The following is a 144179-nucleotide window of genomic DNA, read 5'->3' as shown; positions in this document are numbered from 1 at the left end:
TTGGTTACAATAAGTTATCAATGTTTCTATAAAATATATATTTGCTGCAATAGGAATCCACACTCAAGTCTGGCCCGCCCCCTGAAGCTGGGTGGGTCAGGGATCACATGTCTCTGCTCCCAGGCAGAGCTCTGTTTACAGTCAACATTCAAAATTAACATACCCCATTCAACTGAAAGGGGCTATTGTCTCTCTCCTCCAGGCTGAAGGGGAAACCCCCTCCCTCTCACTCAGAAGGGCCATGTGATATCCTGCCTCCTGTTGTGAGTCTCTGGGGTGTTAAGAGTTCTCAGCCTCTTGGCCTCTGGGAACAGCAGTTGGCTAAGATTTTTAATTAACCAACAGGCTTTGAAGTCCCAGTTAGGCTGGATCCTCTTGCACTCCTGAGATACAGTCCTACTGTCAGAGTTTAGACCGCTAGCGCCGGTTTGTGGACAAAGCTGGTACTGCACCCATTTTTGGGATCTGTCTTGAATTAATGCATTTCAATAGAGTGGTCTTTTGCTTATGATTTTAGCAACTTTTTGACATTAAAAAAACGGATTTTGAACAGAACCACCTTTCTTTGCACTGGTGGGTGGCAGATTAGGTGACCATTTTGGTGTGCGCAAACTGCGCAGTTCTCCTGGATTCTGGCGTGAATGTGGGCGGCGACAGCTCATCCCCACATCTACCCAGTCTATTGATTTAGTTTGTTCTGGGATAGAATAATGGGCGGCGACAGCTCATCCCCACATCTACCCAGTCTATTGATTCAACATGGGTCAAAACCCTTGACAACACAAACCCGCCACTTGGTGACAGGATAATCTGACAACATAAGCCATATCAGATGTGTGTATGGTAGTGGAGGATTTACATAATTATTAAGAGCCACATTTGATTTATTTCATACATTTGTCAGATCTGGCCAATCCTTTCACAGTGGCCATTTCCCCAGGATTGTTGTGGCATTTATTTATGGAGGCCACACTCCCAATTCCTCAGTCCCTCCTCACACACCGCTCACTCTCCCCACTACACTTAAAAAAAATTTCTAATTATTCCTGAACAACGAACCCCCTAAAAATGACACTCAAAATATGGGGAAATAGCCACAAAGAGATGGTTGGATTTGCATTTGTCAACACTGTGAAAGCCCAGCTCAGTTGTGGACAGTTTAAGTGTGTTCTGGTCAGACAGCATGTCCCTGCCAGCACCGCAGGACCAGAGAAGGAATGGCTAAGCCTCTTCTTTGATCTTTTGTGAGGTCAGTAACACCTCTTTCCAGTCCAGAAAGCCATCAGCAGGTGTTGTCCTAGAAAAATCAAAGAGAACAAACAACACAAAATAACTAGGGTCAAAACAGGGTGTTGCATACCAAAGGGCCTTTCAAGCTATACATCTGGGAAGGGGGCATGGTTATGATAGACAGAGGGAGCTTAGCATGAGTGAAGAAGAGCTCCATCATCTCTCTTCTCTCTGTATGTCTCTTTCCTTCCAATCGCCTCCACTTCCTTTAGCACAAAGCACTTTGAGTATGATGTACGAAGGCAAGGACAACTTGGCACATGGCCAGGGATTGTTCGATCGCCTGTGGACATTTCCCTATAAAAGGAAAGTCTCCAACTCATTTGATTTATCTCTGGACTTCATCTCTTTCAGAAGACTTCATTGGATCCTCTTAGGGAAGCAATCCTTTCAAAAAATTCTCCTTCAGTGAATTGGAGAAAGGTGATGCAAAGCAGAGACAAGTTCTGCTTCCTTTCCATCCCTAAGGGACACTGAGCATGCTGAGGGTGACCTGCTTTTAGAGCAAGACCTTCCTCTTTTCCTACTGCAGCAGTACCCAGGATTTATCTTGAGTTCCAAGTGGAGGTGAAATACTTCTGAAACTGTTTGCCAGACTCACCCATGTTTGAGAGAATAAGACTAATAACCTATGTTGTCTGTGAGCCCTTGGATTGGCCACAGCACCCTGAGACCCAAGACAACAGGAACCTGCACATTTGCTGTTGATCCACTTTGAGGTGTTTGTTAAGCACCATTTGACACATTCAAGCCACCAGGACCCTTCAGAGCTGCTTTTGGCATCCCCCCAATCTTCGAGCCACTGTGCTACACTCTTAACCAGTTCACTGCCACACAGTGCCAACTGAGCGCGTCATTGAATCGGATCAAACAGGAAGCCTATGGCTGCAACCACCTATTTTCAACCATCTATTTTGAACTTCCTTTCTAACGGCCCACTTCTTCATTGCCTGTCTACATCAACGGTTGAACTGATCATGGGGGTTTCATCGAACCTGCCACCTTCAAATGCTGAATTGAACTGGAGCATCTCAAACCGTGCATCCGGTCTTAAGTGTCTCTGTCATCAAATGATCCGTCAGCCCAGATTGACCATCGTGGTCCTCATTATTTGTGTGTTTTCATCCCCACTATGGACCCAAGCAAACTTTAAGTCAACCCCAATGCCACATTGCTCCTCCTTATGTGACTCACTCTCGACTCAGCGAAACATGACTGCAGTGTTCAAGCCTGGTTCAAAACTGCTTGCACAGTGCGAAGAAGCATGATTCGATTCTGTCAAACTGCCAAGAACAGCAAGAATGGACTATTGACTCCTAATTGCCCCACCCCCCCCACCACCACCGATTCATCTTTTGGCTCAAGAGACTGGATAGGTCACCTTTAATCAATGTTCTTGCATCAGAACCTATCCTTTCACAAATATTGGGGTTATTGATTTCCTTTCATTCCTGTTACGTTATGCAACATGCTGCATCTTTCTATGTTTGCATGTTCTGTGTTTCCACGGGGCTCGGTTTTTGAAGTGTATTCGATTTATTTATGTTTCCACATGGTGTGTTTGAATTAAGTATATCATTTAAGTAGATATATTTTTATTATACCTTGATTGAACATTCCTTTATTTTGGACAGTTGTATTTTGCTGTTTGGGTTGCCACTGTTTCAGATTCACACCCCTCCTTAGATAATAGCCTTCCCTCAGCTCATAGTACCACAAAAGATGAAGGAGGTATGTCTCTTAGCTATGCCTTTTCCATCTAAATGATTGGATCACTTTTGTGTGATGATTGGATCACTTTTGATGTCATCAATGATATTTGTGATTTCATCTTTGATGTCCTGGGTGTTAGTCTTAGCAGTGCACGGTGGTGATTGCTTAACTTACCATAACTGGCGAATTTCAGGGGTTTTTCGATTTTACTTGTAACCATAACGTCATTTTAACATAGTTTTTTTTACTGAATTTCAAAGATTTTTATTAGTGCAACTAAACCATAAGTTTATTTTCCTACAACTTACTAATATCATACTTACCCAATATAGCAATATTTGTGTCCAATTTACAAAGTGTCACCTTAAAACTCTGCCATTTTCCACCTTCTAGAATCATTGTTAACACTTCTATACACTTTTTGCAACTATTTCAACTAGTTTTGCATCGGTGGACGTCTACGGACATCTGACTTCATTGCAGACCTTCCGGACAGTGCCACATGACCATACGCTGGCGCGCGGCATGATTATCTGTCCGAAAACCCGTCTGCACTTCACGATAAGATCCATGCTTCACGGACAGTTAGGAACTGCATCTTCTACTGATCTAGGAACTTTCAACTTCAGAATGTCCTTTGCACAGCTCCAGCACCTATTCCTACTCATTATCCAATCTAGTACACAGTACATACTTTTAGCAAAACTGCTATTTCTCTTAAAATGGCATCACCACTGCTTTAATCAAGGAGCACGAGAAACATTGCCCCCTACCTTAGAAATAACACACGCTCAAATTTTACCCTGCCCACCTACCCCTCCATGTTAGTGTTTGGTGCCTCTTCCCTCATTTTCTCCCCACATTTTGTTCTTAGCTCTACTGCCAAAAAAAAGAAAAAATGCATCCAAAAACAAAAAAAGAAATGTTCCTTTCGGAACCACCTTTCACAGTTACAAAATGGAACTAAAAAAAAAAAGTATAGACTCCATCTACCTTATATTTCTCAGTAAATCACATAGACTCAATAAGATTTTCACACATTTCCATTTGCATTTTGTGTTATGCTAATGGGAATATTGTGGCGTTCATCCTCCGTTCCAGGGCTGAAACGGTGGATACCGGCCCGGCAGCCCAAGTTATCAGCCCAAGCGAAGCAAGGGTGGATAATGAGGTCTCTGGACCATTGTGCTGAAAAAAAGGATTTTTCTTCCTATACCGGGACGCCTGCGGCATCCCGGTGTAGGAAGGAAAATCCTTTTCCAAGATGGCCACATTCGAAAGGGAAGGCAGGGTTCCATACAGGACCCCTCTTCGCTTTCCATGGAAGCCTGTAGAAGGCAAAAAGAGAACCCTATGACCTTATTACCACAAACACATTTTTCTTCCCTTTCAAATCTATCCCAATTTCGAATAACGTCACTACAAATCCAGTCCCAGGTAGACATGGCCCTTTAACCCCATATGTTGTCCCTCGTGGTCATGGCCAGTAGCCAGATTGTCTGGATCATGACCTTATTCCATGCCTTAGGCAATCTGGTCACTGCCCATGGCCATAGGCTACACCTCTGTCACCAAAGATATATCACTATTTTTTGTACCTACGTTATGAAGCTTGTCAAAAAATAAAACACAGGCACATTTGCAAAACCATGCTTTCAGGTCCTTGCCAATGCTCCTTACACAAGTTTGCTGGAAATCCACCCATGTTTTATTTTTTCAAAAGTGTCTAATGTATGCACATACAATCGTCATATAACCTAGCCCTCACTTGACAAAATCCATTCAGACTTTACGAAAACATTTATATCTAGATCTATAATCTTTTTGCAAACCTTTGTATAGATTTGTCAAATGGCACCACATTTATAAGCTTTGACAATATCTTGGGACCCCCCCTCTAATTCTGCTCCCTCTTGACAAAATCCTACCAAACTTCACAAAAACATTTTTATCTAGATCTGTTATCAGTTTGCCAAATTAAGTGTAGATTTTGACAAATGGCACCTCATTTCTAAGCCTTTAAATTATTGTGGGACCACCCCTCTAATTTTGCCCCTCTTGACAAAATCCCACCAAAGTTCACAAAAACATTTATATCTATATGTATTATCATTTTGCCAAATTAAGTGTAGATTCGTCAAATGGCACCTCATTTATAAGCCTTTACATAATGTTGGGACCCCACTTTAATTTTCCCCCCTCTTGACAGAATCCCACCAAACTCATTCGGAATCAGGTCAGGAATATAATTGAAAAATGTCATGCTTTTTCATTAAGTAGCGCCAAAGTTATAAGCCATCCAAAAACTGGCCCCAAACATCTGAAGTGTCCCCGAACTTCTCAGGACTGTTAGCGAACATCCAAACTGTTTGCAGACTTTCATGGAAAAAAACACCTGTTTTTTGCTTCTTGCAGCCATAGTCAATCACATCCTCATCACCCCTCACCTCCCCAGAGATTATTTGATAAGTTTGATGAGTGCAATGTTGTGTTTTTTAATCTGTTTTTTCTGCGATTTCTGCGGACACCGGCCGATATCCGCGAATCCAAGATGACGGGCGTTTCCAAAAATCTGACACACCTCACCCTTCACATCAACCAATCAGCGAACACGTTGTGTGTCCGCGGACATGACGCAAGTCTATTAGCCAATCGGTGTCCTGTCCGCGCAGCGGACATAGATATCACTCATTTTTTTGCCTTATGTTTTGGTCATTTAAAAAACTACTGGACGGATTTAAACAAAAGCACGCTTTCAGGACCAAGCCGCTGCTCCTGCCACAAATTTGGTGACAATCTGTCCAGCGATTTGGGCTGTAGGCTTGAGCAAAGTTTTTTCCCATTTTGTCAATGGAAATAAAATACATTTTGGGGCCCCGCTATAACTTTGCCCCCCCTGCACTAAACCTCACCAAACTTTGCAAAAGAATTCAGAGTGGGCCATATACATTTTTTTGCAAATTATTATGAGGATTCGTCCAGGGGGAGCGAAGTTTTAAGCCGCCCAAAAAGTGCTCTTCCTCTGGAATTAGCAATTTAACCATAAGTACATGCTTGCTACCGCAGGTCATGTAATATATAGTTTTTTTTCAATGAACAAACTTTGTTAAAGGGAATTTATGGTTAAGTTGCGCTACTAAAAACCTATGCAATTCAGTGAAAAAAACCTTGTTACAGGGACGTTATGGTGCCAAGTAAAACCGAAAAACTCCTAACATTCACCAGTTATGGTACGCTAAGCAACCATAACTCGCAGCACCACTGTGCACTGCTAAAACTAACACCCATGACATCAAAGATGACATCAGAAATGTCAAATATCATAGGTTTTTAGTAGCGCAACTTAACCATAACGACCGTAAAACAAAGTTTTTTCATTGAATTTCACAGGTTTTTATTAGTGCAACTTAACCATAACGTCCATACACTTCTCTATATAAACCAATTAATAACCATTACTTTATGTGTACTTAACAAATTTTTTTAACAAACAACACAGACGTTAAAAATAATACAGAAACAGAGACCTTAGAAAATCATCTGCAGCAAATGGAGCAAAAAATAGATCTATTAAAAGAATAGTACGCTCAGCAATATTATTGTCCCATGGTTTCGGGCATGTGTTTTTAAGCATACATTGATCGATTGTTCAAACATTTCCTATGCACCTTACCGTACTTTTCCTCTTTTTTTACACATGCAAAATCAGGTAGGAGGGCACGGCCATCTTGTGATAATCGTATCCATTGCCGCATCTCCAAGGTGGACTGCACCGGTGGCACTTCTACATATGCCCCGCCCCTGAGGCTGACATCACCAAACCTAGTGATATTCTCCGCCTATCTCCAGGACATTACTGTGCAGAGTAGCCAAATGCACCCAGTCATCACCTACGTGTTGCCGCTAGTTGACGCACAACCCGGAATATCAACACACATCATCTCACAACGCAGCGCGCCCCAATATTGAATTCAAAACTATACTTTTAAAAGAAATAGCAAAACTGTACAATTTGTAAAGTGCTGTTATTTCACAATAAACACTCCAAAAACATCTGGCGATTGCCATATTCAAGCAAATGGGAAATATTTTTCTTTGTTCGCGATCCACAAATGTTTATCGTGAGTCACGTTAATGGCGGTGGCCATTTTGGTGCTTCCTCGTGTGTTTCTTCTGAACGTCAGTGCCGTGGGATCACGGATCAGCAGGATGGCGCCCAAATGGAAGGGGCTTTGTCTTTTGCAAGTGGTGGTGCAGCACAGAGATGGCAGGGTGCTCTTGCTCATCCACTTACCCTCCTGTGCTCCATGTGTTGTTGGGGCTTGCTGCTTTTCACATGTGTTACTTTTCAAGGTAGGGGCAGTGTTTCTCATGATCCTTGATTACCACTTCAAAAGCACTTCGAAATTGCTTCCCTCTGCAGAATGATGTGTTGTAGTATATACAGAGGACTGTTGTCTTACAAAAATATGGATCAACAGCATATAATATTGCTTTCAAGGTAGCTTGTGGGATTTTGTGGCCCAAAGAAGTAGGCTGTGTGGTTACAGTATTGGTTGAGGAAGATGAGGTGGAGGAAGATAGCCTCCTATTTGCTAAGAAAGGAACAACCATTCAGAGAGCATTGCGGTCATTGGATTTGGTGTGGCAGCACATGGAGGTGGTCCCGTAGGAGTGCTGTCTGGGGAGTCTGCAACTGAGTACAAAGTTGCATTCAGTGCATTTTACTTTGGCAGCTTTAGCCTTTGGTGCATTCCCAACAGTGGTAAAGAACTGCCACACCCATGATTCTCTCTGGGTGCTAGAGGTAGGCACTTCCTCTACCTCATCTTCTTAGTCCTCTTCATTGTCTTTGGAAGAACTGTGTTTTTTCTGTTGTGAAGGTCCTCCAGCTGATGGTGGTCGTGGCTCTTGGGGAGTAGGGATGGCAATAGGTGATGCCATTTTTAAGATAAATAGCAGTTTTGCTAAAATTCTTCCAAATATGTACTGTGTACTAGATTGTTAATGGATAATGAGTAAGAATAGGTGTAGGAACTGTGCAAGGGAAATGTTGAAGTTGAAAGTTACTAGATCAGTAGAAAATCCAGTTCTGAACTGTCAGCGAAGCACGGATCTGATTGCGAAGTGCAGACGCATTCTCGAACACGTCATCATGCCGCGCGCCAGCCTATGGTCACGTGGCACTGTCCAGAATGTCCACGATGAAGTCAGATGTTCGTGGAAGTCTACGGATGCAAAATCATTTAAATAGAAGTGTTAAAAATGATGCTAGAAGGTGGGAAATGGCACTGTTTTAAGGTGAAACTTTGTAAATTGCACACAAATGTTGCTATATTGGGTAAGTATGATATTAGTAAGTTGTAGGAAAATAGCATGCACTGGTAAAAACCCATGAAATTCACTGAAAAAACTTTGATAACGTGATGTTATCGTTAAGTTGCACTAATAAAAACCTATCATATTCAATGACAAAACATTGTTAAAGGGATGTTATGGTTACGTTGCACTAATAAAAACCGATGACATTCAATTAAAAAACATTGTTAAAGTGATGTTATGCTTAAGTTGCAGTAATCAAAAACTATGAAATTCAATGAAAGAATATTGTTAAAGGGACATTATGGTTAAGTTGCACTAATGAGAACCTACGAAATTCAATGAAAAAACTTTGTTAAAGGGACGTTTTGGTTACAAGTAAAACTGAAAACCCCCAGCAATTTGCCAGTTATGGTAACAATATAAGCACAACTCCTTGTAGGGACTTTTCAACAAAATGTATTCCACATGTGATGTCATCAGTGATGTCATCAATGACATTTGTGATGTCATCTTTGATGTCCTGGGTGTTTGTCTTAGCAGTGCCCGGTGGTGGTGCGAGTTATGTTTGCTTAGGTTACCATAACTGGTGATTTTCTGAGGTTTTACGGTTTTACTTTTAACCATAACATTCTTTTATCAAAGTTTTTTTCCTTGTATTTCATAGGTTTTTATTAGTGCAACTTAACCATAACGTCCCTTTAACAAAGTTTTTTCATTGAATATATATATAAATAGCGAGATGCATGCAGGCAGATAAGTTTGATTTGTGGAGACCGTCTCAACACAGGTGCATATCAGAGCACCGCAGAAGCTCTAAGAGCTCAGTGCAAACATATCAGGATGAAAGCAGCTCGCCAGCCTTCTCAAAGATCAGAACAACCACTCATCATGCTGTTGATTGGGGTACTTTTGTAGCTTCTCTGTTCATGCTTTCAAAAGAGAACTGTTCAGCATCCACAAAGCGGGAACATCTTTAGACCAGTACTGACAGTCCCAAATATGGTAGAGAGTTATTAAGACCTCAAACAGCGAGTTGATTGTGACCTAAGTCATTAGTGGGAAAAAGGAGGTAAAGCTGTAACACACAAGTAATGGTGATGTGAGGATAAGAAGCACACAGAGGAAAGGTGGAACAAAGAGAACCTGACTAATTCTGGAAGCTAGTAGATCACAAAGGCAGACATTTGGATGAGTTACTATCCTAGGATTTCTTTGAACTGTGCAACAACCTGCAACCATCTACCATGCTTGATCCTTCTGAGCGTAATCAAATGAGAGCCATGAGATGTGCTAGACATGCTAAAGGAAGGGTGGAAACAACAAAAAGAGAAGTTCCTCAATACTGCCCAGTTCATACAGAATATCTATGATCAATTGCCCCTCATTAAATAATTGGTACACCAATATTATGAGCAGGCCCAAGACAAACAGAACAGACTATATGATCAAAACAGCAGTTTAAGGACATTTAACATGGGTTATAAGGTCAGAGTGTTACTAATCACCACCGACAATAAACTGGCAAAGAGGCATTGATCTTACCCCATCACCAAAGTCATGGGTGATTTAATGTATACAACTTCAGGAGACACATTGGCACAAAGAAGAGCAGCTTTATCACATTATGTTTGAAATCTTGGCAACAGAATAACCACCTTAACCTCATGACTACTGATCATACAAAGAATCTCTGAATTCTGTTCTGAAATACTTGTATGAGTCTAAAGTTTTTTTTATCATGCTAATACCCAAATAGGAAAATCCATCTGTCTGAGACCACAGCACAGCAAATCATACAGGAGGAAATTGAAACGTTGCTAATGTTACAAGCTATTTAAGGCCTCATTACGACCCTGGCGGTATGGGTTTAATGGTGCCGGTAAAGCTGCCGGCACTGTTAAACCCATACCGCCTCATTACGAGGTTCCCTCGCTAGCCCCGCTCTGACCACACGTCTTTTACGGGTCCCGCAAAAGGATCAGCATGCTTACAATGGATCCGTCATAAACGAGCCGGTTGTTAGCATGCTGAGCATTCCCATTGAGCCCTATGAGGGCTCAAATGGGAATGGGGATTGTCCGGGTATCCTGAATGGGGAAATACCGGGCACTCCAAAGTCGGAATGGCCCGGTATTTCCCCATTCAGGGACCACGGACCCGGACCCGAGTTTGGAGGCAGCCATGCCCTTATTAAGGGCATGGCTGCCTCCAAACTCGTAATGAGGCCGTAATGTTCATGCAATCAGTGGGCCTTCACTATAACACTGATAGTGAAACAGATGAAAGTTGGATATTTTGCAGTGCCTACTGGAAAGTGAAAATATTTCTTAATTTGTGGGAGAAAAACATTTCTGAGCGTAGGATGCTCACTGAGAAGAAATAAAAATGCTGAGTCACCCATTAGCAGGCGCTGTGGTGTAGAAGTACAGCTCAGTGCAGTAAACAGGGTGTTGCAGGCAGTTCAAGGTAAACCGAGAAAGGCTGAGGCCTAGGGAGACACAGGTACTCACTAAGAGGCTCTTGCCACAGTCACTTAGAAACTGCTATGAGGTTCGAGCTGCAAGGGACATCAGATATCAGCAATGCTAAGAAAAACACTGCAATAAGTCACGTGGTGCAGAGGAGATGGAGCAGGGAGGGAGGGCGTCCAGAAGATATCTTTCTCCCGCAATTATGCTCCATTTATTGGACCATCTGTATGGTAACATGCTCCATGTATTGGACTATCCATACCGCTGCTACTTAACTCCATCTCCACACACAGGGTCAACATCTAGATAGCTTCCCCTCTTTGAGTTATTAGCCCTCACTACTTGTTTTGTATAGGGCGTATTCTCCATACAGTCTAGTTGGATTGGCACCACCTACCTTTGGGCCATCCTCATATGTTATCCACTACTTTTTTTTTCACTATAGGAGCTCTGCCATTACCTGGGCGCAGATCACCTCTACTTGTCCGGAGGTACAACAGCTAAAGCATATGGACACTCAGGACTATTTGGACTGACCATAAAAATGTTTGATCAGCCCATCGTTCTCAGGTACTTTTGATTCAGGGCACCCTTTTACAGCTGGGTCTTTTCCCACACCACGTGCTCTAAGTCTCACATACCTGCACCAGTCTTTTCCAGTCATCATTACCCCGGTACTGGTGTCTTTAAGCTAGATATATCATATCAGTAACTTTGGCTCAACACGTGTCTTGTGTTTTCTCTAGCCTCCCTATGTTTTTTGTGTCCTACTGGACCTCTATTGAATGGGAAGACCTCCTTACCTAACCGGTTTGGCATTATCTTCCTGGACAAATTTCAGTAAGTTCTTTTTTTAACCTACTTGGTACATGGGCACTTAGAATAGGCCCCCAGACCACTCTTACATTACATGTGATCCAATGACGTGGGTTAGGGTGAGGTGGTAGATTGGATTGTGACCCCCTCCCTCTCTAAGTTCACAAGGTGTTTGATGTTGGAGCCACATGCTATTACCTTCTGCATGGTTTCTCCTGTTCGTGATGGCAATCTATGTGGGCTTTCATTTTAAATTTTTAATTGTACATTGGGTCTTTTTTATGCACATGGGTTTGATACCTGGTTTGTTATGATCTTCTAATAGTCTGTTTCTTCACATCCACAGTGCTCCAATTTCCCTGGGGGTCCTGAAGAAGGCGGGACACCTACCATTTGCCAAAATGCCCATACCTAACATCAGGAACTTCCTGTAAACACAGGGTACCTGGTGTCTGGTGTCACCTATCGGGATGTAGACCTGGGATGTGAGTTTAGGCCGCAAATACACAAAAACAATGCGGGCCTTTAACATCTGGACCCCTAAATAACTCCCTTACTCTTTAGATTAGGAGCTGAATGGGGGATGTTGTCCTTTCTCATTTCGATACCTTTTTATGGTAGTGGGTAATCCAGACAGTAATTGAAAGTGCAATTGATTTATATGTATGAAATGAATGTGGAAAATGTGCTCTCCCCTTTTTTCTTTCATATGTTTACTTTATACTGTAACATGTCGTAAACAAGGGAATAAGCACCTTGTGCATTGGTCTTATTAACTTTGTATTTTTTCTATGTAGGTTTTGTACGAGTTATGATATGATATGATATTTTATTTGTATCGCGCTCGTACACAAGTGTTTCAGAGCGCGACTAGGCAAGGGAGGGGAACAAGGGAGAACACAGCACAACATAAAAACGATTTTACTAGGCCCATTGACATTGAGAACGCGCAAGTGCATGGGAAAGGGAAAAGGGAAAAAGTGCATGGAAGGGAGAGAGTGGAAAGTGCAGAAGCCGAGGAGCGCAGATAAATAAAATAAATAAAAAAATTGAGGCAAACTGTGGTAGTGCAGCCAGCAAGTGGCAAGTGCTGTGTTTAAGGCAGCAGACTGGGTAAATCTGAATAAGTGCAGAAAAAAAGAAAAATGGGGGGGGGGCTGTATGGGTACAGATACAGTCCCCAGTGCAAGGGGTGGCCAGGAGGCAGTGCAGGAAGGTGGCAAAGTGAGCAGGTACCTGGGCCCAGGGGACAGAGGGTGGCCAGGTGCACAGTGCCAAGAGAGCAGATCAGCAGGGAAGAAGGGGAGCAAAGGCAGAAGCAAAGAGGAAGGTTTTGAGGTGCTTCCGGAACCAGAGATGGTTCTCCTCAAGTTTTAGAGTGGCAGGGAGGCTGTTCCACAGGGAGGCCCCAGCCGAAGATAGAGATCTACCCCCAGCTTGTTTCTTTGAAAAACGACTTACCCTGAGGGAGTTAGAGGTAGAGGAGCGAAGAGCTTGAGAGGGGAGGTATTTACGGAGGGATAGCTGAAGGTATTTTGGACAGAGGCCCCAGAAAGCCTTGTGGACAATGCAGAGGGTTTTGAATTTCATCCTTGCATCCACTGGGAGCCAATGGAGAGAATTCAAAGCTGCAGAGATACGATCCCGGGCTTGAGGCCAAGGACAAGTCTCGCAGACCTGTTCTGGATAAGTTGTAGAGGGCGGAGAGTAGAGGCAGATAGATTTAGAAAGAGGCTGTTACAATAGTCCAAGCTAGAGAGAACCAGAGCTTGGGATACCATGAGCTTCTGGGGGAAGGAAAGGAAAGGCAGAATACCTCTGAGGAGGTACAGTCAGAAGTTTGACTTTTTAGAGACATCAGAGATATGGGCCGAGAAGGAAAGTGTGGAGTCAAAGATGACACCAAGGTTCTTAGCCTCAAAGTTAGGGGTAGGAGGAGGGCCAGCGTAGCACTGGAAATTTGAGCAGAAAATGGCAATGCAGTGAGCGAGAGTTGCCAGGTATTGGTTGAAAAGCCAGGGTGAGAGGTTAGACCCATGGGGAGTCCCACAGGTGGAGAGGAAGATAGATGATAGGAAAGACTCCAGTTGGACCTGGTCGAGCCGATCAGAGAGGAAAGAGGTCAGCCAGGCCAGAGCCTGATCAGTGATACCCAGATTATCACAGAGACGGTTGAGCAGGATGGTGCGGTTGACCATGTCGAAGGCAGAAGAGAGATCAAGAAGGATGAGGACAGAGGGAATGTTAGAATCAAGGTTGGAGAGCAGATCTTGACGGATATTGAGGAGAGCAGTTTCCGTGCTTCTGGCCGCTCTGAAGCCAGACTGGTGGTCATGGAGACAACCAACAGAATCTGAATGAAGGTTAAGCTGAGAGATGGCCAGCTTTTCCAGGAGTTTTCCCAGAAAGGGGGTAATGGAAATTGGGCAATAGCTTGCCGGACAAGAAGGATCAGCTGTGGGTTTCTTGAGAAGAGGATGCACAAGGGAGATCTTCAGATCGGAGGGGAAGGATCCTGAGGCAAAAGAGTGGTTGCAAAAATCAGCAATGGCAGGAGCGAGGGTGTCAATGTGGTCCTTGATGGTTTTGGAGGAACAGGAATGAACCTGTTTTGACAAGGCTTTCATAGATCGGACTTGTCTAGCGACCTCGTCAGGGGAGAAAATAGGAAAGGAAGAGAAGGATGGTGGAGGGATGCTTAAAGGGGGGTCTCCAAGCACAGACTGAGAGGGAATAGGAGTGGGAGGGGATGCGAGGGTGGACAGGATGTCCTGGGTTTTAGAGATAAAGTGCGAGGCAAGGGCATTGCAGAGAGCCTCGGAGGCAAAAGGAGGGGAGGAGACTGCTGCAGAGTTGGCAAGCTCCTTGCAGATTTTAAAGAGTTTGGCTGAGTTGTTGGATGCCGCAGAGACACAGGCTTGAATGTGGGCTCTCTTCTTAGTGTGGACAGAGAGTCGGTATTGCCTTTGGAGCAGGCGACAGGCCAGTTTGTCAGAGGATGAGCAAGAAGACCTCAATTTCCTCTCAGCCGCCCTACACTTACGTTTAAGTGTAGCTAGGTCGGAATCTTACCAGGAATTGCACTTGGCTTTGGACTTCAAGCGGATCCTCATGACAGGGGCAAGAGCATCAAGAGTATCAGAGATGGAAGAGTAGAGAAGGGACAGGGTTGTGTCGGGGTGTGACTCAGCCAGGGGAGGAGGAGGGGGAGAGAAGGTGGCAGCGAAAGCCTCAGCTGACACACGCTTCATAGTTATTAAATACTCCTACTCTATGGACAATTAATTTGTCTAAAATATAATACAAATATCATACTTTTTAAAATTAAATATTCATTGCATGTCACATTAATTTGTTTTGGCCTAGCCCACAACTGCTTGTAGCTTCATTCAATGTATGGTTAAATAACTTTATTTGAATGGTCCATTTGGGAACGAACCTTCTTGTTTTGAAATATTGAAGATAGGCTGCACAACAACACACACTACAAAGTGTCACCTAGCCCACCCCACAGTTTAGAATGTGGCTTTCTGCATAGTAAAGAAACTGTCCAGAATGCCTACAAATAATACCCCACACACCCAGTAAGGAAAGGTGAAAGGCATCCAAATGTCCTCCCTGCTGCCACCAAGAAAGAGTTATGAGCATGGTTTTGATTGAGGGGTTACTGTTAGCAGTTTGTCCCCGTTAATGACGGGCCCATTGTTAGCATCCTGGTCTGCTAGCGGGTCCTGCTAAGGATGTCTGGTTTGACCAGGCGTTCCTTAGCGGGACCTGCTGCAGACCTCGTAATGTGGTGGCCCAGAATGAACGGTGCCGGTCCCTTACCGGCACCGTTCATACCGCGGTCGCCACACTCCTAATGAGGCCCATTACCCTTAGCACCTTGGAGTTACTTTTAGAATGTGAGGGCTAGGATAGTATTTCGGACACAGGACATTTTGCTTTAGACGTCTTGGCACAGGACAGAGCCTTAGTTTTAGTTGAGGTAGGGAAATACCTCCAAGACTAGGGACAGATCTACCTGAAATGTCAAATGATTGAAAAGCAGCTTCCATCTTTTCAGCATGCACTTCCAAGTGTTCAAGGAAGTGTCCAGTTCAGGATACATTGCAGGGAGTGGCCTAATTTTTCAGAGGATCTGCCTGCATAGCATATTCGAGAAACACCCCAGGATTCATTGAGCTTGCACCTCCTTGGTCTCATCCACGGGGGTGCCCGTTGAGGCAAAGTTGCAAAGACTGACTTGAAATGCATCTATACCTTTGTCTGTAGATTGTTTAGCCTGTTGTAGTTGAACATTCTTGATGGTGGAAGTAATCAGCCAGTGCTCACTTGGCCACAGTATACAAATCGTCGGTGAAAGGGGGCTAGGGGGCAGTATTGGAGTCTTGAGAACATTTTGTGGATGCCTGCACCAGCATAGAAGAGCAGGGATGATTTTTCCTTATGTCATCATGAGGGGTTTCATAGTAAAGTTCTCCTTGATGGGTATTATTGAGGAAGTGGTTCTATTTACCGCCACAGGGAATGGGGGTGGTCAAAAAGGGAGTCTTATTTATCTGCATCCTCCATCCTGCCTTTGTCTCAGTTCTTGTGTCTTACCTGACCAGAGGGGCTTCAGGGAGTAAAGATGACAGGTGCTTAGGTGGTAGACCTTGCTGATGAGAGACAACTGTAGGCCCATGCATTCTAAGTGGTCCCAGCATAGATACCAGTGTTCCTGAGCTGCTGTTGAGGAGCTCTGGTACAATAACCATAGTACACAGTGCTCTGGCTCAACACGGGGCTCTCACCCATGCACATTAAACCCACTGGCCATTTATTGATGTGGTGACACTGCTCAGTATCACCACGTGTCTGCATGCGTGCATGTGTGCATGTACACTGGCCACTGTTGTGCTGGCTGTGTAATTATGATGTCTTCCTCACACCATTAGAGACACATAAGGTCACTCTTTCTTCCTTTATTTTTTTATTTTATATCGGTTCCCATACAGTGTACCAAAGAGGTCATAGCATACACGGGACAAAACTTCTTTAAACTGAGAAACCGTGCAATGAAGCAACGTCTTCGCTGACTGTAGCGCTATCCTCAAAGATGTCTCATATGAAAGGGTTTATCATGCTTTACATGAAATCCCATTTCTATTTCCACACTGTGTCTGTCTCTGTCTCTCAAGTCTGCTACTCGTTGCTACCAATGTCGCATCTGTCCGTTTCTGTGATACGCCCATTTCCCTCGCGTGCTATTTTTTTTTTTTTTATATATCTGGTTGTTTTCAAAAGTTAGGCTGGCTGAGTGTATAGTGAAATAAGGCTTGCATCACAGCAGAGAATCTGGTGCCACGCCCAGGTTGTTCTTTAAAGAGCATGTTCTTGTTTTAGACAATATCATGTTCCCGTTGGCTCCCAAGTGGATACGTATTAAGATTTAATCAAATATTAATTCTAACAAAGCTTAACTGGTTAGTGACGTTGGAGAACGATGTGCGTCTGCCTGGGGATGAGTTCCAGCCTTCGGGCGGGGATAACATCTACACACAAACACATACTTACACATGCCAAAGCTACTTGATTTTTCTCATGATCTAAGTCTTGAAAATAACCGTATCACAGGGTGGAACCTAAGGGAGTGGTGAGTAAGTGTCTTAAGTTACAGATGAAAATTAAATCCACATGGACACATGAATATGATTTATAAACCAGCATCAGTTTCAAAGGCTACGTCAGGAGTTTTGGCTGTTGATAAACACGTTACAAGAGACTCCCAGACCTGGGTGCGCAAACGATAAGAATTCCCCCAAATAAAGGTCGAGGGGAGTAGGACAGCCTTAGTGTTGCATTATGGCAAATATCAGAGATTGTGCGTGTTGCTTGATTGGCAGTACAAATGTTCATTCTGATGGTTATGAGAACATGAAGCACAGGCTATACATTGCTTTACCGGCTGTCGTTCATAGTATATCAGAATTACTATGCCTGGCTATGTGGCCGGCTTTAGTTGCCTTTTTTCTCTCCAAAAGATCTGTATTTAAAGTTCTCAAACGGTATGGACCACAGTTAGGTGGTCTCTATTACGGATAACACAACACAATGAGGTATTTAGAAAAACCCCAGATGAAGATTAGGCACAGCGCCGTGCTATGAGAGGGCCTGCAGGGGAGTGAAGAGAAGCTGGGGTATATTGTATTCGCTGCCCCCAAATACAATGGTAGTGTTTAATTTGCGGTACAGTCGCTCGTACATCCCTCAGAAGATTTGCCTTTAATGGCCATGTAACTGGTCTGATGGGCACAGAGATACCGTGTGTGGCAGAGAGCGATGGATCTGTGCTACAACTGTAGTGTTTCCTCGTGAGTTCATGGCCGAGGTTCACACTCTGAGCTAGTTGATGTTTACGATGCATCTTCATAATGTTTGAAAAGAGAGGCTGGCACACGGCAACATAACATCACAGGTGTGCTAGGTCTATTACAAACTAGTGATCTCAGTGCGAGCAAGACAAATGTGTATAATCAGTTTGACATACACATGGCTATTTTATACATTAACTCTGGTGTGTGGGTTTTTGTGTTTGTGTGTTCTTTGCAAGTATATTTGAAATAATTGCATTGGTAAAAATAGCCATCAAAGGAACACTGTAACTTGTCTGATTCTAAAGATTGTGCTAAACCCCATAGGACGGGCCTGTTGCCCCAGCTATACTGACATGTTGTTCAACCATTTAGAGAGAGAAGAGAGAGAAAGAGAGAAAGAGAGAGAGGGAGAGAGAGAAAGAGAGAGAGAGTGTCAGCTGGGTCACAGAACACTGGAAAGGGAGTTGGAAATGAAGCACAGTGACCCAGAGAGAAATAGATACTCGGTACAGAGAAAGAGAGAGAGAGAAAGAGACACACACCATATACAGAGAGATTGGGCACATGTACCTCAGAAGAAGAGAAATACTAGCAGGGAGAGCTATGGAACCCAGATCAAGAGGAGCAGGGAGAACCAGGTACAAAGAAACACTGCAGGAGAATAAAGGATAAGAGGGCTGAAGAAAATGGACACAGATATTATGTTAAAGGATATTTATACTACGCACTATCACCAGCGACGTGGTCCCCTAGCGCTCGGGCGCATCTGGAAGAAGGTGGGGTTGGTTAGTAGGACTGAGCGGGATAAGAGCAAGAGAGCTGTGATGTTCTGTTGGCAGCATCAGTTCGGTTAACACCGTTCGCTGAGCTTAAGTGTGCTTTTGGGTTGGTTGCCATCATATGCTATTGTGTGAGATGATGTGTGGTTTGTTTTGTTGTGGTGTAGTGAAGTGCATGCGGTTTGTTGTCCTTGGAGGAATGGCTGTGTTTGGTTTGAGTATGAGAGGGTGAGATGGGTGAGATTTTTAGTAGGGTTGTTTAATGGCATCTCTATCTAGATGTGAAATATGCTGAACTTCCCAATTCTATCTAGATGACATGTATGCTAATTTTCACTGTTATATCCAAATCTGATGTATGCTAATTTCCAGAATTCTCGATGTGATGCATGCTAATCTCTGAAATTCTATCTCAATGCCAGTCACACTAATATCCACAATTTTATGCAGATGTGGTGCATACTAAACCTCCCAATTCTATCTAGATGCGACTCATGCTAATATCCACAATTCTATCTAGATGTGATGCATGCTAATCTTCACAGATCTATTTAGATGTAACATAGGATTATCTTCACAATTGTATCTGGATGTGATGCATGCTAATCGTCACAGTTCTATCTAGATGTGATGCATGCTAATCTTCACAGTTCTATTTAGATGTAACACAGGATTATCTTCACAATTGTATCTGGATGTGACACATGCTAATCGTCACAGTTCTATCTAGATATGATGCATGGTTATCTTCAAAGTTCTATCTAGATGTGACGCACGGTGTCTTAACAGTTCTATCTAGACGTGATGTATGCTAGTCTCAAAAATTCCATCTGGATGCGAGTCATGCTAATCTCCACAATTCTATCTAGATGTGACGCAATATTATCTTCACAGATCACAGGCCAAAGGACACTCAAAACACCATGTGCCACGGCCACGTTTAGACATTAGCCACAGTTAGTAGCCAAATGAAAGCTAATTTTCGCAGTTCTGTCTCGATGTGATGGAGGCTAATCTTTATAATCCTGTCTAGGTGTGGTGTAAACTGACATTCACAATTCTGTACAGATGCGATGCAAGCTAATCTTCACAATTCTGTCTAGATGTGATGCAAGCTAACCTTCACAATTCTGTCTAGATGTGAAGCAATGGTAATCTTCACAATTCTGCCTGGGAGTGGTGCAAGGTGACATATACAATTCTTACCAGATGAAGCGCAAGCTAATCTTTACAGCTCCTTCTTTTCCAGCAACAGTGTCTGTCCCTTGGTTTTAGCCTCGCAAGGCCGTTTGGCTTTGGAGGTGCCGGATTAATTCAAGTTCTGTGACGAAGAGCCAGGTTTTGAGTAGTTTCCTGAATTTTAGGTGGTCCTTTGTATTGCGTTTGTCTTTCGGGAGGGTGTTCCAAGTTTTTGCTGCCAGTTGAGAGAAGGAGGATTGCAGTTTTTTCCTTGTGTAAGGTTTTGATTCTAGGTAGATGTCATTGCTTGATCTGAGTGTTCTTGTCCTTTGGTAAATTGTTATTTTCTTTTCTAGGCTTTCTGCTCCTTGGCCGTGGATTACTCTGTGCATTCTGCACATTGTTTTGAACGTGATTCAGTGTTTGATTGAAGACCAGTGTAAATGTTTAGTGCTGGGGTGATGTGGTCTCTTCGTGATAGTTTGAGGAGGAGTCTGGCCACTGCATTTCGGATACGTTGCAACTTCTTCAGTACGTGTTCTGGCATTCCAAGGTAGAGGCTGTTGGTGTAGTCAATTATTAACATGATGAGAGTGGGTTTGGTGCGTGGGTGGATGGGTGTTTGGTTGTGTGTAAATTATGTGTGGATTTGTTGTGTTAATGAATGGTCTGAGGAGACAGGGCAATGATTGGCTCAACAGGCAATATGATCTTGCCCATTGCTATTCATAGCATCTATAGGGCCTGATTCACAAAAGCTTTATATAATGGTGCAATCTAATTGGAAAACACTCTGTGAATCGGGCCCATAGTGCGCACTACATTGAAATGGGAGTACCTGCCAGCCCCGGCTAGCAAAGCTATTTTACAAGAAATTGAACAGTATACTTACTTATCAGCAGTGCTATCATACGTTGAACAAGGAAGTGATCAGCACTTATTGTTATGACAGCTATTATTTTAATCTGGAAATGCTGGAACTTCAGAGTAGGCCTGCCATACTTAGAATTGTACAGCTATGGCATCTCTCAACAGGTGTATTGTATTTTTAATGAACAGTGCCAAAACTCATAAATACACTGTTATCAGTAGAACAACACAGGCACTTATAATTAATGCTGATTTTCTTTTGATGAGAAAGTACTGACAATTCTCAGCATGGTTGCTATATTTTAAGTCAGGCAGTGAGTACTCCTCAGCAGGCACTGCTGTCATTTAAAGAGACAGTACTAATAGTTATCAGCTGAGCTACTACATTTAACTGAGACAACTTCAGCTCGGAGCTACTATACTCTTTGATGTGGCTCACAAATCCGCCAAAATGGAAGCCCCGCAAACACAGGGTTGCCCATCACCAGACAAAACTATCACCAGTAGGTATCTAAACATCAAAGAGCCCACATGAGTGACATTTCAAAGTGGTTAATACAAATGCAATGTTTCGAGAAATCTATGATGCTTCCTTGGTTTGAAATCGACTCCATGAATCAAGATGGAAACACTGAGACTGGCCAAAATAAAACTATACTGAAATATGAGTTTTCCCTCGGTTGAGTACAGAGGATAATCCAAGGTGCTAGGCTCGCAACAAAGGGATTACAGTTTTTTAAATGGACAGACTCACTGAAAGAGCACAACTGTACCCACGTTTTATGATCAATACCCATAATTGAGGCATATTGCCAATATTGGAATTTCACACCAAATGTGTGACACTGTTCTGCAAGGCATGAGTCCTTCGTCTGAGTAATGAGATGATGCTTCCAGTTATGAGACTCACACCAAAGCAGTACAAATGTGTCCCAAGGTGGAGATACACAACCAGTCATTATGACTTTCCTCAGTTGTGATAATCATAATGTGTGAGGGTGCTGTTCAAGACGATTAGATGAGAAGGTGCTCTCAGGAGTGGGACTCGCACCCAATGCAAGGGGCTGTGATGTGAGTTTGGAGACATGCAAGAAGAGAGGATAGCTCACATCTAATGATTAAGATTGTGCTCAAAGATGTGAGAGGTAGTCCCAAACAGCAAAACTGGCCCGCGAGTTAAGAGACTCAAACACTATACATTAATTTGTTGTGAGGGCACACAAAATGATTCAGATACTGCTCTCAATGGGATTTATACCAGCGAGTGGGACTGAGACTCACACCCCTTGAGTGACACTATACACCAAACCATGAACTCTACATAAAATAAAATATACAAAACATCTCTGAGGTGTGAGTCTCTCAATCTAGGAGCGGGACTGGGTGCCAAGGTATGAGATTCACAGCCAAGAAGTAGGACTGTTACATAGGGTGTGAGACTCTCCTCCCAAGAGTGAGGGTAAGTTCCCACGTATGAGGCTCACATCTGATGATTGTCGCAGTTCTTAGTAAACTATGGCCTGCATCAATGGTTGAGGTGGTTAGTTGGAGTCCCACTTAATGGGTGACACCCAGATCCCAGAAAAGAGACAGATACCCAGCGACCCAGGCTGTGGTGTAAGGTGTGAGACGTATACCTAATGAGAGAAACTGTGAATTGCAGTTTGAGACTATTCCCATGAGTGAAATAGCCCTGAGAAGTGTTACTCAGACTTGGTGAGAGTTCCAGGGTCTGAAACGTAGACAGGTATGTAGGTAGAGCTCTCGCTAAATCTTCCTCTAAAGTTAAGGTAGCTACATATTTTCGAAGGGTAATGGGAGGAAAGGGGATAGGAAGGAGGAAACATGATTTGGAGATATCCTGAAATCTTGTATGCAGGACACAGGTAATGCATCAGCAGGGTGGTTGCCATGATTGATGGCTTTTGCACACTGTTAGTAATTTATAAACAAAGTGCCTTTATTCCATATCATTCTGGCCGCTCCTAAGAGCTGCTCTCTCCTCAAATAGACCTAATGATGTGCAGGTGCCGTGTGCATAGGGACAGATGAGCAGGAATTATTTTGGCCCGTAATTGATGGGCAGACATTGTGTGTTGATTAATGATGGGAAGCCTTCGGTGGCATATTAATTTTCGGACTGAAACGCTAGACAAAGTAAATGATGGGCAGGTATTTTATGGGTGGCCATTGTGTAACACAATCAATAATGGATCGTCAGCCTGTGCAGAGTCCCTAATGAGCAGGCTTTATGTGCACAGAGACTAATGCCTAAACATGTGCTGGCAAAGTAACTGATTTGAAAGCATTACATGTATGGGTAGGTTCTCAACGGTACATTATCTGGTGGGCAGGCATGATATTCATAGTACATTACAGTCACGTGTTAGCAACTGTAGATCAGCTACTAGGTGACACAAAAACTGGCAGTGAAACGTTTTGCATCACAGAACCTGATTGACATTGCACAGGAAGCAATTGGCAATCTTTTCACAGAGTGATTTTTTGTCATGCATTTGGGACTACGGTAGTGGTTGGATGGATGCTCTGTGCCTAACAGAGTCATATGGCACAGAAGGGCTGTCTGCAATTTTGTCGTAGTGTAGCCTGATTGGCATGGATTTTGTGACACTGCAATTTTTGGGCACGCATTCTGCGATAGTGTGACATGTGCATATGCATTCTTATGTAAGCATACAGGGTATTCTTACACATCTCTATAATCAGGGAAGTAGTGTTACCCATTGATGTGTTTACAACAAGACCGACTCAGCAGATTTCCAGATAAGCAGCATTTTATTGTAGTTTATTTTCAGTTATTTTTTTTTAAATATTAAGCCAAATATGTTTCTCCAGGTCTGGCTGATCCACCACACTGCAAGTACATTTGAGCCGTTAACAGTCATTCCGCTCAGAGAGCCAAAGTATTTGATGGCCAACCCTGTATATAAAATAGAAAAATAGGTCACCTGGCGGAGTCCTGATTTACCCAGGTGGGTACATGTGCAAATACGAGAAAATAATCAGGATGAGAGATCCTACAAGCGATAGTGTGGTTCTGTATGTGTATATTTATTTCAAAATGACACAATATTTTTGCTGATTTGACAGTTACTTTACAGTTCTTTCGATAAGCAGGAAAGTTTGAAACAAACGGACAAGAGTGATTGTAAATAGTGGTAACACAGGTAAGTGTCGACTTCAACAGTTTTGATGTCAAGACTCCACATGGAGGCACATTCCCAAGGCAAATGAGGTAAGAAGGACCTACTTTTGAGGGAAGGTGTGCCTGAGACTGAAAGTGGTCCCAGGCGTAGTTCACACAATGTGTACACAACAGTTTTTACAAAACATACACGAGAGGGGGGATGGTAAAGTTGTGTCACAGGGGATCGACACAGGTGTGTTTCGGCCAAAATAGGGCTTGATTGGAGCCTGTCTATATGCTGGCCTTCGTCAGGATGGACACCAATTGCTGTGTGGTCCGTAGAATCTGCTGCTGCAATAGCAGTGGGATGCTGTGGACAATCCTCAAGGAGTTACTGGATTGCTAGTGCGAAATGCACTTAGAGTGGGCCGTAGTTTCCTGAAGGCAGACATCTCTCAGGGTCCCGCAAGCTGGAAAGGGCCAGGGTGGATCCCATATCGCAGTGCGTCCGGTGCTTGTGTTTGCGCGGGGCCCTCAGCTCACAGCTCAACCACAGTGAGCTGAGGACCCCGCTGAGAGGCTGAGAGGCTGAGAGGCATGCAAATGAGCAGGTCAAGGGATTGGTCAATAAGGTTTACTGGGTGTGATGTATAAGGAGAGACTTTGTCGGAAAGTATCTTTCCTGAGAGGGGAGCTGATAGCTAAGGTTGTGTCTATCAGAAGGCAGATTCTCTGGATTTTGAGAGACTTGTGGATAAATTGGCTGGAGGTGCATGCAGATCGCTGTGGAGTGGCTGCACATCTTGGATTCCCTCATGTGGAAGTGCACTGGCATGGAGTGCGTGTAATGAAGTGGCTGGATTTGGTACCTCTTTGTGTTACTTTGGTAACACAGCGTCATCAAGACTTATTATTATTCATTGTGGAGGGAAAAGTTTAGGACATGTCTCTGGAATCTCTTTGCAATTTGCAATGAAAGAAGGACTTGGGAAAGTCATGGACATGTTTCCAAAGTACTGAGTAATTTTTTCTCGTATTGCGCAGAGAGAAATGTGGCTGCAGTCTTCTTCATTTGGTCCACAAATGGAGAAAGTTAGGCGCAATGTCAACAAGGCTGTTTGTGACTTTTTGAGAGATGGTGGCATGTATTCTTTTCACAATGAAAATATTATGTTTCATAGTACACTCATTTTTCGTAGAGATGGAGGACATCTTACTTATGCTGGCAATCAGATTTTTCTGAGAAATATACAAAATGCATTGTGATCCTTTTTGGATTTATAGTAATCTTTTTTCCAGTGGGTGTTGACCATTTGAAGTTTTGAAGCACAAAAAAACCCAGCAAAAGGCTCAGGAGAAGAGTGCAATGGTTTTGATAGGGCAGCCTCCAAAAAATGTAAATGTCTGCGGACAGTCCGCAGACTTCTAAAACTGCACAGGGCCCTGCAGCATTTCATTGGTACTTCTATTTTTGAACTATGAAAGGTGGCTCTGAAAACAGCCTTTTTTTTTGGTTTTTGTTGTTTTGTATTTTTTATTTATTTTTCAGACATGCCACATAAGGAAATAAAGGGAAGGCAGGGTGAGGAAGGGGCACCAACCACGGGGATAAGAAAGGGCAGGTGGAGAGAGGAAGATGTAGGGTGGGATTACTCAGGTAGTTGGCAGTCCTTCTCATGCCCCCAGACCGCAGCCTCGAAAGCATTTCGAAGGGTCTCCCCCCTGCAGAGTACTGTGTCGCTGTACATACATAATACTGTGACCCTCAAAAGGTAAGTGTCTACAGAATCACGTATGGCCTGCGAGGCAGAAGTGTCTCTTGTGGTGGTGTAAGAACGAGAAAATATCGAGGCTGAGTGCCACAAAGGAAATACACTAAGCACGAGCTGAAAAGATTCACAGATCTTTTAATACTGTACAGTTTACAAAGTAACACAGATAGCTATCTGGATCCCAACCCCCTGCAATGTGTACCAGCCCGACAGAGAGAGGTGAGAGAGTGCTGGACGTCCAAACATTTGTGCTTTTATCCAATTTCGAGTAATATTGTCCAGCCCCTCTTCACATTAATAATTTGTGGTCTAGAGTTCGTGCCTAGTTCACATACGGTTCATACAATATTTTACAAAGGATTACATAAGTTTGTATTTCCGCGGAGGCACAATGATGATGTATGTTCTCAAATCCTAAAGCAAGCACTATTTATGATTCTCTTACAATTGAGTTCAGCCTGTGTCCATGCTCGAGGTTTGCTTTACATTGTCCCCAGTGTGTATTCAAGGATGAGTCTTGTGAGCGCAGACAACACTTACACAACAGTTCATATGCAGTGCAAGGCCTCGTTGCCTAGTCTAAACAGTCAGCTCTTGGACAGGCTAAACATTAACAGAACTCAAAGGTCGGGGGGCTTGGTTGCAAGTTGAAAACATAGTCCACCATTTTAGAACAGAGAACACATGAGTATAAATCAAAATGGCGGATGAATCTTAACATGGCGGCAAAGTCAATCCAAAATCAGAACAATGCAAAGCAGTTTTCCTCGTGGAGCGACTAGGCTTAGGCAAATATAAATATAAAGTAGGCACTATACAATTACCATTTAACAAACCCTCCTTTAGGCCTAAGCCAAGAGCTTTACTAAAAAATAGTCGCTTTACTCGTAACTCCACGTTTCAATGTCCATACATACTGAATCACATTCATCAGATATATCAATCACCATTAGATCTGTGACAGTAATATCCTTCATCACGAATACATTGGTCATTTTTCCAGGTGTGTGTACCTTTGGTCCTAACATTCCCAAAGTTTGTGCACAACATCCCCCTAACATTGAACATATGGCAGGAAGACATTGTATACAACAACAACAGAACAACAGAATACCAAGAATAATAATTAGGACTGAGAGAAGCTTCCATCCCCAGGACCGTAAGAAGTCCCAGAACCAAGTACTAAGATCCCAGTTTCCCTCGGGAACATGCACTTCTGAACTCAGGACGTGCAGATTTTGTATTGCCTTAAATATGGTCAGGGAGGAATCAGGTACAAAAACACAGCAAGCGGACCCCACTAATTTGCATACTCCACCACGCTCAGCCAGGATGATGTCTAATACCATCCGGTTCTGTAGAGCCACTAATTTAATTGCTTTTTGTTCTAGATTCATGTTACAGAGTATGTCAGTGGTCCGGTTGATGGTTCTCTCCAGTACTCTAGCCAGTCTCCTAATATCCTCAGAATTCATAATCTGCCCCCAAAATGGTACAAAGGATTTTGCTACATCACCCAGAACTTGTGAAGGAGTATCACCATTCTCGTCCCGCATTGGACAAGCCCTAGACGTCCTTGTGGTACTAGCTACATATACCCCTGGCAGCAGGATACCCAAATAACAAGTTCCCTGCCAATCCCTAGGTAGCGACGGATAAGCCTCATTTCCGCAAACGAAGTAGACAGGTTTGCCTACCTACAAAGGTCTGTTCTCACTGGTCAAGTTTGCAATACTGGTACAACCCTCGAAATTGCCCATTGACTGAGTACCATTCCTTTGTATGCAGAAAGAGACAAAGTTGGGGCTGTGGTTAACAGTGTAGGAAGGTGGCGTGGCATCCCTGTTACCTATAGGAGCCATCTTGGAAGAGATAAGTGATTGAAAAGGTCGGGACAGTCTATCAGAAGGCCTAATAGAAGCAACATTAAGCTTGCTCCTATTTGCAAAGAGTGAGCATCCCAGAGGCGTCAGGACCTGCCTTTCAAATTCATTCAAATTAGTCCCGTCAAAGTTCCCTAAGATGCTATCATTCCAACGGCCAATAGTGCCCGTAGAGAGGCATAACATGCAGTAGTTAAAGGCAAAGGATGAATATAGCAGCCGAAATCCTTTTTCCCCAGGCAAGTGCGAACAGATCCAACATTTTGTTCTATTCAAAATCGCATGAGTTGCATTCATTATTAACAGTAGTGTATTGTTATGATAGCTCTGTCTATGTTAGGAGTCCCTAGGAGATAGAGTGTGCAGGTGCACGAAAGGTGTAGACATAGTAGGAACACTCTCAGTAGGCAAGAATGTTTCAAGTGGGTACACTTCTTCTATATACCAGAACCCAAAGGCAATCTATACTGTAAGACTGGTTAACGCAATTACAAGAAGACAATACGTCTTTAAAGACCATGTATTTGATTGTACAATGTCATTGTTGGCTATATGATTGTTCAGCACGAGTAGGGACGATGTCAGGCATTGCTTCTTGAAGCTCTTTTCCAAAAAGTTCCTGCGAAAAACTCTGTAGTCTGTTTGCTGGTGATCTCCTGATCACGTGGTTTCCTGATTGTAGATAGTCTTTCCCAGTCCCCAGCCACCTTACTTCTTCTTCAGTGCACAAAGGTGGCAAAGGACAAGCTCTATGATCGTTCCCCTATGGGCACAGTCGTATTTGTTCAGTGAGACTGGTGCCGTGGACACAGATTGTACCTTGTGACTCCTGGTACCGTGTGATCTGCGAACAGTGTGTCATTGCTTCCTGATGGAAGTGATGAAATGACAACAGAACTGTGCCAGGGTGCAGAAGGATCTTTAGAAGTATTTGGAGACAAAGTAGCAATCTCCCCAGGCCCCGCGGGCTCAGGAAGTGTCTCCGGAACACCCTCGGGGCTGTTCAAGGCTGATTGATCGTTGGGAACAGAGCAAGTAAGTTTCTTCTTATCTTCTCCATCATGTGGCAAAGGGAAAGGTATCCTCTTGACATGCGTATCGTGGATCCAGTGTTGTTTCCCCCGCTACTCGTACGGCAGTCTGTGTGGCCAACAGGACCTGGAAAGGTCCTCTCCAGCACAGTGCGAGACTAGATGCTCTCTCAAACGACTTCGTGAGCACCCAGTCGCCAGGTCGAATTCTGTGACCTGGCCCCTCGGATTTAACTGGGAGGGCTTCTCGCACCTGTTGATAAATCAAATACAAATTTTGAGTTAACCGCTCACAGTACTCAGAAAGAAGTAAGTGCTCTACATCCCTCAAGGCTCTTGGCTTGGGAAGATTCCAAATGTTAACTGGCCTCCCCATCACAACTTCATAAGGGGAGAGCCCAGTCCTAGTCTGTGGGGTTGTGCGCATGGAGAGAAGCACCAGCGGTAAGGTGTCCGGCCATTTCAAATTGGTGCCGGCACATCTTAGCGAGTTTATTTTTCAGAATACCATTGTGATGCTCTACCGGTCCAGCACTTTGAGCATGTTTAGCCGAATGGAACCGTTTATCGATCTGTAATCCTGGCCATCCTTGCAGATTAACAGCAGCGATAAAATGTGGACCATTATCCGACCAGATGACCCTCGGCAAACCAAACCTAGGAAAATATGCCTTAAGAATGGTTTTTGCCGTTGTCATTGCAGTGGCATCTTTCATGGGGAAGGCTTCAACCCATTTACTAAAAGCACAAATAACAACCAAAACGTATTTAAAATTGTTACAGTGCTCCATTTCAATGAAATCAAAGTGAATTACCTCGAAAGGGACAGAAGGCGGACCAAAACTACCCCTCAGTGTCCATGTACCCTTCCCCACATTATGCTGTAGACAGACCATACAACTCTGGACAAAACGCTCAGCAGTTTTCGGGATATTAACATTTACCCAGGCAGATTCTAACATTTTGCAAATCTTCCTAGCGCATATATGAGTGGGACCATGGGCTATTGAGATCATCATAGTAACATACGCATCGGGCAACATCCATTTTCCCTCTGAGTTACCCACCCAACACCCATCTTCATCCAACCTCGCCAAGCCCTCAGCCCATTGCTTGGCTTCTTCTAGAGTGGTATCTGCTTGAATACCTTTTATGGAATCAATCCCTTCATCTATAATACAACTGTTTGTAGCTTGTAGTATACATATCTGAATAGAGGTCAGTAGCAGTCTGTCTGGCTATCTGGTCAGCAAAATCGTTCCCTTTTCCTACATCATCTATGATTTTCTGATGTGCCGCGCACTTCATAATTGCTAGCTGAGTGGGAAGTGCAAGCACTGAGAGTAGCTGAACTATCAAGGTACCATTTTGGATCTACGTTCCATGTGAGGTCAAGAAACCTCGCTCTGCCCAAAGTCTACCGAAGTTGTGAACCACCCCAAAGGCATACTGGCTGTCAGTAAATATATTCACTCTAGCCCTTCGGAAAGTTCACAAGCTCAAGTCAGTGCAATAATCTCTGCGGCCTGCGCGGAGTTATGCAAAACTCTTTTGGTCTCCACGATTGTGCTTAGCGTAGTGATGGCATAAGCAGCAGTGGATGTACCATCCGGAAGTTTGAAGCAGGAGCCATCGCAAAATAGCTCCCCTTGTGGATTGTTCAAAGGTGTATCTTTCAAATCAATCCTGCCTTTAGTTTCTTGTTCTGTGGTATAAAGGCAGTCATGTGACTTTTCGTCACTGCAAGCAATGTCTTGCAGGAGAGGCAACAATTCAGCCAGATTTAATACACAACATCTTTTAATTTGGATATGTGGTGCAAACAAGATCAATTTGTATCTCGTTAATCGTGCGGAAGTAAGATGTGTTTGCGTTCTGTTTAATAGAATGTCTACAGAGTGAGGTACCAACAAGGTTAAAGCATGGCCTAGGACCATACCCTTGCTCTGTTTTACAGATGCAGCAGCAACCGTGACAGCTCTCAGACATCTCAGCAAAGCGCATTAACACAGCCAAAGCACATCAATCATGTTCATGCTCATACAACTCGAAGGCCTTTTCATAATTTGGTGTGCCCAAAACTGGTGCTGAACACAGTGCAGTCTTGAGCAGATCAAAAGCTTTCTGGTGTTTTAAGTTCCACGGTAGTGGCAAAGAAATTCCCTTATTTTTCAATGCCAACATTGGTTTAATCACTAACGAAAAATTGGGGATCCACCGCCTACAGTAAGAAGCCATTCCTATCAAGGCTCAGACTTCCTTCTGTGTATTTGGGACAGACATGCCAGAAATGATTTTAATTTGTTCAGGTGTCAATCTTCTTCCCTCCTTTGATAGTAGATAGCCTAAATAGGTGACCTCCTGTCGACAATATTGAAACTTTTTCAGTGAAGCTTTGTGTCCATGTTTTGCTAAATGGATAAGCAATAACACAGTGCATTCCTTGCAAGTACTTTCTGAATCTGTAGCAATGTACAAGTAGTAGGCAACTCAAGTGTGTTGAGCTGCTCTTTCAAAGCAATACTGTAAATGCTCAGACTTTCCATGTACCCTTGTGGCACACGGGTGAATGTAAACAAGCGTCCCCCTAGGGTGAATGCGAACAAGTATCTGCTATCCTTGTGTATAGGAATAATAAAGAAGGCATTCTTAAGATCCACAAGATAAAATGAGTAGCAGAGGCTGGAATCATGGTTAATATTGTCGTTACATCAGGCACAATTGGAAATGGTGGCGCAAAAATCTTATTGATAGCGCATAAATCGATAATGAAGCGAAAAGGAATTGCATTATCCCCTTTCTTATACACAGGTAAAATCGGACTATTGCAGAAACTTCCTGCAATTTCTTCAATTACCCCATGGTGTACAAAATCAGAAACTATACACTTTAAAGCTTGCTCACCATCAACTGAAATCTTATACTGTGGAATTTGTGGCAACTGTACTCCTGGTTTCAAAATGATTTTAAGAGGCTCAATCTGTAAAACACCAACATCGTTGTCATCAATCGCCCATAAACACTTCGGAACGTCACTAAATTCTGCCGGCAAAGGTCTATTCAGAAAATGTGAGGCAGAAGATTGCTGTGGTGAAATCGTCAAACGCACTCCATCCGAAGAACAATGAATTACTGCATTTAATTCCTTCAACAGATTCAACCCCAACAAATTCTCTCCACAGTTTGATGTCAAAAGAAACAGACTTTGATCTGTGAATGGACCCAGTGAAATAAGTACCAGCAAATAAACCGGACTAACTACTGGCGTACCAGAAAACCCTACAGAAACATTAGTTTGCCCTGACAGTGGAATGCCTGGAACCCGTGAATGGTCAATGGAACACTTCTGTGCACCTGTATCTATCCAAAATAGATGTTTCCAATTCCCCACCATCATTTCAACGTAGGGACCTTTCTGATTAACGGGAATAGGAATTGGTTCCAAACCCTGTTTCGGGCAATCCTAGCAAAACAATATATCGTCAAAGGGAAGATCTTCAGAAAGATAGGCAGTAGAAGGATTATCGAAAATATTTCTGCTATCCACACTTGGTTGCTGATTGTCTTACGAAAAAGGCTGTGAATTTTGAGAAAACTGACTTCTACCAGGACCCCCTGCCCCAGGGTGGCCTCTGGATCGTCTACTCATGACACCATATGTGTTATTCGACCTCTGCTGGAGGATCAGGCATTGTGCTTGCCAATGACCCTCTTGTCTGCAATAAGCACATTAGTTCGCATGTACAGGACCCAGCAGTGCATTACCTTGTGGAACATACTGTCCCCGAAACTGTGTACTACCCCCTCTAGGTCCTCTAACTATCTGTTGCAACAATACCTTAGTTTTCAAGTCTCCTTTCTTTTCTTTTCAATCCTTTCCTTTTCATTATTGACTCTGTTCTCATAATACTGAGCCATGTGCAATACTTCAGACTGCGACTTAGCTTGCCAAGTGCTCTCGGAAGACATCATTTGTGACTGGATGTCAGACAACAATCCACACACAAATTTGTCCACTAATAATCGTTTTCCGGACTCTGTGCTTAAGTCTTGTCTGCTAAAATCTGATAATACTTGTTCAAACTGATTAAAGAATTTGGTACCACCTTCAGATTTTCCTTGGGTACAAGCAGTAAGTTTGTCCCAAGCAATCCTTCTCTCAGGAATTAAGGTTTTCAATTTTGTCACTATTCTATCAGGCAAAGTCAGTATCGCCTGTGGTGGCCTCTAACCTGTTTTCCTTTCTCTGTCTTGCCTAGCCAAACTATCCCATGTGTCACCTAACCGTGCTGCAAATCTGTTTCCATAAATCAGCAGGTAGCAGCACAGGAAATAGCAAATCTATATTCATTAGAACCCTGTCAGATGTTTCCTAATATCTGGGTTGGATTGTCTAATAGTATTCACCTCCTGTCTTGAGAATGGGATGTGAACAAACTGTGATACATAATGTGCACCAATATCATAGATGGCTACACCCGTTGTGGCATTAGCCGGGACCTCCACTTTAGGAACAAATGTCGGAGGAATCTCTCTCATAGGCAACTGAGAAACAGGCAACTCCAAACGCTTACTAAGCAACAGAGCTAAATCGAGCGCTAGAGAAATCGAGCGCTAGAGAGGTGGAACTAGTGTTAGATGAAAAAGCTCTCTTGTAGATATTCAATAATTCTGCGGGAAACGCATATTTCTTTTTATACATTCATCCTGCAGGTATTCTACCGTTACCTGTATCACTTTCCTCTGCATTTCTGGACTATACTGACTATACGTGTCATATACTTCTACGGGAGATATCGACATGTCTGAAATCCATCTAAGTGCATCTCTTGTGCAAATTCGTGTTTCTTCACTCATTGATTTACAAAGAGGAAGGAACCATTTCTGTACATAGAAAGCATCAAAACTATCACCATCAAAAACCCTCTTGAGGTGCTCATATACTTTCTCGGCAGTATCTCTTGAATATGCTAAAACATTCAGATCCCTCAACCCTTGTGGGATATCTACATTGTTCAGTCTGTTCCACATTACAGTTAAATGGATTCCCATCACTTCAATAAAGACATTTTTCTCAGGAAAACTTTCTAGATTAGAGAGTGTATCGAAAACATCAGATTGTTCACCTTTCTCCATGCATTGTCTAGCCCATGCATTCAAGTCTCTCTTTCTCTCTTTAGAAACTGTATTATGAGTTACAATTTTTGATTCAACACCCGCTCCCTTATCAACTACAAGCGAAGCAGAACCGCTTGGAAAAGAAAGTGTAGACAAATCCTGTACAATAGGCAATGAAGGTGCTATTACTGGTGCAAAAGACATATCTACCGGAACCACAACAGCAGGCAAAGGTGGAGGTACAGGCGGAGGAACAACAAAAGGAAATGGAGCAATAGCTGGCGGCGGAGGAGAAATAAGAGGAGCAATAGGAGCAGTAATAAGAGGAACAGGAATTACTACGGGAGGAGGAGCAACAGCAGAAAGAGGTAAAACAACAGGAATAGGTACATAAGGAGGTGGTGCAGTGGCACCAGGCCCACGTTCAATTAAAAGCTTATCAATCAATTCATCTGATGCATGAAAAACTTTAGACAGATATATTTTCTGTATACCAAATTAAAAAGTCCTATGCATATTTCTAGCTGAGTCTGACTGTTTTTGTTGATAATATAATATAGCTTTTTCGGCGTTTGACAAATGTCAACACGCATGTTTCTCTCTACTTTTAAGCTGCTGCATAGCTTCTTTTTTCCAATTCTGTAATATATCAAATGCTGCAGGTCTAGCTTTTTTATTTAACAATATAGACTCTAAATACTCTATACGAGAACTCTCAAAACTACCATTGATTGGCCACTGAAGTTTGGAAGCATGTCTAATTTGTTTGTGCCAAATATCATTGAATACTATACTACCAATGCCGTACTTACAGTACTTACAGTACATAGTACATGCCCACAACCCCTCCTGTGGTGCCGGACGGCCAAATTCCAAAGATTGTCTTTCTCTGTGGAATAACGCCCTGAAACGGGCAGACAATTTCCCAGGCATGTCAGATTACTGGTGTTACGATTGCGCTTGCGAGGACAATACTACAGTCAAATATCAGGATACTTAGGAATCGGAGCACGACTGATTCAAAGAACTAAGGGAGGTCTGATCGGATTACTAAGGACAACAAGGACCCTCGTGGTTGGTGATTTCGTCAAGATGCCATCTCGGAGCACGTGCTCACTGTCCAGGGATTGGGTCATGCAGTACTGTTGAGGTGTTGCGTCTCTCCAAGAAGGGGCCCCCTTTCTCACCGCCCGATTCCGGTCCGATAGCTGCGTCAACTCTTCAACGAGATGGCATCAATCTTTAAAATCCAATGCTCTTCACGCTATTCACCATACAATCAGTGGACGCGGCTGATGTCCACAGACATCACGTCACCCTCTAAGCCAATCAGATGCCTGTCCACAGACCGATCAGGGAAATGGGTCTGCGGACCAAACCCAGATATCACACATTTTTTTGACCGACATTTTGCTTGTTTTTAAAAACACCAAATTTACAAAAGCACGCTGTTGGGACTAAGTCACTGCTCCCACCGCAAATTTGGTTCAGACTATGAAAAAAAAAAATGTGGGATCCCACTATAACATTGCGAACACCACCCCCGCCCCACCCCCTTTGACAAAACCACACAACATACTTTTTTTTGCAAAGTTTGGTGAGGATTCGTCCAGGGATAGTGAAGTTATAAGCCACCCAAAAAGTGCTCTTCCTATGAGAGGAGCAACTTAACCATAACTACAGGGCCGCTACTGCAGGCTCTGTAATTAATATATATATATATATATATATATCAATGTCAAACTCTGATGTTCATCAGGCCAGGCGAGCGGCACTCTTCTTGTTCAAAGGACGAAAATAATCCATCCGGATACCGTGTCCTCTTTAACAAAGTCAGGATCAGCTGTGGGGTGTGGCCTTTTATAGGTGTGCTGGAGCATGCTTCTCGAACACACATTGTCTGGGACATGAGCAAGGCTGAATTTTTCCAGGAAAATACTTTGGATTGCTCAAAGAAGCACTTTTTTAATGTCCGGGGGCCCAGACTGTGCTAGCAAACAAGGACCCACGCTTAGCGTGGCTGCGCTCATATGTTGCCATCGCAGACACATTCGTGAAGGGGACGTGTGTCCGTAGGACACCAAATGCGAGGGGTCGTGTGTACGCATGCGTGTGGGTGTTCTACGGATAGGGTTCGTGTCTCTGAACTAATTAAAAGTGCGACAGTCGCGCAGCGGACAGTTACGGACAGGCGCAATGTTTCTAGGACCCAACGGTGCAATACGCATGCGTGCAGGTGTTCTTCAGACAGAGTTGAGGTTCCGGACCAAATTATGCAAACAAAGTCAATCTTTATTTAATCCATTAAAAAAAAAACAGCTAAACAGCTATTTAATAAGTAAAAGCCATAAAAAGTAGGGCTCTCCCAAAATGTGAAAAAATGTTGACGCGTTTAGCGGCAAAACTCGCCGCTTGTTCACAACCACAATCCCAGTTACCCAAGTGCATTGTTCTTAAAAGGACATTCAACCAGCAGACAAAACTGCCAATGATTGGCCATAGTGAGATGAGCACAAAAAACTGACCATTTTCTTCAGGAGTTACATTGCTAACTGACTGGTAAAACCATCCCACCATCATGGAATGGTTTTGCCGTCGTCTCCATGCACCATGTTTTGGTAGGTTTAATCCATAAATTTCGACAGTGACATGTCTGTTTGTGGATTCTATAGACTGAAATACAAAGTATTGCATCCCGCATCTCGTGATTCATAGGGAAGATTAATTTAGTTTATTTATATCTTTCCCATCTTTGACTAGAGAAATGGTCTGAAACTATTTATCCGGACCCACGAGATGCAGAGACGCTGTACAACATGCAATACCTTCAGCCAAATGATTATAGCCCATTTAGTGCAAAGTGTTAATAGCAGCATCATTCTTCTAAAGTGCAAAGTGCAAATCTGGCAGTCATTGCGGAAACACTAAGAATACAACATGTTTTAGTAATCCCACATGTCGAATAACTGTGTCTCAAATTAGTCGTCTGCAAGAGCTCCCCTATGGATGTTAAAGGTTAATAAGTCTGTTATATTAAAGTGCCTAGTGCCAATTGTCGTCTATTTCAAATAAAGAAGAAAATCTTTTCTAAAGACCAATATCTGCTCTATTTTGTGTTGTCATTTTGTCATAATGCCAATAGCCATCTCACCAGTATACTTGGCCAAAAAGCTTTCCACACTTGTTAACCACAAACTAAAGTGCAATATCCAAGAAAACTACCACCACATTAAAATGTAAATATAAAAAAGAGAATAAAAACAGTCCAGAATACACATCACATGTGATGGTCTCTGATATTTCGCCCATTTGCCCTGTGACAGGATGTTTATAGAAATTGTGATTATTTGCATATTTACACATGTTGCAACGTGTGCATTTGTGAAAACCTTTCTTGGTATTTCTCAGCCAATTCTTTTTGCTGCTTTCTTCAACTTTCGGCATATAGCTCTGGACAAGGGTGTCCTTGATAGACCAATTTCTTCTGTATGTTATTTCGGGCCTATTCTTCAAACTGGTGCATAGGTCCCTGTCCACCATGAGGACTTTCCAATACTTATGTATGATTCCTTTAATGGATGACACTTGAGTATTTAAGGTAAGAATGAGGTGTGTACTCTCAGTTTCTGTGCCTACATTTGCTTTTTTGCTTGATCCTGATAGGAGGCTCTGTCTCTCTTTGGATCTTGCTGTGAGATAGGCCCTCTCTATCACCTTCTTCGGGTACATTTGACGTTTCAAACCTTGAGCTGTAATTTTGCTTTCCGAGTCAAAAACTTCTAATGTACTTTTGTTTCTTCTGAGTCGTATGAACTCCCCATATGGGACACTCCAAATTAGGTTTTTCGGGTGTCACTTTTTGCATGTAGTGGGGTGTTACATAAAGTGCTCTTTCTGTGTAGCTCGCAGGTTACTTTGTTATTTACAATTCTCACATTTACATCTAGAAAAGTTATTAACGTGCGGCTATGCGTTTCCGTAAATCTCAGATTGTTAGAGTTCTGATTCAGAAGTTTCCCAAAGTCCAACCATTTCCTCTCTGTGCCTTTCCAGATTATAAACAAATCGTCTATAAATCTTAACCACAGTACCACATTGTCTGTGTATTCACGGTTGCAATCTGCCCATACCTCAAGTTCCTCCATGCTCCCATTGTCAAGTTTGCATATGAGGGCGCAAAGGTTCTGCCTATAGCAGTCCCCTGCAATTGCTTGAAGTATTCATTGTTGAACAGAAAAACATTGTTCGTGAGGCAAAGATCTATCATCGTGAGGAGCATCTCGGTATGTTCTAAGTAATTCAGAGAATATATATATATATATTTAAACAGAAACGCTACCAAACCCTGCATGCTTTAGGTATTTAGTGTTTCAGTCATACAACTCTCACAGACGTATGTGACAGATATAAAGGTCTTTGGTCATTCTTATCTTCCCAAAATGTTCTTTAATATGCAAAACAGACAAAGCCTCATTGCATATATTTGTGCCACTTCACATTATCTTTGGAGCTCTTTCTAAACAATACACACATACGCAGTGCTACGCAATCCCTTTTATATTCAAATACACACCATGCATTTTTTAAACTGTTACAAAAAATGAAGGTTTTCCCTTTAGAAACGTAAAGGTAAAAAATGATGCATCATTTGACAATATTAAATGCATGATTATACTTAAATCAAATACAGAGTCCCACAGGTGCCCTAAAATGATGTTCAGAAACAAGCACTCATTTCCCAATTTAGCCCCATATTTCTAGGTCTGTGGCCTTCAAAAAGGTGCAAGCATGAAATAGATCTTAGAGAAGTTAAAATGGCGAAAAAGTAAATCTGAATGCGCCAGTGCATCAAGAAACCTGTGAAAGGATACCCAAAGCCATAGAAGTGTGAGAAAGAAATAGCTGTAAAGGTCTCTCCTAAAGATGTCCATTCATCCATATTTACAGAAGCTACTCAGTGCTAAGCAGGCAAATGGCATCCCTGCTGGGTTTATCATGTGTCTTTGATGAGATTCTACTGCACACTCAGTACTACCAGGAGAACCAACTGCAGGGTATGTCACACATTTCATAACTGTGATGATTATAAGTAATCTTTACATTAATGATATTTTAAATACAAGGTGGGAGATTTACTCTGAAACAGTATTTCAAACAGCAGCAGGACATCTATATCTATACCCACAAATCTCAGAATGTTCCTATGTATGGTACAGTCCAACGAACTCGACGAAGTTAACAGACATTTTAAGTTAGCTTAAATGCAAGCTGGCAAGACCCATAGCCTAAACCATTCCTAGAAATGTAATATTGTGCTGGAGCGCCCGCTCAACTGCTCAATTTTACTTTTGGAGTGTGGGGCATTTTGAACAGTTGCACACACAGCAATGATGGACACAGTATGTACCAGTTCATTTGTTATAAAAGGTGCCTGCATTGTGCAACTCCGAGGAATGCTGTTGCTTACAACACATGAATGTTCAGGGTCACCCTTATGAATTACTCCACCGTGAGACTGCGCAGCCAAAGATCACAAGAACATTCTCCAACTGTCTTTACTCTGTTGAGGTATTGATGCCTAGGCAGAGTTTACAAACTTCACGTGTGGTTTTACCATATTTTAATGGCTTTCCAGGCCAAGGGATTGAAGATAAATCGGCTGCAGCAGGCAACTTCTCTTATTTCCATGTTGCCCCCTGCAAACAGCAGAGCTGTAACTATGAAAAGAGGGTTGAGTTTTTTTTATTCAACATTTTTATAAGATGTGCATGTACCACTTGCATATATTGCATATGTAAACGTCAATCGTTTGACAAGACCGGATGCAGAAATGTAATTAGCCGTAACAATTACCTCTTGTGCACTCAACTTTAGAACACACTGCCTTCTCCAAATCATGCCCAGCAGATATCTAAAAACACTCTTTCAACTAACATAACATAGACGATGACAGGCTTGAATTAATAAAGAGGAAGCTTACACATTCTAATCCCTGCAACATTAAAATCGTTTTTATAATTTTTTGGAGACAAAATGGGGGACAACATAGGGATGAAGGGGCATAGTTTGAACAACGCAGACCGAATTTGTTGAAGGGGTGGAATCGGGTGAAGGTGCAGAGTCTGACAGAAGTGGAGTGCATTCACTTAATTGGGCGTAGGGCAGAAGAAAGCCTAAATACGCCACTGGTGTTACCAATCTCTTTGTGGGCACAAAAATCAAAGTAATTTAACATTTTAATCCAGTAAAATTCTTGTAATGTTTTTGTTGTAATGAATATTTACTTTGAATTGAGCAATTCCAGGAAATCAATAGATGCATTCTGATCTTTAATAACCTCTTAATATTATGACACATTTGCAGCACCCCTCCTTGTGACAGATTCTATGGGTACCACCTGTCTGCACACATCAAGGAAGCAGCCGGATGGCATCAGTGGGTAGACACCTGTGTACTGATACTCATTATTTTGAATGTTTTGGAAGTTATTGCTGGTTTTTACAGAGTAACATTGACAGTTTAGCTGATTTCCAATAGCCCTGCATTCAGGCATTATCACTGCCGTTTTCTCTGGCACAGTAATACTTATGGATGTATTGTCTGGCAAATGGAACAGACCACTGCAATATTACATGACATTCCCTTCTTCTGTCACATGATGGATGATAGATTTTTGAAGACAAGGATGGATCATGTATATTAACATTCAAGAGAACCACACTTTAGCACAAGAAGAATCCTGCCTCTGTCCTTACTATAGCCATTACATAAGGTTAGTTCCTAGCAGGTCACAAGGCCTTCCAAACTGATTTTCACCTGTTTTAACAGGGGTATTGCTATGTATAAAAGATTGCAGATTTTGAACACCCACAATATTTTTAGGAAAAGCGCAGTGAGATTAAATGATGTTCCAAGGAACACACATTTTGGTTCAGCAGCGTGCTACAAGCCCCTTCATTTATGGTTAGTCTCTTGGTGACTGTTCTGATACATTGCATGACCCCAACTAACCACATTTAAGCAGCACGGAAAAGCATTTTGGGGCATATATTATGTATATATAACAACAGGTTATCCTAGTTTGATGAAAAGAAAATAATTAAAATGTTACAGTAACTTTGCACAAAGACTGCACTCATATATATCAACATAGAACTTTAGAGGACTACCTACCACACATATATCCACATTTGTCATTTTTAAAAAACATTTTATTCATAGCCGTGGCTATGAGAGATGACAGTGCGATTGCTTAAACTGCAGGCACAGTTAATCACAACAACCACTGGGGGTCTTATCCGCAGTTGCCACGAAGTATAGCTGTGGCTATGATAAAACATAATCTAATGTGTTTTGTTTTAACACACACTGTATTAAAAGGACCAATTAAACTTTATTGATCCATTTATAAAGTCTGTGCTTTTTATTGTCTACTTTTATAACTGAAAACCTGGCCCTGAAAAGGACCGTTTTGGGGGAGAGGGAAGAAAGAGGAAGATACTGCGAAGGGAAAAACATTAGGATTGACACATACAACTAAGTGTAAACAAAATGCCACTTAAATTAAAATGCCTACTTGTGTTCACAAATAATTCTTGCTAATCCAGGTAGTGTAGGATCTCCGGCCACAACTCGATAGTGACATGCGCAACACATAACTTTCTTCTGCATCAGATTGTGGGATGGCAGCAGTGGAGAAGGTTCTGTAGTAGTCTTTGGTGTACCAATTGCAGATACACTTGATTCTGGTGGTGATGTAACCGAAAGGACAGTAGGTGTTGTAGCAACAAAGAAGGAGGATGTGTAACTTAGATACTGCTGAATGGACTGGGGTGCGTGCGCCTTTAGTTTATGTTTAAAATGAGCTACCTGGTATGGCTCATCAACATCATCCCAGTGAATTCTCACAAGGTGCTGAATTAGTCCCGAAGTCCCCAGACTATGAGACATTGCCGACGCTGGACCCCTCCACAGTGTTTTTGTGCACAAAGTGTGCATGCCATCCTCTTCCTCCTTCTGGCCACAATATTATTGCACCATAAAATATGTCCAGCTGTCTGCTGTTGTCTTCATCCCACACTGCTTCTTCTGGGGACGTAAAGCAATAGCAACACACGTCACCTCCTCATCACTGCTGTGTTCAAACAACACGTCGAACAGAGAGGAAAATTAATTAATTGAAACAAGGACACCACACTAAAATACTTGCCACTTAACATGAAAAAACATGAAAAAAAAGAAAATTAAATTAAATTATAAATGTATACAAACCACAAAACACAAGACAAAGGAAAGTGGTTTAGGAGTAAGGAAGGGCAAAACAGGATTACACAGAAGTGTTACCAATCAAGATCCAAAAAGCAATGAGGAAAAATAAAGGGGCTTCCTTTAACATATATGGGGTCGCTGAGTCTTGGAGTCTTCCTGTACCTGTGCAGTGCTACCTACTCTTCATTGTATCCTTCTGCTCCAGTTCTATTGCCTTTGCCTGGATGCAGAGCAACCTCCTGTGTTCACCATAAAGGCCCTGGGCCTCATTACAACTTTGGCGGTAGCCATGCCACATGGCTACCGCCAAAGTCGGGTCTGGGTTCCCTGAAAGGGGAATTACCGGGCCATTCCGAGTTCAGAGGGCCCGGTAATTCCTCCCTCCAGGAACCCGGGCCGGACCTTCCCCATTCCCATTTGAGCCCCAATAGGGCTCAATGGAAATGGGAGAGGGAGCAAACAACGGTCCGATTACGAGTGACCCGGTGTTTGCTCCCTCTTCCCCTTGCGGGATCCGGTAAGGATGCCTGGTTTGACCAGGCACTGCCGGGTTCTGCGAGGGGAGCTCGTAATGAGGTAGAACGGGTTTAATGGGTCAGCCTCCTTTAGCGGAGCTTGTTAACCCATTTTGCCTGTCGTAATGAGGCCATCTGACTCTTCACGGAGCGAACGCGGAGTCAGCTGAGTCTTGGAGTCTTGGGAGTCGTGGAGGAATGGAGGAACCAGCTGCCTTGAAGAACTTGGAAGTGTGTTCAACCTTTCAACTGGCTACATGTTCCAAAGCAAGACTGCCACACCTTCAGCTACCCCAAACACGGCTACAAGTGCGAAGAGGCACGTTGGGAGCCATTACAACAGGAGAAGTGCTTGGCAGCGGTAGCGTGCAACAATCCCAAGTAAGTACATGCCCAACACTTTTCTGCCAGCTCGGATTGTGACAGCACGGCTAATGGCTCTAATGCAACTAATGCGAATGATACTCCCCAGAGATTAGCAAACATCCAGTTGTTCACGGTGTCTATGCCACTGACATGATATGAAACGGCACTCCGACAACTGTAACAGCCAGAAATATCACTTCCACTCCCCCAATAATGGGGGAAAGATGGCCGGTGCCTTGTCCATTTGATTATCGGTGTATTCCCCCGCTGCGCGTGCTTGTGTGGCGTGCTTTCGAGCTTTTGCAGTGTGGCGATTCAATCAATGGCGACTGAAAAAAAATGGCCCTTTCACATTCCAAAACACCTTTCTTTTCAGCGTCGGAAACCCCGGTGTCCAATTGGGAGCCTCAGTGCATGCCTCAGTGCACAACCGTAGGTTGGGCGGAGGATTCATTGGAACACCCTGGTGTAACTCAAATGAGAACAAACAACGCTGCGTCAAAATTCATGTATTCTCTACAAAATGAAGGAACACAAACAGAGGTGTTTAATGATTTATTGGTAAACAAACTGAAATGCACCACAGCCTCAAGCGCATACTACGAGTTAGGGTAGGATGAATTGTTTGAACATCTAAAAGAACTTCAAACGCGAAACGACACAAGAAGTTCTATGTCACCCGATCCATGTACAGATAAACATCAGTTTGACCACTCTGTACATGGCAAACTGTGAAACCTGTGTGGGCGAAATAATGAAAAACACGTCTGGAAAAAAAGGTCACAGTGGCCCCTCTAAACGTAGGCACTCTGATGACAGTAATTCTACTGGTATAAATTGCTCCTAACAGAGAGCGCCAAAAAAATAGAATACAGAATTGGCAAAAGTCAGCCAAACCTTTTTGCCTAGAGAAAAAAGTGGAGAAAATGAAGAAAAAGAGTCTAAGCGGCCGCCGCTACAACACAACTCTGAATCGTCAACTGACGCCTCGTCCAGCGAGTCATCTCTTATTGAAAGAGACTTTCCAAAAATAAGGCGTTTACAACACAAGACTTATTTTAGCAGGCCTGAGGACCATCCTACTACTGATGACATTGTCAAAAAAATTATTCAAGACTTACAACCAGTCTTGATATCATCTATGTCATGAGGATTTTCCCACTTATTAAAATGTATGAGAAAATGAAAGAGAGCATGAATGACTTAAGTACTTTGATTGCTTTAATGAATTCCAAGATGGTGAATTTGGAATATGACAACAACTTACTTAAACAGACGATTTACGAATCAACAAATAAAATTGACTCTTCTCTTTCCACCCTGGCAGACCAAAAATGGAATAACAGTGATGATAAAAAACTCTTGGCCGAAGTAGCGAAGGAAGCTCTGAGTCTTTTAAAACCTCACAATTGCAACGCGCTGTTGGTTGCTTGCAACTGTGAGCCCCATTGCATGGTGAACCTTACCAACTCTGCCAGTAAAGCATGTAAGAGCACCTCAACACAGGATGGAAACATAAACTTACTTAAACAAGCATCTATTACCAAAGCTCCTATGACCTTGAAGGACCCGCCAAAAGCCCTGAGAGTCAATGATGTACAGCGGGTTCCCCAAGCTCTGGCCTTAGACAAGAATGAACGAGAGTTGACCACTCTAACATCTATCGTTATTACGACTGAATCTGCGGAAACCTCGAGAGGACAGGAACCCCAGCTTCCCTGTGGAGATGAAATAGTGTCCTTGGCTGACGCCCTAAAAAGTGTACAATCTGCAAGTAACCATGCAAACATGGACGTGCAAACTCCAACCTCTTCAGAAGAATGCATAGGACCAAATGGTGGTGTAATAGACTTGATCCGTGAGCAGATATTCTAAATGCTGCAGTCTTTCCGGTCTTTAACTCTAAGGCCAAAGAAGGGGTAAAACCGGCTGGCCCAAAAGCAGTACAAGTAAAAAAGTCTAAAAACATCAAAGCAAAAAAAGGACGAATGTCCAACGATTCAAGAAAGTTTCTCCGAAATATTAAAGCTGTGTGTATGACCTTACAAGCTGAGTCAACACGTGATCAAAATAGAAGTCTAACCTTAAAAGAACCAGTGCCCGCTGAGCTAGTTGGAGACGTAAATAAGAGGGTATCTTTAAAAGAACCTGAATCAGTGGACCAAACACCAGCAGAAGCCTTCATTGTACCACCTACCAATACTGAAAACTCAAATAATTTACTTGACTTTTCAATTTACGAGGACGGGCAGACAGCTGACCCACCCTCAGCACGAGATACTCTGATTGACCTGACTGAAGAGTCACTGCATGTGTCGGCGCCGCTGACTTTAGGTGTTGCCTCAACCTCTCGTGTGTGTGTTCTAGTTGTGGCGCCTCCGACTGTAGACCCCACCACTGAGACACCTGACAGTCCTCTGTTTATGACCATGTGCCAAAAACGAGAAAAGTTAGTAGATGCCTTTAAAACTGCAGGTGTGACACTCTCGCAGCAGTGCTTATCGTCCACCCCGAGAGACTCAAGGTCAAATAGGCCCTTATCATAAAAAGTGGATTTTGCGAGTACTAATAGATCAAATAAACAAAATGGAACTTTTGTGGACCCAGCGCAACTTGTGGGCAGGGACCTGGATGGCTGGGGTTGCAGCACATCTTCTTTGGATAATAAACACTATAAATACTGTCTAGTATTGGAACGTATTGAACATAATAATGACGATTTGATATTAAATCGGAAAAATTGCTGCGCTTATTACACTACGTACCGACCCTGCGAATTGTGGAGACAAATGACATAACATTTGTGGACTTCTTTAACGACAAACAATTACACATTGATTCACAAATTGTTTGTAATATCCTACTAGATGCAGCACCGGCCCTAATCTCTATGGGTTTTGACATCATGGAAACACACTTGATGACAAGTTCCAACAAACAAAGCATGTCCCCGATGGAGCCAATCTATTCAGGAAACATAGCGAATGATGTACAGTTATGTGTAAAAAACGACATCCGTCGTGCATCTCTAAGGAAATCCACCCCAGAGGCGTCAGGTGGAAGAAATGCCTATCAATTCAAACCTACATTGTCTCAACCCATCGATCAAATCAAAATCACCTTTGCTCAGTAGATTAATTCTACTATGAACAATCTAATTATGGCTCCTATGGGCTCCTTGGGTGGGTGTGACAAGGATTGGAGCTGGTTGTTGAATGCTTTGGTAGACCAAAAGCAAAGCTAATGCCATGATATGCCCCCAACAGCCTCTATCACCGTCGCTAGTTGGAACACTCGGGGGCATGTACATCTGCTCCAATCCAACTGGCTGGACAACATTGATATAATGTGTGCACAGGAAACCTGGCTGTCTGTCTGTCCAACTATAGACGCATTTGAAATTGCCTTTAACCCTGCCATCAAAAAACTTAAGGGCACACCCATGGCAGGCCTTATAACATAAGTGCACAAAAACTCAGGTTATAAAATTATTGAAGCCTATAACCCTACACACTACATTCAGACGACTTTGCTGCAGAATGAAGGTTCTAACAAAGAAGAAGGACCATCTGTACATCATTAATATATATCGGCAACACAAGGCCACTAGCGTCTCCCCCTTTAAAGATCAAATAACAACCATTATAGATCTTGTTAATGAAAGGGAAGGGAAGGCAAACATTTTGTTATGTGGAGATCTAAACATAACATGCCTTGGGGTGAACAAAATAAATCTGCATTACATCTCAGCCTCTCAAAGGCTGCTCAACAATGGTCTACAGAGATGGAAAGTAGAAATATGTATATGCTAAATGGGAACAGCTCAGGCGACATACCAGTAAGAGCTACATGGAAGAGAGATACCTAGGAGTATATCCTAGATTACTTGCATATACATGTTCAGAATTTACAAGTAAAGCACATGGTGGAAAGCGATCATAATCTGGTATTACTATCCGTTGCTGCCCCAGCTTCGAATGAAAAGAAGAAATTGAGTCATTTGTCTAAGATAGACCGAGGATGAGATAAAAACGATAAACCTTGCCTATCAGAATGGAAACTGCCATCTTGAATATCGACACATTTTGGAAAATTATAAGGAGAAAAGAAAAAACAGGCCTAAAAAATTGCAGTTTTAAAAATACTAATGCCTTTGACCTCGAGGTCCTTCAAAAAAAGCACAAAATGCGACATGATATCAGAGCATGCTGCAAACCACAAGATATTGGTAATGTTCATAGGATTAAAGTCATAAAACAAGCCTACAAAAACTGGCAAAGAGTACACAAAATCATGATGTCACAGAATGACGCAGAAGCTATGCTCTCCAAAATTAAAAATAACAATATTCGTCACTTTTGATGCCTGATCAATGATTTAGCTGGCTCACAAGCAGCATTGCAAACCAATATGGTAACTGAAAAAGATTGGGTAACCCACTGCAAGCTCTTATGTATGAAAAAAAAGCTCAGCACAAGATCCTCCGATGCCCTTATTAGACCACTGGGATTTGAACCTTTTAAAAGACGTCATTGTTAAGGTAATCAACAAACTAAGTACATCACAGGCTCCCGGATGGGCTTACACATTTTACACTCAAAGAAAATCCAGAGATGTGGGCTGAGTTTTGCTACGCCTTGTTTAAGAACATCAAAGCTGAATGTGTAAAACAAATTTCAAGGAAAACTGAAATCATTGTGCCTGTGTTTAAAAAGGACAACAGGGCAAACCCCAAAGACTACTGTCCGATTGCGATTCTTGATGTCCTGACCAAGGTGTATGCCACATTATTGAAAAACAAGCTGACATAATGGAGGATCGACAAGAAGCGCATTGACTTACGACAAATTGGGTTTGTCAAGGGAGTCGGATGCAGCCTGAATCTCCTAACTGTTAACATCTTGAAATTGGAAGCCATAAGAACTGAGACTAAGATCTACCTCGCAATAATCGATTTGTCACATGCCTTTGACAGTATCGACCACGAACTGCTGTGGGCTAAGTTGATCAAATGGAAGTGCCCTCCTAGTCTTCTTGCAGCAATAAAAGACCTGCATACTAACACCAACATCAGAATCAGACTCGATCGATCGGGCAAATTATCCGCCCCAATTCAAACACAACGTGGCGTTAAACAAGGTTGCCCCCTAGCGGCAATCATTTTCAACTTGTTTCTTTCTGATATTGATCAAATATTCAATGAAGATGCAACCTTCTCACCGTAAATCAATGGCACGCACATAAGTCATCTGCTTTACGCGGATGACTTAATGCTTTTAGACGTAACACCCGTCGGCCTACAGAGGAAATTAAATGCCCTTGCATTGTACGTCAACGAAAATGGCCGAAGTATAAGCATAGCACAATCTGAAATATTAGTGCTTAAGGATTTGCGAGGAAAAGAAAACGGTTGATCTTCCATTGGCACATAGACAAAATACAGCTAAACACAATAACGCACACTAGGTACTTGGGAATGCAAATCAGCTGAAGCCTAAAGGACGCCCCGTGGGTTGAAGGCATCAAACTGAAATGTTGACAGTTAGCCATTTAGGCAACAGTGTTAAATAAAAAATATGGGAAATACTCATTACTTCCAATGTTGGCTTTCTTCAAACTGAAGGCAATTCTGGCATTAACATATGGAGCAGAATGTGCATTAGGATGGTCATGTGACTTATGGAATAAATTGGAAAATCATTTCTGGACTAGGGTACTTGGATTACCCAGGGGCACTCCAACAGTGTGCCTACGTTACAAACTTAGCTTAACCTCCATTAATGCGAGAGTTTGCTGGAACACATTAGTACTTTATCGGAAAATGTCTTTGAAAGACAGCCTACCACAGTACACAATCTTTGAAAATCCAGGACACAACAACAAGACCTCTGTGTTGGCCTTATGGGTAGAACACTGCAAAGCATTACTTGTAGAACTTGATACCAACATTGAAATGTTGACTAACATTCCAGACCATGTCAAAAAAAGATTATTAGAGATTGGTGTGAGACAAGTGACCAAAAAAGGATGTACACTATTATGGAAACTGTCCCTAGTGAAAAAAGGATCTTAAATGAGATCCATAATGCATGGAATCTATTCCCTGATCTGCAGAGAAGACGACTCTATATGTTGTTTCGTTTAAATCTGTATAAAACGAGAGAAAGCACAAATTTGTGGTCAACTGACAAAATACTGTCTGAACAATGCAGATTGTGTAACGCCTCCAAAGAAACATTTAAACATCTTACGCTATATTGTGTAGCACTTAATGAGAAAAGAAAACTCTGCTTTGGAAAACTTACTACGGAAAGGAGTACAATATGCGTTGAAGATTGATGGCAGTTAATGTTCGACAAATCAGACTGCAAACTAACCATAGCTTTGACTTTTTTCTTAGAAGGGATGGTCGTCCGCTTAGAGAGTCACGTTGACTCTGCATGAAACATTCAAATAAATTAACCATTTCTTGTTACTACAGTCCATTGACATATTGCAGGCTTTTTAGTGCTACATAATGCACTCATTGTTTTGCAAAGGAAAATAAGAGTCTTCTGATAATGATTAGTAGATGTCTGAATACGTTTGTATTTCTCTCTTACAATTTTCATGTTTTTAAAGGTTTGAAACAAACCAAATTAAAAAAAATATATATATATAGGGGGTATACACAGCTATGCCCACAAACCATCCACATTGCTTATTTTGTAACCGAGGTTATGACAAATTCACGTCCGCAGCATTGTTCCATCAGAACGTGTGCTGCAGATGTACGGGTTCACATGACATATAGCCGCGTGAACAAATCAACCATTGACAGCATGGGATACGTACATGCAGCTATGCCCACGCCTTATGAAGAAATCCATATTTGCAACATTTTCCAATCAGAACACGTGCTGCAGCTGCTCGGGTAAAAATTATATATATCTACATTAACAATTCAGTCAATTAGAGCGTGAGATGCGTAAACACATCTACGCCCACACCATATGATGAAATCCACGCATGCAAAATTGACCAATGAGAAAGCGTGATTTGACTGCATGGGTAGACATGACATATATCTGCATCAGAAATTCAACCAATGACAGTGCAGGTAACTTAAACGTGTCTACACCCACGCAGTATGATGAAATTCCTGCATGCAAAATTGACCAATCAGACCACGCACTGAAGCTGCGCAGGTACACATGACTTAAATCCATATCAACAGACTTAACCATTCATTTGTCGAGTTTCGTAGATGTGTCAATGAGCATAACCTGCGTATGCAAAATTAACCAATCAAAAAGCATGCTTTGGTTGTGCAGTTACACATGATATATATCCTCATCAACAAATCAACCATGACAGCGTGGGATGCTTAGGCGCAGCTACACCCATGCTACACCCATGCTCTATGACAAAATATGCCCATGCAAAATTGTCCAATCAAGGCACGCAAGATTCCGTATCCACGGACATTCACCACACCCACAGCAAGTAATTTAATACTTGTCATTGCTTTCAGTCCTTGCTAGTAAACAGATTTCCAAGAACATTTGGCTTCTCATACCTTACTTCTCCATCTTTTTTACCCACTTTGTACCTAATCCTATTTTCCCTTGTCTTGATATTTGTTCTGTTTGACTATTCTTTGTTTCAGTTGTTTTTCTTTATTTTTTTTATTTTTTTTTATTTGTTGTGGCTTTGTCCTTTTTGAGTTGGCATTTTTGTTGTTTTATATTTTCCTCCCCTGTCAGACGTTTAACAGCATGTCTGGCCCAACTGGCAGAAGTGAGGAAATTGTAGTCTGGGTTCCGAATCCATCCCCACCACGTAATGAAGACTACATAATAATAATAATAATAATAATTTAGCATTTATATAGTGCTAAAAACCCTCAGGTACCTGAGCGCTGCTTATGGTTACCCACATTGTGTGGTGCTCATTTATCGACCTCGGAAGGATGAAAGTCTGAGTTTGGCACTGCCAGGATTCGAACCTTCAGCAGGCTCTGCACAGATGTCAAAGTGAGCGCTCTACTCGCTGTGCTATCAGACTAGCATCAGGGAGTTGGAGGTACATTTGTGTAAAGGAACACTGTTGCAGAAAAGAGGCTGAGGAGATGCAATGCACCTTGTGCCAGAAGATGCTACGACAGGGCCCTTAGAATGTTCCGTCACAGAGCTTACGGACATCAGTGATTATCAACCATCTAGTACAGGCCCACTGGGATGATGTTGACTCTACCACTAGGAAGACTCATCAGCACCTCAAAATCCAGATGCATGGATCTCGTTCATTATGTCAGCCAGTAACTGCACCTCCTCCATCAGCACCTGCATCCACTATCACAACACCTCTAACCAATATCATAGCCACATCTTCACCTTCTGAGACCCCATATCCACCTGCTGACATTCGACCAGCACCCAATTCATCTGTCATAAAAATCATTTGCACTACATGCCACAAATGAGTTGCCACGGGAGGTGCCACAGTAGAGGATTGGCAAAAGAGGGTCTCTGCACATCAGATTAATTGCCTTCCCTAATTGTTTTTTTAAAGTGGCAATATTTTCTCCCCCCTTTTTTTTAGAAAAAAACAAAATAACAAATAACCACAAAAAATATATGTTCTTTTTTTGTTTAAATTCCCTGTGTTACATGTTTTATCCTTATGTTTTTTCCTTCCTGGTTGCACCCCCCCTCTTTCGATCCCCAAAATTGACCTTTTAAGGGCCACCTTCTAAATTATCAAAATAAATGAAATGAAAAACAGACTGCAAAAGGCCTCCTTACATGTTTGCCGGTCGGTAAAAATGGTGCCAGTAAGCTCAAGAGCACCCTTGTTTTTAGACTGGCAAACTAGGAGTCTGCCTGCCGGAGCCACTGTGCCCGATAGGGCTGACGCTGCTGAATGCAGAAACCATGGTAGGCAGATCCGTCACGAAAGTGCTGGCACCGTTAGGAATGGTGCCAGCGCTTTTGTGTCCCCACTCCCATAGAAGCCTATGGAACTCTATGGGAATGGGGACTAACATTTTACCGGTGCCTGACTTCTCGGGCCGCCGGACTTGGATTCTCCAAGTGGCACAGGGAAGTCCGGTGTGTAAAAGTTTAATAGTCCGGTGGCAACCGGCAGGGTTACCTCCGGACCCATAATGAGGCCCAAAGTCTTTTGTAATCTATTTTATGCAGTTTCAGTTACTGAAATACATTTTTCAAAAAATGTTTTTGTAGCCGCGGCTATACTGTGCTGTGAATGGCGCTCCCATAGCTGCAGATATGACGTCCCGTGGTTGCTGCTATTATACGTGCCTCCAAACCTCGGCATCTCATTGGCTGATGTAGTAGCCACGGTTATAAAATGATATTTATAAAAATATTACATGTGTGTGTATATATATATATATGACACAGCCTGCAGTAGCGGCCGTGTAGTTATCCTTAAGTTGCTAAACCCATAGGAAGACCACATTTTTGGGGCTTATAACTTCGCTCCCCCTGGAGTAATCCTCACCAAACTTTATGGCTCGCTCTGAATTTCACCGGCAAGTTTGGAGGGGTTTCGTGCAGGGAGAAAAGTTATAAGGGGGTCCTAAAAACATTTTTTTCCCATAGACTGAATGGGTGAAAATTTTACGCATGGCTACAGGCCGAATGGCTGGACAGATTTGCACCAAATTTGCGGCAGGGCTTGGGTCAGAAAGCGTGTTTTTGTGTGTTTGGTGGAAATCCGACCAGTACTTTTGTTGCAAAGAACTGAAATGTACATCTCAAAAAATTAGTTATATCTGGCTCCACTCCGTGGACCCATTTCCCTGTTCGCGCCGCGGGCAGGAGGGTCATTGGCTTGCAGTACGCCGTGCTGTCGATGAAGCTTGCTGTGAGTCAAAGTTTTCGGGAAACGCTGCCATGGTGTATCCGAGGACAGTGCACTGCCGAAAGGGACTGACAAACATAATGTACAGTACGTGGTGGTGGGAAGAGGGGATGGAAAGGGTGGGGGAGAGAGAAGTGGTTCAACAGAGATATGTGATTGTTAGGTGGACGAAGATGGTGGTGTGCCTGCAGTATCTGTGCGTACTGCACCAATTCACTGGTCTCTGCACAGGCCCCAACCATGTGTGGTGTATGCAGGCAGCCTTTGTTACAGCACAATAGCTTGTGCCATGATCTCTTACCATGCTGACTGGTGGTATCTGAATAGCAGACATGGATTGCATTGCAAAACATATATTACGGCATGTGGTGGTGGGAAGAAGGGATGGAAAGGGTGGGGGAATGAGAAGTGAATCTTCTGAGATATGTCAATAGGTGGACGAAGGCGTTGATTTGAATGCAGTGTCCTTCAGTACAGAGCCAATTTGCGGGTCTCTGCCCAGCCTCCTTCCATGTGTGCTGCATGCAGGCGGGCTTCGTTACGGCACGATAGCTGGTGTGGGGACCTATTTCCGTGGTGACTGGTGGGAGCTCAATTGCAGAAGGGGAGTGCATGGCACATGACATAACCATTATAAGATAGCATGTACTCCAGTGTGTTGCATGTATGGAGGCCTTTCAGTGACAACTATGTGCCGTGGTTGGAATTAGGTTTCACATTGTTCCCTTCTGTGTGTGGTATGTCAGAATTGCATAGATGGTTGATTGCATGGGTCTGATGCTTCTTAGCACATCCTACAGTGTTTAATCCATGGCTGCAGCTACTGGAGCGAACAGTTCTGCAGTGAGTCCACTGAGTGCAGTGTTTTAATACTGCCAGTATTGATGAGGCTAGGGATGAAGTGCACTTTCTATGTGCATGGATACTGCAGTGTGTGAAGTGGGCACAATTCTTCATTAGTGTGTGCATAGAAGTGGAGACGGACAAAACTGCATATCGCATTGGATTGCGTAGTGTCCATTGTGCGGAGTGGCAACCTCTGTACTGCAGTATGACATATTGTTTTTCCTTACTGAATAGAGAGCTGGCAGAGTTACTATGTACTGCATTACATTGCGGTGGGTGTGGACAAGGCCTAGACTATTGGATGCATGGCCAAAGGCTGTAGACTGTAGGCCATGCACCCGAAAGCCAAGGCCTTCACCACACCCGATGCAGCAATGCAGTTTTGACTGCATCTCTCAGAGGGTGAACACTTTCACAGCATGGTTGTGGAATACATTCTACTCTTCATAGATCACCACAAGTGCGCTGACATGCATACATTGTTGGTTCCATGGGTGCAGTCATTGTTGGAACATCCTACGGTTTTCGGTGTATGGATGGATATTGTGCAGTGAAAGGTCTTGAAGTGTGCCCACTGGATGCAGAGTTGGAACACTGTCAGTATACAAGAGGGTAGGGTTGAAATGAATCTTCAACGTGTTTGGACATCCTGGTCTGTGTGGCTGCCTGGGAGTAGGCCCAATGTTGTGAGGATTGTGCGGTTGCCAGTGACATAATACTTTGTGCATGGAAGTGGGTAGGCGTGGCGGAGGCAGTGGTATGTTTGTGGAATCTGCTAACTCTTACATGTTTCCATGCATCGCTGTCTTATGGTGCTGGGGTTGGGTAGAAGTGCTGCTGGCTGTTACGTTTGTGGATTGTGGTTCATAGCCACATTTTCTCATGCATGGCTTCATAATGTTGTGATGGGTGTCAGCAAGCTGTAGACTCTTCTGTGCCTGGTCAAAGGCATGATGGGTTCCGCTCTGGATGATTTTGGATGCTGACATTGTGTTTTTTCCCCCACACCTTTGTACGGAACGTGCTTTGGAAGCACAGGCAATGTGTACTCGGAGGGCTGAATGGTAAATATGGAGTGCTGTACAGAAATGATAGGGTTGAATGTAGACCTCTTAGCTATGATTGGTTCATGCATGCATGAATATTTCACAATCCTCAATGAGGGAGTGCTGGAAGAAGAACAGTGGAGAGGGGAGAAGGACTGGCCCTGCTTTACTGGGGTGCAACCCTCGCTGTATCTGGCAAAGCGCACATGCCACATCTTGCCATTCTCAGCATGGCAGGCATGCAAATGGAACTGTGCGAATTATGGAATCTTGTGTCAAAGGTGTGGTTCACACAAAGGGGCGGTACTACTTTCTCCGAATACTCTCTGTGTAATGAGGTTGGTGGACATGGAGAGATGCACAGTGCTGATCGTGGGTGATACATGTGTACAAGATCTGTACAGGTATGCCGTGCATAGAGGCATTGCTGACAATTTCGGGTTGGAAGGAGTGGACGCTTTGTGGGCCAGTCTCGATGTATGCAGTTTGGTGGGATGGTTCGCCTTTGCAGATATGTGGCCTTTATCCTTACTGGTAAAGTTGTTGTGGTGCATTATGGAGGTCTACATTTGGGTTACATGTCATATGGACGTTTGCCCTGACACCTGAAGAAGTTGCAGTGATGCAGATTTTTCCCACTGCCAAGGTCGTTTTCTCACCCATTGCCCCAAAAGGAGTATGGGACCATGCTGGTGTGATTGGTCCCCAGCCACAACTCGGAAGGTGTCTTATGAACAGAAGCATGTATGCATTTATGTGCACTGATGGCATGTTGTCCACCCACTATGAGAGCATGAATTTCCAAAACATGGAACACCATTTTCTTGTACACTGTGCATGAAGCGTTGCCCTTAATTCAGTAAAAAATGAAGGAGGAGAAGCAAACAGAAGCAAACAGAAAATCATACAAAGAGAAAAAACAAAAAAGTTGGTTTGCAAGCACCTAAACTAAAAAAATCATGTAAAAAACAAAGAAAAAACACCTTTTCAGAGGGACCACTAAAGACCTTATCGCCTACTCTGTTCCCCAATTCCCCCCCCCCTCCTAGCATGAATACTCTGTGGAGTACGCTGTACTTTCAGGATTACGCGTGCCACATCCTACCATTTTCAAGATGGGAGCCATGGAAATGGGAATGAGGAGCGAAAGACACTCCACAATAAGGTTTGTGGTTGTGGTGTGTACTCAAAAAGTGTAGTTGAAGGTCTCTTTGAACAAAGAAGTGCAGAAGGCAATGGTGGAAGTGGGCAAGGTAATGGTCAGGCATCCTGGGTGTATGCATGAACTGTTTGTTCTTGTTTGAAGTTTGTAACATGAATGCAGTGCTGTTTGTGAGCTATAATATTTCAAAAGTGTGCAGTAAGTGGGGTACTGCGGAAAAAAAAGAACCTGTGCAGTGTACAAGGTAAGTGGCTGGCATACTACTGTCATGCATGCACTCTGTGTATGATATCACATGATGTGCAATTATATGCTATGGCATGCGTAATTCGCCTATTCACACATTTAACAAAGCACAACGATACAAGGGATGGGGGAACAGAGGGGACACAGAGACAACAAACCTACTAGGCCAGATGTGACTTACACTGCCCAAGGGCATGGGTGGGGGGAGGGGTAGGTGCAGTACATGGGTAGAAGAAAAAATGACAATAGGTAAAAATACAGGCCGATTATGCCAAGTGCAAGGATAAGTGCACACATCAGGCAGTGCAGGAACTGTTAGGGATACAGAAAACAGTCCACAAATGCAGGGTTTGCTAGAAAGGCAGTTCAGGGGTTTGCCTGGTGGGGGGAGGTGGCATGGGCCTGACATCACAGTCACCAAGTAACCAGTGCAGAATCAGTTTACGCCAGGCAGTCAGCCGGGGAGAGGAGGAGCCGAAGCAAACATAAAGGAAAGGCTTTGAGGTGCTTCCGGAACTGGCAATGGTTCTCCTCAAGTTTCAGGGAGGCAGGGAGGCTGTTGCAGAGGGAAGCCCCAGCCCAAAACCACCAAATGGTTGCTTGCAGAAGCGATTGACCCTGAGGGAGTTTGAGGCGGATGAGGGAAGAGCTCGAGCACAGAGATATATAGTAAGTGAGAGTTGAAGGTATTGCGGTCCAAGGGGCCAGAATGCCTTGTGCATAATGCAGAGGGTTTTCACCTTATTCCTCGCAGCCACTGGGAGCTATTGCAGACATTTCAGTGCAGAGGAGATACCATCCCAAGTCACGCAGTCCTCTTCTGGATGCGTTTCAGAGGGCGAAGTGTAGAAGTGGGCAGATTTGAAAAGAGCCTGTTGCAATAGTGCAGCATAGACAGAATCACATCTGTGCAGACAGTGACCATTTGGAAACTTGCTTTAGGTTGGTAAGATTCATGCAGTGCTGCTTTTGGTGGCATATCTTTATGATTTATTTAGGAGATGGGTAAGTGGGGAAAGCATTTTGTAGCATTGCCGGAAGGAATAGAGAGAGCTCCTGTTTCAATATTACGATGTATGATATGGGTAAATGAAAATGTTGCAAGCACTTCCACAGAAGTGCCACTTGATGGTAGGGGATGGGAAAAAAGACAGTATGCTTTTAAAGAACGTAATGGACGCTCAGTGGCAGATACCATGTTCAGAGGCACTTATAGCACAGTGGTAAACATGCAGCAGAAAAAGATTTCATACCTCTATTTTATGGTGATGGGTGCGCATGTGAAGGCATGTGGATGCACAAATCTTGCAATCTTTTACTGACCTTTCTACTGCACGTGCTTTCGAGTGACAGGACACTTGCAGGCTGATTTTGTAACGGTATCTATGAAGTGTTGTGCAGAACTGACAGTGTTAGATGCTAACATCTTGGATGGAATTGGTGGAATCGTGTGTGCCTTTTTACCCGTACCCAATGAGGTAGTGGTAGACAAAAGATAGTGGAAAGGTAAGAAGGACTGCTCCTGCTTTACTGGGGTGTGGCCCTTGCAGTACTTTGGGAAGTGCCCGTGCCACAATCTGCACTTCTCACCATGCTGGCCAATGGACAAGGGACTTTGGGGATTATCCAATCAGGTACTGTGGGTGTGGTATACAGGAAGGGCAGTCATACTGTTGTACATTACTCTGCGTAGTGAGGCTGGCTGACATGGCGAAATGCATTGTCTTGACTTTGGATGATGGTTTTGTGATAGATCTGCACAAGTATGCCCTGGAAAGACACTTTGATGGCAATTTCGGTTTGAAGGTGTGGATGCATTGTGGAACGCTGTCTATGAGAGCAGTTACGCCGACATGCATGCACTTTGCAAAGACCTAGCCACTTTTGCTTCTGCCGATGTCATCGTCATTCACTACGTCACATCCATATGGGTTACGTGCCATGTTTAGGTTTGTTCCGTCGACTGAAGAGGTTGCTAAATGTAGTGAAGAGGCTTTCTCTCACTGTCAAGTTGCTTTTCTCATCCATAACACCACCAAGAGTATGGGACAAGGCTCCTGGATTTTGTTCTGAGCCAGAGGCAGGAAGTTGTCTCATCAACAGAAGCATGTATACTTTTTTGTCCGCTGGTGGGATGTTCTTCTGCAACAATAACCTCATTATTTGTGGAAATGCTGAATTTTTCCAAGCAAATGGCATTTTGTTGTCACCCATTGGTAATGCTGTTTTTTTTGCCCGTCTACAAGATGCAGTGAAGAGTTTACTGTACCAATGTGATCACAAGAAAACACAAAATCAAACAAAAACTGAAAAAAAGGTGTTTCTCTTCAAGCATCTAAAAATAAAAGGCTTATTTCACTCTTTTGCCGCCCCTTACAACAAACGCCCCCTACCCTGGTTGCAAGTTATTCCCCCACACAGGAACACACGAAAGCCACATCCTGGGATTTTTAGGATGGTGGCCATGGAATTGGGACTGTGGGGATTGTCCAATCAGGTGCTCAGGGTGTGCATCACAGGAAAGAGTGGCAAGAGGAAGAAGGGCTCCTCCTGCTTTACTGTGGCGCGGCCCTTGCAGTACTTGGGGAAGCATAGGTGTGACATTCTGAGCTTCTCAGCATGTTGGCCAATGGAAATGGGACTGTGGGGATTGTCCAATCAGGTGCTCAGGGTGTGCATTACAGGAAAGGGCGGCAATAGGAAGAAGCACTTCGCCTGCTTTATTGGGGCGTGGCCCTTGCAGTACTTGGGGACGCGCAAGTGCCACAATCTGCGCTTCTCACCATGCTGGCCAATGGAAATTAGACTGTGGCGATTATCCAATCAGGTGCTCAGGATGTGCTTCACACGAAAGGGCAGCAATATTTTTTTTAATTACTCTATGTAGTGAGGGTAGCAGGCAGAGATGGAGAGACGCACTGTCTTGATAGTTGGTGATGCCTTTGTAGAAGATCTGTTCCAGTATGCCGTTGAAAAAAGGCTTTTATGGCAATTTCAATTTGGAGCGAGTGGAGGCTTTGTGGTGCTGTGGCGATGTGCGCAGTTTTGGCGCTGTGCTTGCAGTATGTCAACGAGTGGCCACTTTAGCTACTGTACATGGTGTGGTCGTTCACTATGGAGCGATCCATTTGGGTTCCATGGCTTGTTCCTGTGTGTACCGTCAACTGAAGAAGTTGATGGAAGTAGTGCAGCACATTTTTCTCACTGCAAGGTGGTTTTCATATGTATATCACCAAGAATAGTATGGGGCTATTCCATTGATTGCTGTCGCCAACCAGAGGTCAGAAGGGGTCTTATCGATAGAAGCATGTGGGACTTCTTGAGTGCTGCTGGGAATGTTCTCCTGTGAGAATGACAACATTGGTTCTCGATATATACACCTTTTCAAGGCAAATGGCATGTCGTTGTCGACCAGTGGCAATGATATTTTCCAATCTACAGGCTGCACTGAAGACCCTATTGTAAGAATGTGAGCTGAACTACAAAACACAAAAATACTTATAAAAACCAAAAAGAAAGTTGTTTCTATAGAAACACCTTTACAAAACAAAACAAAAAAAGGCTCTTTTCAGTGCCATCTCTACTTACAAAGTCCCCTACCATGGTTGCAATTTATTCCCCCACTCTCGCACACATACAGCAAGAAAAGTCCACGGACATTGCGAGAGTTGCAGGGGTGAACATGTCACATATGTCCCTTTTGCAGATAGCGGCTAGAGAAATGGGCCTGTGGAGGCTACGGGATTGCTCAATAAGGCTTCTGGGTGTGGTTTGTACGCACAGACTGTGGTACACAGTGTATTTGTCGACAGAATTGCAGAAGGTGAAGTTATGGCTGTGTGTTTCAGGAGCCACAGCGTACGCTTTTAGGGGGAGTTCTGAATATATTGATTGAAAGCAAACGGAAAACACTGTGCAGTGGTTGTTTGGTTTGCATTGTATCATATGGATTTGTACTGCTATGGAGTACCTATAATGAAGTGACTGATTTTGGTTTATCTTTGTGAGACTTTGGTGATGCGCGATGAATTCGACATTACTGTTCTTCATTGTGGAGGGAAAATTACACAACATGTTACACGATTTTCAGTGCCGTTTGCGATGAAGGAGGCACTTGCCCAGGTCATGCGTCTGTTTCCGATCTCCTGCATAATTGTTTATCAAATTACGCAGAGACAAATGTGGCTGCTTTATTTTTCATTAACTCCGGCAATGCAGAAAGCGTGGTACATTTTGAAGAAGGCTATTTCTGCCTTTTTACGACATGTGCCAATGTCGTACTTCAGAAATTGGGAATATGCAGTTTCACAGCACAAAGGGTTTTCAGCAGAAATAGCGTTTCTCTTACTATTCCTGCCCTTCTGATTTCTGCCCTTCTTAGAAGTACAGGAAGAATTTTTGTACTAGGTATTGTGCACTTAAACTCTTCAAAACGCACTGCAACACGTAAAAACACCTCTTTTTACAGCAAGTCCTTTCTACCCGATTCCACTACAGTGTTTTCCACAGGGCCACGCTTCCCTTTATTTAGCGCACATTTTGTGCAGCGTATATGGTGCGCGGTGCTCTGCATCCGTCCATTGGCAATTCCATTGGTGAACTCTGAAAGGAGTTTTCTTTACTTAACTTTTCTCCTTTCCCAGTTGATTTATATTTTTTTTGGGCTTGTAACGCACGACACAGAAGGAATGGAAGGCAAGGACCGGTACGGAAGGGCCAGCACCTACAGGGATTACATAAGGGACATGCACAGAGGGGACTTGATGTCATCTTTAATGTCCTGGGTGTTAGTCTTAGCAGTACACGGTGGTGGCGCGAGTTATGGTTGCTTAGCTTACCATAACTTACGAATTTTAGGGGTTTTCTCGGTTTTACTTGAAACGATAACGTCCCTTTAACAAAGTTTTTTTACTGAATTTCATAGGTTTTTAATAGCGCAACTTAACCATAACATCCCTTCAACAAAGTTTTTTTACTGAATTTCATAGGCTTTTAGTAGAGCAACTTAACCATAACGTCCCTTTAACAAAGTTTTTTTACTGAATTTCATAGGTTTTTTTGTAGCGCAACTTAACCACAATGTCCCTTTAACACCGTTTTTTAACTAAATTTCATAGGTTTTTATTAGTGCAACTTAACCATAATGTCCCTTTAAATGGATGAAGGCCATTAGCACTCTAGGTTCCCAAAGCAGGAATCCGGGGTGCTAAAAAAAAGATTTTTCTTCCCACACCGGTACGCCTGCAGCATCTCGGTGTAGGAAGGAAAATCCTTTACCAAGATGGCCACCATGGAAAGGGAAGGCGGGGTTCCATACAGGCACATTTTTCTTTCTTTTGAAATCTATACCACTTTAGAATAACTTTACCACAAAGCCAGTCCCAGGAGAACATGGCCACTTTAACCCCATGTTTTGTCCCTCATGGTCATGGCCAGGAGCCAAATTGTCCAGATCATTACCTTATCATATGACCCGGACAATGTGGCCACTGCCCATGGCCACAGGCTACACCTCAGTCACCAAAGGTATATCACTATTTTTTGTACCTACATTATGACACTTGTCAAAAAATAAAACACGGGCACATTTGCAAAACCATGCTTTCAGGTCCTTCTCAATGCTCCTTACACAAGTTTGCTGGAAATCCACCCATGTTTTCTTTTTTCAAAAGTGTCAAATATATGCAAAAACAATCGTCATATAACCTAGCCCCCACTTGACAAAATCCATTCAGACTTTACAAAAACTTTTATATCTAGATCTATAATCTTTTTGTAAATCTTTGTGTAGATTTGTCAAATGGCACCACATTAATAAGCCTTTACAATATTTTGGGACCCCCCCTCTAATTTTGCCCTTCTTGACAGAATCCCACCAAACATTGGCAAGAGCGGGTGAAGTAGTTGCGCACGTGCGCGGTTTTCATTTGCTCGTTTCACTAACTCTGCTGCGGTCTTCACTGATACGTGTTTCTTCCCATGCTTGTGCACAGACTTCTCTGCTGCATGAAATCTCATATGTGCGTGCGCTTTGCAACGTGAACTCTTCTACGCGTGAGCGTGGTCTACACTGCTACGTGCTTCCTTCAACATGTGTGCGCGGTCTTCGCAGCTATGTGCTTTCCACAACACGTGTGCATGGTCTTCGTAGCTACGTGTTATCTACAGCACGTGTGTGCAGTCTTCACAGCTATGTGTTCTCCACAGCGCGTGCGCGCAGTCTTCACAGCTACTTGTTTTCTACAGTGAATGTGCGCTGTCTTTGCAGCTATGTGTTTTCCACAGCGCGTGTGTGCAGTTTTCACTGATACGTGTTTTCCATTAATGCCTGTGCGCGGACATAATTTCTGCGTGTTTTTCTTCAACACATGTGTGTGTTTGAACGAGGCGCGTGTCAGCTCGGATTAATCTGTTAAGAGCGCATGTACGAGTTTGAAAAATATACACCGATACGTGCTTCATTCAACGTGTGTGCGCAGTCTTCTCAGCTGCGTGTTATCTACAGTGCATGTGCGTGATCTTCGCAGCTACGTGTTATCTACAGAGCGTGTGTGCGATCTTCGCAGCTTCGTGTTTTCTACAATACGTGTGCATGGTCTTCGCAGCTACGTGTTATCTACAGCACGTGTGCATGCTCTTCGCAGCTACATGTTATCTACAGTGCATGTGAGCGGTCTTCTCAGCTATGTGTATTCTACAGCGTGTGTGCATGTTCGGATGAGGCGTGTGTGAGCTTGGATTCATCTAATTTCTGCGTGTTTTTCTTCAAAGTGCATGTGTGTTCGGATAAGGCGCATGTGAGGTCAGATTCATCTGTTAAGAGCAGGCGTGCAAGTTTGAAAAAGATACACTGCTACGTGATTCCTTCAACGCGTATGCACCGTTTTCTCAGCTAGGTGTATTCTACAGCGCATGTGCGTGGTCTTCGCAGCTTAGTGTTATCTACATCGCGTGTGTGCGGTCTTCGCAGCTACGTGTTTTCTACACCGCGTGTGCGTGGTCTTTGCAGCTATGTGTTACCTACAGCGCGTGTGTGCGGTCTTCGCAGCTACGTGTTTTCTACAGCGTGTGTACGCGGTCTTCACTGCTATGTGAGTTCCATTAACTCCTGTGCATGGTCAGCATTTCTGTGTGTTTTCTTCAACGCGTGTCCGTGTTCGGATGAGGCACGTGTGCGAGTTTGAAAACGAAAGTGTCTGTGTGTTTTGACTGGTGTGGTATATGTCAAGAGTGGGTGAAGTAGTTGTGCGCGTGCGCTTTACCACGTGAACTCTTCTATGTGAGCGTGGTCTACAACGCTACGTGCTTTCTTCGTGTTCAGATGTTTTTTAGTTAACACGTTTTTTTTTCACTTGCAGCCATATTCCATCCCATCCTCAACACCCCTCGCCTCCCCAAAGTATATTTGATAAGTTTGACGAGTGCAATGTTGTGTTTTTTGTATATGTTTTACCGCGATATCCGCGGACACCAGATGCAAATCCAAGATGGTGGGCGCCTCCAAAAATCTGACGCACTTCACGCTTCACCCCAGCCAATCAGAGAGCACATCACATGTCTGTCCATAACACAAGCCGCTTGGCCAATCCATGGCCTGTCCGCGGAGCAAACAGGGAAGTGTGTCTGTGGAGCGGACATAGATAGCACACATTTTTTTGCCTTACGTTTTGGTGATTTTAAAAAAACACTACTGTACAGATTTACACCAAATTAACAAAAGCACGGTTTTGGGACCAAGCCACTGCTCCTGCCGCAAATTTTGTGAAAATCCATCCAGCGGCTTGGGTTGTAGGCGTGATCAGTGATGTCATCAATTACATTTATGATGTCATCTTTGATGTCCTGGGTGTTAGTGCACGGTGGTGGCGTGAGTAATGGTTGCTTAGCTTTCCATAACTGGCGAATTTTAGGGGGTTTTCGGTTTTACTTGGAACCATAACGTCCCTTTAACAATGTTTTTTTACTGAATTTCATAGTTTTTTAGTCGCGCAACTTAACCATAACCTCCCTTTATCAAAGTTTTTTTTACTGAATATACATTTTCATAGTGTGAATTTGATATATGTTTACTAGGATTACCCTACTTTATATACATGTAGCATAGAACATACTGAACCCCCTGCTAATGATTTTGATGTCCGCAGACTGTGCGAATGTGCGCGAACGGACATGGACAACATCAACACTACCCAAAAACTCAGGGGGTATCTTGTATTGTTCTATCATGCCATATAAACAATGCGCAAGTTCAAAAAGCAGTATATAAACACATTATATGTAATAATAAATAAGAAGTGGAATCTATATATCTAACACATCAACCATCCATTTAAATATCATATGTAGTCAAATGGAATATACCGAAACAAAATATCTATGCCTCCAACATAATTACCTCACAGAAACTGCAGAGCTAGAAGCAACAGTAGACCTACACAACAGTACAAATACAATTTAGCAAACCTAGTAAGTAAACTTCATTTTTCTTATATATTTCTAAACTTTTTGTATTAGGTACACTAAAATTAATATATTTTCGTTTTTCACACAGAAATGTGCAGTACTTTGAATGGCTTGAGGAACATTTTCCATGTGAGGAAATGTCTGAAGTCAGTGATATTAATGGTAGACACTTCTCTATATAAGCAAATTAATAATCATTACTTTATGTGTACTTAACATATATATATTTATTTTTAACAGAGCATACAAACATTGAAAATAATACACCAAAAGACACATTGGAAAAGACTCTGCAACGCATGGAACAGAAAATGGACATGCTCAAGGAAAATTTCAATGTTTTGAAACAGTTTGTGGAGGACCACATAAAAAGAAAAAATTAAATACCATTGTCCCACATGTACCTATTCCCCCTCTCCATGTCCCAGTCAACTATCCCCAAAACCTCAACACCAAGAAAAATATTTTGATCCCCTCCCATTCATCCTCTCCAAACCCCTAATTCCCCTGTATTTGTATCAGTTCTTGCTTCCCCCTCTCTTTCATAAATTGTGTATATGTATATAATAAAAAAATATTATGTTTCTTTTAATGAAATCCTTTGTGTCTTCATTTTTTTTAAAAGCAGTTAAAATGTCCGCGGACAGAGCGCCTGTCCGGAATGTCCGTAATTAGCAAAACAGGGGTGTCCTAAGGACACTATACCTGTCCGTACCGTTCGCAACCAAGATGGAACTGTTCTTAGAACACACCCGGTGTCTGGGATGTCCGTAACTGAACAAAATTCAGAAATCCTAAGGACACTATACCTGTCCGTACCGTCCGCAGCCAAGTTGAAACTGTCCTAAGAACACGCGCGGTGTCCGGGATGTCCGTAGTCAAACAAAATGGAGGTGTCCTAAGGACACTATACCTGTCCGTACGGTCTGCAGAACATCTACACACATGCGCACCACACCCATAAGTCCTGCGAACATTGCGGCTGTCTGTAACTGTCTGTCTCACTTGTGTCGCACTTTTAATTTGTTTGAGGATCCAAACACTGTCCGTAGAACACCCGGGCATTTGGTATCCTGCAGACGCTGTTCCCTTCGCGGACGTGTTCCCAATGTCATCATGTGACCGCACCCACGCTGAGCGTGTGTCCTAATTTGCGGACAATGTCCGGTTCCCCAACATTTTAAAAGAACTTTTTCAGACAATCCAAATTATTTTACAGTAAAAATTCACCATTGCACATGTCCCAGTCAATGACCCTGGCTTTCCACATACTTTTTGGAACTTTTTGAACCTTTTTGGGTGTTTGATCTGTTTGCGAAGTGCACCCCTCCACCCCTATACAAGGCCACAACCCAGAGCGGATCTTCATTGTACTTCTGGCTATTCCAAATTGACTTTTTCTGCCTTTGCTGCTCTTGCTGAGATTATCTAATCAACCCTGATGGCATCCATGGCTGCTGTTGCTACATCTGCCTCAGCACCACCCCCAAACCCTCCACCACTACCACCTCCCCAAGGGCCTGCAGAGGGGAACAGGCATGAGGATGTAGAGAACGAGGATGAAGACGATGAAGAGAATGAGGTTGAGGAACTCCCTACTACAAGCACTTGCCGGGAGTCTTGGGTGTGACGGTTGTTTACCATTCATGGTAACGTGCCAAAAGCATTTGCGAACAAGGTCACCTGCAAACAGTGCAAAATGGTGCTGAGTCGTGGGAGACATGGTTCGTACAGCTTTGGTACGACATCCATGAAGCGACACCTAACATCGTTCCACAGTGGGGATATTCGCAATGTTGTACCTTGTGATAAACATAGTAGGTTGAGTTCCTCTACTGCATCCTCCATTTCCGCTCCTCTCACCACAAGAGACACTCCTGTGGGAGAGCGCATCCCTCCAGCTGCTTCGCATGGCATTGCCGATGCTGTTTACCCTTACCTTTCGAGGGTCACAATATTGTGTATGTACTGCGATGCAGTGCTCTGCATGGGAGAGAGTCTTTGAAGTGCTTTCGAGACTACGGTCATGGAGCACCAGATGACCTGCTACCTACCTAAGTAAGGCCCACTCTACATCTTCCTCTCTCCACCTGCCCTTTCTTATCCCCGTGGTTGGTGTCCCTTCCTTACCCTCTTTTCCCCTCCTCTCCTAGTATGTAAAAAAAACAAAAAAATATAAAACAACAAAAATCCAAAAAAAGGCTCTTTTCAGAGCCGCCTTTCACAGTTTAAAAATAGAAGTGGCAAATAAACAGTGCAGGGCCCTGTTCATTTTTTGGAAGTCCGCGGACAGTCCTAGGACATATAAAGTTTTAGGGTGCTGCCCTAGCAAAACGAATGCACTTTTCTCTGGGAGGAAGTGGTGGCTCTGAAAAGAGCCCTTTGGTGGTGTTTTTGTGTGTTTGAACAACTACTACGTCAACAACTACTGCTAAATAGTGACTTTAATTCCCAAAAATTTTACAATGCATTTTGTACATTTCTCAGAAAAATCTGATTGCCAGCATAGGTAAGATGGACTCCATCTCTGCGAAAAATATATGTGCTACGAAATATAATATTTTCATTGTGAAAAGAGGACATGCCAACATCTCTTAGAAAGGCACAAACAGCCTTATTGACATTGCGCCTCGCTTTCTCCATTTGTGGACCAAATGAAGAAGAACGCAGCCATATTTGTCTTTGTGCAATACGAGAAAAAATTACTTGGGAATTTCTAAACATGTCCATGACCTTCCCAAGTCCTTCTTTCATTGCAAATTGCAAAGAAATTCCAGATACATGTCCGAAACTGTTCCCTTCACAATGAATTATAATTATGTCTGGATGATGCTCTGTCTCTAAAGTAGCACACAGAGGTACCAAGTCCAGCCACTTCATTCCACACACTCCATGCCAGTGCACATCCACATGAGGGAATATAAGATCTGCAGATACTGCACAACGTTCTGCATGCACCTCCAACCAATGTATCCATGAGTCTCCCAAAATCCGGATAATCTGTTTTCGTAAACACACAGCCATAGCTATCTGTTCTTCTCTCAGGAAAAAGACGTTCTGACAAAATCTCTCTTTACGCAACAAACCCAGTAAACTTTACTGACCAATCCCTAGCTCCGCTCATTCTCATTTGCATGCCTCTCCACCCCAGAATCCCTGTATGTAGTACGCGCTGTCCGTGGACTACCGCCATGTCCGCGGACATATCGAAAATCGCAACGTGGTGAATGTAATTTTAAATAGTGTGCCCCATTTCCCCTTTGAGGTTGGCTCTGAAAAGAGCTGGGTTTTTTTTTGTTTTTTTTGCAGATGCCTGACATACACCTGTTATTTTGTATTTTTATTTCTTACTTTACTACTAACATCTTCACATAACCTTCTGCAAAGCAACCCTTACATTCCAAAACAACATGGCATTTCCCAAAAAAAGATAGGGAAATGTCATCTTCTTCAAAGTAAACAGCATTACTCGAATCAATATTCTCATAATTACAGAAAAACATACCAGCTCTAAGCATGAAAGAACACATGCCTCAGTTGATTGCACACCTAGCAATGTTTTGCTGAGGACAAAAAACAGAACTATTGTCCCATACTGTCCTAAGTAGTAATCCAGAAAAAATGACTTTCGCATTTGGATGGATGTTCTTTATTGTTTGAACCAACTGTTCCGAATCTGCCAACAAAGTAAGGGCACTGACGTAGCCCAAATTGAAAGCACCATAGTGCAAAACTACCAGGTAGGGACTGTTCATCCTGCGCATATCTTCCCAAACTTGTAGAATTCACTCTACATTGCAATCAGGCAGAGCGCTCCACACCACCTCCACTCCTTTAACATTGAAATTGTTTGCCACATGCCTGCATTGAGCATACTGCTGTAAAGCATGCACAAATATATCTCCGAGCACCAACACCCTGACTTTCTCCACCTCTGCCATCTTCACTACACACAGTCTCTTTCTACACAAATCCAGAACATCAACACCTGATTGGCTGATCCCTACAGTCCCCTTTCCATATAGGATTTGCTGGAAAACCCTGGATGTGGTACGCCCTATCCGCGGCGCGTAACTCTTATCCAGCCCTTCTACCCTTTCCACATCACTCTCGGTGCCATTCCCTCATTAGATACAGCTAAGCAGTCACACAACCATCCACCAATCACATCCAAGACCTCTACATCTAACTCCATCATCAGAGTTCCACACTTCAAATGTACTGTTGATCACTATGAGTGATATCATTGGAAAGCACCTACTACAAAAACTACTCTACAAGTCTCCAGGAATTCTACTTACAGCTGCATTCATTTCCACATGCATGAATACAAACTACAGGTATGCATATTTTATTCACAGTACATGTACAACTCTTATGAATCCATATAAACAGAGTAATGCCACTAAACCTGCCTAACCTATCCATACATGCCAACCCACCCGATTTAGGCGCGAGACTGCCGATTCTTCATTGAAAAATCACACTATTTTTTATTGTCTCCCGCATAACCTATACATACATGCCAACCCTCCCGATTTAGGCGCAAGACACCCAATTGTTCATTGAAAATTTGCATTATATTTTACTGTCTCCCGCCTAAATTAATGCTAATCCCAATGCAATCCTATGGAAAAATAAATGTTCCCGATTGCTGTGGTGAAATCTCCCTCTCAGGGGATCACGATTGTTGGCATGTCTGCCTATAAAATGAACTCATTGAAATTTTTCCCATCTACTATAATCAACTGTCACTTCCAAACCTGTCTGCTATCTACAACACAGCTTTAAAAAAACAAGTGAATTTCATGCATACACTATGTTCAGATATCAAACAAGAATACTTTTACAAAAACATAAAAATCAACGTCTACATTAACATCAGTGCTATAAACACACAACATTACTAACTTCTTTCTTTTACAATTGCAGGGAAGACCACTCTCCTGAAAATCAGCAGCATTTGAACTACAAACAACACATCTGAAGAAACCTGCTCATTCCACAAAAAAGAGTAAGTACAATACTACCTTAATATTCTTACTGTTCCTCAAACACACTGGCCCTCATTACGACCCTGGCGGAAAGTGACTGACCGGACCGCCACAGCGTAAATAGCGTTTCCGCCATTGCAAGAAGGAGCAAAGTGCGGCCCATTCCGACCCATCGGGCACGAGCACCACGGCATGGCGGAAGTGCAAAGTCCGCGATGGCGGAAATGAACCCAAAACGGCCCACACCGCCGCCGTACGGCGCCCTAGGTGCAATACCGCCACCCATCACAGCGGACACCGCAGTGTGCGCCTACCGTAAAGTACGGTGACCGGAAATATACGGAAACGGAAGTTAAAACACGGGCCCGGAACGGGAAACAACCCGCCGTACACCTATAAAACCACTAAAACCACACAACCACTAAAATCACTACCCTGAGACACAACCCAACCCGTCATCCACCCTAGCGAAACCAAGAAAAATGGGAAAAGTAGCGAAGAAAGCGTGCGACCGCAAGCGGCAGGTCCACTTCTCCCGTGAGGAACTCACCGTGCTAACAGAGACCCTCCAGGAGAATGCTGCCGTCGTCTTCTCCACGCAAATGACCAGGACGGCACTCGCAAACAAGAAGGCCATATGGGCTCTGGTGGCGCAGCGGGTAAGTGCGGTGGGGACCGCACCCCGCACCCCACAGCAATGCCGTAAGCGATGGGACGACCTGCGGATACGCGTCCGCAGCATACTCTCTGCCAACCGCAACATTGCCACAGCCACCGGGGGAGGGTCGGAATCACCCATCAAGCTGACCCCCTGGGAAGAAATCTGTGCCTCCACCATCGGAATGGAGAGCATAGAGGGAGTCGGAGGGATGGAGAAAGGAGTGCAGACATCCGAAGAATCAGGTAGGTGGGCCTAATGAAACAATGCCAAAACCACAAAGTCCATCCATGTGAAGCACCATGTGTCCCCATAGTGCAACAGAAACACCAGGAGAACGTCCACACACATCGTCCTGATAGCGCACGTTAAAACCCACAATAAATACATAAATAATTAAAAACCCCTAAAACACGCACTACACGTGCAGCAGGCACACCCTAACTGCAGGCTGCCAAACAACTGCACCCTCACTCCACACACAAATGGAAGCACCTCCAAGGCCCCGACCCAAATCACCCTCAGGTACCACCCCAATGCATGTGATACAATGCCATTCCAATTCCCACAGACCCACCAATAACCCTCGCCCTCCTTTACTCCACCACAGGGTCCGATCCAAACGACGAGCTGCAGGACACCCCTACCAGCACACCTGCAAAGAGGGCCAAGACCAACGGCCAAAGACCCTCCACCTCAGCTGCACGCATCAAGACACGGAAGCAGCACAAATCAGGTGGCAGCACAGAGGAGGGAACATCAACAGGCACCCCAGCAGCCAGCGTGCCCACAACACCACCACCACAGGTCCCCCCAACGGATGCCACAGAAGGCACTGCCTCCGGTGGCAGCAGCACCATAGGTGACACCCCATTGATGGCAGCATGCTCCGACACAGAAGACGGGGATGTCGAAGTCAGATCCATCCATGACCTGTCCCAATCCCCCTGTCTGTCCCATCCCGTACTACATGAGGATACCACGCAGGGGCACCCACAAGACGACGACTGGCCATCCCCCACAAGCCCTGTGGCAGGGCAACATGAGGACAACAGCCCCTCTGTGACACCCCCGCAAATGGCCATGGCCCAGCAGAGGCAACAGTCCCTCGACCAGTTAATAGTGCAACAGCAGCAACTGGCCACGCTCCTCAAGGACCATGCCGATGAATGTGGGGGCACTAAGGCAGACATAGAAACATCAACTGAGACACTTAGGGCAGAAATGGAGAGAGGTACAGAGACACTAAGGGCACAAATGGAGAGTAGCACCGAGAGCCTGAGAGTCCAAATGGAGAGAAGCACCGAGAGCCTGAGGGGGGAACTGCATGCGACGTCCAAAGACGTATGTGGTGAACTTGCCGCAGTGCGCCGTGTGCTCACTGAGCTCTCGCAAACCCTTAGGGACATGCATGGACGTGAGCAGGCAGAGACATCATCCGTTGCAAGTTCCGTCCAGGGCAGCCCCCAACGTAGATCTGGGAGGAACCTGCGCTCCACAGGCAGGGGTGCCCCTGATACCCGCAGAGGGGGCTTGCAATAGCGACTGCCCACTGACGATGAGCATCTTTGGACACTGGTGTTCGGGGGGGAGGTGGGAGGGTGGAGGGGGTGTGTTGGGCTCACTTGGGTGGCGGGTCGATAGGGTGTTTAACATGATATCACATATGCCATAAACAATGCACGATCAACCAAAGAGATGTGTGGACATTGATCTTTGTGTACGAGGCCATCATAGGCGTACAGTCCATATTGTGCATGTCCCAGACACACACAGTGCCACGAGTCCCGTGTCCATGTATCAGCCACCAGGCGTGAGTGCTAGAAGCATACATCAATGAGATGCTGACGAATGTCACGGGCCTCCGGAGCCTCGCAGACTCCTTGAGGTGCTGCCACATCCCCACCCTCATCATGACCATCTTCAGGTGCTTGCAGTTCTGCGTCAGGGGGCATGGGCACATTTCTACGTAAGCACATGTTGTGGAGCATGACACATGCCATCACCATCTTTGCAACCTTCTCATGGCGGTACAGGAGTGCCCCGCCAGACCTGCTGAGGCAGCGGAAACGAGTCTTCAGTAGGCCGAATGCCTGTTCTATGACTACACGGGTACGTGAGTGGGCATGGTTGTAGTCCTCCTCATGCTGGTTCTGTGGGTTCCGGACTGGTGTGAGGAGCCATCTCTTCAGTGGATATCCAGCATCACCTGTATGTGGACGATAAACGTATGATGTGGAATGCCATTGCTACGTACGCACACCCCCCCCCCTTCCTGCCAGGTCATTGCCGCATCACATACCCCACATCATCATGCATGAAATGAGACTCACCGAGTAGCCAGGATCTGTTCCCTGCGTGTCGCTCCATGTAGCGTGGTATTGTAGAGTTCCTCAAGACCATAGAATCATGGGTTGATCCAGGGAATCGGGCACAACAATGTGTAATGATCCTGTTGGAGTCACACACCATTTGTACATTCAGAGAATGAAATCGTTTTCGGTTGCGGTACTGGGCCTCCATGGCATGTGGGACGACCAATTCCACATGGGTGCAGTCGATGGCACCAATGCAACCCGGTATGCCGGCAAGTGCATGGAATCCCACTTTTGTGTTGGTAATTTCCAGCTCCGAGCGTGGTAGGGAGATGTAGTCGTCTGCGTGCTTCAGGAGGGCATCGAGCACTTGCAATAGTGTCCGTGAGAACAGTGGCTGAGAAATGCCATGCAACTGTCCGACTGTGTGCTGGTAGGTGCCTGTGGCCAGGAAGTGGAGTACAGACACCACCTTCAGTAGGGGTGGGATGGCGGTTGGGCTATCTATCATGCTGACAAGGTCAGCCTGTGTCATGTCCACAATGGCGGTTATGGTGTCCCGGTCCAGACGGTAGAGGGTGTGGATCTGCTCATCAGTGAGGTTGAACGGATGTGCTCGGAGGCGTGGGATTGCGGGCTGCCTGCGTGGTGGTAGTGGCTGTGCTGGCGGCCCTTGCTGGCCCTGCCTTGGCCTCCTCCTCCTCCTGCGTCTCCTCCGTGCGGCCGGTTGTAGTTGGTGTTCGTCTTCTTCTTGGAGTTGGAGTACTTGCAGTGCTATCAGGTCCCCCAGGGCCAACATCGCGAGTCCTGCCGGTAGCATTTCGGTGTGGTTGTGGGAGGAGACTGGCTGTGCAATTTATGTGTTTCCAGGCTGAATGGCCTCCACCTGTGGTGATTCATTCCACCTGTGCAAACTGCTCTCCCCTTTGGCCGAGCACGTCCCGCGCACAACGCTGCAATTCGTGGAATGGCATCTTGCTATTGCAATCTTGTATTTGTACCTGATGGCCGTGTAACATTGGTTGATATGTTCATTCTGCTGTGGTCCCATTGTTTCACATACTATCTGTGCAGTTGCGAACAGAGTTGTGAAGGGTCAGTGGAACGTAGTACTCGAGTAACGGTGGGCCCTCATTCATCACTGTACCGAGTTGCAACGACGGGCGGGGCGTCCCATTCGTGGGTGAAGGCAGTTGCCATTTTCACACACAGCCGCACTCGATGGATTAATTAGTGTTTTCAAACGGCCACAGATGCCTCTTCGACGTGATGTTGCAAATGAGGAATTCGAAGGGCGGCGCTTTCGGTTTTCAGCTAGCGGCGAGGAGATGCCCACAGGTCTGACTGCAAATATAACGTTCTATTGTTCAATGTCCTTGGGACAGGGGCCATGGCGAGAATGCTATGATTGATATGAATAGTATGGGATGCGCAATTGCGTAGTGGACGATAAGGCAGGACGTTCCCAAATACATGTTACTTCACTAGACTGGAATTACGTGCTGGGGCACTGTGGATTTTGCAGGCTGCATAACGCACAGACTCAATGGATATTTCTAATGTTATGTGAGTAAATATTCAGGCGTTTTCATTACGGGATGAGGGAATGATGAATGGATGCATGGGCAGGTGATTTGATACAGAGTTTGCCATGTACAGGGCTTCTTGGGATCTGTCCGCCCCCCCTGCGCTATGTGATGCAGGGCTGCCATAGTGGGACCATCGTCTATCTGGCCTTGTTGAGCCCTCCCTGTCTCGACGCGCCTTCAGACACTTGTGTCCATGCACGTTACCAATCCCATCTGAAGGATTCTGTTTTCACAGACGCATGCACAGGTACACTCGTTTGTGATGGTGTTTTCACCTCGATATAGATAGTTATGATTCGCAAGTGGTTTTGGGGTGGTGATGATCCTTTGGAGTGGGCTTGCATGCATATGGCTGTGGATCTAGTGTGATCATTGAAGTGAGTTGTTCGAATGTAGTTCTGATGGCCATTCTATTCTGTTTCTTTTCTTTTGGTTGACAGGTATCTCCTCCCCTTTTGCCACTGCCATCTGTATGCCACTCCTGCAGATGGGTTTTACTCCCGACACCTGCTGCTTCGTGTTAATCAGTGGAGCAGCATTACGATTTTATGGGACGATCGCCAATGGGCCACATGCCCTTACGCAGTACTGGTGGCTCGGAGCAACATTTCGGCCTTTCAGCTGGACTAGTGCCTCCCCATTGGGACGGCCCTGCGGATCTGTGCGCTTCCATGTTGCCTTTTCGTACGTGAATGTGGCTCTGTGTACCATGAGGGAACAGGGCGTCACACAAGTAGTGGCTGGTCATTTCTTGCGGATGCAGCCCACAATGGTGAAATGTGTTTTGGAGTTCATGGCCTGATGGCTGTATGGGCTTGGTGATATTGATGTGCATTAAAATTCTATTCTGATATGGGCCGTGTAGCGTTCTTCTTTGCAAGTGATGTGGCATATTCCTATTTGGGGAGCGATGTATTGTGAGGGGATCTGCATTGGGTTCCAGCTTCGGAGTTTTGTTGCGTGGTCCTGTACTGGGCGCGTTTGCCTACGAAGCCCGTGAGGTCAGGGATGGGGGCTGCCAATATGACAGTTTGAATGTTGTCATGCTCAGGGGCGGGGGATTGGGTTTTGTGTGACAGATGCCGGTCAGCCAGGTGGACTGGTGGAATGTTGTGATTTTCCGAATATTGCTGGTCACAGGTGCCTGTGTTTGCGTGCGTTTCTTGGTGGGGGACTGTGGTCATGTCCATTGGGATGGCTTCTGTATTCGTGCCATCTGTGCCCTGCAGCTCCCATTGGCCCCTCTTGAGGTTCATTTGTTCGTTGGCATGCATGGGTAACTTGTGCATTTCACTGGTTGCATTGTGGCTTCGTTGCACCTACGGGGAGTTGTACTTTGTGGGCAGGGAGCGGTGTACGGGCAGTCAGTGGGGCCGTTTACGGTTGATTCGCGATGCCGTACTTCTCACCATGGCGGAATGGTGCATTCCGCCATGCTTGATGGCGTTAGGTACATGTCCGCTGGGGTCGGAATTGGCATACCGTTGCGCCATGGTGGTGTTTACGGTTTGGCATGGCGCGCGCGCGCGTGCTTGGTGCAGTTAGCGTTGGCGTTCACTACGGTGTCGCTAATGGCATCGTACTTTGCGGTGACGGGTCATAGTCGCACCGAGCGCTATTCGATGGCGGTATTGCATTTCCGCCATTGTTTTCCGAATTCCGCCAGGGTCGTAATGAGGGCCACTGTGTGGTTCATTCATGTATTTTGCGCACCAAATAAAACGGAGATTTCTGAACCATTCTGCCCACAAATCCCCATTTATTAAACAGGGATTAACAGGCAGAATGCACACAAATCCCTGTTTTTTGGAACACAAATAACATGCTCAACCCCTAGAATGTTAGTATTACAAAACAAAGTCCTGTTTTAATTGTTTACCATTAGGTTTACAATTAATGCTTCTCCTCACCATTAGCTCACTTTCTACTCTCATCTGAACCGCAGTTTAGTAACACACTAATAGAAGAATAGCCTTCCCAATTAATTGTAGCTGCCTAATGCACAATCACACACCACCACATACATCTTTCCCTTCATACTCAGACACTCATGCACACAGCACACATACATTGCAGAACGGCCCAACCCATACCTTCTTTTTTTTTTCAACAGACCCCAAAGAATGCCTACCAAAAAGCACGTCCATAGAAAGCAATGCAGAAATAGAGCAAATGAAACTAAAAGTGTGAAAAATAAGCATCCATCTCTACCAGAGTTTGTACAAAAAGTTCAAACAAAACAGCTAATACAGTAATTTAGCGAAACAAAACAAGCTTCCACTACAGAAACTTTGCCTCCTCTATCAAAATATAAAATGAAACAGAAAATGGTTAACAAGAATTCAGAAACCACTACTGCTAAAACTGCTCCTATAAATCTTGATATACTAGCAAGTAACCATACCAAAAAAAGAATTTTAGCAAAAATGTTCCACCACAGAGTCCTTGTAAATCTTATAAAAACAAGAGAAAAATCATCCACAACCGTTCAAACCTACCATAGAAAATTAATCTTAGAAGCTTTGATAGACAGTGCAATCCTTCTCAAAAGAAAGTTATTCATTTTAGTGTAAAACAGAAAGAAAGCACTAACAAAACTAACTACTAAATTACAAAAAAAAACTTATCAATAAACGGAATGTCAACAAAAATAACTTCTTACATATCTGTGGAGATGAATGGAGTCACACCACGAGCACAGAACCATATATTAATGAAGAAGCATTCAAACAAAACCAAACACAATTGCCATGCATAGCAATGGACAAGGTTATGAAAAAATTAATAATACCATAATGGAACAAGAAATACTGCTTACAAAAATATCCCCAGAAAACTCAGAATTACCTCTCCATTCAACTGAACCAGAAAGTCTAGTATACAAATGGCCATGCACGTCAATGTGTAACATTTCCAAAACACTTTTCAAATCTTTAAGCCAGTTCCTCAATCAGTATGTGAAAGGCAAAGACAAAATCAAAATGAAAGTGCTGCAAAATATAGATACCTGTCCAGTGTGCAAATACACAGAACTACAAGGACATTCATTAGCCTGCATTTCAGGACCTATTTGCAAAAGCACCTTCCATCATATCAAAATGATATCAAAACATCATTCAACTATAAGAAATCTAGTCTATAAACTGTACTATGCTAAATGTCCTGCTTTAGCACTAGCCAATTTAAATAACACTCTTCTACATGGTATACCCAAAAACCTACTCGAAGAAATCGACCATATCCAGAGAAAATATTTTCGAAGTTGAAGCCACTTACAAAATGCAATAGCTTTACAACAGACTAGCAACAATTCTGCACATGGCAACCTTCTACTACATACATACAAAAAAGAAATACTAAAATTTAAAAGTACATCCGCTGAAGTACCAAACCATGTGTGTGTGCGTTGCCGCAGAACTTTTTATAAAAGTAACACAAAAACTGTAGACGTAACATACAAAATAGAAGATAATGAAAATTCCAAATGGTTTGAATTAACTCTCTACCTTATAGCAGAAAACAAATACGAAATAACGGACCACTTAATACTTTGCAGTTACTGCACTACAAAACATAACAACAACCAAACTCCTTCACGTGCTCTCACATATAACTTGGAATTATTCCCACTACCAAAACCCCTGCAACAACTCAATTTATATGAGAGCATCATAATTCAAACGGTGCACGCATTTCAAGTAATAATACGCCTTCAACCAAAACAGCAAAATTACCTCCCTCTGAATTGGTGAAAGGCATTCGTGGCAAAGTAGTTTATTTACCATTATATCTGAAAGAAAATGTGCACACTCTGGGAGTGCAACGTCCAATAGAGCAATCTTTAATTTTCTTAGTAAATGGTGTAAAATTTGGCAATGCCGCCATGCACCCAAGACTCTAGGCCCTGGCCACAACCACCGCAGCATATCACACCGATAGATCACACCCATTCAATCAAACATTTTAACTGTCTATATGGGCCCACCCATATCACACTTTTTGCAAAGTTTGGTGAAAATTGATCCAGGGAGAGCAAAGTTATAAGCCACCCATGGTGTCTTATAACTTTGGTGAATATAACTTCGGTCTTGGATGCATGCCCATACACCCCAGACTCTAGGCCCTGGCCACAACCACCACAGCAAATCACACCCATAGAATCAAACATTTTAACTGTGGCATATGGGCATTTTTTTATGTCCGCGGACACCGCGCGTGTCCTTAGAACAGTTTCAACTTGCCTGCGGACAGCACAGACGGGAATACTGTCCTTAGGACACCCCTAATTTTCACTAATTACGGTCATCCCGGACAGCGCGGGCATGGCGAATACATCAGTAGCACCTGCCACCTAAACAAATACAATATTTGACCCATCTCTTACTCCCCAAACCTCCCCAAGCACTCTTGCACAGCAAAACACTCCCCAAAACTGCATTTCGCCTCTGTTCACTGCCGTGCTGTCGGCGGATCCAAGATGGCTGGCGCATCGGAACAATCTGATGCACTTCACGCTCTTCACCATCCAGTAGACCCTTCCTTTCCACCAAAAGCTGCTTCACACTTGCCAAAGCCCTCATACAGTCTAAATTAGACTACAGCAATAGTCTGTACCTAGGTGCTAACCAAACCATAATTAACAAATTACAGGTACTACAAAACAACACTCTTCGCGCAGTACTCAACATTCCCAGACAAGAGCACATTTCCAATACTAGGAAATCATGCAAATGGGTCTCCATTCGACAAAAAATAGACTTGAAAACCATTTGCCTTACACATAAGGCTCTAAACCACCTAGCCCCCCCTACCTGTCCAACAAATTTACCTTAAAACCTGCCACAAGAACCACCAGATCATCCAACAGTCTATGCTTAACAGTACCCATATTCTCATTAAAAAGAACAGGAGGAACCAGCTTCACAGTACTTGCCTCCCAACTCTGGAACACCCTACCCCTTCACATAAAAACCATTGAGTCCTTCCAGGTCTTTAGGAAAAATGTTATTGGTTGGTTCCTGAACAAAGAGTAACACCCCAGATAGGAAGGCACACATCCCCTTACCTAACCATGTCCGTAAAATTTGTTCTGTGAATTGTTTACTTCACAACTGTATATATCACAATATGTAACTGCTGTATCCTGAATTTCTTAATTTTTTTTTATTTTTCAATTGTATATTTCAAAAATGTAATCTCTTTCTTTAAGCGCATTTCTACCCTTGGGTTTGGAGCGCTATACAAATAAATAAACAAACAAACAATCAGCAAATGCGTCACATGTCCACGTACATGACACGAGCAGATTAGCCAATCGGTGTCCTGCCCACGGAGCGAACAGGGAAGTGTGTCCGTGGAGCAAACATAGAAATCACTCATTTTTTGAGACCTACTTTTTGATTGTTTAAAAAAAAACTACTGGACGGATTCTCACCAAATTTACAAAGGCACGTTGTCGGGGACAAGCCGTTGCTACTGCTGCAAATTTGGTGAAAATCCGTCAAGCGGTTTGGGCTGTAGGTGTGCGCAAAGATTTTTCCCCACTGAGTCTATGGGAAAAAAATACATTTTGGGACCCCCCCGATTACTTTGCCCCCCCTGGACCAAACCTCACCAAACATTGCAATTCAGAGTGGGTCATATACTTTTTTTTGCAAAGTTTGGTGAGGATTCGTCTAGGGACAGCGAAGTTATAAGCCACCCAAAAAGTGCTCTTCCTATGGGATTAGCAATTTAACCATAACTACACAGCCACTACTGTGGCTGAGTAATATATATATATATATATATATATATATATATATATATATATATATATATATATATATATATATATATATATATATATATATATATAAAAATATATATATATATATATTCACTGAAAAAACTTTGTTAAAGGGACGTTATGGCTAAGTTGCACTACTAAAAACCTCTGGCATGTAGTGCACATGATTTTCATGACAGATCAATTAGGTGCTGGTAGAATGGCAGCAGGTGGATGTGGGGTCTTGAACTACTTAATGTATTAAAGAATGTACTCATCTAAACACAACATTATATCTGAGTGTTGTTGTTAATACAGGAACCTATTCTTACATACACATACACATAGGCATTGGCTGCAGCATGCACCATAGAAGTACAACATTTTTAATCTGGTCATTTTGGATAGTAAAATAATGAATGCTGCCGTATCAGAGATTTGAGTAATGTTAAACATGGAACCAATAATACACACAATCCATATGAAGACCCAGGAACATACTGGGAAAATAAAATAAGGAAGAAAGAAACAACATCACCAGCAAATGGTAATAACATTAAAGTTCATTATCATTTATACAACTGAATTGTGTGTTTAAGGCCTGCTTATTACGCCATTTATGTGCACCATGAGATGAGAGCAAACCCTAAGTAAAGTACCTTTGTAGAGGAGGTCCCAAGTACAGGCTGCACTCCAACCGTCCATTTTGAAGTACCAGAAACGTTCACGCCAAAGTATGTGACGTATGACGAGCAAATAAACCAGCAAGAGCCGCAGTGGGGCTCGTCCAGTACCCATCAGAAGAACAACATCTATTGAAGTACCGATACCAAGGAAAACATGGACAGTAAGGTACCCATTGAGAAAACCATATGAACACATTAAACGAAATGAAGAAGCCAAAAAGAGCTTAATGTAAGGCGAATGGTGACGTCACAAGAACCCGGACTGACTCATATATAGAAGGTATGACGACCAGAGAATGACATAAAGAGACGAAATGCCATGGGTAAGGGACATCGTGAACCTAAAGTGAAAGGACGATGCCAAATGTAAGAAACTCATGCCATGAGCACGACGAAGATATTCGACCAGTTTACGCATGTACATATGCTTGGAACCGCAAGAAAGCTAAGAAAATCGTGCGGCTTGCTATGCTTAGTAGAAGACAGATTGCTGCAAGCGCCACCTATACATATCTACCTCAAAAGAAGCACGTTATATAAGTATACTTCCACTATGCATAAGAAGCAGAATCAACCAAAGGTTACTAAAGGCCACATGAGGAGAGCTTCATATTTAACAAATTGAGAATAAACGGCAGAAACGAAACTCAGCAGAGGCAATTCGTGCCAAAGAAGCTAAGGTCAGATCAGTTAAAATAGAAGAACAGTAGCTACAATTAATTGAAGCAAAGAACAGAATATCCTTCTTCAGAAAGGTCAAGATAAGAAACTGAAGGCAGGTGGTTGGTGAAACGAAAATCAAATACACAAATTACATGAAGAAGAGGCAAATTCACTGTGTCTGAATCACGTGACCAGCCGATAGAGAAGAAGTGAGACTTTGACACCTACACATGGCAGTGGGCCAGGCGAAGATATCAGAACTTTTCCAGACAGGAGATGCAGTCTCGAGGCAAACCACAGAGAAGTAATTGACACATGGCCACTAAAGTGATGATTGATTGTAGCAATAATTGGAGGAAGGCCGGGGGTGCTAGGGGGCACCCTGCACCTGGCCGACCATTCTGCATGCTGCTAAGCAAAGTGGAAAAGTATGAGTGAGGTTGGTGCCAACCCAATCATAATGGACCAAGTAATCTAGGGTCCTATAGTTAGTATAACCAATGGGACGTCATACTTTTAGTGACGTCTACAGTAGCCATTTTGAAGGAAGGGCTTAGATGCCCCACCTGACAGTGTTTATCCAATCCCCTTACTCCGCTACCATATACAGATATAGTACCTCTATTAAAGTTACTTTCTTAGAACCAATAGAATTGCATGCCAACTTTTAAGCGTGAAACATCAATGATGATGAGTTTTTAGTATGCATTTTATGTTTTTTATGTAGTTCGTTGGAGTTGTGAGATGAGGGAGAAGATCACACATCCGATGATATTCATATGACTCCCCGTTTTCTGTACTTGTCATTAAACGGACTCCCTTTGCCAAACCGTTGAGTTGACAGTATGGATTTGATGCTTGAGAATAAATCTGCATCCCCATCCATCTCACGGGTGCTTCTATTCGATCTTAAAGTGCTATTGGGCAAACCGCAGCTCTATGGGCCGGTTGGGGATCCTGGCGTACACCTTAACAACAAAGGACAAGGTTAACGTCCACATATATATGGCACCTTTTGAAATTTAATATTCTGACTGTCTGTGAACAAAACCACCTGCCCTAGATATGTCAGTGAACAAGAACAAGTGGCCCAGACATGTGATGTCATCAGTGATGACATCAAAGATGACATTTGTGATGTCATCTTTGATGTCCTAGGTGTTAGTCTTAGCAGTGCATGGTGGTGGGGCAATTTGTGGTTGCTTAGCTTATCATAACTGGCGAATTTCTTGGGGTTTTCGGTTTCACTTAATGTCCCTTTAACAACGTTTTTTCAGTGAATTTCATCGGTTTTTACCAGTGCACCTTTAATTTCATACAACTTACTAATATCATACTTACCCCTACATAGCAACATTTTTGTTTAATTTACAAAGTTTCACCCTAAAACTCAGCCATTCCCCACCTTCTAGCGTCGAACATGTCATTGCAGACTTTCTGACAGTGTCATGATGGTAGCATGTCTGTGATCGGGTCCTCAATTTGCGATCAGGTTTGTGCTTTGTAAACAGTTCAGAACTGCATTTTCTGCTGCTCTAGGAACTTTCAAGCTCAAAATGTACCCTTGCACAGCTCCTACACCTATTCTTACTCATTATCCATTAACAATCTAGCAAACAGCACATACTTGGAAGAATATTAGCAAAACTGCTATTCATTGTAAAAATGGCATCAGCTATTATCATCCCTCCTCCTGAAGAGCCACCACCACCACCAGCTTGAGGACCTCCACAACAAAAAACAAGCGCAGTACTTCCAAAGACAATGAAGAGGACCAAGAAGATGAGGTAGAGCAAGTGCTTACCTCTAGCACCCAGAGAGAATCATGGGTGTGGCAGTTCTTTACCACTGTTGGCAATGTACCAAAGGCTGAAGCCACTGAAGGCAAGCGTCCCCAGATAGCACGACCCTCCCCGCAATGGAAGGCAAGAATGGACTCTCCCACGAATGGGAATAAGGCTAGGACCAAGTACGGGTGAGCTTAAGGGAAGCTTTATCTAAGTCAGAATAGGGCATGCAAAGAACTCTGCAAACTCCGAGAGCGCTCTGTCTGACAATCGCAAAGACAGGTGTTTATAGTTACAAAAACTGTCATAGGCACCTACACACTATAGGGGGCACATAGACATGGGGATTGGGTGGCGTCGACTAACTATATGTGCAGCTGTGATGCGTCGCTCTGTAGTTGGTGGACACCGCTGGGTGCCAGTGTGGGGTGGGCAGGTCGGCTGGGCTCATCCGGGAGGCGCTGTCCGGTCAGGCGTGGTCAGTGTCATTGATGGACTTCTTTCTTGGCTTTCTGCCCTAAGGGCCAGGCACACCCCATTCATTCAATGCTGTAATGTCAGTTGTCCTGTAAATCCTACAATAGGTTATTCTACAGGTTAATGTAACACAGGAGGAATGCACATTAGGTGGGGTACATAGGTGATACATCAATACAGGGTTGCCGTTATCCTGTTGACTAGGTATTATAGGCCATGGGGTCGGGTCTCAGGGCATGGGGTAAGCTGTCCGGGCTTTGGGTCTTGTTAGAAGTCATGCCTGATGCTTTTACACAATGTTGGTGCAATATTATGTTTCTTCTTTTACAAGCGTCATTAATCTCGGGTGAACGGATGGGTCGTGGGACCTATGAGGGGGCACCTCTGGCCTCTGGTTATGGCCGGATTTTGCTGCTGGGCTGTAAATAATTCAGGTGGCTGCTCATGGCCATGTGAGCTGCGGTGGAATCATGAATGCTTGAAGCGGCTCCAGCCGAATTGGTGGAGGTGAAGCGGTTTAGCTCGGCCTTTGCTTTCTCTGGCAGGCTTCAATGGGAGGGGAGGGGAGGTGGCCTTGGATATGTCCACGATGATAGTCTTCTCGCAAGCTGCACATTGTATTGAATTGCATTGAAGACGAAGGGATTCGTATAATGTAATAATGTATAATGTATAATGTAAAAATGGCTAAGGGGTTACATGTCTATAATATTTACATCAGTTCCCAAAAAAACTATTTAACAGTTCCCAAATACTCCCTCAAAAGAGCTGGAGGATCCAGCTTCCCAACCCTGGCATCACAACTCTGGAACTCCATCCCACTGGATATTAAATCCACACCTGCCTTCCAACCCTTCAGAACCAAGGTCATTTCCTGGTTAACCAACAAATAACTGTCCTACCACACATGTATGCACTCCGAATGTCCAATTTTATGTATATTGTTTGAATACTATTATCTATGCCCTATCAATACTGTACTATTGTCTTTTACCTGTAACCTGATGTTCAAAGCGCATATATACCCCCGGGTCAAGAGCGCTATATAAATAAATAAACAAACAAACAAACATATTTATTTCAGAATTCGTTAACTATATGACCAGCTCTATTAGTCACTACAGGGTAAGTATTTGCAAGATTAGCAGCTTTAGCATCACATTGTAAGCACAATACGTAAGGTAGCATTAGGGTTGGTGGAGAACGCAGGAGCAACAGACCAATACGGTTGACAGCAGTAATACACGTTATATTTGTACATTTACACTTGATGGCATTTTATGTATCTCATTAAGCAATTTACATGAGCTCATAATACTGTCGCGCTTGTGTTCCTTTACACTCTAGCAGCATCAGGGTAGTCATGGCATAAGGTCTTGGTATCACTCTCTTTACATTACCCCTAGAGAAGGACATAGTAGGAGGCCAGGGGCACTGAGTGGGTGCACATAACTGAGGGGTTTGAGTTTCGTGACCATGTTATCACACAATAATGCAGTCTTCTATTCGTGCAGTGTTTATAGGTTTGTGGCATGGGGGTTGTGTAGAAGGGATATCATTGTGTGTGGGATTGAGGCTTTTGTTTCATCGAGGACGGTTTATAGTTATTTTCCAAGCCAGCCCTGCTGCCCGGGTCTCGCTGAGGATAATGATGCACTACGGAATGTGAAAGATACAGTGTTTGCTCTAACACTAGCTCATGTCCGACTGCTCGTGGGAACGGGCTTTCAGCGGATCTGCCAAAGAGCGGAGGCAACAGGGTAGGCGAGGAATCTCTGAAGGTGGGGGCCGTGCTGCATCGCACGAGGAATCATGTCTTAAAATGGCGTTTTGGTTTTCAAAATGGTTTCTAGGATCTAACGTAATACAGTACGTGTAGTCCATGTGTCGACCAGTGGTCCACCCACCACCTGGGCCCTGGTGGCAGGGGGTCCCCTGACGAGCCATAAACATCACAAGGAGGAGATTGTGGGGGAGGGGGGTCTCTTTGACCTGTCCTCCCATACATTTCCCCCCTTTCGTTACTTAAGTAACGAATACTGTAAGTCCCCCAACCGCTCACATTCTTTTTCCTCAGCCACCGCTTCGTCCCATGCCGGGGTGCCCTTTATGGGCATCCAGGCCCTGCACACCCCCCTCAGGCTTTCTCCCCTTCTAGCATATTCGTCTGGAGTACAAGTCAGGTATATACAATCCCTGTTCCCGTCCAAGTCCACCCACACCTCTGTGTACCATTCAAGTTCCTGCGGTTCTCTGATTGTTGTGTGCCATAATCTGTCTACTATATCCTCATTGCGATATACTGGCACCATCTGGTATTTCGGCCCAGGCTCTTCGCCTGTTTGCACTTGAGCTTCCTGCATAGCTTGCACTGCGCCTCGAGCATTTCCCATTGTCACCATCATCAATGTACCATTTGGTACTGCGCCTGCACAACATCGAAGGCCCATCTGGCACACACAAAAAATCAGAAGTAAAAACACTACTGTGGGCTTTAGTAGTTTGACAGTCATTCCCAACCATGATGGAACCCAGGAGAAGAGGTTGTCGAACCACGTGCTTGCTTCTGCCCCACCTTCCGTCTTAATTCTTTCACCTAGGTTGTGCACCACTGCGATCACGTGGGACAATGTTCCATTATCTGCGTTTTCAAAAGGTACGAAAGTGCAGCATGCACTCCCAATTTTTCGGCAAACATCTCCGTCCATTGCTGTTAATAGGTCTAGGACATACCTATTTTGCATTGTCATTAGCCGCAGGGCTCTCAGCTCTACCTTGATCACGTTGAAACCTTCCTCAGTATCGTTTGCCAACTGGATCAGCTCCAGCGTGTTATTTGGAGCCACTTAGCATTTGCCCGTGCCTGGATGCTTGGAATGAGTGAGGCAGAGAAAGTCTCTGCAGAGCTAAACAATCAATATTTGTCTGGGATCTGTGCCAATAGCTCTGAAGATGCTTTAGATATGTAGATTGATGATCGTCTGTTTTGGGACAGCATTTCTTACTCCCAGGGGACAAAACATACATCTGCGGTTCTTCTGTTGGTTGGGCCTTGTTTTCGCGGGGGGCGTCTTGCCCTTTCCTGCCCCCACCGATGTGACTCTCTGGTATTACCATTAGTGCTGAATGTAGTGTGGCCAATGAGCAACTGCCGCTCCATGACTGTGGGAGATGCAAGTATGCCTGGCGGCCACAAACCCAGTAGGTGTCCATGAGTGCTGCTGTCCCCTTCCTTATGTCTGGGATGGTGAGAGTCCTGTTGCAGTCTTTGTTTATTCCCATTGCGGTCTTTCCTTCCCCCTGGAAGCATAGTTCATATGTTATTTCTTTCTGCAGCTTGAACGGTTTTTCAATGGCAGTCACCCATGTTAACTTTGTGATGTGCTCCTTCCAGATGGGTGTACACGTTCTTTCGATCCACTACAATTTTATCAGGTGACACTCCCTGCAGCGCCTCCGCTTTGCATGTAACTTCTTCGTCTTTCCATCTCTTGTCTGTGAATAATGTTCTCTTTATTGCAAAAAATGGTTCTTTCAGGCATATTACGCCTTCCACTTTTGGGTAGCAGGTTTTCTCATTCTGCAGCATGCTAAAAGTTATTTTGTGTGCCTGAAAGGTGTTCTTAATTCTGCACAGCGTAAGATGAAGGAGACATTGGGCGTTTATCAGAGGCAATTCTTTTGGCAGTAACACCTTGGGTGTTCGTGAGGCATGGGGGATAAGGGAGCAGAAATAGCAGCTCTCATTTGTTGTTTGCTTGGCAGTTGCGCTCATGTCTGCATACCATTTGTTAGTCTGGTGAGGGTGTCTTGGATCTTCCATTTGGTCTAAACCCAGGCCATGATACTCGTCATACTTCCTACTTCCCACCTCCCTTTTCCTTCTATTATGTCTAAGATATCTCGCAGCTTCATGGGCAATGTGTTATCTATACCCCCTTTTTTCCCCTCTTTCCATTCATCATATAGCAATGCAAACATTTCTTCCATCTTTTTGTTCTCTTCCGTTATTCTATGATGTGATGTACTGGCTGCTGTAGGGGTGGTTACTTGTGTGGGCGGGGTGGTGGGGTATTGTAAAGCCACGATATGACAGAAGGGTTGCGGTCATTTAGACTGTGGGCATTGTAGTTAGAGACATTTGGCAGGGGACTTATGCTAACATTCATTTCAGCAGTGCTTTTCTTGGAGTGGTTGATTCTTTTGGGCGGTTTCATGTTATACCCCCACAAAAGCTGGTATCCATTCCATACCACTAAAATCACCTTCTCTTGCCCTTTCAGTTGTTATATTTTCATTTACAATATTACTTCTGTTCCCCCCTTCCCCCTCATTCATCTCGACAGAGATGAATGCTATGAACCAATATGTGCTTGTGCCAAACATTATCCCGAAAAATAATACGATACACACAGTCAATCCACATTCATACGAATATCTACAATTTTCTACTATAGCATTTCTATATCTCGATATTCTATTGCTCTCGTTGCGGGCTGCCCGTTTGTTGCCATGGTTGTTCCTATTTGAAACATAAAAGTGCATTAAGTATATACATGTAAACATTTTCTTTTTGTACTGTGCCACCATACAATTATCATGTGATATAGAGGGAGAGAGAGGGGATGGTAGTAGAGAGAACGAGAGAGAGAGAGACATAGAGAGACATATTCTCATCCATATTGGATCACTTTTTCCATTATTTATTTCAACATTAATGTTATTCATTTATCTCTTTCTCGTATCTGCAATTCAATTTCTTTGTTAGTATATTAATATACCTGATATACTTTTTTTTAGCTGCACCTTTTTCATTCAATGTTTCATTTGTTATCGTTTGCTGTTGTCTGCGCCTCCTCATTCACTTCCTCCTGAACATTATTGTAGGCCCTCCGTACATCTGTTAAATGTACCCAGTACCTCAACCCTTTAACCTTGACTGCTGTGGGAGTACAAAAAACGACCTCGTATGGGCCATGGAATCTTGGGGCACTCCATCAACGCACAAAGCTTCTAACATAAATGAAATCCCCTGGCATCAGTTGTCCTTGGGGGTCCTGTTCCACAAATGACACAGCCTGGTTACCCTCCTCTCTTGTAAATGGCGGTGAAAGTTGTCTTGAGATTGCACATGCTGCCCTAGTCAGTTTTTTCAGATAATCGGTGAACTCATCTCCTAATATCGTGACGCTTCTATGTGCATCTGAGTGTCTACGCAGAGGAGAATATGCTGTGTGCATTCTTCTCCCCGTCACAATCTCGTGAGGGGACAAGTGGTGGTCCTGACTTGGCTGGTTTCTCAACTCGAATAGTGCTAGGGGTAGGCAATACACCCAGTTCTTTTTGAGTGAGAAGCATAGTTTAAACAATCTTCCTTTCAACAGGCCGTTGATCTTCTCGACAACGCCATTACTTTGAGGGTGATAAATCGAGCAAAGCTTGTGTTTGATCCCCAATAATGCAGTAACTTCCTTAAACAGTTCGTTCACAAAATGAGTGCTGTTGTCTGAGCAAATCACGTCGCAAATTCCCCAGCGCGGGAATACTTCCCTCACTAAGAACTTTGCCGCGCACTTAGCATCAGGACGTGCACATGGACCAGCCTCAACCCATCTTGAGAATGGACATACAACTACTATCATGTAGCGTGCCCCATTACACCTTTCCTCCATGTCTGCGTAATCAACATGTAGTTCCCGGAAGGGCCCTGTTGGTTTTGGAATTGTCCCTCTGAGTGTCCGTAATGTCATCCCAGAATTGTATATTTGACACGTTGTGCACTCCATCGCTAATCTTGATATATGTTCCTGGAGCCCGGGCACGGACCAATCTTCCTGTATCTCTGCTGCTATGTGTTGTTTGGCATTGTGCGCTGGAAAGTGTAATTGCTGGAACGCTATCTCCATCAATACCTGTGTTATTTTGGCGCCATAGTTAATCTGTTGCCAACTGGCTGCAACCCCTTTTTTCCCACAGTGCTTTTTCTTCATTACTTGCTCCTTCCTGCAACTCTAGTATTTGTGATATGGGCATGGCATTGTACCCTTCTGGTAATTCCTCACTCGCTTGTTGCTGCAATATGTACTCACCTGCAGTTTCCTTTTGGAAATATGACGCCTCCTTGGCGGCAGCATCCGCTGCCGCGTTTCCCAAAGATACAATATCTGTATTGGACGTATGTGCTTGGCACTTGACGATTGCCACCATTGTAGGTTCTTTAAGTGCCTCAATGAATTCCTGTAGCAACTCGGCATGTTGTACTAGGGTCCCATCCGCTCTGCAAAACCCTCTCTGCCCCCACCGGGCCAAACCACCGTGTACCGTTGTAGTCATGTATGCTGAATCTGTGTTTATTGTGACTGTGCATCCCTTGGCTGCACGTAATCCTTCAATTAGGGCAACAAGTTCTGCTGCTTGTGCGGAAAGTGCGATGGTAGGCGATATTGTACTAATACTTCGTACTCAACTTCTTATAATCTCACTACCGCCATTCCTACATGTTTTTCACCTGTATCCATGTCAATTGATGCTGATCCATCTACAAAGTACACTTCTCCTTCTGTCAGGGCATTTTCACTTACCACCGGGCCCTCACCCTGTTCTCCTGTGTATGTTGCACAATCGTGCTTTTGCATGTCCTCTACTGTACAGGGTTCCGTGATGAATGTCGCTGGATTTACTGTTCTAAACCTCACTATGTGGATGTTAGCGCTGGATAATATTATCTCGTATGCTGGTGCTCACTGTGTTGTTAGTATGCTTTTTGATCTTTCCAGTATTGCGAAAAGGGAGTGTTCCACATATAATGTAACGGAGCATCCCATTACTATAGTGGCACTTTTCTCAATGGCGAACGCGGCGGCAGCGAGAGACTGTTCGCACGCAAAATGGCCCTGCATTACTGCGTCGAGTGTACCACTGTAGTAGGCCAATGGCTTGTGCCCCATGGATGTCTTTTGTGTCTGAACAGCTGTCATTAGTGTTCCCTTGCAGTGAGAAAACAGGTAAAATTTGCGCTCATAGTCAGGGTTGGCGAGTACTGGAGCGCTTGAAATTAGTTGCTTGAGTGATGCAAATGAGTCACTCATCTCTTTTGACCATTTTATTTCTTTATTCTCCCACTTGGCCTCTTTGAGTGCTTGTAGTAAGGGTCTTGTGTATTCTGCATAGTCAAGTATCCATGCCCTGCAATAATTGCACATTCCTAAAAACTTCTGCATTTCTTTTACCGTTTTTGGCTCTTTTACTGCTGTGATCGCTTCTACTCTGTTAGGTATTATCTTTTTGCCATCCTTTGATATCAACTGTCCCAGGTATAATACTTCTGGTTGGCAGTATTGTAGTTTTCCTCTGTCCACTTTGTACCCCTTGTGGGCTAGCAGTGTTAGGAGTGTAACTGAGTCCTTCCTGCACTCTTCCTCGTTCTGTGCGCATATGAGCAAGTCATCTACGTACTGAATGATTGTGCTCTCAGCTGTCAAGTTTCCCAGGTCTTCGTGGAGGATACGATTGAATATACTGGGGCTCTCACAGTAACCCTGTGGTAACCTGCAATGCTCATATCTTATCCCCCCTAGTGTAAATGCTGTCAAGTATCTGCTCTCTTCTGCCAGTGGAATAGAGAAAAATGCATTTTTCAAATCAACTACTGTGAAATGTGATGCGTTTTTTGGGATACTGCAAAGTATTGATGCAGGGTTCGGGACTAGTGGAAACTCTTTTTGTATGACGTCATTTAATGGGCGTAGTTCCTGGATCATCCTCCATGCCCCTCCCTTTGCTTTTTTGATCGGGTAAATGCAAGTATTACATGGGGAATTTGAGGGTATTATTATTCCCTGGGCCAATAAGGCACCTATCGTTTCTTTTATCCCTTCCTCAGCTTCACGGGACAATGGGTACTGTTTGACTCGGGGCAGGATTGCTCCTGGTTTTAGTTTTTTCGTGACTGGGGCAACAACACTACATCATGGGGGCCTGTAGTTCACAAGTTGCTTGGCACTAATTTCATGTCGTCATCAAAAAAGGAAGGTGGTGCTCCCACCAAAGCCATTAACTGTACAGGCACTTGTCTTGTTTGTATCAAGATATCACATGGTATTGCTATTTCCATTATTATTTCTCCATCACTTTCTGAGTCTGAAAAGAGATCCTCATCTGATAGATCACGTAAGGCAATGTCAGCATTGATGCACAATACAGTGCGCCATTCACCCCCGTCTATTTCCATACCAATTACTGCAATTCTTTTAGCTGATATCTGTACCGCATGCAAATCTAAGGATATCACTGACCCCGGTGTAATGTCTGTGTGTACTATTGGGCGGAAGATGAATTCTGTTTGTACCCTCCATTCTAACCTTTTTAGTTCAGGTACTACTCGGGCTAGAGTTTTCAACCCTTCAATGAACACACTTTCATCTACCGGCATGCCACGTATCTCTGGTGCTGTTGCTCGCGCATGTATCACTAGCATTACACGTAGCGGGCATATTCCTGGGGTGGAGCAAACTATCCCTCTTTCTGTGAAGGATATAGTCATATTGATCTTACTGAGAAGGTCCCTTCTGAGCAAGTTTATTGGGGCATGTTCGTAATACAGTAGGGGCGTCCTCACTGTCTTACCTCCCACTGTCACATCCAACTCTTCTGTGTAAGGAACTTCGATGACAGCCCCAGAGAACCCCTGCGTCTCCAACCTACGATTAGAAAGCAGAAACCGACCTTCATGTATGCATGATTTTTTGGCTCCCGAATCCACCATAAATATGAACTGCTTGTCTCCTATCTGTGCCCCCACTAATAGTTCCTCCGCTGCATTGTAGGTGGTAGATAGGATGGGACACGCAAGTGTTCCCTGTGGGCTGTCCTATGCTGGCTGCCTCATGGCTCCCCCTTGCCTAAAGACATTGCCTGACACTACTGCTACACTGCTGTAGGGGGCGGGGGCAAGCGCCCCGTTCACGACTGTTGCGAACGGGTTTCCTGGTGTGTAGTGCATAGGTTCGTCGTTCTGTGGGTGACCCTGTGTTCTATTGTGTTGTACATTTCTTTGGTCTACATACCCTTGCTCCTGTTGCCTCTGTTGTCTCCCTATTGGGAGGCCGTATGAGCTACCTGGGTGGGGGTTACCGTATTGCTCCATATCCTGAAATCTGTTGTATGGTCTGTTGCTACATTCACGTGACAAGTGCCCCCACCTTCCGCAGTTCCAGCAGCTCGCTTGTGTACCTCTTGGGCCTGGCCCCCCCATACCCTCCATTGCCACCATACCCCTGCCGACCTCCTCTGCGACCCCTGTACCCACCTCGCCCCCCTCAAGGGGCCTAATCTTGCCACTGCGGACCTCCGTACTGCTCCTGTCCATTCCACTGTGGTTGTCCCGCTCCTGCCCAATTTGCTGCCATCCTCCCTATATTGCTACCAGCCCCTCCTCCTCCTCTTCTCCCTCCCTGCTATGTGGGAGTGCCGCTACTGCTGCAGCGACCTTCACCAGTTTCGTTTGTACTAACTTGGCCTTGTCTGCCAATCTTTTTTGTGCTATTTCTTTTTCTCGTTCCTTTATACGTTTGGAGTGGTGTACTATTATACTCTGTATTTCGGGCCACCCCTTCGCCTCGATCCCTGCAATTTTGTCAAGTGCTTTCTGTACTTCTTTAGGCAGGCCTCTCTTTATTATGAAATAAGATAATGATGTTGACTGGTACCAGGGCGTGCCTGTTTCCGCTTTCCACATCTCCTGTACCCGAAAAATGTAATCCATAGCATCCTCCCCCTCATTCATTGTGCATTGCATAACTGATTGTAAGTCTGGTGTGTCTGGAAATGTTTCTCTTAATGCGTCCCACACTCGTGCTCGCACTGTGTTGAATGAGGCACCATCATGACGGTCACAATCTAATGTCACCCCCGGGAAACCAGCTTTTACCCACACTCTATCTGCTTGGTCCCCAACCGCTGATACTAGTAGACTTTTTACATCCCCTACCGCCGGGGGGACCCCCGCTGTGTGCTTTTCGAATGCATATATCCACTTACTTGCCCCTCCAGACAGTGGTCGTAACAATTTTAACAGATTGGCCTTATCCATTTGAGCCCAGGGTATGTAGTTCGGCCTCCCTCCTCCCCTGTGTATCAACGGGAGTTGAAACTTCCCCTTTGTTGCTTTGCTTGTACTCACCTTCGTTCCCTTCTTTCCTAGTGGAGCCATTCTCCCCAACCTATTTCTTAATCGTCCTGTCCATTCTTCATCCATTGTTCTCCCCAGATGTTCACTATCCATCCTCCCACTCTCTCCTCCCATTGCCACCTTCTTCTTCATCGTCCTCCACATCACACTACAAGTCCTCTCTTCCCCCTGTGACTAAAATCTCATCATCCGCAAGTTCACTTGCCCGTCTATTTCTATTATTCGCGTGGGCTCTTCTTGTATGCTGAACAATATTTGCCCCTTCTTCCACCCCTCCTCAATCGCCCTGTCATCGTTTTGTGCCCTTGGTGTTTGCTCTAACCGGGCAGCATTAGTCCCACTTTGCTCACAGATATTTTTAATTCTAGATAATTCCTCTCTTGCTAATGAGAGCCTTGAATCTAAGTCCTCTGTTAACTTCTCTATGTCTACTGCGGGTGTACTTATCTGTCCACGCTGTCTATGACTTTCATACGGCGGGGGTGCAGTCGGGCATGTGGTGTTGTAGCTTGAGTTGGGGGCACATAGGTGGGGTCGCTATACCCTTCTGCGGGCACCGGTTTATTAAGTATGGGGTACAACCGTGTCACTTCACCTGCCTTTTCTTCCTCAGTCATTTCTTTTTCTGCTTTGGGTATCATTAATGGATTGTCTGTAGTGGACGGCAAATTGGTCATCGGCTCTATCTTTTTAATAGGAGGCACCTCCTCGAACAATCGCCAGAGATCTAATATCTCCCTCCTATTGTGGAACTGTTTCTCCTTATATTTCCTGAAGATGCAGGTAGCCACCATGTCTAGAACATTTTTATCAAACGATCCTCCTTCGGGCCATATTTGGGGCACACCTTCTCCCTTTAATTCTGTGACCCACTGATCGTGGTATTTTCTAATGCGTTCAGCATATCCAGTTAAACTCTTACAGATATGGCCATGGGGTGTCTCTGCCCCATTGTATGCGTTTGGCTTGTGTAACAATATATATATATATCTTTAAAACCGTGTACTTTTTTGACACCTTGGCAGAAAGGGAGGGTGTGGTTGTATAACTTGTACTAGAAATAACTTAGGGGGCACATACAAGAGCAAACCACCTTATACACACTACCGATATTTCCTACACAAATATTCAAAAGAAACAGCTTCATTCATTGGGCTTACCACCTTATGATGTTTCCTGGTCACACTTACCATGACCACACCATGATCATACACATTTTACAATTTACTAAAATCATCATAATATAGCTCTGTTTCAAACCATATAATGCATATACAATGACAGGCAATACCCTGTTGAAAGTTAACCTTTAATCTCTTTCCTCCCTCCCTCGTTTCACCCAATCTTTTGATATGAGGTCCCCCTTTCTCATGTAAATCTCTTTTTGTTGTTTACTCACTATTGACCTATTTTCATTTATAGACCCAGAAAGAATGAAAGAAAAGCGTTTACTAATATATTCAGTGTGTCTCCCTTTTTTACCAGACACCTTTATCTTATTTTCCACTTGTTCATATATTCCCAGTACTAGTCAAGATAGCACTATGCGGCGCCACCTTCTACCCCCTTGCAGAGCTAGGTTCCCGTCTCTTTATCTCTTTTCACCTTTTGATCCTAATGGCCATATGCAAAGAAAAAGGAAAGAAAGTATAGTATTGATTCTAGTGATCCCCACTGTGTCCCCTTTTTAAATGACCTAGTTTTTTTTTTTTAAATCCTGCTCCCTTCCCCCACTCCCCGTATCCCTTATGATCACTCGCACTTAATACTCACGTGCCCGTCTTGAACCGAGAGTCTCCGAACTGGGTTCGTCCAGGCGGCGCTGCCACACACTCAATGGCCAGCCCCAGCTCCGGCGAGCGGTACTCAAAGGGGATTTTTTGATTTCTCTAATACGTGCGCACTTCTGAGCGTACCAGTAGTCGTAGACGGGTAGCTTTCCGTATTCGACCAGAGATTTTCGTGCCACAGGGGATGGAAAGGATGTACCAGGAGATGTAATCACGCAATCGGGGTCACCACTGAAGGCAAGCGTCCCCAGATAGCACGACCCGCCCCGCAATGGAAGGCAAGAATGGACTCTCCCACGAATGGGAATAAGGCTAGGACCAAGTGCGGGTGAGCTTAAGGGAAGCTTTATCTAAGTCAGAATAGGGCATGCAAAGAACTCTGCAAACTCCGAGAGCGCTCTGTCTGACAATCGCAAAGATAGGCGTTTATATTTACAAAGTGGGGCACATAGACATGGGGATTGGGTGGCGTCGAATTACTATATGTGCAGCTGTGATGCGACGCTCTGTGGTTGGTGGACACTGCCGGGTGCCAGTGTGGGGTGGGCAGGTCGGCTGGGCTCATCCGGGAGGCGCTGTCCGGTCAGGCATGGTCAGTGTCATTGATGGACGTCTTTCTTGGCTTTCTGCCCTAAGGGCCAGGCACACCCCATTCATTCAATGCTGTAATGTCAGTTGTCCTGTAAATCCTACAATAGGTCATTCTACAGGTTAATATAACACAGGAGGAATGCACATTAGGTGGGGTACTTAGGTGATACATCAATACAGGGTTGCCGTTATCCTGTTGACTAGGTATTATAGGCTATGGGGTCGGGTCTCAGGGCACGGGGTAAGCTGTCTGAGCTTTGGGTCTCATTAGAAGTCATGACGGATGCTTTTACACAATGTTGGTGCAATATTAGGTGTCTTCTTTTACAAGCATCATTAATCTGGGGTGAACTGATGGGTCGTGGGACCTACGAGGGGGCACCTCTGGCCTCTGGTTATGGCTAGATTTTGCTGCTGGGCTGTAAATAATTCAGGTGGCTGCTCGTGGCCATGTGAGCTGCGGGAGAATCATGAATGCTTGAAGCGGCTTCAGCCGAATTGGGGGAGGTGAAGCGGTTTAGCTCGGCCTTTGCTTTCTCTGGCAGGCTTCAATGGGAAGAGAGGGGAGGTGGCCTTGGATATGCCCACGATGATAGTATTCTAGCAAGCTGCACATTGTGTTGAATTGCATTGAAGACGAAGGGATTCGTATAATGTAATAATGTATAATGTATAATGTAAAAATGGCTAAGGGGTTACCTTTCTATAATATTTACATCAGTACATATTTATTTCAGAATTCGTTAACTATATAACCAGCTCTTTTAGTCACTACAGGGTAAGTATTTGCCAGATTAGCAGCTTTAGGATCACATTGTAAACACGATATGTGAGGTAGCATTAGGGTTGGTGGAGCACGCAGGAGCAACAGACCAATACGGTTGACAGCAGTAATACACATTATATTTGTACATTTTCACTTGATGGCATTTTATGTATCTCATTAAGCAATTTACATGAGCTCATAATACTGTCGCGCTTGTGTTCCTTTACACTCTAACAGCATCAGGGTAGTCATGACATAAGGTCTTGGTATCACTCTCTTTGCATTACCCCTAGAGAAGAACATAGTAGGAGGCCAGGAGCACTGAGTGGGTGCACATAACTGAGGGGTTTGAGTATTGTGACCATGTTATCACACAATAATGCAGTCTTCTATTCGTGCAGTGTTTATAGGTTTGTGGCATGGGGGTTGTGTAGAAGGGATATCATTGTGTGTGGGATTGAGGCTTTTGTTTCATTGAGGGCGGTTTATAGTTATTTTCCAAGCCAGCCCCGCTGCCCGGGTCACGCTGAGGATAATGATGCACTACGGAAGGTGAAAGATACAGTGTTTGCTCTAACACTAGCTCATGTCCGACTGCTCGTGGGAACGGGCTTTCAGCGGATCTGCCAAGGAGCGGAGGCAACAGGGTAGGCGAGGAATCTCTGAAGGTGGGGGCCGTGCTGCATCGCACGAGGAATCATGTCTTAAGATGGCGTTTTGGTTTTCAAAATGGTTTCCAGGATCTAACGTAATACAGTACGTGTAGTCCATGTGTCGACCAGTGGTCCACCCACCACCTGGGCCCTGGTGGCAGGGGGTCCCCTGACGAGCCATAGACATCACAAGGAGGAGATTGTGGGGGAGGGGGGTCTCTTTGACCTGTCCTCCCATACACCAGCAAAGTGAAATTCACTCAGTGCAACGTTGTACTCAGTCGCGTACTACCTGGACAGTACTCCTATGGGACCACCTCCAGGGGAGGCCACACCAAATCCAACTACTGCAATTCTCTCAGAACATTTGCTCCTTTCGTAGCAAGTATTATGCTGTCTTCCTCCACCTCATCTTCCTCAACCAATACTGTAACCAGACAGCCTACTTCTGTGGGACACAAAATCCCAATAGCTACATTGCAAGCGATAAAAGAGGCTGTTGATCCATATCTTTCAAAGTCAACAGTACTCTGTATATACTGCAACACACCACTCTGCAGGTGGGAGCAATTTCGAAGTCCTTTTGAAGCTGCAATCAAGGAGCATGAGAAACGCTTCCCCCTACCTTACATGGAACACAAAAGCAACATCTTCCCCTGTCGACCAGCCCATCTATATTAGTAATTTATGCCTCTTACCTCATTTCCCTACCGACCTTACTTTCTGACCTCTCCTGCAAAAAAAAGAAGAAAAAAAGGTTCCTTCAGGAACTACCTTTCACACTGAAAAAATGGAACAAAAGAAAATAATCTTATAGACTGCACCTACTTTACATTTCTCAATAAAGTAGATAGACTCAATAAGATTCTTCAACATTTGCATCAACATTTTGTCTCATGCTAATTGGAATAATGTGGCATTCATCCCCCATTCCAAGGGCTGGAACAGGGGATAACGGCCAAGCAGCCCAAGTCATTGGCCCAAGCGTAGTGACAGTGGATAACAAGGGATCCGGCCTGTTATCCCCTGTTCCAGCCCCTGCAATGGGGGATGAAGGCTATTTCACACAGGGTTGCCAAAATGGTAACCCGTGGTGCTAAAAAACAGTATTTTCCTTCCTACAGCGGGAACTATATGGGAATGGGGAATATAGGAAGGAAAATCCTTTTCCAAGATGGTCGCCGTGGAAAGGGAAGGCGGGACTCTTGTGAGGGGTGAAAAAAATAATAAGAAATGGGGCAGATGGTGGGGGAAGATGGCGGCACGGGGTGCTGGCCATAAGGCGAATTGGAACGCGGGCATGTACCAGCAGTTCTGGCCCACCTTCCAAGCCAACTTATTGGTTTGCTCCCCCACCCAGGGTGCTAAAGGAAAATTGTATACTAAAGAAATATATAAAAGGACAGACACAATTTTCTGTCCAAAATACTTTTATCTCGACAGTTCCCTTTCCAGGTCATGGATCATTAAAAGACCCGAATTGCAGGTGCACAACATCGCACAGGGCAGCCCTTCCCTCAATGACTGCTTTCAAACAGTCACACATCCATCACACTTCCAAAAACTGTACATATAACCGTATGACCATACTAAACTGCCACACACCAAGTGCCACTTAACAATCTTCTACAAATCTTTTGCATCAGCATTTCCCTTAATTACACAACTAAATCATACCCAATGCTCCTATAAATGCACATATGCACTGTGCAGTGAGAGAAGTGCATAAATAGAAGGGGTAGTATGAATGGCCAAATACTCATGAGAACCCAGGAGGGAAATGCCACGGAATGCCAACTTGGGGCTCCACTGGCTAACTACTGGAGCAGAGGAGTCTGAAAGGTGGGATGCATCTTAACCGTAACATCCGTTTAACAACGTTTTTTCTGTCAATTGAATAGGTTTTTATAAGTCAAAATGTTTCATGGTGTTACATCACTATATATAAGTTGTTAATAATTCCTAATTTCATATATATAAAATAACTATAAACCTTGTTTAAAAGCATATTTTTTGCAACGCATACTTATGTCTGTCATTATCAGCAGTGCATGCTGGGGACGTAAATCATTGTTCAATTGCCTACAGCATAAGGCTCCACCATGACCCAAGCCAAACCAAACCAGCCCTATTTTTCACTGCATCCTAGCTCAGTATCCACGGTACCCCAATAATATAGCCAATGGCCAATGCTCATGGCTTGAAGCCATGGCCAGTCTCCAAATCTACAGGTCATAGGCTTCGGCCATGCCGCATTCCCAATAAGCAAATCAGAGTAAACGTTTGCGTTTGCCGAGGGCCAGACCCACAACCCACACGCAAAATATAGATCACTAGTTTTCTACTTACATTCGTATACTTTTCAAAAGTAAAACACAAGACATATTTCCTAAAACATGCTTTTAGGTCCTTGCTAATCCTTGCCGCATACAGTTGTTGTAATCTAGTCCACCACTTCAGGCTGTAACCTCAAGCAGAATATTTTATCCCATTCAAACCTATCACTTCGTCCATACCGCATGCCCCAATAACCAAATTACAGTACACATTTCACCTTTCTATTGGCCAGGCCTTTTGCCCAGACACCAATGTTATATCACTGTGTTGTGTACTTAAAACACAGCAACAATACACCTCATTTACCGACCACCAGGACCGCTTGGTTCATTTATTGATGATCTTACTTCCATCCTGACTGACAACACCAGGCGTAACTCACAGGTGCTATTACTAGGTGACCTTAACCTTGGCCTATCTGACCCCAAGGGTCACATGGCCACTGAGGTCGCCACAACCCACGACAACCCAGGCTTCCAGCAATGTATTCTTGAACCTACCCATAATAAGGGCAGAACGATTGACTGGATTACTGATCTCAATTGCAACATATTGATAAGCTCCAATTCTGCTTGTGCTTGGTCCGACCACCACATCATAATCTTTCACATACCAGCCACCAACCCTCAACCCAAACCTACTATAGCTCCTGCCATTCCCACCAGGAACAAAAAGGACATCACAAGGGACAAACTACTCCCTCTCATCCTCCCCATTCTAAACAGCTGCTCTTCGCAGCATAACAACCCTACTGTCTTAGTAGACACCTTTAATCAAACAATACTCAAAGCCATTGATGCTATAGCACCGTCCAAATTACGGAAGCCCAAACAACGAGCTCATCAGAACTCCTGGTTCACCCCGAAACCTAGAGTTCTGCGCAAAGAAAAACGCAAAGCCGAAGCTCTTTGGAAAAGTCTTCCTTGTGAGGCCAACAAAGACCTCCTTCTCATCACCTCCCTTAATTACAAGGTAGCCATCCTACAAGCCAAAAAAGAGACCTACAACCAGCATATCTCACAAGCTGAATCAAACACGAAGGAGCTATTCAAAATTCTCAAAGAATTAGAATCCCCTTCACCTGTCCCTGACACCTGCAGTGGTGCAATAACATCCAAAATGCACTCCTCACCAAAATAACCACCCGGCAATCTAAAATAAATGGCAAACAAAATACCCTTCTCTCTTCACTCCTAACTATACCCACGACAACCAAAACAACCACCCCCTTCTCCCACTCTGCATTCAGCTTTGTGCCGCTCACCATCCCGGAGGTTGAAAAAAATCATGTGTAACTTAAAACCCTCCAATTGCCAAGGTGACTCCTGCCCAGCTAGTATCATAAGGAATCAGCGCACGACCTTGCTCCCTTCATAACCACATTTATTAACTCCTTGTTTCAATCGGGAACGGTCCCTAATAATCTGAAGGACGCCTGGGTCATCCCTTTCTTAAAAAAAACAACCCTATATCCTGAGGTACCAACTAATTACAGGCCTATCACTACGGTCCCGTTTCTGCTAAAAATACTAGACAGAGCGGCATACCTACAGATACAGAATTATCTAGAAACAAACAATCTCCTCGGTACCAGACAATCGGGCTTCAGACCTAAGCATGGGACAGAAACAGCCCTCCTAGACCTGAAAATGCAGATTAAGGACTTAAAAGACAACGGTAAACTGGCCCTTCTACTCCTACTGGAACTATCTGCAGCTTTTGATTTGGTCAATCACCAAATCCTCTGCCATCATCTGAAAACTGCGGCCCACTTTTCTGACATGGCCACTAATTGGATTAGGTTATTCTTAGACAGCAGACAAATGAGAGTATTCTCACCCTCCTCCTCTGCGCCCCCACGTCAGTCCTTTGCGGTGTCCCTCAAGGGTCCTGTGTATCCCCCACACTCTACAATGTATTCACCAAACCTTTGTTTGACGTGCTTGACTATCTGGGTGTTACCTACACTAATTATGCGGATGACACCCAGATACTCATTCCCATCACTGGTGATTACATTGTGGACTCGAAAGCTCTGAACAACATCTATCAAGTCATACAAGCTTGGATGGCCCAACATGGGCTCTCTCTCAACGACGACAAGACGAAGCTCCTCATCCTGGGAACACAACAGAGACTCAACAAGCTGAACCCATCGTTCAGCTCCTTCAATATTGATGGTAACTCCATCAAGGTATCCAAAAACACCAAAACACTAGGAATCTACCTTGACTCCACACTCTCCTTACACAGACAAACCAACACAGTCGTCGCTGCCTCAGCTTACACTTGCAAGGTAATCACAACCTGCCGCCCATTTCTCTCTACTCAGAATTGCATCACCCTCGCCAGGACACTGGTCATGTCCAAACTGGACTACTGCAACGCACTGTACCAATGAACCAACCAACGCAACCGAGACAAACTCGAGATTACCCAAAACAATGCGATCAGAGCGGCCCTCAACATTCCCAGATCAGCTCATATCTCTGAAACCAGGAAGAACCTTCACTGGCTCTCAGTCATCCAAAGGATCTCATTGAAATCGTTGGCCCTCACCCACAAATGCATGAACAACCAAACACCCACATACCTGGCCTCGCGATTCACTCAATACATCCCATCTCGGCCACTTAGATCACTATCCCTGAATACAAGCTTCAAACAGCTGGAGGTGTCAGCTTCCCCGTCCAGGCCGCCAAACTCTGGAACACTATACCACCTACCATGAGAAATCTTACGTCACTCAACCTCTTTAAACAAAAGGCTAAGCAGTTGCTAGTCACTAAACACAACTAACTGTCCTACTGAACGAGCACATCACTACGACTTTATGTATGCTTGACTATGTTTGATCAAATCTGCACTGATCTTGTACTCTACTGCTCCTGCGTATGCATACGTTTGACTGTACCCGCAACTGTAATTCCTCATGTAACTTTGTTCTGAAGATATGCGCCCGGTTGCCCTTGGGCCTGTTTTGCGCTATACAAAAAAAATAAATACAAAATACAAATTACATTTTACACTTTTGAAAAAAAGAAAACACAGGACATATTTGCAAAACCATGCTTTCAAGTTCTTGCTGACCCTCCTCGTAGATATTGCTGCAATCCCATTCAGCACTTCAACCTGTACCCACGAGCAGATTTGTTTTTCCAATTCAAACCTATCCCAATTTCGAAAAGCTTAACCACACAGCCAGTCCTTGGTGGCCATGCCCACATGAACTCCATTGCTGGCCCCTCGTGGGCATGGCCAGTAGCCAGATGGTCCAGGTCATGTCCTAACGCCATACCCCAGACAATCTGGCCACTGCCCATTGCCACAGGCTGTACCTCAGTTACCAAAGGTATTTCCCTATTTGTTGTACATATATCATGACACTTTTCAAAAAATAAATCACAGACACATTTGCAAAACCATGCTTTCAGCTCCTTGCACATGTTTGCTGCAAATTCGCCCATGTTTTATTTTTTCAAAAGTGTCAAAATGTACGTACATAAAATAGTCATGTAACTTAGCCCACGCTTGATAAAATCATTTCAGACTTTGCACAAACATTCAAGGTTGGGTCTATAATCTTTCAGAAAACATGTGTCCACATTTGTCAAATGGTAACAAAGTTATAAGCCCTCTAAAAATTTTGAGTCCCTGCCCTCTAATTTTGCATTCTCTTGACAAAATCCAACCAAACTTTGCAAATACATTAATATCTAGGTCTACAATCTCTTTGCAAACTGATGTGCACATTTGTCAAATTGCACCACATTTATAAGCCTTTAAAATATTTTGGAATCTCCCTCTAATTTTGTTCCCTCTTGATAAAACAGCACCACACTTTGCAGAACCCTTCAGTCAGGTCTAGAATGAAATTCCAAAATCTCATGCAGTTACATTTAGTGGCGCCAAAGTTATAAGCCTTCCAAAAACTGATTTTCACCAACCCTGTAATGCACAAGTAAGGCTAGATGCCTTTTTAAGTCCTTATCAAATCCCATCCTCATCACCCCTCACCTCTCCAGAGATTGTTTAATTAGTTTGGCAAGTGCAATGACGTGTTTCTTAATATGTTTTTCCTGCAGTGTTCGCAGACAATGCTGTCCGTGAATCCAACCTGGCAGACGTTTTCAAAAATATGACGCACCTCACGCTTTTTGCCATCCAATCAGCGCTGTGTCCGAACAGGGATGTGAGTCCGCAAACCGAACCCAGATAGCACAATTTTTTGTTACCTTCTTTTTGGTTGTTTTAAAAAGAAAGACTGGACGGATGTACACCAAATTTACAAAACCACGCTTTTGGGACCAAGGCGCCGCTCCTGTTCCAAATTTGGTAAATATCCAGCAAGCGGTTTGGGCTGTAGACATGAGCAAAATTCTTTTTACATTGCATCTATGGAAAAAAAACATTTTGGGATCTCCCCTATAACGTTGCCCCCCTTGACAAAACCTCACCAATATTTGCGGGATGATGGGGCCATATACTTTATTTGCAAAGTATTCGTTCAGGGGGGTGAACTTATAAGCCGACCAAAAAAGTGCTCTTCCTATGGGTTGAACAATTTAATCATAACTATAGGGCCTCTACTGCAAGCCCTGTAATATATGTGTGTGTATTCTGTAGTACTTGTAAGTTCTATTTTGCAATATATATATAGTGTTACAGAATATTTGAATAGGGTACATAAGCATGAACACATTCTATAACATCAGAATGGGTGGGTAGGGATGAAAAAGGGTGGGAATATATGGGTAGGGTTATAGAGCGTGTGACTATGGTATACCGATAAGGGAAGACACGGTAGGGCTACAATGACGGTAGAAAAATTGTCAGTAACATGGGTGGGGTAGTCAGGGGTAGATAAGCTCAGTGAGGATAAACAGGGAAGTGTATGGTATGTAGTTTCAGTAGAGAGGATGGGATAGGTTGAGCAAACATAGAGAAGGTGGGATACAAAACAGTCAAACAGGTAGAAACACTACCCATGGCCATAGTAATAAGTACACAGTGATTGTGACAGAATTTTCACTGAAACATAATGTTGCTTCATCTGTTCCATCACAAAGCTTGGGCGGATCTGTCCTTATCAATCATCTACTACAGGTCCACTAGAATAATGTTGGAAATGCATACAGGAAGGCCCATGAGACTACAAACAAAGGATGCATGTGCCTCGTTCATTACATTGGCAAGTATCTTCACCTCCTGCATCAACACCTCCATCGGAACACCTCCAACCAACATCAAAGCCACAACTTCTCTTACTGGTAGCTCAAATCCACTTGCTGCCATTCCACCAGCACTCCATTTTTCAGTAATTAAAATCCTATGCACTATATGCCACGATTGGATTGTCCCAGCCATGGCCATGGCCACAGGAATATCTGTCTGTAAAAAAAACATAATTCATGAAATACAATTAGTTACAGTTGTACACACATTTAATTTGTTGGACCCTCATATGTAGAGCATCATCTGCACTATGTGCAATACAGCATGTGTGCGTATTACACTGTTGTCCTCTTCACATATAGTAATAGTTGGGTCATTAGGAAAAAAGCCAGGGTTGATAAAAAAAAATACACTAACAAATCAATAAGGTAAAGGGGTGGGAGTTTAGTGGGTGGAGCTACACTGAATAGGAAAGCGTACACAGGATGCAGTAGGGTGGGTGAGAGTACAGAGGCTGGAAATATGAAGGGTGGGGGAACTGAAACTAGGGAAGGTTGGCTGAGGTTCGAAAAAGAGGATAGGATGTGTTGGATATAAAGAGTGAGAGTATGGTGCACAGCGGTACAGAAGGTAAGGGTAAAATGCATGGGTAAGGATACAGGGGTGGTGGGTGGGGTGGGTGCTTGAACAAAGCACCCCCCCCCCTAAAGCAATGTGCAGAATGAAGAATAACCATATAATTGGCTGGTGCAGTAGCTGCAGTTGGGGATTAATGTTTTAAAAAATATATATATTTTTACATTACACCGCCATTTTCTCTTGTACTGTATTATTTATCTGAAAATTCAAAATACAAGGAGTAGTAAATAGTCACAGATATACATATGTAAATGTATATCTATATATATATATATATATATATATATATATATATATATATATTACACGGCCACGCCAGTGGCCGTGTAGTTATGGTTAAGTTGCTGTTTCCATAGGAAGAGCACTTTTTGGGCAGCCTATAACTTCGCTCCCCCTGGACGAATCCTCACCAAACATTGCAAACAAAGTATATGGGTCACTCTGAATATTTTCGCAGAGTATGGTGAGGTTTGGTCCAGGGGGGGAAAAGTTATAGGGGGGATCCTAAAATTTCTTTTTTCCCATAGACTCAATGGGGAAAAAACTTTGCGCACACCTACAGCCTAAACCGCTGGACGGATATTCACCAAATTTGCAGCAGGAGCAGCGGCTTGGTCCCGAAAGTGTGCTTTTGCAAATTTGGTGAAAATCCATCAGTAGTTCTTTTTCAAACGATCAAAAAGTAGGTCTCAAAAAATGTGTGATATCTATGTCCGCTCAGCGGAGACACTTCCCTGTTTCCTTCGCGGGCAGGACACCGATTGGCTAATCGGCTCGCGTCATGTCCGCGGACACGCAACGTGTCCGCCGATTGGCTGGAGTGAGGCGTGATGTGCATCAGATTGTTCTGATACGCCCGCCATCTTGGATCTGCCGACAGCGTGGCAGCGAACAGAGGCGAAATGCAGTTTCGGGGAGTGTTTTGAGGTGCAAGAGTGCTTGGGGAGGTTTGGGGAGTAAGAGATGGGTGAAATACTGTATTTGTTTAGGTGGCAGGTGCTACTGATGTATTCGCCATGCCTGCGCTGTCCAGATGTTCATAATTAGTGAAAATGAGGGGTGTCCTAAGGATAGTATTCCCGTCCGTGCTGTGCGCAGGCAAGTTGAAACTGTTCTAAGGACACGCACAGTGTCAGCGGACATAAAAATTGGCCATATGCCGCAGTTGAAATGTTTGATTCTCTGGGTGTGATATGCGGCGGTGGTTGTGGCAGGGCCTAGAGGCTTGGGTGCCTGGCCGAAGGTCATGCACCCTAGACCGTAGTTTAAGTACTGGAGTTGTAAGCCACCATGGGTGTGATATGCTGCAGTGGTTGTGGGCAGGACCTAGAGTCTTGGGTGCATGGCCGAAGGATGTAGGCCATACACCCAAGACTCTGGGCCCTGGCCAAAACCACCACACCATATCACACCCATAGATCACACCCATAGAATGGAATATCTATCAAATGTTTGAAATCTACAATTTCTGTACTATTTGATTTGTATAGTTTGTATGTGAAGTTTTGGCTACGTCATGTTATTAAGATTGTAGAGTTTGGTAACAAGCATTGTAGTATAACATATTCATGGAGGTGAACATTTTGTATTGTGGTGTATGGTTAGATGTTTGCTTCAATGGTTCTGTTATGCAGCAGTATTTATGCGTTGTGTTAGAATATGCTTACTGTTTGATTTGTTGAGATTGGATATTTTTTTCATGAGTTTGGTAACTGGAGTACATATTTTTTTTTAAATTTCTGTGATAAAAGGAAAGAGCATGTTAGTGTATGTATTTTATAAAGACTTATTACATTGCATAATGGACATTTCAGCTTTTTTTCAACCCTCACATGTAGTAGTTTACAAACCAGTGTACAGTGCAATTTGCTCAGTTTCTGTGTTTGTTTTTCAAATCATTGGGTCTGTGGGAAAGAAAATCCATGTCGGTTTAAAAAAAACTTTTTTTTGTTATGCTACAGTCTATTTGTTTGTTTGTTTTCAGTGTTCACTTGTTGTTTCTGGCTAATGTTCTATCTGTTGGCTTGTTGCAGATTTTTGGAGCAGTTAGATACCTCTTGGCGTATTCTAACGGTCTATTTTTTGTTATAATTTAGTGGTATTCATTTATCTATTTGTTTCTTATAGAATCTTGGGGCAGTTAGATACCTGTTGGCGTATTCTAACAGTTTATAGTTTTTTAATTTAAGTTTTGCTAATGTTTAAGTACAGATTAGTTATTAAACTTTGGTTTTAAGAATATTAAATAAGCGTTTGTAAGATTTGCTGGTAATCTCTGCTTTAGAGTAATGGTACTATCATTACATTCGAACCATCTACATTTCTTTTTTATATATGCAGTGTAGTGACCTGAATTGGTTGTGGCTCCTGAGTGGCAGATTATACCTATCTATTGTTGTGAAGGTTTTCTTACCAAGTGATACTTGACCATGTGTGAATCCAGTCAGCTTGCAGTTGTTTTTGGTACCATCGGCATTGTAACGTAGAAGCATTAGTATTATGTATTTACTATGTGTTTGTATTAGTAAGGTGGAGTGATTATCTGAATTGCAGGTAGTACATAATCTACCATGGTTTGCATTTTGTACAAGTTGCTGAAATGGAACAGATTCACAATTAGGTATGGATACATACATGAAGCGCTCATTAGGGATTTGTTCCTGTGTCACATTGTTGCAGAGAGTGCATGTATGTTTCCACGTGTATGAAATCTGGAAGATTTCATTTATAGGTATGTTTTGTTTTCCAGTACTTGTAATAAGTACATTAGAAATTCTTGTGGATCTTCTTGTGAGTTTATAGTGAATTTCACCATTCCAGCACAGTAGTCCAATTCTTGTCTCATTCCATGAACACTATACATGTTGTTAGGAGTGTTTGTTGCGTTTCTATGAAGGACTAACATTTGCAAACACAATTGGTCTGTACTCTGTAAGTAAATGTTGTTAACAATTGGTGGCAATTGAAATAGAATATTCATTGCTACATTTGCGTAGCAATTTACACAAGTTATATTTGAAAATTTGAATGGACCAGATAGTTCTGTGCCCAAGTAATTTTTTGGAGTGCGTGTTGCTTCTTTGAAGAAGTACCTGAGTTACTTTTAGTAATAGGTTCTTCTTTGGTTGTGGTAATTGATGAGATATTAGCTTCTTTTACTCTCTTTGGAGTATTTGCAGTGAGATCCTTTTGCATTTCTGTTTGAATTAGTTTTCCTTTTTGTGGAACAGGATATGTTTTTAGATGGGGGGTGTATAGTGAACGTAGTCTATTGTATTCTATAATGCAAGGAATATCAGCGTTTACTTTACTTGCATCAAAGTTGATTAGAAATAGACCGTCAAGTGTACGTAAGCGTGAAAGTGCTATTTAGCTCATGCCTACTTTAAAGACTGTGTTAACAATATCTATCAATGCTCTGTCTAGGGTAAGACCTTGTGATTTATGAATGGTGACTGCATATGCTAGAGTTAGAGAAAATTGTTCTCTGCGTACATGCATGTCTTTGAAGAGACGGAATCGAGCTGTTGAGCACCCTATCCTTTTTACTTCTAAAAGTTTGTCAAAGAGAATATTGACAAACTGAATATTGTTGTCACGTGGGTATGTTTGAAAGCCAACAACTGTACCCAGTGCTCCATTAACTAGTCATTGCTCCACGTCAAGGTTACGTTTAAGCATTTCTCTACAGTATAAGGATAATTTTAATATTTTCTCCAAACCAGCTGTGTTGGAGATAGAATTTTCTTAGGTATTTAATCTTGTTGTGGCTTGTTGACACATGGGTAGTGTCATACCATGTACGTCCAGTTTGTGTGTGGAGCAAATTTCAATTATTGGATGCATTTCTTTTTTAAAAATTGTTTAATTGAATTTGGAACAGCTTGCAAGAGTTGGCATTAAGGACATACAATTGACATTTGTGTGCACTAATTGTTCCATAACATCAGTAGCACATGAGTTATCGCCATAAAGTGCATGGATGTGTTGGGTTTTTAATATTGCCTGTGCTTCTTGAGATAGTACACCAACTCTAATACTTTTAAAAATGTTTGGGTAAGTGAGGTCTGCAGATTGGGGCATGTTTTCTGTTAATTCTCTGTATTGGAAATGTTGCCAAAGGTTGGCATTTTCTATGCTGCCAACAGTTTTACAGCAGAGTTTGTGTCCTGAGGTTTTAAAAATAGGTTCACCTTTCACTGGTGTCAATTGAAGAAGATCTCCAAAAAAAAAGAGTTTTCCTCCAAAGAGCTCTTCGTAGTTTGTTTGTTTCCATTGTAGCTTCTGTAGAAAGTTTGTAATAGTCTAATTTGTTTTGGATTTCTACTGGAAGGAGTAGTAATCGGTGTAAAGTGACACTGCTTATGTTGTAGGCAGCTAAACCTGTGGGGGCAGTTATAACAGCTGACAGTTTGTTGTTTGTCAATTGTTGAAGGAACTTGCTGATGATTTTGATTAAGAATGTTTTGCCTGAACCAGCTTCACCACTGACGTATAGTAGTATAGGTTTGTAATTTTGGCAGGTACATTCTTTATTTAAATGTTGTGTGCAATTTCTTTTGTTACTTCTTGAAAAATGGTGCGCCGCTCTTTGTTCAGTTTTGATTGTAGTACAGTTAAGTCTTCTGTATCTTCTTCATAGTGACACATGGTGTTTTCTACTTCTGTCATAGCTAATTCTGCTTCATTTGATATTTAGTGGCTGTCCCAGTGGTTCTTGGCTTCCTGTTACAGATGGTTGACTACTGTCGTGAGTGTCTTTATCTAGTTTGTCCTGGAGTTCTTCTTCGTGTTGTTGTTCATTGTGCAACATTGTTTTGTACAGCGTAAAGTTTACATTGGTGATAGTGCTTTCATTTGCTTTGAAAGTGTCTTCATAGAGTCATAGTTATCTAGTATTTATTCTTCTTTCCTCCATGGTTTAAAAAGTTGTAGCAGGGACATGTAATATAGTTCTTTCTGTTGAGGAGTTTTTAATGACAATTTGATATGATTAATTAAGCTTTGTTTGGTAAGTTTCACTAAGCTGCCTTCAGAAGCTGTCACTCTATATCTACCTTTTTTTTCATCGGGTTTTATATTATTTTTGTATGGAAAGTTTTGGGCTATATGGTATAGACACATGGTTTCCAGAGTGGTACTCCTGTTCGGGTAGTATGTGTACAGTAAATTGTTTTTCAAAATGTCTTGGCTGTTGGGATAATTTTTGGCTATTGTTTCTATGTCCTCATATGATTTGAGAACTCTTTTTCTAGATTTAGCAGGACCAAGACTTAGCCATACTATATTTTCAGATTTTCCATACAAAGCAGTACTGGTTAAATGATCTGCAGCTTCATAGAAGCCACATTTTCTATGAGAGAGCATTTTTATGCCTAAGCTGTACAATTTCTGAGCCCTCATTACGACCCTGGCGGAAAGTGACTGACCTGACCGCCATAGCGTAAATAGCGTTTCCGCCATTGCACGACAGAGCAAAGTGCGGCTAATTCCGACCCATCGGGCACGAGCACTACGCCATGGCGGAAGTGCAAAGTCCGCGATGGCGGAAATGTCCCCAAAACGCCCCTCACCGCCGTCGTACGGCGCCCTAGGTGCAATTCCGCCACCCATCTTAGCGGTCACCGTAATGAGCGGCAATCGGAAAGTACGGTGACCGTAAATATACGGAAACGGAAGTAAAAACATGGTCCCGGAACGGGAAACAGCACGCCGTACACCTATAAAATCAGAATTCCCACACAACCATTAAAAATACTACCCTGAGACACATCCCAACCCGTCACCCACCCTAGTGAAAGCAATAGAAATGGGAAAAGTAGCGAAAAAAGCGTGCGACCGCAAGCGGCAGGTCCACTTCTCCCGTGAGGAACTCACCGTGCTCACAGAGACCCTCCAGGAGAATGCTGCCGTCGTCTTCTCGACGCAAATGACCAGGACGGCACTTGCGAACAAGAAGGCCATATGGGCCCTGGTGGCACAGCGGGTAAGTGCGGTGGGGACCGCACCCCGCAACCCACAGCAATGCAGAAAGCGATGCGACGACTTGCGGATACGCGTACGGAGCATACTATCCGCCAACCGTAACATTGCCACAGCTACCGGGGGAGGATCGGAATCACCCATCAAGTTGACCCCCTGGAAAGAAATCTGTGCCTCCACCATTGGAATGGAGAGTATAGAGGGAGTCGGAGGGATGGAGAAAGGAGTGCAGACATCCGAAGAATCCGGTAGGTGGGCCAAATAAAACAATGCTAAATCCACAATGTCCAATCATGTGAAGTACCATGTGTCCACATAGTGCAACAGTAACACATGTCCAGGAGAACGTCCACATACATTGGCCTGATAGCGCACTTTAAAACACACATTAAATACATAAATAATTAAAAATCCTAAAAACACCCTCTAAACGTGCAGCAGGCACACCGTAACTGCAGGCTGCAAAACAACTGCATCCTCAATCCACACAAAAATGAAACCACCTCCAAGGCCCCGACCCAAATCACCCTCAGGTACCACCCCAATGCATGTGATACATTGCCATTCCAATTTCAACAGACCCATTAATAACGCTCGCCCTCCTTTACTCCACCACAGGGTCCGATTCAAACGACGAGCTCCAGGACACCCCTACCAGCACACCTGCAAAGAGGGCCAAGACCAACGGCCAAAGACCCTCCACCTCAGCTGCACGCATCAAGACACGGCAGCAGCACAAATTAAGTGGCAGCACACAGGAGGGAACTTCAACAGGCACCCCAGCAGCTAGCATGCCCACAACAGCACCACCACAGGTCCCCCCAATGGATGCCACAGAAGGCACTGCTTCTGGTGGCAGCAGCACCATAGGTGACACTGCATTAATGGCAGCATGCTCTGACACAGAAAACGGGGATGTCGAAGTAAGATCCATCCATGACCTGTCTCAATCCCCCTGTTTGTTTCATCCCGTACACCATGAGGATACCATGCAGGGGCACCCACAAGACGACGACTGGCCATCCCCCACAAGCCCTGTGGCAAGGCAACATGAGGTAACCAGCCCCTCTGTGACACCACCGCAAATGGCCATGGCACAGCAGAGGCAACAGTCCCTCGACCAGGTGATCGTGCAACAGCAGCAACTGGCCACGCTCCTCAAGGACCATGCTGATGAATGTGGGGGTACTAAGGCAGCCATAGAAACATCAACTGAGACACTTAGGGCACAAATGGAGAGAAGCACCGAGAGCCTGAGAGTACAAATGGAGAGAAGCACCGAGAGCCTGAGGGGGGAACTGCATGCGACGTCCAAAGACGTATGTGCTGAACTTGCCGCTGTGCGCCGTGTGCTCACTGAGCTCTCACAAACCCTTAGGGACATGCATGGACGTGAGCAGGCAGAGACATCATCCGTTGCAAGTTCCGTCCAGGGCAGCCCCCAACGTAGATCTGGGAGGAACCTGCTCTCCACAGGCAGGGGTGCCCCTGATACCCGGAGAGGGGGCTTGCAATAGCGTCTGCCCACTGACAATGAGCATCTTCGGACACTGGTGTTCGGGGGGGAGGTAGGAGGGTGGAGGGGGTGTGTTGGGCTCACTTGGGTGGCGGGTCGATGGGGTGTGTAACATAATTTCACATATGCTATAAACAATGCACGATCATCCAATGAGATGTGTGGACAATGATCTTTGTGTACGAGGCCTTTATAGGCGTACAGTCCATATTGTGCATGTTCCAGACACACACAGCGCCACAAGTCCCGTGTCCATGTATCAGCCACCAGGCGTGAGTGCTAGAAGCATGAATCAATGAGAATCTGACGAATGTCACGGCCCTCCTGTGCCTCGCAGACTCCTTGAGGTGCTGCCACATCCCCACCCTCATCATGACCATCTTCAGGTGCTTGCAGTTCTGCGTCAGGGGGCATGGGCACATTTCTACGTACGCACATGTTGTGTAGCATGACACATGCCATGACCATCTTTGCAACCTTCTCATGGCGGTACAGGAGTGCCCCGCCAGACCTGCTGAGGCAGCGGAAACGAGTCTTCAGTAGGCCGAATGCCTGTTCTATGACTACACGGGTACGTGAGTGGGCATGGTTGTAGTCCTCCTCATGCTGGTTCTGTGGGTTCCGGAGTGGTGTAAGGAGCCATCTCTTCAGTGGATACCCGGCATCACCTGTATGTGGACAATAAAGGATGTTTGTGGAATGACATTGCTACGTACGCACCCCGCCCCCCCCTTCCTGCCAGGTCATTGCCGCATCACATACCCCACATTATCATGCATGAAATGAGACTCACCGAGTAGCCAGGATCTGTTCCCTGCGTGTCGCTCCATGTAGCGTGGTATTGTAGAGTTCCTCAAGACCATAGAATCATGGGTTGATCCAGGAAATCGGGCACAACAATGTGTAATGATCCTTTTGGAGTCACACACCATTTGTACATTAAGAGAATGAAATTGTTTTCGGTTGCGGTACTGGGCCTCCATGGCATGTGGGACGACCAGTTCCACATGGGTGCAGTCGATGGCACCAATGCAACCCGGTATGCCGCCAAGTGCATGGAATCCCACTTTTGTGTTCGTAATTTCCTGCTCCGAGCGTGGTAGAGAGATGTAGTCGTCTGCGTGCTTCAGGAGGGCATCGAGCACTTGCAATAGTGTCCGTGAGAACACTGGCTGTGAAATGCCATGCAACTGTCCGACTGTGTGCTGGTAGGTGCCTGTGGCCAGGAAGTGGAGTACAGACACCACCTTCAGTAGGGGTGGGATGGCGGTTGGGCTATCTATCATGCAGACAAGGTCAGCCTGTGTCATGTCCACAATGGCGGTTATGGTGTCCCGGTCCAAACGGTAGAGGGTGTGGATCTGCTCATCCGTGAGGTTGAATGGATGTGCTCGGAGGCGTGGGATTGCGGGCTGCCTGCGTGGTGGTAGTGGCTGTGCTGGCGGGCCTTGCTGGCCATGCCTTGCCCTCCTCCTCCTCCTGCATCTCCTCTGTGCGGCCGGTTGTTGTAGTAGTTGGTGTTCGTCTTCTTCTTGAAGTTGGAGTACTTGCAGTGCTATCAGGTCCCCCAGGGCCAACATCGCTAGTCCTGCCGGTAGCATTTTGGAGTGGGTGTGGTTGTGGGAGGGGGTTGGGTGTGCAATTTATGTGTTTTCAAGCTGTATTGCCTCCACCTGTGGTGATTCATTCCACCTGTGCAAGCTGCAATCCCCTTTGGGCGAGCACGTCCCGCACACAACGCTGCAATTCGACGCATGGCATCTTGCCATTACAATCATGTATTTCATCCCGATGGCAGTGAGATATTGGTTCATATGTTCATTCTGCTATGGTCCCATTGCTTCACATACTATCTTTGCAGTCGCGAACAAACTTGTGAAGGGTCAGTGGAATGTAGTACTCGATTAACGGTGGACCCTCATGCAGCACTGTACCGCGGTTCACCGGCGGGCGGGGCGTCCCATTTGTGAGTGAAGCCAGTTTGCATTTTCACACATTGCCGCACTACATGGATGGATTTGTGATTTCAAGCGGTCACAGATGCCTTTTCGACGTGATGTTGCAAATGAGGAATTCGAAGGACAGCGTTTTCGTTTTTCAGCTAGCGGCGAGGAGACGCCCACAGGTCTGACTGCAAATATTACGTTCTATTGTTTAATGTCCTTGGGACAGGGGCCATGGCGAGAATGCTATGATTGATATGAATAGTATGGGAGGCGCAATAGCGTAGTGGACGATAAGGCCGGACGTTCCCAAATACATGTTACTTCACAACACTGGAATTCCGGCCTGAAGCACAGTGGATTTTGCAGACTGCATTACGCACAGACTCAATGGAAATTTCACATGTTATGTGAGTAAATAATCAGGCGTTTTCATTCCGGGATGAGGGAATGATGTATGGATGCATGGACAGATGATTTAATTGGGAGTTTGCCATGTACATGGCTTTTTGGAATCTATCCCCTTCCCCTGCGCTATGTGATGCAGAGCTGCCATAGTGGGACCATCGTCTATCTGCCCTTGTTGAACCCTCCCTGTCTCGACGCGCCTTCAAACACTTGTGTCTATGCACGTTACTAATCCCATCTAATGGATTCTGTCTTAACAGACGCATGCACACAAACACTCGTTTGGAATAGTGTTTTCACCTCGATTTATATAGTTATGATTCGCAAGTGATTTTTGGGTGGAAATAATCCTTTTGAGTGGGCTAGCATGCATATGGCTGTAGATTTGGTGTGATCATTGAAGTGAGTGATTCAAATGAAGTTCTGATGGCCATACTATTGTTTTTCATTTAATTTGGGTGACAGGTATCTCCTCCCCTTTTGCCGCTGCCATCTGTATGCCACTCCTGCAGATGGGTTTTACTCCCGACACCTGCTGCTTCGTGTTAATCAGTGGAGCACCATTACGATCTTATGGGACGATCGCCAATGGGCCACATGCCCTTACGCAGTACTAGTGGCTAGGAGCAACATATCGACCTTTCAGCTGGACTAGTGCCTACCTAATGGGACGGCCCTGCGGTTCTAGGCGCTTCCATGTTGCCTTTTTGAACGTGAATGTAGCCCCTGTGTACCATGAAGGAACAGGGCGTCACACAAGAAGAAGCTGGTCATTTATTGCGGATGCAGCCCACAATACTGAAATGTATTTTGGAGTTCATGACCTAATGGCTGTATGGGCTTGGTGATTTTGTGGTGCATTATATTTCTATTCTGATATTAACCGTGTAGCGTTATTCTTTGCAAGTAATGTAGCATATTCCTATTTGTGGAGTGGTGTATTGTGAGGAGATCTGCATTGGGTTCCGGCTTCTGAGTATAGTTGCGTGGTACTGTACTGGCCGCGTTTGCCTACGAAGCCCAGTAAGGTCAGGGATGGGGCCTGCCATTATGACTGTTTTAATGATGTCATGCTCAGGGGCGGGGGATTAGCTTTTGTGTAACAGATGCCGGTCAGCCAGGTGGATTGGTGGAATGATGTGATTATCAGACTATGGCTGGTCACAGGTGCCTGTGTTTGCGTGCGTTTCTTGGAGGGAGACTGAGGTCATGTCCATTGGAATAGCTTCTGTATTCGTGCCATCTGTGCCCTGCAGCTCCCATTGGCCCCTCTTGAGATGAGCCTGGCTGCTCTGTCACTCTGCCAACTTGTGTGGTACATGCTTATGCTGATGGTTGGTTTGTTTACTGGCAGGAGTACAGGGCTGGTGCAGTCTCACTCAGGATACTGCTTTGAATGTTGCCTTACACTGGTGTCAGTCGATGGGGGGGCCTGTTTTTGTTTGTCTCATTTTTCTGCTCATGTTGCTGTACTTGAACCTTCACATGCCTGTGCTGCATCAGTGCGGCAATGGTGCCATGGCAAATATGGATGCCCACTCACAAGGCACTTGGAGCCCCTGGATTCATTTGTTCGTTGGCATGCATGGGTGACTTGTACATTTCACTGGTTGCATTGTGTGACTTCATTGCACCTACGAGGAGTTGTGCAATGTGGCCAGGGAGTGGTGTACAGGCACTGAGTAGGGCCGTTTACGGTTGATTTGCGATGCCGTACTTCTCACCATGGCGGAATGGTACTTTCCGCCATGCTTGATGGCGTTAGGTACATGTCCGCTAGGGTCAGAATTCGCGTACCGTTGCGCCATGGTGGTAATTACGGTTTGGCATGGCGCGCGTGCGCGTACTTGGTGCAGTTAGCGTTGGCGTTCACTACGGTGTCGCTAATGGCATCGTACTTTACGGTGACGGGTCATAATCGCACCGAGCGCTATTCGATGGCGGTATTGCATTTCCGCCATCGTTTTTCAATTTCCGCCAGGGTCGTAATGAGGGCCATAGTGTTTTGTCTGATGATAGGTCATTCCAGAGATCTTGAAGCTATGTTTTTTCTGCTTTTGTTAAGTAGGCTGTAACATATCGTGCAACTGCAGTGGAATTGTCTGCAATGTACTGCACATCTATGTTTGCATTCCATAAGAGGGCAATGATTGCATTGTAATAATTGATATATTTTGATTATTCTGTTCTTTTTATGTAATATGTGTTCTTAGGTGATTTACCTGTCTAACTGAAGACATGAAGTTGTTCACTTCACCTGTTTCTGTAACCGGTCTAGGGAAAACAACGCGGCATTTGGTGTAGTATTTCCCTTTGTTTTTGTATTTGCGATGACAATATTTGCCACATTTGTGTCTTTGAAATTGTACAATTTGTGAATGAAGATCACTATTTGTTGCTTTTGATGGAATTTCACCAGTGATATATTTTTGATAAACTGTAAAACAGTGGAATCACTGTCTTGACCAAATTTAGAAGCATCTTTAATCCATAAAAGCATGTTTGTTTGTTTGTTTGTTTATTTTATTTCTATAGCGCTCCGGACCCGGGAGTAAATGGGCTCTTAGTACAAGTTACAAGGTACAGTACATGGTAATAAACAGTAATAGTTGAACAACAGTTATATACAGAATATACAGACAGTGGAGGTGATAGCAACCAATAATGATAAATGAGACATGTGCAATATGTACAGTATATAGCTAAGTCTAACTTAAAGGTTGACTTTTTGTCAGAAGCCACCCAATGGCAAGTTTCCTGAACGACTGGAAGGATTTGGATGACTTAATATTCAGTGGCAGGGCGTTCCAAAGTTGGGAGGCAGGGACAGTGAAGCTCGAGCCTCCGGCTCTTTTAGAGATGAATCTAGGTACTGTGAGACATACGGTATTGGAAGATCTCGTGGTTCTGATGGAAGATTTCATGGTGAATTTGTTAGTAAGGTAGGGGGGGCTAGATGGTTGAGAGCTTTGTAAGTGAGGCAGAGGGTTTTTAGATCGATTTTATGTTGGATGGTGAGCCATTTGCATGTAGATCTAGTGGCAGAGATGTGCTCACGCCTGAGAATGTTTAGCGCTGCCTGTAGCGCATTGTTTTGAAGGACTTGGAGTTTACTAATTATCGCTTGGTTAGCCCCTAAGTAGAGGCTGTTACAGTAGTCTAACTTAGATTGTATAAGAGCTCTGGCTAGCGAGAGGCATCTGTTAGAGAAAAGAAATGGTCTACAGGCTCTAATTAGTCCCTGTATAGGCAGTGGCTGAAGCGGTCGAGTTGACTTGCTTAGTGAGGTTAATATTGGCATCGAGATAGAAGCCAAGTGTTTTCACGTTTTTGGCAACCGGGATAGTATTGCCATCAATTATGATGTTGGAGTAGTTGGGGCTTAATTTTTTAAAATTGTTCGGTGAACCAACAATGAGCAGTTCAGTCTTCTCGTCATTCAAGCAGAGGCCATGTGTGGCCATCCATGCCTGAATGACAGAGAAGATTTCATTGATCCTGGCTACATCAGTATTGTAATTGCCCGAGATGGTGAGGAGAATCTGGGTGTCATCTGCGTAGTTTGTGTAGGTGACACCCAGACGGTCCAGTTTATCAAAGGGCTACTATTAGAAAGTTGTAGTCTTTTATTTTCAATTTTTGTTTGTAGGCCAGTGATTTTGTTTGCAAGGGCATCTTGGATACTAGTGCACCCGAGTTGGTCCTTCACGGACATGTCCATAGGTGGATAGGGGTTTTCTAACTCCTTCAGGATGATGAATAATTCTTTGGTACTGGAACTTGCATTACTTATTCTTGTATTGTAGGCTTCCTTTTTAGTGCGAATTATTTCTTTTTTATAAAGGGAGGATGCATTTGTGAGATTGATTTTGTGTTCCTCTGAAGGGTTCATTTTCCAAAGGGTTTCCATTTTGGACTTTTTATTTCTTTGTATTTTAAGTTCTGGTGTGTACCAGGAGTTAAGATGTGCTTTGGGTTTGCCTTTGCGTAGTTTTAGAGGGGCAACAAGGTCGATAGCTTTGGTCATGGCGTTATTGTAGGTGTCTACTAGTAAGTTGAGGCCCAATGTGTTAGGGATCAAGTTTAGGGTGGGTAAACCAATGGGATGAGGGCTTCAGCGGTAATGTTCCGCTTATTTCTCGTCAGACATGCTGGTGCAGGTGGGCACTGTATGTGGTGTGGGTTATTGCTGCTAATGTCAAATGAAAGTGGTCAGTCCATATGAGTGGTTGGGGGTCTTTGTATTAGTTCCAGGCTGATAGTATTCTTAGGGGTGGTTTGAATTTTAATGGATAGGTGTTCACAGGAATTTAGAGGAAGGGAGGTCACAGATCTAATGTCAAGCGAGGATTTGAATATGAGTGCTACATCTCCTCCACGGGCATTAGGTCTGTCGGCCCTGAGGATGGAGTAGTTGTCTGGAACCGCGAGGGTTAGAGAGGGACGTGCTGCGGCATGAAGCCAGGTTTCTGTGGTGGCGAGGAAATCCAAGTCTGCTGAGCGGATGATGTCGGCAATTTCCGTAGGATGGCCCCAATGGATCTAATATTAAGTAAGGCTCCTTTGAGTGGCACAGTGTTTGCAATGGTGTTTTTATTAGAGACTTTAGTTGTAGGATTGTTAGTCATTTTGCTGAGTAAAGTGGGGAGTCTACAGGCTAGTCTGTCGTTACGGGTCGTGAGATTAGGGTGGGCTGTAGGGCGATGTTCTAGCATATTGCGAGAGTTCTGGAAATTGTCAGAATGGTCATCTGTGGCGAAGTTAGGTAGGGGGTTACCTAAAGTAACGCTGATTTTAGTACTGTGGTCTGTAGGTGGTCTGTGGGGGAAAGGAGGCAGGGAGGGCAAGAAGGGTGTGGGGCATGGAACGTAGTGGTGTCTGGGACAGCCAAGCTTGGCGAGTCCATTACTGAATGGGATATAACTATTTCTGCTGCATGGCGTGCAATCGGGCATAATGCAGAAGGGGAACATAATGAATACTAGCCAGGCTGGCATAGTTCAGATATTCGGGGCGGGATGATGAAGGCCCTAGAGGGATGGTGGATGTAGTTGGCTGGGCTGGTGCTTGTAAGCCCTGGGGCAGACAGGCTAGTTAAAGGTAGCGCTGGATTCGAAATTGAAGCATACTTGCAAAATGGCACGACTAACAGGCAAGTTTAAGGTAGCAGCTAGCTAGCGACCATAAGGCACAACACAATCAAATGTGGTCTGTTAGCGACCATAAGGTACAACACAAACAAATGTGGTCTGTAAGCAACCATAAGGCACAACACAAGTCAAATGTAGTTTGTAAGCCACCATAAGGCACAACACAAGTCAAATGTAGTTTGTTAGCGACCATAAGGCACAACACAGGTCAAATGTGGTCTGTTGGCAACCATAAAGCATAACACAGGTCAAATGTGATCTATTAGCGACCATAAGGCACAACACAATCAGATGTGGTCTGTAAGCGACCATAAGGCACAACACAATCAGATGTGGGCCCTCATTACGACCCTTTCGAAAAGCGACTGACCGGAGCGCCACAGCGTAAATAGCGTTTCCGCCATTGCACGAAGGAGCAAAGTGCGGCCCATTCCGACCCATCGGGCACGAGCACCACGCCACGGCGGAAGTGCAAAGTCCGCGATGGCGGAAATGACCCCAAAACGGCCCACACCGCCGCCGTACGGCGCCCTAGGTGCAATACCGCCACCCCTCTTAGCGGTCACCGCAGTGTGCGCCTACCGGAAAGTACGGTGACCGGAAATATACGGAAACGGAAGTTAAAACATGGGCCCGGAACGGGAAACATCCCGGCGTACACCTATAAAACCACTAAAACCACACAACCACTAAAATCACTACCCTGAAACACACCCCAACCCGTCACCCACCCTAGCGAAACCAAGACAAATGGGAAAAGTAGCGAAGAAAGCGTGCGACCGCAAGCGGCAGGTCCACTTCTCCCGCGAGGAACTCACCGTGCTAACAGAGACCCTCCAGGAGAATGCTGCCGTCGTCTTCTCCACGCAAATGACCAGAACGGCACTTGCAAACAAGAAGACCATATGGGCTCTGGTGGCACAGCGGGTAAGTGCGGTGGGGACCGCACCCCGCACCCCACAGCAATGCCGCAAGCGATGGGACGACCTGCGGATACGCGTCCGCAGCATACTCTCTGCCAACCGCAACATTGCCACAGCCACCGGGGGAGGTCCTGAATCACCCATCAAGTTGACCCCCTGGGAAGAAATCTGTGCCTCCACCATCGGAATGGAGAGCATAGAGGGAGTCGGAGGGATGGAGAAAGGAGTGCAGACATCCGAAGATTCAGGTAGGTGTACCAGATAAAACAATGCCAAATCCACACAGTCCATCCATGTGAAGTACCATGCGTCCACATAGTGCAACAGAAACACATGTCCAGGAGAACGGCCACACACATCGGCCTGATAGCGCACGTTAAAACCCACAATAAATACATAAATAATTAAAAACCCCTAATACACGCACTACACGTGCAGCAGGCACACCCTAACTGCAGGCTGCCAAACAACTGCACCCTCACTCCACACACAAATCAAAGCACCTCCAAGGACCCGACCCAAATCACCCTCAGGTACCACCCCAGAGCATGTGATACAATGCCATTCCAATTCCCACAGACCCATCATTAACCCTCGCCCTCCTTTACTCCACCACAGGGTCCGATCCAAACGACGAGCTACAGGACACCCCTACCAGCACACCTGCAAAGAGGGCCAAGACCAACGGCCAGAGACCCTCCACCTCAGCTGCACGCATCAAGACACGGCAGCAGCACAAATCAGGTGGCAGCACAGAGGAGGGAACATCAACAGGCACCCCAGCAGCCAGCATGCCCACAACACCACCACCACAGGTCCCCCCAATGGATGCCACAGAAGGCACTGCCTCTGGTGGCAGCAGCACCATAGGTGACACCCCATTGATGGCAGCATGCTCCGACACAGAAAACGGGGATGTCGAAGTCAGATCCATCCATGACCTGTCCCAATCCCCCTGTCTGTCCCATCCCGTACAACATGAGGATACCACGCAGGGGCACCCACAAGACAACGACTGGCCATCCCCCCCAAGCCCTGTGGCAAGGCAACATGAGGACAACAGCCCCTCTGTGACACCCCCGCAAATGGGCATGGCCCAGCAGAGGCAACAGTCCCTCGACCAGTTAATCGTGCAACAGCAGCAAATGGCCACGCTCCTCAAGGACCATGCCGATGAATGTGGGGGCACTAAGGCAGACATAGAAACATCAACTGAGACACTTAGGGCAGAAATGGAGAGAGGCACAGAGACGCTGAGGGCACAAATGGAGAGTAGCACCGAGAGCCTGAGAGTCCAAATGGAGAGAAGCACCGAGAGCCTGAGGGGGGAACTGCATGCGACGTCCAAAGACGTATGTGCCGAACTTGCCGCAGTGCGCCGTGTGCTCACTGAGCTCTCGCAAACCCTTAGGGACATGCATGGACGTGAGCAGGCAGACACATCATCCGTTGCAAGTTCCGTCCAGGGCAGCCCCCAACGTAGATCTGGAAGGAACCTGCGCTCCACAGGCAGGGGTGCCCCTGATACCCGCAGAGGGGGCTTGCAATAGCGACAGCCCACTGACAATGAGCATCTTTGGACACTGGGGTTCGTGGGGGAGGTAGGAGGGTGGAGGGGGTGTGTTGGGCTCACTTGGGTGGCGGGTCGATAGGGTGTTCAACATGACATCACATATGCCATAAAAAGTGCACGATCAACCAATGAGATGTGTGGACATTGATTTCTGTGTACTAGGCAATCATAGGCGTACAGTCCATATTGTGCATGTCCCAGACACGCACAGTGCCACGAGTCCCGTGTCCATGTATCAGCCACCAGGCGTGAGTGCTAGAAGCATACATCAATGAGATGCTGACGAATGTCACGGGCCTCCGGTGCCTCGCAGACTCCATGAGGTGCTGCCACATCCCCACCCTCATCATGACCATCATCATGTGCTTGCAGTTCTGCGTCAGGGGGCATGGGCACATTTCTACGTACGCACATGTTGTGGAGCATGACACATGCCATCACCATCTTTGCAACCTTCTCATGGCGGTACAGGAGTGCCCCGCCAGACCTGCTGAGGCAGCGGAAACGAGTCTTCAGTAGGCCGAATGCCTGTTCAATGACTACACGGGTACGTGAGTGGGCATGGTTGTAGTCCTCCTCATGCTGGTCCCGTGGGTTCCGGACTGGTGTGAGGAGCCATCTCTTCAGTGGATATCCAGCATCACCTGTATGTGGACGAGAAACGTATGATGTGGAATGCCATTGCTACGTACGCACACCCCCCCCCTTCCTGCCAGGTCATTGCCAAATCACATTCCCCACATAATCATGCATGTAATGAGACTCACCGAGTAGCCAGGATCTGTTCCCTGCGTGTCGCTCCATGTAGCGTGGTATTGTAGAGTTCCTCAAGACCATAGAATCATGGGTTGATCCAGGGAATCGGGCACAACAATGTGTAATGATCCTGTTGGAGTCACACACCATTTGTACATTCAGGGAATGAAATTGTTTTCTGTTGCGGTACTGGGCCTCCATGGCATGTGGGACGACCAATTCCACATGGGTGCAGTCGATGGCACCAATGCAACCCGGTATGCCGGCAAGTGCATGGAATCCCACTTTTGTGTTGGTAATTTCCTGCTCCGAGCGTGGTAGAGAGATGTAGTCGTCTGCGTGCTGCAGGAGGGCATCGAGCACTTGCGATAGTGTCCGTGAGAACAGTGGCTGAGAAATGCCATGCAACTGTCCGACTGTGTGCTGGTAGGTGCCTGTGGCCAGGAAGTGGAGTACAGACACCACCTTCAGTAGGGGTGGGATGGCGGTTGGGCTATCTATCATGCTGACAAGGTCAGCCTGTGTCATGTCCACAATGGCGGCTATGGTGTCCCGGTCCAGACGGTAGAGGGTGTGGATCTGCTCATCAGTGAGGTTGAACGGATGTGCTCGGAGGCGTGGGATTGCGGGCTGCCTGCGTGGTGGTAGTGGCTGTGCTGGCGGCCCTTGCTGGCCCTGCCTTGGCCTCCTCCTCCTCCTGCGTCTCCTTCGTGCGGCCGGTAGCAGTTGGTGTTCGTCTTCTTCTTGGAGTTGGAGTAGTTGCAGTGCTATCAGGTCCCCCAGGGCCAACATCGCGAGTCCTGCCGGTAGCATTTCGGTGTGGTTGTGGGAGGAGACTGGCTGTGCAATTTATGTGTTTTCAGGCTGTATGGCCTCCACCTGTGGTGATTAATTCCACCTGTGCAAGCTGCTCTCCCCTTTGGCCGAGCACGTCCCGCGCACAACGCTGCAAATCTGGGAATGGCATCTTGCTATTGCAATCATGTATTTGTACCCGATGGCCGTGTAACATTGGTTGACATGTTCATTCTGCTGTGGTCCCATTGTTGCACATACTATCTGTGCAGTCGCGAACAGACTTGTGAAGGGTCAGTGGAACGTAGTACTCGAGTAACGGTGGGCCCTCATGCATCACTGTACCGAGTTGCAATGACGGGCGGGGCGTCCCATTTGTGGGTGAAGGCAGTTGCCATTTTCACACACAGCCGCACTGGATGGAATAATTAGTGATTTCAAACGGCCACAGATGCCTTTTCGGCGTGATGTTGCAAATGTGGAATTCCAAGGGCGGCGCTTTCGGTTTCCAGCTAGCGGCGAGGAGATGCCCACAGGTCTGACTGCAAATATAACGTTCTGTTGTTCAATGTCCTTGAGACAGGGCCCATGGCGAGGAAGCAATGATTGATATGAATAGTTTGGGATGCGCAATTGCTACGTGGGCGATGAGGCCGGCCGTTCCCACATACATGTTACTTCACAACACTGGAATTACGGGCTGGGGCACTGTGGATTTTGCAGGCTGCATAACGCACAGACTCAATGGATGTTTCTAATGTTATGTGAGTAATTATTCAGGCGTTTTGATTCCGGGATGAGGGAATGATGAATGGATGCATGGGCAGGTGATTTGATACAGAGTTTGCCATGTACAGGGCTTCTTGGGATCTATCCGCCTCCCCTACGCTATGTGATGCTGGGCTGCCATGGTGGGACCATCGTCTATCTGGCCTTGTTGAGCCCTCCCTGTCTCGACACGCCCTCAGACACTTGTGTCCATGCACATTAACATTCCCATCTGATGGATTCTGTTTTGACAGACGCATGCACAGGTACACTCGCTTTGTGATGGTGTTTGCACCTCGATTTAGATGGTTAGGAGTCGCAAGTGGTTTTGGGGTGGTGATGATCCTTTGGAGTGGGCTAGCATGCATATGGCTGTGGATTTCGTGTGATCATTGAAGTGAGTTGTTGGAATGTAGTTCTGATGGCCATTCTGTTCTTTTTCTTTTCTTTTGGTTGACAGGTATCTCCTCCCCTTTTGCCACTGCCATCTGTATGCCACTCCTGCAGATGGGTTTTACTCCCGACACCTGCTGCTTCGTGTTAATCAGTGGAGCAGCATTACGATCTTATGGGACGATCGCCAATGGCCCACATGCCCTTACGCAGTACTGGTGGCTCGGAGCAACATTTCGGCCTTTCAGCTGGACTAGTGCCTCCCCATTGGGACGGCCCTGCGGTTCTGTGCGCTTCCATGTTGCCTTTTCGTACGTGAATGTGGCTCTGTGTACCATGAGGGAACAGGACGACACACAAGTAGTGGCTGGTCATTTCTTGCGGATGCAGCCCACAATGGTGATTGGTGTTTAGGAGTTCATGGCCTGATGGCTGTATGGGCTTGGTGACTTTGATGTGCATTAAATTTCTATTCTGATTTGGCCCGTGTAGCGTTTTTCTTTGCAAGTGATGTGGCATATGCCTATTTGGGGGGCGATGTATTGTGAGGAGATCTGCATTGGGTTCCAGCTTCGGAGTTTAGTTGCGTGGTACTGTACTGGGCGCGTTTGCCTACTAAGCCCGTGAGGTCAGGGATGGGGGCTGCCAATATGACAGTTTGAATGTTGTCATGCTCAGGGGCGGGGGATTGGGTTTTGTGTAACAGATGCCGGTCAGCCAGGTGGACTGGTGGAATGATGTGATTCTCGGAATATGGCTGGTCACAGGTGCCTGTGTTTGCGTGCGTTTCTTGGTGGGGGACTGTGGTCATGTCCATTGGGATGGCTTCTGTATTCGTGCCATCTGTGCCCTGCAGCTCCCATTGGCCCCTCTTGTGTTTCTTTTGTTCGTTGCCATGCATGGGTGACTTGTACATTTCAATGGTTGCATTGTGGCTTCATTGCACCTACGGGGAGTTGTACTTTGTGGGCAGGGAGCGGTGTACAGGCACTCAGTGGGGCCGTTTACGGTTGATTCGCGATGCCGTACTTCTCACCATGGCGGAATGGTACATTACGCCATGCCTGATGGCGTTAGGTACATGTCCGCTAGGGTCGGAATTGGCGTACCGTTGCGCCATGGTGGTGTTTGCGGTTTGGCATGGCGCGCGCGCGCGTGCTTGGTGCAGTTAGCGTTGGCGTTCACTACGGTGTCGCTAATGGCTTCGTACTTTGCGGTGACGGGTCATAGTCGCACCGAGCGCTATTCGATGGCGGTATTGCATTTCCGCCATCGTTTTCCGATTTCCGCAAGGGTCGTAATGAGGGCCGTGGTCTGTTAGCGACCATAAGGCACAACAGAAGTCAAATGTGGTCTATTAGCGACCATAAGGCACAACACAATCAGATGTGGTCTGTAGGCAACCATAAGGCACAACACAATCAGAAGTGGTCTGTTAGCGACCATAAGGTAGTCTAGGCTATTAAACTATGGAGGGTTAGGAAGCTGTGGGCTAGGTGCAGGCAAGTAGGCACAATAAGCCTCATAGGTAGAAGCAGATGGCTGGCACAATGTGAAAGTGGGTTCGTTCAACTAAATTGTCACAATGCAAGAATAGCCTGTTTCAATTTAGCTGTGGCAGTGCAAGAATAGGCTATTTCAACTTTGCTGTGGCGGTGCAAGAATAGGCTATTTCAACTAAATTTTCACAGTGCAGGAGTAGGCTATTTCAGCTTTGCTGTGGCAGTGTAAAGCTGAACACAAGAGTGTCAGGGTTAGTTAGTCGATTTAGGACATGGGGCAAACACTGTCGGAGTCCGTATTTTAGGAAGTGGAACTGCTGACGGACATACAGTAAAACAGCCTTTCGGAGCAGGTTATAGGCTGGGGCACGGCTGACATTGGCGTGCAGTTCATGCACAGAGGCAAAACATTGATCGGGAACGCGATTTGGCTGTAATACTACTTAACTAACTGCAAAACAGGTCTAAGCAAAGGGGTAGGCACTCACAATTTGCACATTATGGACTATGGTGTTATTACCAAACATGAAAGGTGCAAGCAACAAAGGCAGGTTATATTGTTCGTATAGTGCTAGCATACATTATACAATGGCAGGAACAGAACGCTGAGGCAGTTGACAATTGATGCATTAGACGTTGTGAGCCATTGCAAGAGACTCATACGATATGTAGTTCAGGGTGAATGGGCGATAGGCAGTGCACACGATTATAGCGAGCGGAGTGGAAGGCTAATCATACATGCGAGTAGCAGACTGTTACATGTAAATACATAAGTGGGTTGGATGGTGCGCGAGATATACCTACTCGCGGTGGTGGTCAGACAATTAGGAAGTGTACTGACAAGCTTTAACAGGCTGGCATGATCGATGTCAATGACACAATTTAGCAGTACTAGATCACGTGCACATGAAAGGTGATAATGCAGATAATGCAAGGGTTCAGGTTCGAGTAGTGGCATGTAGGGGCACGAGTTGGGGAGCTTTATTTGAGTGCATACTCTGTGAAATAAAGTCTCACCGTTGCGGCAGGGGTTCTTACAAAGGAGATCAGGAATGCACAGCGGCAGAGCTAAGACCTTGAGCAGCCTGCAGCACGGCACGCTCGGTCAGCTCAGTCAGGAGCCTTTTTTCTGAGCCTTCTTTCATGGGCCGGCGCTCGCCTGCCGGCGAAGTGTGATTGGCTAGTTACCAAATCTAGCAGCCAATCCGGTTGTATCCTGGGTCAATGGCACAAGTGGGGAAGGTTGCATGGCCCATGTATCATAGGGCGGCCATGTTTGAAGGAGCACAATCCTCGTGGTAAGCAATGACGGATGCCATTCAATTTCGCCAAAAAACGGGGATTTGCATTTTGTATGTTTAAATGCAGTATTCTTGATACAAGGCGGTCGGAGAAACGATTTTTGGCATAAAGACGATCGCGGGATGCAAGATCATCCGCGAAAATAGCTTAGGCTCTGTGGAAATGCCTTTAAGCTTACCTTGACACCCAGCAGGGTGAAGGTGCTGATGGATAAGTGGTGCTCCTCTGGCTTGGTATTCTTTTCTCCAAAAGAAGTGTTGCACTTCTCCAAGGGGAGGAACAGTTTTATTACAAATAAAGTGTAGCATAGCAAGGAAGTGATGGTGAAAATATCTTGAAACATTAACAGGATCCAGAGATCAAAGTTCTCCTGGTGTTAGTATATCTATGTTTGTTTTGTTTTTGTTTGATATGCGTATGAAATCATGAAAATCTTCCCATGCATACTCTACACAACTTAATGTAACAAACCAAGTGGGTGGGCCAAGGTTTCTTATCATACAAGGTACATCTCCTTGACGTCGGAACCAGTACTCTTTTGTACCACGCATGTTTGCTAACAGATTTGTAATGCTTGATTGAAAAACCTCATCTTTCTTGCGCTTTTTGTATTAATTGTGTAGGTGACCTATTTTGAAAGTGGGTTCCAGATTTCAATATGTGTGCAACTTCGTAACATAGAGTTGCTAGTTCACTTTCAAAGAGTAGGTGGAATATGTATTCCACATTTTGTCTAAATCTGGGATCTTCAGAATACATTTGTAACGAGCGGCATTCTTATGTTGTAATCTGAGTGGGTCAGTCATCATACCTTCCTCCTTTGCCAGTAGGATAGAGTAGAGGAAAAGCATGTGCTTCTATACTTTTTTCCCATATGCTGATTGGTGATCCTTTGGTTTGTCGCTTTTGGTACGTTTCTAGTGCATCATCTATGGTGTCATTAGAGTGTAATGGATGAATTGTATAATGGTCTAAAATATTGGATACTGCAGCAGGATCTAGAAGTTCAAATTGACCAGTTTCTGGTGACTCTTGAATTATTTCAGTTGTTTCCCTTAAGTTTTCTTCAATATTTATTTCTTTGTAGTATTCATTATTGTCTTTTGATATTGCAAGGCTTGTCTAACTTTATGTAAGTCAATGAGTTGTTGCCAATTATTTTGTCTTTTGTTGGCACACCATTTACTAAGACAATTAAACATTGCTCTATTGGACGTTGCACTCCCAGAGTGTGCACATTTTCTTTCAGATCTAATGGTAAATAAACTACTTTGCCACGAATGCCTTTAACCAATTCAGAGTCAGGTAATTTTGCTGTTTTTGGTTGAAGGCGTATTAGTGCTTGAAATGGGTACACTGTTTGAATTATGATGCTCTCATGTAAATTGAGTTGTTGCAGGGGTTCTGGTAGTGGGAATAATTCCAAGTTATTTGTGATAGCATGTGAAGGAGTTTGGTTGTTGTCAAGTTTTGTAGTGCAGTAACTGCAAAGTATTAAGGGGTCAGTTATTTCGTATTTATTTTCTGCTATAAGGTAGAGAGCTAATTAAAACCATTTGGAATCTTCATTGTCTTCTATTTTGTATGTTACGTCTATAGTTTTTGTGTTACTTTTATAAAAAGTTCTGCGGCAACACACACATACATGGTTTGGTACCTCAGCGGATGTACTTTTAAATGTTAGTATTTCTTTTTTGTATGTGTGTAATAGAAGTTTGCTATGTGCAGAATTGTTTCTAGTCTGTTGTAAAGCTATTGCATTTTGTAGGTGGCTTTCACTTCCAAAATGTTTTCTCTGGATATGGTCGATTTCTTCGAGTAGGTCTTTGGGTGTACCATGTAGAAGAGTGTTATTTAAATTGGCTAGTGCTAAAGCAGGACTTTTAGCATAGTACAGTTTATAGACTAGATTTCTTATAGTTGAATGACGTGTTGATATCATTTTGATATGATGGAAGGTGCTTTTGCAAATAGGTCCTGAAATGCACGCTAATGAATGTCCTTGTAGTCCTGTGTATTTGTGCACTGGACAGGTATCCATATTTTGCAGCACTTTCATTTTGATTTTGTCTTTTCTTTTCACATACTGATTGAGGAACTGGCGTAAAGATTTGAAAGATTTTTTGGGAATGTTACACATTGACATGCATGGCCATTTGTTTACTGGATGTTCTGGTTCTGTCGAATGGAGAGTTAATTCTGTTTTCTGGGGATATTTTTGTAAGCAGTATTTCTTGTTCCATTATGGTATTATTAATTTTTTCATAACCTTGTCCACTGCTATGGATGGCAATTGTGTTTGTTTGGTTTTGTTTGTATGCTTCTTCATTAAAATATGGTTCTGTGCTCGTGGCGTGACTCCATTCACCTCCACAGATATTTAAGAAGTTATTTTTGTTGACATTTTGTTTATTGAGAAGTTTTTTTTTGTAATTTAGTAGATAGTTTTGTTAGTAATTTCATTCTGTTTAATACTAAAATGAATAACTTTCTTTTGAGAAGGACTGCACTGTCTATTAAAGCTTCTAAGATTAATTTTCTACAGTAGGTTTGAAGAGTTGTGCATGATTTGTCTCCTGTTTTTATAAGATTCTGAAGGACTTTATTTTGGTATGGTTACTTGCTAGTATATGAAGATTTATAGGAGCAGTTTTAGCAGTAGTGGTAGCCGAATTCTTGTTAAACATTTTTTGTTTCATTTTACATTTTGATAGAGGAGGCAAAGTTTCTGTACTGGAAGCTTGTTTTGTTTCGCTAAATGACTGTATTAGCTGTTTTGTTTGAACGTTTTGTACAAACTCTGGTAGAGATGGATGCTTATTTTGGACACTTTTATTTTCATTTGCTCTATTTCTGCATTGCTTTCTATGGAGTTGCTTTTTGGTAGGCATTCTTTGGGGTCTGTTGAAAAAAAAAAGAAGGTATGGGTTGGGCCATTCTGCAATGTATGTGTGCTGTGTGCATGAGTGTCTGAGTATGATGGAAAGATGTATGTGGTGGTGTGTGATTGTGCATTGGGCAGTCACAATTAGTTGGGAAGGCTATTCTTCTATTTGTGTGTTACTAAACTGTAGTTCAGATGAGAGTGGAAAATTAGCTAGTGGTGAGAAGAAGCATTAATAGTAAATATAGTGGTATAAAATTAAAACAGTTCTTTGTTTTGTAGTACTAACTATCTAAGGGTTGACTATGTTATTTGTGTTCCAAAAAAACTGGGATTTGTGTGCCATTCTGCCTGCTAATCTTTGTTTAAAAAATGGGGATTTGTGGGCAGAATGGTTCAGAAATTGCTGTTTTTTCTGGTACTCAAATTACATGAATGAACCACACAGTGTGTTTGAGGAACAGTAAGAATATTAAGGTAGTATTGTACTTACTCTTTATTTGTGCAATGAGCAGGTCTCTTCGGATATGTTGTTTGTAGTTCAGATGCTGCTGATTTTCAGGAGAGTGGTCCTCACTGCAATTTTAAAAGAAAGAAGTTAATAATTTTGTGTGTTTATAGCACTGATGTTAATGTAGACGTTGATTTTTGTTTTGTGGTAGTATTCTTGTTTGATATCTGAACATGTATGCATGCATTTCATTTGACTATGTGCAGCGTTTATATTTTATTTACAATATGTTAATGCAACATGCTTTGCAAATGAGTAGAATTTTAAGTGCATGAAAATCACTTGGTTTTTTAAAGGTGTGTTGTAGATAGCAGACAGGTTAGGAAGTGACAGTTAATTATAATAGATGGGAAAAAGTTCAATAAGTTCATTTTATAGGTAGACATGCCAACAATAGAGAGCACCTGAGATGGAGATTTCACCAGAGCAATCGGGAACCTTTATTTTTCTCATAGGATTGCATTGGAATTTGCATTGATTTAGGTGGGAGACAGTAAAAAATAGTGTGATTTTTCAATGAAAAATCAGGAGTCTTGCGCCTTAATCAGGAGGGTTGGCATGTATGTATAGGTTATGTGGGAGACAGTAAAAAATAGTGCCATTTTCCAATGAAAAATTGGGAGTCTCACGCTTAAATCGGGAGGGTTGGCATATATGTATAGGCTATGCAGGTTTAGTGGCATTACTCTGTTTATATGGATTCATAACACTTGTACATGTACTGTGAATAAAATATGCATACCTGTAGTTTGTATTCATGCATGTGGATATGAATGCAGCTGTAAGTAGAAATCTTGGAGACTTGTAGAGTAGTTTTTGTAGTAGGTGCTTTCCAATGATATGAGACTTGTACTCAGAGTGATCAACAGTACATTTGTAGTGCGGAACTCTGATGATGGAGTTAGATGTGGTCTTGAATGTGATTGGTGGATGGTTGTGTGACTGCTTAGCTGTATCCAATGAGGGAATGGCACCGAGAATGATGTGGAAAGGGTAGAAGGGCTGGCTAAGAGTTATGTGCCGCGCGGACACCATGGCTGCCCGCGGGTAGGGCGTGCCACATCCGGGGTTTTCAGCAAATCCAGTATGGAAAGGGGACTGTAGGAATCAGCCAATCAGATGTTGATGTTGTGGATTTGTGTAGAAAGAGACTGAGTGTAGTGAAGATGGCAGAGGTGGAGAAAGTCAGGGTGTTGGTGCTCGGAGATATGTTTGTCCATGGTTTCCAGCAGTATTCTCAATGCAGGCATGTGGCAAACAATTTTGATGTTAAAGGAGTGGAGGTGGTGTGGAGCGCTGTGCCTGATTGCAATGGAGAGGGAATTCTACAAGTTTGTGAAGATATGCGTAGGATGAACAGTCCCCATCTGGTAGTTTTGCACTATGGTGCCTTCCATTTGGGCTACATGAGTGCCCCTACTTTGTTGGCAGATTTGGAACAGTTGGTTCAAGCAGTAATGAACATCCTTCCAAATGCGAAAGTCATTTTTTCTGAATTACTACCTAGGGCAATATGGGACAATAGTTCTGTTTTTTGTCCTCAGCAAAACATCGAGAATATTGATTTGAATAATGCTGTTTATTTCGAAGAAGATGGTATCTCTTTATCTTTTTTGGGAAATGCCATGTTGTTTTGGAATGTAAGGGTTGCTTTGGAGAGAAGGTTATGTGAAGATTTTAGTTGTAAAGTAAGAAGAAAAAAAAAACAAAATGTACAAAATAACAGGAGTCTGTCAGGCATCTGCAAAATAAACGGCTCTTTACAGAGCCCACCTCAAAGGGGAAATGGGGTACACTATTTCAATGTACATTCACCACGCTCAGATCTTCGATATGTCCGCGGACATGGCGGTAGTCTGCAGACAGTGCGTATTACATACAGGGATTCTGGGGTGGAGAGGCATGCAAATGAGAATGAGCGGAGCTAGGGATTGGTCATTAAAGTTCAGTGGGTGTGTTGTGTAAGGAGAGATTTTGTGAGAACATCTTTTTCCAGAGAGAAGAACAGATAGCTATAGCTGTGTGTTTTCGAAAACAGATTATCTGGATTTTGGGAGACTCATGGATACATTGGTTGGAGAAGCATGCAGAACGTTGTGGAGTAGCTGCAGATCTTGGATTCCCTCATGTGGAAGTGCACTGGCATGGAGTGCGTGGAATGAAGTGGCTGGACTTGGTACCTCTCTGTGCTACTTTGGAGACAGAGCCTCATCCGGACATAATTATAATTCATTGTGGAGGGAACAGTTTAGGACATGTGTCTGGAATTCGTTTGCAATTTGCAATGAAAGAAGGACTTGAGAAGGTCATGGACATGTTTCCAAATTCCCAAGTAATTTTTTCTCGTATTGGGCAAAGACAAATGTGGCTGCGTTCTTTTTATTTGGTCTACAAATGGAGAAAGCGAGGCACAATGTTAATAAGGCTGTTTGTGCCTTTCTAAGAGATGTTGGCATGTCCTCTTTTCACAATGAAAATATTATGTTTCGTAGCACATACATTTTTCGCAGAGATGGAGTCCATCTTACTTTTGCTGGCAATCAGATTTTTCTTAGAAATGTACAAAATGCATTGCAACCTTTTTTGGAATTAGAGTGACCTATTTTGCAGTAGATGTTGACGATTTCAAGTTTTTCAAACACACAAAAACACCACCAAAAGGTTCTTTTCAGAGCCACCACTTCTTCCCAGAGAAAAGTGCATTGGTTTTGCTAGGGTAGCACCCTAAAATTTTATATGTCCTAGGACTGTCCGCAGACTTTCAAAAAATGCACATGGCTCTGCACTGTTTATTTGCCACTTCTATTTTTAAACTGTGAAAGGCTGCTCTGAAAAGAGCCTTTTTTTTGGATTTTTTTTGTTTTATATTTTTTTCGGTTTTTTACACACAACACACTGGGTGAGGAGGGGAAAGGAGGGTAAGGAAGGGACACCAACCACGGGTATAAGAAAGGGCAGGTGGAGAGAGGAAGATGTAGAGTGGGCCTTACTTAGAAAGGTAGCAGGTCTTTTGGTGGTCTGTGACCGTAGTCTCGAAAGTAATTTGAAGACTCTCCCCACTGCAGAGTGCTGCATCGCAGTACATACACAATATTGTGACCCTCGAAAGGTAAGGGTAAACAGCATTGCATATGGCCTGTGAAGCAGCATGAGGGATGCGCTCTCCCACACGAGTGTCTCTTGTGGTGAGAGGAGCGGAAATGGAGGATGCTGTAGAGGAACTCAACCTACAACGTTTATCACTAGGTACAACCTTGCGAACGACCACACTGTGGAACGAAGTTAGGTGTCGCTTCATGGATGTTGTACCAAAGCTGTACGAACAACGTCTTCCATGACTCAGCACCAATTTGCATTGGTTACAGGTGACCTTGTTTGCACGTGCTTTTGGTACGTTACCATAAACGGTAAACAACCGCCACACCCAAGACTCCCGGCAGGTGCTCGTAGTAGGGAGTTCCTCGACCTCATTCTCTTCATCCTCTTTATCCTCGTTCTCTACATCCTCACACGTTTTCCCCTCTGCAGGCCCTTGGGGAGGTGGTGGTGGTGGAGGGTTTGGGGGTGGTGCTGAGACAGATGTAGCAACAGCAGCCATGGATGCCATTAGGGTTGATGAGATAATCTCAGCAAGAGCAGCAAAGGCAGCAAAAGTCAATCTGCAATAGCCAGAAGAACAATGAAGATCAGCTCTGGGGTGTGGCCTTTTATAGGGGTGGACGGGTGCGTCTCGTGAACATATCGAACACCCAAAAAGGTTCAAAAAGTTACAAAATGTATGTGGAAAGCCAGGGCCATTGTTTGTTACGCTCACCTGGTATCCACGGGGATGCCACCCAGCCGTAGGGACTCCGGTATCCTTCTCTGCGGTTCCCAGGTGTGACCAGCGGGGAAGTTCTGCCTGGAATACAGGTGGGCAATGTTCAAGACTGGGCAACTTGGGTAAGCAACCCCCCACCACCCCGCATGCCCGCAGCCCCTCTGGACCTCTCCGCACCTTGTTTTTAATTCAGGTGTGCTCTCCATCCTGCCTTCTTGGCAGGGGCGCGTTGTCCTTTGTGGGCAAATGCAATCTAGTTACTTCACTGATGCCGGCCCATTTTGAGTCTTTCAGGTAGGTCTTATTGCTGTTGTATATTGTTGTTATCCTTGCATGCCTTTCTTGGTTTAAATAATGTCTTTTTCTCTTCCTTAGGTGCACGGAAGTCCAATGTGATGCATTGGCTGAATTGTGTCTCGCCGGTATATGATGGCATATTAAGAGCGCCTTCATGCGGTAAGTAGGCACTATGTGCAGCGCTATGATGCCTTGCCTTTGCTAACCTGTTGTATTTTCTTTCCCATAGATTGCAATTCTCACCCGGTGTATGAAATCCCAAGGCGATGCTGGTCGAGGGGCGACTTGCGAGGTAAGCTTTTCGGCACAATTCGTTATGTTGTAAAAGTGTCTAATGTCTTGTTTCTTCCTTTTTTGCAGATCCGCTGGTCCGGGAGACGCGCTGATACTAGGATGCTGTTCGCAGGAACAGTGGGCAGCTAACGATGAAATTACAGGTAAGCTGTTGCTTTTAACGATGTCCTTTTGTCTCTTTACAGATGCTGTTCTTCCGAGGTTTGCGGGTACAGCTGAACACGATGAGCGTCATGTTGCAGGATTGCAAAGTAACGCAAAGCATGTTATCCAAATCGGGTGTGGTTTAAATAGCTTCAAGAAAGTAGTCCAGGTAAAGTAGTTCCTAGCTACCACACCCAAAACACTATACCGCATAGCTTGGTTCCAAGGAGCCAAGCTATGTGGATGCCTCCATGTTGGCTGGCACTTGAAATAAAGTAGTTCCCTAAACACAAGTCTTTATTAAGTATGAGTCTGGTGCCAAAGGTGCCAGGACTGGCCCCAAGAGGGCATGCGCAAAGGATGCCTAAGTTTGTTGGAGACCCGAGCCAAGACCCCTCCTGGCCCATGGGCTTGTCAGGAGGGTTTCTGGATGTGGGTCGTGACAGCACTCCCCCCCAAGGCCCCTCTCAAGGTGTTCCTTCTGTCCGGCCCAGGATTAGTTGGAAAGTTTTGATGATATTTTTTGATCAGACATGGTGCATGAAGGTTTTTCACAGGGTTCCCAGGATCTATCTTGGGGTCCAAATTCTTTCTAATCAACAAGATAGTATAGATTACCTCTTGAATACTTGGAATCCAGGATGCCTCTGACTTCGAATTCTGGTTCTCCGTCAGTAAGTATGGGTTTTGGTGGTGTCCCAATCCGTGTACCGGGCTGCATTGGTTTTAAAAGGGACACATGAAACCGGATGGATTTGTAGGTTAGGTAGTAAATCTAGTTTGACGGCCGCTGAATTAATAATTGCCTTGTTGGTGTAAGGCCCTATGTATCTGGGTTGAAAGGTCCGGGTTTCCTTGATGGGTACAAATCTGATGGCCAGCCAAACCTTGTCGCCTACCTGATAATCAGGGGCTTTTTTCCGGTGTTGGTCGGCAAATTTCTTTTGCTTCTCTTTGGCGAGAATAAGATGTTCTTTGGCCTTTTTGAAAGCTTGAGTGATGTTGGTGTGAAGGGTTTTTACTGCTGGCATTTCCAAACTGGTTGGGAGATCCAGTTCTGAGTTACATGGGTGTTACCATAAAGGGTATAAAAGGGTGTTTGTCCGGTACTGGAATGCAAGGAATTATTATATGCGTTCTCGGCTATCCATAGTACTCTTTCCAGTCTCTTAGTTCATGGTGCAACATGCACCGTAGGTATTGCTCGAGGGTCTGATTGGTCCTCTCGGTCTGACCATCCGTTTGGGGATGATGGCTAGTGGATAGTCGGACATCAATTTGCGCCATTGCAGAACACTTTCTCCAGAAGTTGGAGACGAACTGGCTACCTCGATCGGAGATCAGGACTGATGGGAAGCCATGTAGTTTAACAATACCATCCAGGAATGCTTTGTCTAAAGTGGATGCGTCAGGGAGGCCTTTGAGCGGAATAAAGTGTGCCATCTTTGAGAATAAGTCCACGACTACAAGAATGGTGTTAAACCCTTGACTGGAAGGTAGGTCAGTTTTGAAGTTGAGGGAAAGAGTGTGCCATGGATTGGGAGGAATGTCCAAAGGTTGCAGAAGACCGGATGGTTTTTGTTTTTGCGACTTAATTTGTGCGCAGACTCCGCAGGATTGAATATATTGGATGACATCTTTACGCCAGGCAGGCCACCAGAAGTTCTGTTTTACCTTGGTAGAGTCTTGGTGATTCCAGGGTGCCCTTCGATCAGAGAATCTTGATAACCTGAAATGATTTGTTGTTGTAAGTCCTTGGTGGATACGTACAGATGATCCTTAAAAAAGGGTAAGTGGTCTTTGATGGAATATTGTTCCCCCTGCTCTTGCCATGCAAGGAAAGTATCTGGATTCATGGTTCGTTGAATCTCGTTTCTCAGTTCTACTTGGGTTAAGGCCGTAGTGAGGCCTAAGAGTTTGTCTTCCGGCATGATGGGGACTGGGTCTGGGGTCGTATATATACTATGTCATCAGTGCATGTACGAGAGAGTGCGTCAGCTTTTCCATTCTTGACCCCTGGGTGAAATGTGATGACATAATCATATTCGGCAAAGAAAAGGGCCCACCGCAATTGGCGTGAAGACTGGGCTTTAGCTGTTTTAAGATATTGCAGGTTTCGGTGGTCCGTGATAACTATAATGGTGTGTCTGGCCCCCAGGAGGTAGTGCCGCCAGGCTTTAAAGTCGGATTGGATCGCCAAGAGTTCTTTGTCCGTGATGGTGTCATTAATCTCCAGAGGTGAGAATCTTTTCGACCAGAAGGCCACTGGATGTAGCTGGCCGGTTTCTGGATCTCTTTGTGAGAGGACAGCTCCCATTGCTATATTGGAAACGTCCGTTTCCACGATATAAGGAAGATCTGGGCGAGGACATCACAGAATTGGCGCGGAGGTGAACCTTTTCTTCAGTTCCTGAAAAGCTTTTTCTGCTTCTTCGGTCCAGGCACATTTTTTGTTGTTTTTTTTAGCAATACGGTGATCGGGTGTACGACCTGAGAGAAGTCTGGTATGAAGCGGCGATAGAAGTTCACAAAGCCCAACATGCTTTGTACCCCTTTTCCTGACGATGGTGATGGCCATTTCATAACGGAGTCTACTTTGTGCAGGTCCATTCTGATGCCTCCTGGAGTAAGAATAAAACCCAGAAACTCAACTTCGGTGACGTGAAAAAAACACTTTTCAAGTTTTGCATATAAACGATGTTCACGGAGCTTGGTAAGGACGGAACGGACGTGCTTGATATGATCCTGTTTTGAGGTTGAGTACACTAGGATATCATCTATGTACACTAGGGCGCAGACATCAATTAACTCTCTCAAGCATCATTCATGAAATATTGAAATGCTGCGGGAGCGTTGCATAACCCAAAGGGCATGACTTGATATTTGTACAAACCGCATTTGGTACAGAAAGCAGTTTTCCATTTGTCTCCACTTCTGACCCGGACCAGGTGGTACGCTCCTCGAAGGTCCAATTTGGTATAAATCTGGGCATCTTTGACCTGGTCCAGCATTTCAGGGATAAGTGCCAAGGGTAACGGTTCTTCACAGTGATCTGGTTTAATGCGCGGTAGTCAATACAGGCTCTTAAATCCCCTTCTTTTTTCGGTACGAAGAACAAAGCACTGGCTGCAGGGGACTTTGATGGACGGACGAATCTGTTTGCAAGGTACTGGTCTAAATAAGACTTCAGATGAAGGTTTTAAGGTTCCGTAAGAGCATAGATTCTACCTCAAGGGACTTGAGCACCTGGAACAAGGTCGATCTGACAGTCATAGTGCCTGTGCGGCGGCAGCGTGTTTGCTTGGTCCTTCTGGAATACATCCAGGAAATCATGGTATTCCTCAGGCAAGGCATTAGTTTCTCCCAGGGTTGATGCTGTCGCTCTGGGAGTATAGAGATACTGAAAGCAGGTTTCTGTTCTTGATAATAACAGGCTGGGGAGCAGTCGCTGGGGAAGGTTAATTTCTTTGCCCGCCAGTCAATCAAAGGGTTGTGAGCGACTAACCATGGCCTCCCTAGTATGAGCCGGAATTGAGGTGCCTTGATGAGATCGAACAAAATATGTTCCTGATGTCCGTCCTGGCACAGCAAGGTTATCTCGGCTGTGCATTGGGTTACTGGTCCGGAAGCAGTTTTAATAGCTACTTATTACATGTTTCAGAACCCACAAAACTATAATAAGAAAGCAGTTATCATTTCACTATTCAACATGGCAAGATTATGAATATTGCACCTCCATCATGTATGCTGCACACAATGCCTATTTTCTAGATGAGTAGCTTAGTATACTGGATAGAACTTCATAATAGAATGCTATTTATATCAATGCATTGCTTAATGCACTAAGTAGCTCATGATATATATTCCAATGATCCTTGACACTTTTTTTGTGAACATTATAATAAGAATCCCTTGTACAAACCTTTCATGAACGGTAAATGCACATGTGATATCATCAGTGATGTCATCAATGACATTTGTGATGTCATCATTGATGTCCTGGGTGTTAGTCTTAGAAGTGCACGGTGGTGGCGCGAGTTATGGTTGTTTAGCTTACCATAACTGGTGAATTTCAGGGGTTTTTCAGTTTTACTTGGAACCATAACGTCCCTTTAACAAAGTTTTTTCACTAAATTTCATAGGTTTTTAGTAGCGCAACTTAACTATAACGTCCCTTTAACAAAGTTTTTTTACTGAATATGTATATATGTATGTATTCAGTACTCCTTATAAGCTACATTTTAAAATATATAAAGTGTTAGAGATATTTCATGATACAAGAACACCACTCTTAAAGAAAGTGAAAACATACAATGCAAGCTGTGTTGGAAGACACTACACCGGGAGACATCCAACGTCCAATCTCAAGAGTTTGCGGACATCCATGCTCATCCTGCACATTGGCATGATGTTGACGATGAGTACAGAAAGGCTCATGAGAAATACAAAATACAAGCATCTGTGCTGAACTGTTCTTGTTCTCACTTCTGAGAACCATTCGGTTGTTGGGGAAACAAACATGGTAGATTTACTTTTCCTCATTGCTTTTAAAATATTTGTATCTGAAGTATGTCTCATGAGCTGGAATAGTTGAATGTTCTCATTCAATGGGGGATAGGTCACAGGAATAAAAATGTTACTTCGATGGACTTGCAAGAAAATATGCCAGGGCCATCAAATGTCGCATCTCAGAGAAAACTGCAGGCAGTTGGAGGGACTTCGTGTTGGATGTGCAGTGAATGTTTAGGACACATACAAGCAAATACACCTTTACCCTCTGAAACCTGCATACAAAAAGGGAAATAGTTGCATATAAATGTGGTTTATTTTTAAAAACACATTTTTAAGCACCCTGTTAATGAAAGTAAAAAAAAAAACTCAATAATTAGGAGGCTCAGCATTTGTACCTTATTTACTAATAAGGACAAAGCAATAGCAAAACATGTCTACAATACTGCTAACTAGAACTTGGTAAGAACAGCAATACTATGGTAGCACTACATGTTATCTGATTGCAGTCCGTGTACAATAATGCAGCTTTATATATAGAAAAACAATGCTACATTTTAGGGATACCTATTTATAATAGTATTAGAATCTCACAAAATAATGCATCAACCGAGATGGTTATATTTAATAGCATCTCAGTAAAACACTGACAATGCATAGGGGTTTGAGCAGCACTAACATATTTCCTATGCTATACAGTTAAAAACAATGCATTTTCTAAACACTTTCATGGTACAATAACGTGCCACTTAATTTGAGAAGGTGAAAAATAGTGGCAATATATGTCATTTGGTAACAGTGGTTAATATAGCTGACACACAAAACACTGCAAATAAACCTTTAAATATGTTAATATTTACTGAAACTTACTTTCACATCAGCCACACAATCAGCAAGTGTACAGTATGACTTCTGCAATCAAAATGAGAAAAGTGCACAAAATGGTGGATTTTATACTTTCCAAAATCAATACCACAAAAGGGATTATACAGTAAGCAAAGTACTAAAACAGCCAACACATTTTCACTGCAACCTATCACAGACAAGTACACAAATAAAACAGTAACACCAAACTAATTACAAACACCGAAACACATAGAACATATAGAACACTTTTTTTTCCTAACCATTATCCATAGCCACAGCTATTCAAATGCAGCTATAAACAATGCCTTGTAGCCGTGGATACACCCACATTTTTTACTAACTCAAAAACAAACCTTGGCAAACTTCAAAAGTTCAGATAAGACAAGGGTAAACCTGAGGACATAAAATCATAAACAACAGTAAAATGGTGAGGTCTAACATAAACAAAATAATATGATTATTACACAGAAAATGTAGAGCTTAATTCAGGTGGTTCGTATAGAACACGAGCCAATCAACTGACGAGATACGTTAACAATTCTTACGGGCAACTGCCCACCCCCTATTTACCCACAGTTATATTAACACCCCATGAATTTGTTTTATTTGTAGCCACAGCTATTTGGAAAAATGTTGAAAAAAAATGTTAACATACACTCCCAAACCCTCACCAAGTGACCCCTACATCAATGCCACCCCACCACCCATAATGGCATCCTCACCTTCCCTGCTCTCTCCCATTCCCCGTATAACACTTGTTGTTTCTGTGACACAGTTTTGATCAAAATGTCATGTAGCCGCGGTTAAATACATGACACACCATTGGCCTGTATTTAGGTGCAGTTACAAAGGGTGCCTAGTATAGCAGTGAGTATGTGACCTGCACAATACCCGGTGCTGCCATAGCTGCAGATACGCATTCCAGTCATTGCTGATATTAGCTGCACCTCAAGCCTTGGCATTGGCTGTACTTAGTAACAGCGGTTATGGATTTATGTTTAGCAACAAAATATATATTACATGGCCACAGTAGTGGCCATGTAGTTATGAATAAGTTGCTGTTTCCATAGGAAGAGCACTTTTTGGGCAGCTTATAACTTCGCTCCCCCTGGATGAATCCACACCAAAATTGCAAAGAAAGTATATGGCCACTCTGAAATCTTTTGCAAAGTTTGGTGAGGTTTGGTCCAGGGGGGGCAAAGTTATAGGGGGTCCCACATTTTTTTTTCCATAGACTGAATGGGAATTTCTTTTTGCTCACGCCTACAGCCCAAACCGCTGGACGGATTTTCACCAAATTTGGACCAGGAGCAGCGGCTTGGTCCCGAAAGTGTGCTTTTGCAAATTTGGTGAAAATCTGTCCAGTAGTTTTATAAAAAATGACCAAAAAGTAGGTCAGAAAAAATTAGTGATATTTGTGTCGGCTTCGCGGACACACTTTCCTGTTCGCTCTGGGCAAGCGGCTTGCGTGATGTCCGCGGACATCTGATGTGCCCTCCCATTGGCTGCAGTAAAGCGTGCAGTGTGTCTTATTTTGTCTTATTTTCAGAGACGCCCGCCATCTTTGTTGATCGTTTCAGGAGCGGGATCTGCCGCCTACATAGTAAGCTCAGGCCCCGTGACTTCCTCCCGCCCGTTCCCCCCACCCCCTGCTCATGCCCATGTCTTCATCTCATTCCCCCCACCCCCCACCCCCCCTCATGCCCCGTGTCTCTCTTTTGTTCCTCCACCCCCCGCTCACGCCATCGGCACACGGTGGCCTGCGGGGGGCCGAGAAGCGGGATCTGTTGCCTGCACAATTAGCTCAGGCCCCGTGTCTTCCTCCCGTTCCCCCCACCCCCGCTCATGCCCCGTGTCTTCCTCACGTTAATCCCACTCATGGCCTGTGTCTCCCCTGTTCACCCCACCCCCCGCTCATGCTCCGTGTCTGTCTCCCTTCTTCCCCCCCACCCCCGCTCATGCGCCTTTTCTCCCTTCTCCCCCCCACCCCCCGCTCGTGTCCCGTGTCTCCCTTCTTCCCCACCACCCCCTGCTCATGCCCCGTGTCTCCCCTGTTCCCCCCACCCCCTGCTCATGCCCCGTGTCTCCCTCCTGTACCCCCCACCCCCCACTCATGTGCCGTGTCTCCCTCCTGTACCCCCACCACCCGCTCATGCCCTGTGTCTCCCTCTTGTCCCCCCTTGTCCCCCCACCACCGCTCATGCCCCGTGTCCCCCCTGTTCACCCCCACCCC

The sequence above is a fragment of the Ambystoma mexicanum genome, chromosome 5q (assembly GCF_040938575.1).
Source record: "Ambystoma mexicanum isolate Mex_15411 chromosome 5q, UKY_AmexF1_1, whole genome shotgun sequence".
NCBI lineage: Eukaryota > Metazoa > Chordata > Amphibia > Caudata > Ambystomatidae > Ambystoma > Ambystoma mexicanum.
This window is presented reverse-complemented; position numbering follows the sequence as displayed.